Source organism: Azolla caroliniana, unplaced genomic scaffold, assembly GCF_043228905.1.
Source record: "Azolla caroliniana isolate FFs.n. ecotype wild unplaced genomic scaffold, voAzoCaro1.0.p SCAF_13, whole genome shotgun sequence".
NCBI lineage: Eukaryota > Viridiplantae > Streptophyta > Polypodiopsida > Salviniales > Salviniaceae > Azolla > Azolla caroliniana.
Window position 1 is genome coordinate 9,998,051 of NW_028230448.1, and position 144,179 is coordinate 10,142,229.

Sequence of the window (144,179 nt, forward strand, 5' to 3'; positions counted from 1 at the left end):
TCTCTTTCAAGCATTGAAATTCCGAGAAAACGGATTGATACTCTTCAGCGCTAACGGTGGCCATGGGATGAAGGAAAAGGGAAATAAGAGACTAGTAGGAAAGGAGGGAGACAGAAGGAAGAGGGAGAGAAAAGACCAGACAGGCACCCAGAAAATCGGTTCAAACTGTCAGGAACTCTATTAAGGCAGAGAAGGAATTAGTACTAAAAGAAGGATTAGTACTATTGTTGGGGAATAGTACTAAGACAGAGAAGGATTAGTACTATGAGAGGTGTCGAACTTTGAGAGAAGGAATGAGTGAGTGAGAGAGAGAGAGAGAGAGAGAGAGAGAGAGAGAGAATGATGATGCGAAAGATATATGTATTATATGAAGGAAGATATACAACAGTAGTTAGAAGGCTTAAGACTGGCGTTGAACCGATTTGGTTCGAACTAATACCTTGCGCCTCCTTTTATAGTATCTTCAGGAATACTCCTGAAGTTTCTAGAATGTTCCAGAGAAATCTGGAATATACATCAATTTCCCAATAAAACCTAAATGAAAATAATATCCTTCAAATTACAATTCATAACCTAATGGTAAAGTCTCGACCCGTGTAACAAAAGGTTATGGGTTCGAGTCTAGTTATGACAGATTCTGTCCGTACATAAGCTCTGCCGGCATGAACCCGGTTACCGAACTGTGTGTAGTTCGGTCCGCCCATAAGGCATAAAGTAGTAGTCGTGGCCAGTTCCCGACTTGGCCCCCGCACGCCCGTACTAGCGCTTTGACTACCGGCCCGTGTCCGCGCTCCACCTTCCCGTTAGCCTCCGGATTGTACGCTGTGGTGAGCGAGAGTTTGACCCCTAGCCGGTCAAACAACTCTTCGGCCTCTTGCGCGTCCAACTTTCCGCGGTCAGAAACGATCTTCCCTACGCTCCCGTACCGACATATCACGTCCTCGATCAGGAACCAGCACACAGTCGCGGTCGTTTTGTTCTGCAATGCTCGGCCTTCAACCTGGTTCGTCATATCCTCCCGAGCCAGCACCAGATACCGCATCTGTCCTACCCCCATCGGCATTGTCGGACTATGGAGTGCATTTGACAGCTTTCGCAAGTTGTCACTAACCGATGCACCTCCCGGTACAGTCCCGGCCACCAGTACTTTCCCTTTAGCTTCTCAAACGTGGCCCATGTCCTGCGGTGTCCGGCCCAGGGACTCTCGTGGTATGCCGACAACAACTCTCCCTCCTCCTCTTTCTTTGCCACCACTTGAAGCGGGATGCCATCCCTTTTCTTCGGGTGCTTCCATATGTACCCGTCTCGTAGGAAGAATCGGTACGCTTTCTTCCGGATCCTGTTGGTCTCTTCCTTCGTCCACACCGCGTCCAGTGTCATTGTTCTTAGGAACTTGCCGATCTGGAGCCACCCCCCGTCATACTTGCTCTCGTCGAAGTCGTTAAGCGCCGGAGTGCTTCCCTTTCCGGTTGTTACGTAAGCCGCCTCGAAGAAGTCTACGCCGACTTCCTCGTCCTCCGAAACCATGTCGTCCTCGTTTTCGAACCTTGCTCTTCAGAGCATGTTGGCCATGGCGTTGTCTTTTCCGGAAATGTGTCGTATCTCCGGATTCAGGGACTTGATGTACGCTATCCACCTGAGCATCGCCAGGTCCGGCGTCGCGCATCCGGAAACCATGCCGAGAATCGGAAGGCAGTCCGTCTCGATTATTACTTCTGTCCCGATCAGGTAGTCTTTATCGGCCTTCACCGCCGAAACGATACCCCAGAGTTCGCGTTTAACCTGGGCGTATCCTCGCTGTCGCTCACTGAGGACCTTCGCGCCGAACCAGATGGGGAACCTCGTGCCAACGTCATCCTCTTGGTTGATCACCCATCCGATCCCGGTCGGGCTCGTGTCTACGGTTACGTAAATCGGAGTGTCTCTGTCGTACACAGCCTTTCGAAGCGCCGGTGCCGTGGCAAGTGCTTCCTTCATCTTTCGGACTGACTCTGTATGCTCGTCTCCCCATTCGAATTTACGCCCTTTCTTCAACAACCCATACAGCGGCTCCGCGACGTGGGCGTAATGCGGGACCAGATATGGTAGAACGTGCATGCTCCCAAGAATCTCTGAACCTCCGTAACCGAATTGCAGTCATGCTTCATCACGGAGATGGCTTCCACCTTGGCCGGAGATGGTTTCCTACCGTACGGCCCGCATAGGTGTCCGACGACCATGATCTCTGATTGCCCGAAGGCCGATTTTTCCCCAGAGAAGGTGAGCCTCGTGCCTTCTAGTCTCTGCAGCACCTTCTCGCAGTCATCGATGTCAGTTGCCACGAAATTCCAGCATCCGTCTGGTCCGATTGTCTCGTCCCTTTCCTCCACCAGGCATCCCCTGATCGGGATGTCGTCTAAGAATGGCATGGTGATGTCCGGGATACAATCCCTGAGCACTTTGTTCATTGCGTTCACCATGTGAGCCACCGAGTTCGTCCCTCCTTGTGGTAGGGTACACATCCGCACTAGGCTGAGAGGAATCCGCATCGTCGTAATGTCCCTGCTCTCCATGGCTAGTTGGAACTGATCGTACCCCGAGTACAGATCACCAACAAAGTAAATCGACCTTCCGGCGAAGGCCTCCGCGAACTCGTCTATGGTCGGTCTGATTCCTTCATTCCGAATGTTCGTCCCTCCTTGTGGTAGGGTACACATCCGCACTAGGCCGAGAGGAGTCCGCATCGTCGTAATGTCCCTGCTCTCCATGGCTAGTTGGAGCTGATCGTACCCCGAGTACAGATCACCGACAGAGTAAATCAACCTTTCGGCGAAGGCCTCTGCGAACTCATCTATGGTCGGTCCAATTCCTGCATTCCGAATGGTCACCTTGTTGACCGACTGCAGGTCTTGAATAAAGCGCAACGTGTCGTTCTTCTTTGGCACCGTAAACCACCGATTCGAATACGGGGCACTCGACGGTTCGAGGATGCCCATCTCCACCTTTTGCTTCAGGAGCTCCATCAACTTCGGGATGTGAGCTCTCAACACCGGAATCAGCTTGAGATTCCACGGTACATGCGGTACCGTGAAGATCACCATCGGTTCGACAATTGTCGGGTCTACGCACCCGATCTCCTTCAGTGAGAATGCGAAAGCCTTCCCGTGCCTCCCGAGCATTTTCCGAAACCGGTCCTCCTCCGCCGGCAGTAGAAAGCCGCCCCCACCTACCTTGAGCTCCTGTAGCGTTATGTCGGTGAACCGGTGCCCTATGCCAGCCGGATTCCGTAAACTTGGGTCCGACACAACCCCTTTTATCCGCTCCTCGCTGCCCTCCGGCAAGGGTGCCACGATTGGCCTTACCTTCCGGTCCACAGTCTTGTACTTTGTATCCACGCGGGCTGTCCGACCCGACCCGATCCTTTCCCCGAAGTCCACGATGACTTCGTATATTCCCATCAAACTAACTGGAACGATCCGGTCTTCTCTGAGGTCTTTACGATCACCTTTTGTAACTCGCCCAAGGTGTCGTCAAAAGAGACCGCCTCCACAGCACCGTTGATTTCTTCGTTGGGGGAGAGGACTCCGCATCCCCTGAGCCGCTCCTCCGCCCTCTTCCTTTCCTAGCCGCTGACGCCAGTTATAGTACAACCCCCACTGTCGGAGAACCAAAATTTCCTACCTATGGTACAAGTCTTCTTCCCTACTGTACACTTGTGGGGTTTTTCCGAGGTGTCCGGACTATCGCGGCCCCACGCCTTGATAGCCCTCTCTAAAAATCCCCTCGGGTTTCGCCTCCGTCAAGAACTAGACCGAGTGACGCTCGTCCTGGCTCTTAACTCTTGCATAGGCCGAACCGTTGTCCAGCACCTTCGTCTCCATCCGTGCCGCCGTGATATATGGTTCTCCTAGTATAACCAAATGTGAGGACGTCTCTTGCACGAAGAAGTGCCGGTTGATCTCGACATCACCAATTTTCACCCGTACGTTCGGCAAAGCTCCATGTAGTTCTTCCGTGACGCGCGTCGCTGCCCGTATTTTCCAGCCGTGTTTGGTGTTGATCGGCCATTTTCCCCTTTTGTAGAAGTCCATGGACATCAAGTTGTGTTGAGCGGTAAGCTCAACCGGAGCCGGATCGGCTGAAGAAGCCGGAGCCGGTAAGCGAGACGGATCGGGCGAAACGGATCGGTATGACGGTGAGCAACCGAACCGGCAAGCAGTGGGGGCCAGGTGCAATCCGTAACCGGAAGTCCAATCGGAGGCCTAGTATAGGATAGACTACTAGGTAGCTATAGTCTCGTAGTAAGTGTCAGATGCTCGTGTGAGCATTGAAGTACATGGTACTTCTGTCAGTCCCAAGAGGACTTGTATAAATAGTGCTACTTAGCACAGTGTGTATACAGAGTCTTGATATAATTTTGAAATTGTGTTCTGCTCTCTCTCTCTCTCTCTGTCTCTGTCTCTCTCTCTCTCTGTTGTTCTCTGTTTTACGCTTCCGCAAACACTTACGTTTACATGGTATCAGAGCGCGAGGGTTGAGAACCTCTGCTGCAGACACTTACTCTTGAGAAGAAAACCCTAACAGGTCGAAAACAGACACAGTAGAAGACATGGATAGAGGCATGGCTACGTCGCTCCCGGTGGAGAAGCTCAACAGGAGCAACTACGCATCCTGGTCTTACAAGATGCACCAGTACCTTCTTGGACACAGGTACTGGAGTTATGTCGAAGGAGCGAATGATGCGACGCCCGACTCAGCACACAAGGACTTCCCGGTATGGGAACAAGCGGCAAGCAGGGTGATGTACTGCTTCGCGTCCAGTGTCGGCGATCAGCTGCTCAGCCACATCCCTGACGCCAAGACACCGAAGGATGCTTGGGGGAACCTGAAAAAGGTTTTCGCCGCAAGCACCACTGCCCGGAAGCTGCAACTCAAACAGGAGTTGAGCAATGTTCGACAGAAGAACATGTCCGTGGCAGACTACACGGGCCAGATAAAGGAGATCTGCGACTCGCTCGCCTCTATCAATGTTACCGTAGAGGAAGATGAGATGGTGCAGGTATGTCTCGGAGGCCTGGCGTCCAAGTTCGGAGTGTTCCGGACTGCGGTGTGTACAAGGGAGAATACCCCCTCATTCTTCGACTTACAGTCGATGCTCCTTGTAGAGGAGAACCACGCCGGTGCATCTACTAGTGCATCCCCGGACAGCCGAATGTTGTACACGGGAACGGATCGGCTCCGTGGGCATGGTGGAAGAGGTGGGTCAGCACGCAATGGAGGCGGCCGGCAAGAGCAGGAACGGAGGCACTATGAGCGTGCCGACAACAGTTTCGGGACTTCCACAAGCAGGGGGAGTCAAGGCGGTGCCGGAGGCCGGCAAGACAAATCCGCTACGGAATGATGGTATTGTGGCAAAAAAGGCCACAGGGAAAGCGAGTGCTGGAGAAAGCGTGCCGATTCGGACAAATCCAGATCCGGCAAGACCGGTAAGGATGGCCGGCAAAACTTGCACTACGCAAACGGATCAGGAGGATCAGGAACCGGAAAGGCCGGTAAGGGGCCAGCCTTGGTGATGAATCACGAGGCAAACTCAATGAAGAAGACCACTTCCAAAACGGAGGAAGTGTGGTATGTTGATTCCGGCGCGTCGAACCACATGACGAGCCACAAAGAGTGGTTCTCCTTTCTGGAGAAACCGGATCGATCAGGAGTAGTCGAAACCGGAGATGACACTCCTCACCCAATCGTGCACGTCGGAGAAGTCCCTCTAAGCCACGTCGGACAGAAAGGGAAGTTGATGAACATATTACACGTTCCGACAATCACGAAGAACCTAGTGTCCGTCGATCAGATTGTCGACTAGGGGATGCAGGTGTGGTTTACGCACCTCGGGTGCTTCATTGAGGATAAGGGCGAAGTCATTGTGCAAGGGCGCAGAGACGGGAGGATGTTTATCCTCAACACCAATGACTTTGGCACCGCTCTGTTCGCGAAACAACAGAAGGTCGAGTCGGACATCGACCTGTGGCACAAACGGATAGGCCACGTCAACTACCGGAGGCTTGAAGACCTGCAAACGAAACAAGTCGTTTTCGGTTTGCCGAAGTTCAGCAGCCGGAGAGCCGAAATTTGTGAAGCCTGCCAACTTGGGAAGCAACACCGGCTTCCATTCCCCACTGAACGGAACCGGAGCCGTAACAACCTCGATCTCATCCATTCGAATGTGTGGGGACCGGCACAAAGTGTAAGCCTTGGCGGGAGCCGATACTTCGTCTCCTTCATCAACGACTATACTCGACATACTTGGATCTACCTCATTGAGCGGAAGAGCGAAGTCTTCGACTGTTTCCGGAGCCTCCAGAAGATGGTGGAACGGGAATCGGAGAGGAATATTTTTCCGGCCAATTCAGTAGTTATCTGCAGCAGAAGGGAATTCGGCGAGAGTTCAGCTGCAGATACACACCGGAGCAAAACGGTGTGGCCGAAAGGAAGAACCGAACACTCGTCGAAGCGGCAAGAGCAATGCTGGAGGAGAAGAGCATGCCCCGGTTCTACTGGGCGGAGGCGGTCCGGACGACCGTCTACATACAAAACCGCATTGGTGACAAGGTGTCAGCTCATGAGATGTATTTCGGGCGCAAGCCGAACTTAAGACACCTTCGGATATTCGGCAGCATAGCGTATGTGCATGTGCCGGATCAGAAGAGCAAAATCGGAAAAATGCATCCTAGTCGGCTATGCTCAAGAGCAAAAGGGGTATAAGTGCTATAACCCCCGGACGAAGGAAGTCTGAGTTAGCCGGGATGTCGAGTTCGATGAATTGGCATGGCATCCTGGTACTTCGTACCGACTCCGACTTCCGATCCCGACCCAATGTCAGAAGATCAGGCCAGTGAGCCTGAATCAGCCCTGGCAGAGGATGATGAAGCTGGGACTCAAGATGAGAGTCCGGAATCGTTACGGTTGAGTGGACCGAACGAGCGACTTAGTCAGTTGGACCAGTCGGATGAAGAGACGGCAAGTGGTGGAGACTCTGTCGTGCTCTCCCCGCGCAAGGGACCGAGGAGACGGTTCACGCGCAAAGAGAAGGGGAAGAGGAAGATGCCGGAATTCAAAACCGGCAAGGATGAGTCGGATCGGTGCGTCTCCGACTTAGGAAAGGAGAAAGGCGGATCTTCGGCAACGAAGACCGAACTGGCCAAGAAGGGCCTCAAATCAGGTGACGGTGCGTTGCGCCGATCAACCCGCTAGAAGGATCCCGTCATGCGGTACGGGTATAATGAATACATGGCGCATCATTATGCGTACATGACTAAGGTGATAGAAATGCATGAGCCGGAGAGCTACGCAGAAGTGGCAAAGGACACAAATTGGCGTGCCGCTATGGACGAAGAAATGCGGGCACTCGATGCCAACGAAACTTGGGACCTAGTTGATCCTCCCCGTCACTGTAAACCGATCGGATGCAAGTGGGTGTACAAGGTCAAGTACAACGCCGACGGTTCTGTTAACCGGTACAAAGCCCGGTTAGTGGCGAAGGGATACGCGCAGACCCACGGAATCGACTACGACGAGACCTTCGCTCCTGTGGCGAAGATGACGACGGTTCGTGTGGTACTGGCGGTTGCTGCGGCAAGGGGGTGGCATCTTCACCAGATGGATGTGAAGAACACCTTCCTTCAAGGAGAGCTTGAAGAAGAAGTCTTTATGACTCAGCCCCCCGGATTTCAATCGGAGATGAACAAGTGGGCGGTATGCCGACTGAAGAAATCGCTTTATGGCTTGAAGCAAGCCCCCCGAGCTTGGAACGCGAAGATCACGCACCGGTTGCGTAAGCTGGGGTTTGCTGTCTCTAAGTCGGACTCTTCGTTGTTCATCCGGCAAGGCTCTGACGGTCCGGTATGTATACTCTTGTATGTGGATGATTTAGTCATCACCGGACCAGGTCTTCCCGAAATCAACCGCGTCAAGTCCCAGTTGTCAGACGCATTCGAAATGAAGGACCTGGGGGACCTTCATTATTTTCTTGGGATCGAAGTGATCCGGACCCCCAACGGCATATTGCTCTCACAACGACATTACGTGTTGAATATGCTGTATAAGTTCGGCATGACGGATTGCCGACCTGTCTCCACACCCCTGGACCGGAACCAGAAGCTCCGTCCCAACTCCGGACCGGCCTGCAATGAGCAACGGTTCCGACAGGTTGTCGGAAGCCTGATCTACTTAACCATCACCCGACCTGACATCAGCTATCCGGTCGTCATGATAAGTCAGTTCATGCAGAAGCCGACCGTGGAGCACCTTCAGTGCGCGCAACAAATATTACGATATGTCAGCGGCACTAAGGATCGGGGACTGCTATACCGGCGCGGTATACCCGAAGAGCTTGTCGGTTACACAGATGCTGACTGGGCCGGCGATGCGTATGATCACTGCTCCACTTCCGGATACATGTTCTCCATAGGTAGCGTGGCCGTTGCGTGGAGCAGCAAGAAGCAGCCCACAGTGGCTTTGTCAAGCACTGAGGCTGAGTACCGGGCCGCTACCGTTGCCACTTGTGAAGCCATCTGGCTTCGGCGACTGCTGTGAGACTTGCGGATCGAGGTACTGACCCCGATCCCGATTTACTGCGATAACATGAGCAGCTTGCAGCTCGCCAGGAACCTTGTGTTTCATGCTCGCACAAAGCACATCGAGGTGCACTACCACTTCGTGCGTGAGCGGGTCTTGAGCGGTGAAGTTGACCTACGGTATGTTCATACAGATCGGCAAGTTGCCGACATCTTCTCCAAGCCGCTCGGATCGGACAAGTTGCAGCACTTTACCGACATGCTTGGTATTCAGCATCTCGACGTGCCGCACTTGAGCGGGAGAAGCAAGGGCAAAGTCTCTACCGAAACGGGCAAAGGCCAAAAAACTATTGAACCCGTCGGTAAGAGGAGTGCCGGAAGAAGAGGAGACAAGAAGATGAAGGAAGCCGAGTCGACGAAGGAAGTCGACACATCCGAACAGGTCGGAGCAAGCGGCTGTGAAGAAGAGTTGTGCACTCAGGAAGAGAAGTGCATGATATGCGGAGGTCATCACGACGGTACTAACCATGATGCGGAGTCGAATGAAGAATTCGATTTCGGTTCACTGGCTGAAGAAGCCGAGGGAAGCATGGAGAAGGCCAAGACTCGGAAGTGGTCCGATGTGGTGAGAGGCCTGAAGCCGGAAGTCAAATCGGAGTGTACCGATTCGGACAAGAGCTGGAACGAGTCGGAGACAGCTGACTCGGATCAACAGATGGATCCGGATGAGTCGGATCGACTGAAGGCCAAGGGGACACGGACACAGCGGAAGTCGATGCCATCGTGGGAGAACCGACGGATCGGCAAGCGCTGGAGTCACAGCAACGTGAGTGCTGAGATGGGCCTATTGAGCAAACATGCCGACCGAGATGGTCGAGGCGCACAGAACCAAAGGGGTCGCGGCAAACGGGACCGGACCGGACGAGGAGCGTGAGCAAGGCGGAGTGACGCCAGGAGAAGTCGGTTGGAAGAACCAACTGCCACAGAGGTCGACACTACGACCCCACCTCAAGTTGAGCTTGAGGGGGAGTGTTGAGCGGCAAGCTCAACCGGAGCCGGATCCGCTGAATAAGCCGGAGTTGGTAAGCGAGACGGATCGGGCGAAACGGATCGGTATGACGGTGAGCAACCGAACCGGCAAGTAGTGGGGGTCGAGTGCAATCCGTAACCGGAAGTCCAATCGGAATCCTAGTATAGGATAGACTACTAGGTAGCTATAGTCTCGTAGTAAGTGTCAGATGCTCGTGTGAGCATTGAAGTACATGGTACTTCTGTCAGTCCCAAGAGGACTTGTATAAATAGTGCTACTTAGCACAGTGTGTATACAGAGTCTTGATATAATTTTGAAATTGTGTTTTGCTCTCTCTCTCTCTCTCTCTCTCTCTCTCTCTCTCTCTCTCTCTCTCTCTCTGTGTTGTTCTCTGTTTTACGCTTCCGCAAACACTTACGTTTACAAGTTGATTTTTGAACCGTGGTCCACCAACGCCACCACCGGCTCCTGGACATCCCCGATCTTAACAGGGGTCTTCGTGGTCGCTCTGGCCCAGTGCGGACTCAAATGGTGGCTCTCTGCCAACTCGTCTTCTAGCGCCATGTCCTCTATGTGCGTCGTTCGCACTTCCACCGGCTTCTCTGGCTCTGGCTCTGTCAACAGCCTCTTCCTCTTCACCAAGTCTACGATGGAGTCGTGGAACTCCTTCTTGGCGATCCCGAGCACCTCCCTCAGCGATAGCTCCACTTTGTTGTCGAGGATACGTTCCTCCAGGACCTTTCGATTTCCGTGCTCAACCGGTACCTGGCCATCTTGGCTTTATCCGGTGCGTCGGTCGCACCGGCCTCATTCTGTTGTTGACCGAATCAGGTCTCGTACCGTTGCAAGGGCCCGGCCCCTCCAGTTTTACCTACTCACTTGTCTTCCACCAGAGCCTCGTAGTTCTGGCATGTGGCTTCAACGAAGCCCGTCTTCTCTTCGACCGGGTCACTCCACCCAGTTACCTCCCGGACCCGTTTTTCTGCGCGGTCCGCTTCTTCTTTCCTTAGCCGTGCGCCGGCAAGGCCTTCTAGCATCAACGACTAGAATCCGGCTTCGTCCGTCTTCTGGGCCTCACCACCTCCGACCCGGATCCCTGCCGACGCCGAGTAGTGGACGGTCTCCGCGTGGCGAGCCGCCGCCTCTTCCATCAACCGTTTCATACCCCCTCGTCCGACATTCAAGTCCAGGGCCCTTCGAGTCTCGCTAGCGTGCACCCGATCGTTCCATAGGTACATCATGTTGGCTCTCATCGCCTCGGCGATGTCCCCGCAGTCCCTCCGGACGTGGCCGACCGCGTCGCACCACAAACACCGGTTCCCAGCCAGAGGCCTTCGGTCACGGGCCTGTTCGCCGCCGTCCCTCCGTGCTTGTGCAATTTGGAGGTCCTTTACCATCCTAGTCAGCTCCTCTAGAGCTGCTCCTCCGCTCGAGCCTCTGACCATGGCGGTGGAAGTGGATCCGGTCGAGAGCCAGTCTCGGGTCTCTTCCCTTCGCGCTAGCGGGGTTGGCTCTAGATTCCTTGCTGCTACAGAGCCCTCCCCTGTTGATCCTTTATCGACCCACTCTCGTCGTTTGTCAAAACGGCCACAAACTCTCTTCACCACGGCCCAATCGGTCGTCAGCCCGTCATCAGTCTCCAACAGGAGACCCACCTGCTCCCGGTCCCTCACATCCACCGACATAACGAACAACAGGACGCGGCTCGTGTCTAGTACGGTCCGGTCGAGCGCCGAAAGATGCGCGAAGCGTTCTTCAAACTCCTAGAGGAGCACTAACACGTTTCTCCCCTTTTCGGGGGTCTCTACCCATTCCATGAAATCCCGTTTCGAGAGCCGAAGCGCGTCATCAAGCCCGTATTTTTCGAGGAGCCAACCTTCAAACTCTTCCCAGGTCCGGCTCTCAGCCCGTACCTCGAGCACCTTCGCATGGATGCCCGGCATTGCCACTCGAGGGAAACCGGTCAGTCGCCTCTCTTCTGGAATGTCTCTCATTACCATCTCGGCCTGGTAGGCCTCCAAATAGCTCGTGGCGTCCTTCCCACCGAACCGGCCTATCGTGCCAACGACCGCTTCAATGGCCCTATCGAGGGCGCCTGCGCCTTCGCGCACACTCACTATCTGATCCACAGCCGAAGCCATGGCTTCCGCGAGATCCGACCCCTTCATCTTTCTATTCCTCTGCCGCCTGTTCACGTCGGGTTCACCAAATATGTCGCATTGTTACGCGCGTGCGTGTAGATCGAGGCGGGACCACCGGGGTCTTGGACCGAGAAATAGCTGAGAAGGAGGGGATCGGGAAGGCAACAGACGCACTTGCACGCGCACGGACGCAAGGCACACAGGAATCACAGTGCATGAACACAGCAAAACAAGACGACTAGAAGTCTAAGTATATGAACACGTATGTATATTAATTTGTATGTGTATATCAAGACGGTTACAACTAACAGGCCGGCAAGGCGAACACCGACGCCTGTTCACTCACACGTAGAAGAGCGAGATGGAGACTCTGCAGGAAGCACACGGGCATTCCACGAAGCAGAGTCAGCCTCCCGAAACCTGCGCCCAACGAATACAGAGAAAGGAGGAGAAGAGCTCGGTCCCAGTCCGGCAGCACTTCGTCCTCCACTAAAAAAAAAGCGATCCCCTTTTCATTCCTCTCCCTCTCTTTTATAGCCCAAGGAGGGAGGCCGTTATCATTTGTTACATCATATTAATTCTCTGTCCTTTCGGACAGAGATACACCTCAATTCTCTCCCTATTGAATGCGTGCTACCTAGGATTTCACCTCAGCCGACTTGTACCTACCTACTTACTATATAACGAAAGTGTGCTCACGTGTAAGGGCCGGTTTACACACGCTAAATTCGGTTTCCGCCTAGGGACGGTTTTCTTCACGACAACGTGCCGCACTTGACGGGGAGAACGAGCAAAGGCAAAGAAACCGGTGCCATAATGGTCAAAGGCAAAGAAACTGCTGACGGCACCGGACAAGGAACTAGAAAGGGAAGAACCAACAAAGGGGGAGACATGAGGAAAAAGGAAGCCGAGTCAACAAAGGAAGTCGGCACATCCAAACAAGTCAGAATGAGTGGCAGCAGCAGCAGAGTCAAGAAGGACAGAGCCAACCGGAAGGAGAAGGCCAAGACCCGGACATGGTATGATGTGGTGAAGGGCCTGAAACCGGAAGACGAGTTGGAGAACACCGACTCGGACAAGAGCGGGAACAAATCGGAGACAGCCAATTCGCTTCAACAGTTGGATTCGGAGGAGCTGGATCAACTAAAGGCCAAGCGGACACGGACGCAACAGAAGGCGACGCCAACACGAAGGAACCGACGGGTCAACAAGCGTCGGAGTCGCAGTAGCGAGGGAGCTGAAATGGGCATGTTGAGTAGACAAGCCGACCAAGGAGGTCAAGGTGTGCAGTACCAAACGGGTTGCCGCAAGCGGAACCGGACTGGACGTGGAGCGCGAGCAAGGCGGAACGACGTCAAAAGGAGCCGGGTGGAAGGACCGGCTGCCACAAACACCAACACCACGATCCGAGCTCAAGTTGAGCTTGAGGGAGAGTGTTGAGTGAACAAGCTCAACCGGATCCGGATCGGCTGAATAAGCCAGAGCTGGATCGGCATCCGGAAGGATGAGCCGGATCGGTATCAGGATGGTATCCGGAAACAACCGGCCGGATCGGGCAGATGGATCAGAGAGCCGGATTCGAGTGCGAACCGGAAGCCTAGTAGTAGCCTAGACTACTAGGTAATCATTGTCTCGTAGTTAGTGTCAGTCGCTCGTATGAGCATTGAAGTACATAGTACTTCTATCAGTCCTTTTGAGGACTTTTATAAATAGTGTTGTTTAGCACGTTGTATGTAAAGAGCTTACAGAGTGTTCTTATTATTTTGAATCTACGTTTACGTTCTACTCTCTTTGTCTCTCCCGCGTATACTCTCTGTGTATTAAGCTTCTCCATTAAACCTTCATCTTATTCTCTGTTGCTATCCGATTGAGCCGGTTCTGTCTAACACTTCCACACGTTAACTTTCACACCATATAATATCCCGTGGTGAGATTGTACCATAGTATTCTATATACGTGGATAAAGTGTAAGGGTTAAACGAGAGTGTAAAGAAGGGAAGAATTAATTCTAATCCTTGGGATTGAGACAACTCATTAAGGCCAAATGTGGACTTGCCTGGGGGCCTTAGGTCTACCTATAAATATGAGGTCTAGCTACCCTCATTGGACACATTATCGACTACGTTGAGATTCTATCCTTTTGGTGGATCAACTCTTGTAGCGAGCGCACCAGTACTAGGTATGACTCGACACCACGATGGTGGTATGGGATGTCGATCGAGGCTTGAGTCCATCTCGATCCCTTCGCTTGGGGGTGGTCAGGTGGATCGATGCCCTTCCTTCTCTCTCTCCTTTCTTTTCTAACTATCTATATTTCCTTATCTCATGCTTACATTAGGATCTAACTCTAATAGTTAGTATCAAAGCCTTTCTTCTAATGTTTCATTTGTTGATTGTTTTGTTTTGTTGGATGATCGATCGATCGATGTGCGATCAAGCTTGATCCAAAAAGGCATTAACAAGCGAACTTCAGTAACTCTTTCTTATTTTTTTCTATTCTTTCTTCTCCCAATCTAATCATGTATAGTCAATATGTGATTTTGTTTTCATTGATTCAATTATGTTGTAGTGGTAATCAATTGGTTGTATAAAATATACATGTATGTATGTGTATGAGGTCAATACCTAGATTGCCATATATTTGATATAATGATTTGTGTCGTATGCATAAGAGGTCAATACCTCAATTGCATATTATGTTCACTTACATATGTTACGTATGCATATGAGGTCAATACCTCGGTTGCGTATTATGTTCACCCTTATTTTGGATTTTTCGTGTGTATGGAGGCTATATGCCTTGATTATGTATCTCGATTACATCATTCGTTGGCTATGTTATGTTAACGATTCTTTAATGTATGCATATGTAATCATGTTTATATACGTATTTGATCGTATACATGTGATAAACATATATATGTCTATATTAGTTATTACGTATGTAATATTACTTTATCGATGGTTGTCTTTTGGAGTAAGGATCTTGGTGGCCGTCCTCACATTTTTGTGAGAATGGCGTGTCACCATCCTTTTTCAACAAATTTTTGTTGTTGTTATCCCCATTGGTCACCTCAATTTTGTAATATATAACAATGAAACACGCATAGCCACAATGATGTTGTGAATGTTAGGGCTCGATCCGCTTCATGTGAGGCCACTCTTATGACACATGCATCCAACATCCCTCTCTCATTAAATGGTTATGCTACCACCATGAGATCATCATTACGGAAGGCATTCATGTGATGGGCCTACTACGAAAAGAGGGCTCATGTGGCTTGACCATTAGGTTGCACTTTGGGGTATGTCATTGTAATGATGAGACTTGAGGTTGGGTAACATACCAACATAGTTTTCTTGTTAACGAGGGGGAAATAAGGTTTCTAGGCACATATGTTTTCTTTTGAAAAACATATACATGCAAATGCCTTCACATATCTCTCATGCGCAAAGCATTAAACATTCAAAAGGAGTAAACCATTTGGTTAGCTTAAGTGTTTAATGTATTTGTTCTTGAGGTTTCCAGTTCAAATATGACTAAGAACATACAACATTATTGATACATATGACTATAAAACATGTTTAGACTTTAGGTCTAGGTGCACTTTGGGGTCCTTGTAATAGGACTTAAAGAGCCTAAACCACATGGGTGGGCATAGAGACATAGTTTATTGTTAACATTTTTTCATGGATAAAACTATTCATGACATGAGCATACATGGTTGAGCCTCGAGGAGCTGCCATGAAAAAATCGATATAGAGATCAGGGAAAGACATTCATTTGTCACCCCCATGGTTTTTAAAACACCTTTGTGTTACTATACTATCTTGATCTTGAACCTCATCTCATATGCCTAGAGGGGTATTGATGTGAGATCATGATATCGATTAATGTTTGCCTGGCATGATATGTTTACATCACAACATGATGTTATGACAATTTGTCTGACCTTATCCTATTTCTTTGCTAGAAATTATCATTCAATGGCTCATAATAATGACCCAATGGCATCCACCCAAGCGGAAGGAATTCAAGGAAATCTTCCTGGGCCAATCCCCATTGAGTTGTATTTTTTACAAATACAAAACTTCCTTAATTCTACCTTGAACGATATTTGCGTGCTTCGGCAATCTCATAGTACTCTTAAGGCGCGTGCCATTAGTATACAACATGATACTAATAGACCTTATGAGCGCCAAGGTGAACCATCATTTGTCGTAAAGCCATTTACGGGAGAAAAAAAGGAAAGAACCGAAGAAGCAATTTGCACGTGGTTGGGCCAATGGGAGTCTCATTTTGAGCTTTAGCATATGTTGGTCGAGAACTAGGGGGTAAGGTCGTTGTCTAGTGGCATGGGCTCCGCACTACGGGGAAATTGCCTGATTCCTGGACAGACTTTGTCACAGTTTTCAAGGGTCAACTCCTGCAACCTCCATCTCGAACCGAGGCAACACAAGCTTTAATGAACCTCTCTAGACGGATGTTTTCCTCGCTACAAAATTACGTTCACCATGCTAGAACCCAAATTAAAAAATCGGGTCTAGAAGGGGACAATTGGTTGATAGCTAGTTTTGTCAATGGTATCCCCAATTCGGACTATCACTGGATAGTGCACGATAAGGATCCCAAATCCTTCGAAGAGGCCATTGAAATAGTTCTTCGTTATCAACGCACTTCGAAGAAGGATCATAACAAACCCGAAGCGCGTGGGACCAAATAGTCACAATTCGGTGGTAAATGCAAGACACCCAACGAATTCATGGATCACAATTGTAAGCAATAAAATCCTTTTTACATATTCTGCAAAAAGAAGGGTCATACGAAAGAGCAATGTCGGAAGCTCAAACGGAAAGAGCACGACAACAAAACCAAAGTTGCAAACCATAAAGGTCAGATTCCTGATGTCCTTGAGGTCTATACACATCATTTAAGTAGTTGTAAATGTTCTTTCCCTCACTATGTATTGGAATCCAATGATTTACTACATGCAAATGGGTATATCAATGGATCTCCTATACAGTTCTTATTTGATTTGGGAAGCTCACATAACTTTGTGAATGATCGTTTGGTTTAGATATGGGGAATCCAACCCACCATGGAAGAGTACAATACATCAACGGGGTGATTCATTCATTAGGAATTTCTATTGATACTTATATAGAAGAAATAGATTTTCATGTAATGAATCTTTGTACTACTGATGCAATACTGTGTTATCCCTAGTTTTTTAATAAAAACTCTTCTTATCTATTGATTGGGTTCACCATTCTATTCCCAAGGGCTTCACTGTCAAAACTTGTATGAGAGCATGTGAGTTCATCAAAAGGGGTTAAAATTAACCATTGAGATACAATATATATATATATATATATATATATATATATGGGTATTAATAAATATATAAAAAATATATTTACATAAGGGTATTATCAATTATGCTAGAGAAAAAAATTACATAAGCCCATGAAATATTAGATATTTTAATGAGATAATAAAGAATATACATCTTGTGCAAACAATAGTAAAGTTTGGAGTAGCATACCTACATACATACATACATACATACATACATACATACATACATACATACATACATACATATATGCATATATACCTACATTTAAACATTACATCCATGAATATGTATATACACACATTACACCCATTTATACATGCATACTAACTGAACATGAATATATGTACAAATATATATTATCATATGTAAATACGTACATACACATACATAAGTACATATGTGTAAATGCATACATGCTACATACATATTATAATAAGCCATATGTATTGACAAACAATAATACATGCATAAAATTACATATTACATATTACATATATGCATACACGCATTCTTACAAACATATTTTGTATATTACATATTATACACCTATATTATTATGCACACAATTATATACAAATATATATATATATACATACCAAACACAAAAAAATATACATACATAAATTACATATTATATATGTATACACATACGCATACACATAAATACGTACAATTAGATATTACATGTATTACAAATCTACATACATACAAACAAGTTACATACACACACACATAAATAAATTACATATTACTTATCATATAATCCACACATATTACACAATATACAAATTTACATAGATATATTACATATGTACATACATATTTCACATATCGCCATATATATAGGTCATATGGAACCATACAACCTGCAATACTTACATATATACACACATCTCATATATGAGTGCATATTACGTACATATTACAAACATACATCCATATATGATCCATACACATACTAAACATGAAAATATCCCCAAAATATACATACATAAATACATATATACTATTGAGAATCAAGCTCAACTTGGTCTAGTATGTGAACTCACCTTGAGAGTGAATAGACACTCCAATGGTCAAGAGTCACCATTATGTCACCTCTTTGTATTCTAGCATTTAGTATGAGTCACAGAATCATATTCTATGACACATAACTTATGAGCTTTCACATTCCCCATGCTCCATGAGTCTTGTAGTAAATGAAGAGAGAGGGTGACTATATAAAGCACCCTCCTCCCACCTTGTATTGTGTTGAGTCTTTCTCCTTTGTGTATCATTCCTTGTCTCTCTCACACACACTCTCTCTCTCTCTCATACACACACATAACTCACATCTCTTCCGCTTCACAAGAATCATATCCGATTCTTTACATATACACATACGTACATTCATACATGTGCATACATATATTCATTCATAGATTGCTACACATATATACGTACATATGCCTACAATGTTACATATACAAATTTTACAAACATACATCCATACACATACATATTACATTATATGTAGATTACATACACATACATACATTACTTATGTACATACATATCACCACATACATAAACATGGTCATACACACTATAATAGTACATATATACATACACATACATACATTACTTATGTACGTACATATCACCACATACATAAACATGGTCATACACACTATAATAGTACATATATATATACACATACATACATTAGATATATACATACATATTATGCATATATTATAAACACACATCCAAACACATTAAGTCATAACATGCATTGACACATGCATATATGCATATAGATACATACATACATTCCAATATCACTGTATATATAGGTCATACAGGGTCATACAAATTACAATACTTTTATATATACATACACACACACACACACACACACACACACACATTAGATATATGTATACTTACATATACATTGGATTTATGCATGCATATTATGTGCATATTGCAAACATACATCCATATATGACCATACACATACAAACACGGAAATACACTGAAAATGTACATACATAAATACATTACATATTACATATATACACATATGTACATTCCTACATGGACACACATATATTCATTCATACATTGCTACACGTATATACGTACACATGCCTACAATGATACATGTACGCATACATACAATACAATATGTACATACATACAGACATACATACGTGCATATGTGTATATATGTATGTGGTATGTGTTGTATGTGTGTGTGTACATATTGTATTCTATGAATGAATACACACACATGACACATATACACATACACACGTGCCATACATGGTGATAGAAAGAAAGAAAGAAAGAAAGAAAGATATATTAACGTCTTCTAAGGCCAAAATTGGCCCATGAGACAAATGGTTTACAAAAAAATGGGATATTTACCCATTCATCGAAAGTAAAAATAAGATAAAAATAGAGTTTAAGCTAAATAGTTCTAAGAAAATAACAAACTTGTCCTATATAAAAACATGTTCTACAATGAAAATGATGTTAAACTAGGCCTAATTTCATTTCCATCCAAGTCTCTCGAAGAGAAGCGGGAGGTCAAAGGGTTGTGATGTGGATGTGGCCCGTGGTCCCAATGTAAAAGATACCCCAACCATAGCTTCTAATCGACGTAGCTCACATTCCCTTATCTTCTTAATCTTTTCTACTTCACGTCGACTTGTTTTGAAGCCCAACATCCGAGGGCGTTTGGTTGTTTTTTGCATTTCTGCTTCCTCAAGGGAGAGGCCGAGCGGCGTAGGTGTATCCACATTCATCGTCTCCCCTTGTTCCTGAAAAATTACACTAGTTACATGTTGATGAATAGTAAAAGGGTTATGGTTAACACTTTGTAATTTCTCTCCTTATATTGTTTTAGTTCTAAGATATACCTACCTAGTCTCTTTACATTTGGGGTATCTAATAGTTTGAGGAGGGTGGGAGAGGGTCCTAATATGTCTTGGTATTCCGCATGTATCTCAGCATAAGTTGGGCACTTGCATGTGAAGTGATACTCATCCTCTATCTCTATGTGGCATAACCTAAATAGTCTTTCCTCTCTATGGACTCTATTAGCCCGACCATTCTCAATCTCAAGTTGGTGAGATGATATCCTAAGTTGTCCAATGGCCACCCTTAGTGCATTTGATAAGAATGTATCTATATATCTTGGTCGTGTAATAAAACCTAACTTAGAGAAGTGCAAGAAGTGTTCCATATAGTACACCATTTTAGATGGGAGTGGCTATCATGGGGTGATCCATTTATATTGAGTGTAAATTTGCCATATTTTTTGGCGTATCACTTTATTACGGTCTTCATGAGAGATTAGAGTTTGATCAGTCCCATGGTTGTACTTAAGGGGAGGTAGGCTATTAATGTCTATGTCGTTTGCAAGTAACCAACTCACCACAATGCTATACCAAGAGCTAGTGTCTCCAAACGCATGTAGGGATCAGGATGCCTCAAAGGCTCGAAGGGATATCCTATCTTGTGGTTGACTATGTATCCAATGAATAAAAACTACTAACATCGAGGGTAGACTGAACTTTGCTCTAATAATGTCATGCGGTACTGTCGATTTGCTTCGGAGTTGACGTGATAACATCGTCACCAAAGGTCTCTCTAATTGCGTCCACATGAAAGATGGTAGACCTGGAGCCCATACTATTGATGCATACATGAGGGAAGGGGTCACTAATGAGTCGAAGTGCCATCCCTTAGTCTGTGGCTCTTGAAAGTATGCTCGGTGGCATTGTCTCTCTAAGAGTGAGAGGGATGCATGCCCTCTCATTAGCCTATCTTTGGTTGCCTGGGTCATCGAGAATTTACCTGAGCGAGCACTAAAAGTGACTCCCAAGTATACATATGATCCCACGACCTCAACTAGTTTATGAGAGAGGATTAGGTGACATTTACTCTTGACTCGGGACGATGTATGAAAGATAAGGACTTTAGTTTTCGCTAGATTCACTACCAGTCCTTGTTGTGTACAAAAGTCATCTAGGGCATTAAGATGCTTTTGTAGGTCGTGTTCCGACTCCGAGAGCAAGACAATGTCGTCTGCGTAGAGTAAGAGACTAACTTGCGTATCCCCAATAGCTACTCCCTTGCCTCCCTTACGAGCAATAAAATCAATGATCTCATCAATGTAGATCCCAAATAGAGTCGGTGATAGGGGGCAACCCTGTTTTACACCAATGGTGCTAGTGAAACAATCAGATAGGTCACCTGGGCATCTTACGCACCTAGAGACTTGCTCATATAGGGCATAAATGGCCCAGATCATGTCATTTGGTATCTCCAAGCTCTTAAGTCTATCAAACAACCTCTCCCTAGGAACTGTGTCACAGGCTTTGCAGAAGTCCACAAAGCAACAATATAGTTTCTTCTTACAAGCCTTCATCTAGTCAATTAAGCACCTAAGTGTGAAGATATGGTCAATAGTGGAGAAGACTCATCTAAAGCCAGCCTACTCAGGTGCTCGAAGACTTAATGTTTCCATATAATCACTGAGCTCTACTTCCATTACTGCACCATATAGTTTACCGAGCGTATGACCTATCATAATGGTCTTATATGTATTTGGGTCCATTGGGTCCCCTCCTTTATGTATAGGGGCAACTGTGTTCATGGCCCATTGTGGTGGAAAACCATCAGCGAGGGCACGGTTGAAAATTAGAGTGAGAAGGGGGGCTAGGCACTCTTGAGCATATATGATGTGCTCGGCTTGCAATCCTGTGTGGTCCATGGATTTCCTATGTTGTAATTTTTTTATTACCTTTGTGACCCTAGAGGTCGTGAAAAGTGTCCCCATGGTAGGTCGAGGTGTGGAAGGCATTGGAATGGGTGGTTGGTCCGGGACATGGTAGAGTCTCTCGATATATATGGGCCAAATATTGGGATCCTCGATGGGTGTTTGTGGTCTCGGTTCCCGTAGTCTCTTCCATGCAAGGGTGCAGTCCCTACTCATGAGCATATGGTAGAGTTCCCAATATTGAGATGATTCCCAAGCTCGTCTTTTACGACGTGTCATCTTGCGCATCTCTTTGCGAGCCTATACTGAGGAAATAGTGCCACTAAGTTGCGACACTTTAAGTTGTCTATACAACTCTCTACAATCCTCATCAGACCACTTGTTCTATGGCATAGACCCAATTCTACTATGATCGGAGTCTTTCGTGTATGGGAAGCTACTAATTGTTGTTGGGTCAAGGATGTGTGTCAGTTCTATAGTGAGGTTCTCTAAAGGCAAGGAAGAATCAAAAGAGGAGAGATGGGCTTGAACATGTCGAGAGTAGATGTCAACGAGCTCATGCATGAAGTGTATTATGCTGTGATGGTTTGGTTGACTAGAGTTGGTGGCGTGGGAATTGTCACATTTTAGCTCAAAGTATAGGAAGCTATGGTCTGCACCAATGGGGCATGGGGGCACCTAGAAGGAGTTAACCATGTGAGTAGCGTCAAGGTGTCCTATTAGGTAATCAACTGTGCTTTCCCCTCCTCCATGTGGGAAACATGTGAGCTCTTTCGAGCCCGGCCACTTGGCTAAGCCATTATATATGATCATCTAGTGTCAGCTTCCAAGTTCAAGCAGATGATGGCCAAAGCTTGTGGCGTCCGCACCTTGATCCTTTGATGTACATGTTATGCCTAAGGCTAAAGGGTTGACATTCACCATTTCTAAGTTTCTATCCATCTGAAATATTGTGCATTGTCGGGATTGGGTTCTCGCATTGAAATCTCCTACAAGGAAGACTTCCCCTTGAGAGGAATATCGGATTATGTCATCCGATAAAGGTTCATATGGAGAAGTCCCATGTGGCATTCCTTCATCAACTGTACTCACCTCTCCAGCCATATTATACTGGGATCCTTTCGGGGGGAAGTAACAAACGGCGATAAATATCACTTGATCCTTGCTAGTGAGGACTTTCACCCACATAAAACGGGCTTTTGGGTCTGTCTTTAGTATTTCTATCCTATTATGTATCTCTCTCCGAAATAATATCGCAACCCCTCCAGACCCTTTAGTAGTGTGTCGACGTGAGGTTTGTCTAAAAACATATTCCCAACAAAAACCGTCAACTCGTGGCAGTCCTCGATTTGGACTCTGATGTGTTTCTACTAAAAAAAGTATATCAGATACCTTCAAAATCTCCTCTAGACGGTTAGGGTGTGTCCAAAGTGCATCGTTACAGTTCCATAAGGTCATCCTAAGTTTATTATCTTTCACATGGGCCACACATATGCACATGACATAAAGAACATACACACACACATGCCATGCATACAATACATTCAACACATGCAATACAATACAATATGTACATACACAGACATACATATATACACATGCAATACAATACATACCTTGTACATCAATAGAAAATACACACACACACACATAGCACTTACATACATAGACACACGATATATATACAATACATAATACATGTATATATACATATGTAGAAATATAGAACACACGCACATGTATAGAACATACACAAACATATAGCACATACATACGTACATAAATACATATAACATATATGTGCATGGGCACATGCCATATACATACATACATACATACATACATACATATAACACATATGTCCATGGACACATGCCATACATACAATACATACATATGCACGTATATAGAACATACACACACATAACACATAGATACATTATACATAGTCACATGCCATACATACAACACAATACAATATGTATGTTATACATACACCTGCACATGCCATACATACAATGGATATATACAATAATGCAATTAATACAAAATTATACAATGCAATACAACATGTACATACATACATATACACATCAATACATATAGACAATGCATACATATATATACACATAGATTGAAATATTCGCATTCGTGGGGCCTCCCCCACAAATCCCAACGAATGCGTATACGAATATTTCTTCTAATATTCGTTAACTTTTTTTCCCCCTTTTTTTCCCCTAATTTTTTTTTTGGAAAAAATTCAGTCGACGAGTAGCGAACAGAGACTTTCTGTTTTCTTGCCTTTCTCTCTCGCCTGCTCCCATTGAAGCTCCAATCCTCCTCTGCATCTTCCTGCGCGCAATCTCTTCTTCTTCGCAGTCTACAGAAACAACAGATTCATGTATGCTCTTGCTTCTCCTCTGATTTTCCTGCAAGAAATATATGCTCTTTCGTGTAGTTTTGTTCTCTCACGAGAGAGAAGAGAGAGAATTTTTTGTTCTCGAATTTGGTTTTCATCGAATTTTTTGTTCTCGAATTTGTTCTAGAATTTCATTTCATAAATCCTAATTCGTTCCTTGTAGTCAGATTTTGTTTATTCTGCATTATGCAACAAAATATAGAAATGAAAAAATCCATGTGCATATGTACTATGAAGAAGTTGCTCTAATAAACAATGCAACCAAAGGAATGAAGAGTCTCCTTTGCTTGTGCATGTTCCAAAGTGCAGAAAAAACCAAATCAGAGTGCAATGAAAGAACATTGCATTATGGAATAGTTCACTGTCGCCTAATTCTTTTAGTTATTCTCATAGGTTAGGGTCCAGGGAACAACAAAGGCTGAAGGTTAATTTACACAATGGTGAAACAAAAGAGCTTCGAATGGAATCATGTGGCCATTTTGAGAAAACATGATAAGGGTATGCCTGTTGTTCAATGCAATCATTGTCACCATGTATTTGTTGGTGGCCCCTTCCGAATCAGAGCTCACTTGTTGGGCTTGAAAGGTTTGGGTGTTGACAAATGCCGTCAAATTGATGCTGTTATAAAAGCCGAAGTACAAAAAATGGTATCTGGTTGTGCAAATGTTGACATGAATGATGAGTCATCAATGGAATGTAATGCTGAAAATTGTAGCACAAATGTTGATGCGAATGTGGAATCAACGTCTATCAATGAAATGCCTTCATCATCGTTTGGTAATGCATCAAGTAAAAAGATGAAAGTAGACAATGTACCTTTGAAGATGTTATGGCAAAAGCAACTTGATAAAAATGTTGATGAAGCTATCAGGAGGTTTTTTTTTGTAGAGGATATACCGGATGTAAAAGTGGGAAGTACATATTTTCGTGAATTAATAAAAGCTGCGGCACTTGCTGGGCCGTCTTATGAGCCACCATCTCCTTATCAATTGCGCAAAAAGCACTTGAATGAAGAGGTGAAATATGTTGAAAATGAGATTATGCAAATTAGAGAAAAATGGAAAACTATTGGATGCACTGTTGTGAGCGATGGTTGGTCAGATACCAAGAATAGACCAATAATTAATGTGATGGCTACTTCTGCGTATGGCACTGTGTTTCTGAAATCAGTTGACACTAGTGGAGAATATAAATCGGGAGAGTATATCTTTAAGATTTTAAAGGATGTTATTCTTGATATTGGCCCATCAAATGTTGTGCAAGTTTGTATGGACAATGCAACTAATTGTGTAGTAGCTGGGAGGATGATAGAGAAAGAGTGGCCCATGATCTTTTTTACCAGATGCACATGTCATTGCATCGATTTGTTGTTTGAAGATATTGGAAAATGTGCTTGGGTTCATGATGTTTTGAAATTAGCTACAAAGGTAATCGTGTTTATTACACGAAAACAATATTCTTTGGCAATGTTTCGTAAGTTTAGTGAGAAAGAATTGTTAAAGCCTTCCACTACTAGATTTGCCTATAGTTTTATCATGTTGTCAAACTTATTGGATGACAGAGTCAAAGGTGGATTACGAAGAATGGTGGTTAGTGAACAATGGTGTCAATGGAAAGGATCAAAAACACAACTAGGAGAAGAAATAGTTTCAATTATACTTGATGTTTCTTTTTGGGCAAATATAAAGAAGATCGTAAAGATATGCAAGCCTATCCTAAAAGTTCTTAGATTGGCGGATAGAGAAGGTGCAACCATGGGTTTAATTTATGAATGTACTCATCGTATGATAGAAGAAATAAACCACATTGAAGATGTAGATCGTTTATTGCTTGATGAAATTCGGGAAATATGTATGCAAAGATGGACAATGCTACATTCACCATTGCATGCAACTGGTTTTATTTTACATCCAATTTGGAGAGAAAAAATTCAAGATATTGATGAGAAGCTGAATACAAGTTGGATGGAAACTATTATGCGGTATACTAATGGTGATATACCTTTATGTGGTGTTTTATTAGATGAATTCTATGCTTATAAAACTCAACAAAAGAGTTCATTTCAAGTTCCTATGGCAAATGATCCAACTAGAATGCATGATGCAATTAAGTGGTGGGAAACATTTGGAGCAAGCACTCCAAACTTAAAAAGGCTTGCAATTCGTGTGCTTTCTCAAGGTTCATGTGCATCTTCTTGTGAAAGAAATTGGAGTACATTCTCATCGATACATACAAAAAAAAGAAATAGATTGACTCATGCTCATGTTGAGAAATTGGTTTACATACATGCAAATCATTGTCTCATAAGAAGAATAAAGGAAAGGGGATTATGCATAATTGAAGCAACATTAGATATGATCAACAAAGAAGAAGATGATGAGAGACTTTTGAGAATGCAAAATCAAGCTATTGATGAAAATGAAGCTCATAAGGACATTATGGATGAGCTTGAAGATACGGATGATGAATGTGATAGTGCATAGAGTCTTAAGCATTTCGAAGCATTACTTAGAAGTTAGAAGTTAGAACCTAGAATTTAGAAATTACAATATAACAGCTCATAATCGCTTTAATTAAAACTTTTCTTTCTTATGTTAGTGTGATTTTGAAGACCTTCCATTTTTCTATAAATTGGTGATTTTTCCTTTTTTTTTTGAGTGAATTGAATAATTTTTATTATATAAATTTATTTTCCATAAACGAATGGTTTTATAATATTCTTGGAGCAATTTTATATTCTCGAATACTACGAATATTGCGGATGTCGAATACCACGCATATCACGCATGCTTCAATCTATGGTCACATAATATACATAGTCACATGCCATACATACAACACAATACATCATACATATACATGCACACATGCCATACATACAATGCATATATACAATAATGCAATTAATACAAAATGATACAATGCAATACAACATGAGAGAGAAAGAAAGAAAGATATATTAACGTCTTGTAAGACCAAAATTGTCCCATGAGACAATTGGTTTACAATAAAAATGGGGTATTTACCCATTCATCGAAAGTAAAAATAAAATAAAATAGAACTTAAGCTAAAGAGTTCTAGCAAAAAAGAAAACATGTTCTATAAGGAAATAACTTTATACTAGGCCTAGTTTCATTTCCATCCAAGTCTCTCGAAAAGAAGCAGAAGGTCAAAGGGTTTCGCTATGGAGATGGCCCGTGGTCCCAATGTAGAAGATACCACAACCATAACTGCTAGGTGGCGTAGCTCACGTTCCCTTATCTTCGTAATTGTTTCTACTCCATGTTGAGTTGCTTTGATGCCCAACATCTGAGGGCATTTGGTTGTTCATTGCATTTCTGCTTCATCAAGAGAGAGGCCGAGTGGTGTAGGTATATCCACATTCATCATCTCCCCTTGTTCTTGAAAATTTATATTAGTTACATGTTGGTGAATATTAAAATGATTATGGTTAACATTTTGTAGTTTTTCTTCCCTATGTTGTTTTAGCTCTAAGATATACCTACATAATCTCTTTATATGGAGGACCAATTCTAATACCACCATCTACTAAGGTATCCTTAATTGAAAGACCTTTAATGGTTACCGAAATAGTGGGTTGAACATCCTTTTGATCTTTCACTCACACAATCTCCATGTAATGCACGGTCTTCCGAATTTGGCGGATACTCACAAGCCTCCCCCACTCCTTTTGTAATGTGGGAGATAATTGGAGAAGTTGCGGCCATGTTATCCTTGGTCCACTTGATATCAATTCATGCATCAAATTGAGAGATTCTACACCTTCTCCCATAGGAATATCCTCCATCTTTATCTTCCTTCTAGAGTATCTCCTTCTCAATTTCTCCTTTTTCTCATTCTCCTTAGACTTCTTCTTTTGTTTTGATGCAGTAGATTCCCCTTCTACTTCTTTCTCCTTTTGCGAGGCTCTTGTCATTTTCACAGGAGCTACTTCACAAGCATTATCACTATCATCCATAAAATTAAGAAGATGCACATTACAAGGAATCATGGGAACCTGAGTCATAGGAAGTGTTACAACTTCGCCTCCTTCGACTCTATTGTTGATAGGTTAGTGTCCATTCCTTTGCACTTGATACATGCATCTTCCCATACCTCTTTGTTGTCAATGTAGACATCTTGTTGAGATGTGTCCCTCCTCTTGACAAGAATAACAAATTACGTCTCGATGCTCTCTAGAGCCACCACCATTGGGAATAGTGTTGTGAATTGCTTGGGATTGTCACAAATGGGCCATCACATCATCAAAGCACCGATTCACCAAGGCCATAGTACCTTGTTCACTCTTTACTTGCTCTATTTCTTGAGATACACTTGTTGGGTTTATTGTTGTGGTAGTATACACATTTGGAAACACTTGTCCACCATGCACAATTGAAGATGAGGTTTGAAGGTTAGCACAAGGCGTCAAGTTTGCAACCAAAGCCATCATTTGGGGAAATCCCATAGAATGCATCATCTTAACTTTCCGATCATAACGTTGACAAACTTGGATAACCTCCGATCGTAGAACGCCACCATGAAGTCGAATCCACGTCATCTACAATTCTTAGAAATTTCTTTCATACTCTATAAAACCAAAAGTTGATTCCATTTTAGTTGAAAAGGCTCTTCCCTTACTTCCGTTGCACTTCGTTGTTGAATATATTTTGCACGAAACTAGTGCACCAACAATTGATATTCTCCTTGTTCATTTGGTGGAAGAGAGTCATACCAATCTTGAGCTCGACCATAGAAAGTGGCTACCAACAAAGGTAACTTTTCATTGTCGGTGATGCGTCCAATAGAGAAGGCATGATGCTCAAAGGATGCCAAAAAAGCACCAACATCTTGCGTCCTTTCACTCGAAAACCCGAACTGCCTTGCTAGAGCAAATACAATGCACTAACACCAAGAAAGAATAGGACCTCCCTCCTATACGGAAAGGATCGACCCTCCCTGGTGCGCCAAAATGAAAGAGTGATGATAGAAAGAAGAGATAGAGAAGATATATAAATCCAAAACTACAAAGATCTATTGATAATGAATGATCATGATGGAAGGAAGAGAGAAAGAAGATACATAAATCCAAATCTACAAAGAGATATTGCTAGATATTGAAAACACCACGAGAAATAGACTAAGAACAACAACCCCACAACCTTGCTCTCCTCCCCTTATTACAAAGGTATCACTTCCAAAGACGAATCCACATTGTCCACAATTCTTAGAAAGTTCTTTTATACTCTATGAAACCAAAAGGTGATTCCATCTTTAGTCGAAAAACCTCTTCCCTTACTTCCGTTGCACTTTGCCGTTGAATATATTTGGCACGAAACTGGTGCACCAACAATTGATATTCTCCTTGTTCGTTTGGTGGAAGAGAGTCATACCAATCTCTAGCTCGGCCATAGAAAGTGACTACCAACAAAGCCAAATTTTTATTGTCGGTGATGTGTCTAATAGAGAAAGCATGATGCTCAAAGCATGCCAAAAAGGCACTAACATCTTGTGTTCTTTCACCCGAAAATGTGAACTGCATTGCTAGAGCTAATACAATGCACTAACACCAAGCGAGAATAGGACCTCCCTCCTATACAGAAAGGATCGGCCCTCCGTAGAGTGCCAAAATGATAGAGTTATAAGATGAATGATATTCGTACACAATATGAGGCCTTGACCAAACCGATTAGAGAGAGTTGTGAATTATAATAAATTATAGAGACCAAGGTGGCTACAAATTAGGGAGAGAAACACAAGAAATTAAGAGAAAAGATAGAGAAGACGAGAAAGAGATAAGAATGCTATAATATTCTACTATTGAGACAATAAAAATGGGATAAACTCCAAATTCAACTAAAAAACCAAACAATTTCTTGACTTCCAATCACTCAAAACCCACAAATTTCTTTCCTCCTACAACAATGCTTCGTTCTTCCCACTACTAATACTCTCCCCCTTATTACAAAGGTATCACTTCACCCCTTCCTTAGCCTCCTTCATCTCATTTCTTATGATCCTCTTACCCCACTTCCTCTCTTTTTCACGCTCTTTATAGAAGTTTTTCATCTCCTATTTTTAGCTATGACACAACGACCTTCTCATCCTCATATCTCCCTCATCCGAGCTCCAACTCTAGTGATATAAAATGCTAAAGATAGCTTACTTTACGAGATTTCTAACCCATATTTGAACATGATATTTGGACTTCAAACGAAGGAGTTATGACCATTCTTTTCGGACTGTTTTTAGGTGGCCCCCTTTTTTTATTTTACTTTTCTCCGTGTCTCTTGCTTTTAGTTTGACCTATCCTTAAGATCTTGGTTCGTGTTCTTAGCCTCCATATGTGAATGATCTATACCTTATATTCTTCTAATGTCCAATAGCTTGAGTTCTAAAAACACTTTCACACGTACATTAGGCTCCCGACCGTTGAGGCATAAGGTACTCTCATCATCTCAGCTTTCTCCGTCTTTGTCTTTGGACTTTGTTTCCCAGACAACTTGTAGTTTGCCAGAAGTGTCGACCCGACCGGCTTCACATCCGCCATGTTGAACCTTTGGAGCACCTTGTCACGTACTTCTCCTGTGACATCCACAATAGTTTCTTCATTCGGTCCCAGACTATGTGCATCCCTAAGATCTGTCTCGCCGGACCCATATCTTTCATTGAGAAGGACATACTCAAGGCCTTCTTCAGTATCCCAATTTTGATACGGACCAGTCCGACGATCAACATGTCTTCCACATATAGCAAGAGTATTAGGAAGTCACCTCCGTCGAACTTCTTCACAAACATGCAATGCTCAGCTTGCGTCTTGTGGTATCCTTGGTCGGTCATGGAGTCGAACTTCCGGTACCACTGCCAGGGAGCTTGCTTCAATCCGTATAAGGTCTTCTTCAATTGGCACACCAAGTTCTCCTTCCCTTTCAAGATGAATCCTTCCGACTGCTGCATATAAATCTCCTCCTCAAGGTCATCGTGCAAGAATGCAATTTTGACATCTAATTGTTCGACCTTGAGGTCCATGCTTGCTGTTATGCTCAAAACCGTCCGGATGGATGTCATCTTCACTACCGGGGCGAAGATCTTGTCGAAGTCCACTCCTTTCTTCTGGCGGAAGCCCTTCACCACGATGCGGCCTTTATACCTTGGTGGATTTATGGCGTCTCCCGGTTTCAACTTGTATACCCACCTTGTTTCAGAGCGCCCTCTTTCCTTTCGGCAACTCCATCAATTCGTATGTGTGGCTCTCATGCAGGGAATCCATCTCTTCTTGCATGGCACTTAACCACTTGCAATTTTGAGTGTCTTTCTTGGCTTCTTCGAAGCTCTCCGACTCCCCCTCGTCAGTCAACAGTACATGCTCTTCATCCGAAAATCTCCGGGGAGCCCATCTCTCCCTAAGAGGATTTCTTCTTCTTCCTTGTTCTTCTGCCACCGGTTCTTCATCCGAATCCGATTCGGGGTCTTGTCCGGTTTCAGTGTCTCATACTTTGGTCATTCTAGTTACTTGTCCGAATCCGGCCGGTTCACCACGGTTTTCAGTTGCCATCCGGCTTCCTTCTGGATGTATCCTTAATTCGTCCAACCGATCTATGTTTTTCGACTCAGAGGTTGATATCTTCTTCTTTAATTCCCAATCGGCAATAGTCTTGTCTTCCAAGAAGACTATGTCCCTGCTCCGAATCACTTTCTTCTCAGCGAGGTTCCACAACTGGTAGCCGAACTCATCATCGCCATATCTAAGGACTATGCATGGACGAGTTTTCAAATCTAATTTTCCATGTTTATCCTTACAATATGCACATAAGCAAGACAACCGAATATCGTCAGATGCCGGTAAGAAACGGCTTTGCCGGTCCACATTCTCGGTGGTATATCTCCGTCCAAGGGTGTTGAGCGTGATCTGTTTATCACGTACGTCGTTGTCATCAGCGCCTCAACCCAGAACGTCTTGGACAGCTTGGCATGTGCAAGCATACTCCGTACTCCCTCCAATACAATTTGGTTCATTCTCTCGGCCAGCCTGTTAAGCTTTAGCGTCTTTGGCACGGTGTACTTGAGTCGGATTCCCTTCGACCGGCAGTACTCCTCGAACTGCCCTCGGTATTGACCTTCGTTGTTCGCTCAAACTGCTTTCAAATTCCGGTTGGTTTCCCTTTCTACTCTCGCATGAAACTCCTTGAAGGTGGATAGTACCTGATCCTTCGTCTTCAGCGTGGAGACCCATAGCTTCCGGCCGTGGTCATCTATGAAAGTCATGAAGTACTGCGATCCGGCATGTGACGTCGTGTCCACTCAACATATATCGGTATGCACAAGTTCAAGAGGTTCCTTCTGTCTCATCGGTGGTCTCGACCGGAAAGAGGTTTTATTTTGCTTGTCAAACTAGCAATCGGTGCACTTCTCAAGTTGCACGTTGTCGCGTTACTACGCGCGTCGTGCGTGGAGAAACGAGGCGGGACCACCGGGGTCTTGGACCGAAGAGCAGGTGATAGAAGGGGAATGAGAAAGAGAGAGACGCCCTATCACGTATGAGTAAGAAACACAAGGGCACGGCTCGTCAACACAGATGACGCGAAGGGACACAGAGATAGGGAGACACAAGTGTTTGTATATTAACGAGTAACAGAATACACAACAAAGCACGCGAGCGGTTACAACCGAACAGGCCGGCGAACAGATGCATATGCCTGTTCGTCTGCGCACGAAAGGAGAAAAGGGTGGAGGTGCTGCCGGAAGCACACGGGCGTTCCTCGAAGCAGCGCGAGCCTCCCGAAAACCTGCAGAGAAGAGCGATGGAGAACGAACAGAGGAGAAGCGTTCGGTTCCGGTCCGACAGCACTTCGTCCTCCTTAATGCGTGATCCCTTCTCCCTGCGTCTCCCTCTCCTTTATAGCGTCAAGAAGGGAGCCGTCTCCCTCATTTACTTCCTACCTACCGAATCTAACTACCCAGGATATCTCTATGTACCTAATTCTCTATTATATACATTAAGAGCGCGCACACATGAAGGGCCGGTTCATGTGCGTTATTCACCAATTGCGCCAAGGGACGGTTTTCTTCATGACATCCGCCCCCACCTAACCGCGCATCCACCGGTATGCGCCAAAATTGGGTTCTACTTGGAGAAAACCGGTCTGGGTTCCGTTTCTTCGTCCATCGGTTCGCCCTCCGTTTCGGACTGTTCGTCTTCGTTGTCCAGGCCTCTTAGATCCGGTTCGTCGTCGTGGCGCTTCTTGAACGCTTTGATCCGCTTCCCTGCTACCGGCATCGCCATCCTCGTACCGTCGAGTTCCGCCAAGTGATACGTCCCGTTGTCGTTGGCGCTCGTTACCACGTAAGGCCCGAACCACCGCTTCGCAAACTTCCGTGTTGCTCGGTGCTGGTTGTCGAGGTTGTTGTCGTAGACTAGCACCCAGTCGCCTTCCTCGATTTTCTTCGGTCGTAGCTGGTGCGTTCGGTTGAACCGGGCTTTGTTCTTCATCCTCGCCGTTCGAAGTCTCTCCGCCGCTCGTTCCACGTCCTCTGGCCTCCGCTCGAGCTGCCGTATACGTGCCGCTAGCAGTTCTTCCCGACTCACCTCGTCCCTCCAATCTACTGTCGCCCAAGAGGAGATCGTCCGTTCCATCGGCATGATCGGCTTCTGTCCGAACATGAGCTCTGACGGCATGAACCCGGTTACCGAACTGTGCGTTGTTCGGTCCGCCCACAAGGCATAAGGTAACAGGCGTGGCCAGTTCCTGACCTGGCCTCCGTATGCCCGGACTAGCGCTTTGACGATTGGCCCGTGCCCGCGCTCTACCTTCCCGTTTGCCTCCGGATTGTACGTTGTGGTGAGCGAGAGCTTGACCCCTAACCGGTCGAACAGCTCCTCAACCTCTTCGGCGTCCAACTCCCCGCGGTCAGCCATGATCTTTCCGACGCACCCCTACCGGCATATCACGTCCTCGATCAGGAACCGACACACGGCCGCGGTCGTTTTCTTCTGCAGGGCTCGGCCTTCCACCTGGTTCGTCAGGTCCTCCCGGGCCAGCACCAGATATCGCATCTGCCCTACGCCCATCGCCATCGTCACCAAATCTACCATCCATTTGAAGTGGATGGTCGGAGGGTAAGTGGGGTGAAGCTCGTCCCGATGTCGGACTATGGAGTGCATCTAACAGCTCTCACAAGTTGTCACGAACCGATGCACATCCCGGTACAGTCCCGGCCACCAGTACTTCCCCTTTAGTTTCTCAAACGTGGCCCACGTCCCACGGTGTCCAGCCCAAGGGCTGTCGTGGTAGGCCTTCAGCAACTCCTCCTGTTCCTCCTTCATCGCCACTACTCGGAGCGGGATGCCGTTTCTCTTCTTCGGGTGCTTCCACAAGTATCCGTCCCGGAGAAAGAATTGGTATGCTTTCTTCCGGATTTGGTTGGCCTCGTCCTTTGTCCATGACGCGTCCGGCGCCATCGTCCTCAAGAATCCCCCAATCTGCAGCCACTCCCCGTCGTACTTGCTTACGTTGAAATCGTTAAGCGCTGGAGTGCTCCCTCCCTCGGTTGTTGCGTAAGCCGCCTCGAAGAAGTCCACGCCGGCTTCCTCGTCCTCCGAAACCATGCCGCCCTCGTCGTTGAATCGCGCCCTCGAAAGCATGTCGGCCATGGCATTGTCTTTCCCGGAAATGTGTCGTATTTCCGGATCCAGGGACTTGATGTACGCTATCCACCTGAGCATCGCCAGGTCCGAGGTTGCGCATCCAGAAATCATGCCGAGAATCGGCAGGCAGTCCGTCTCGATAATCACTTCTGTCCCGATCAGATAGTCTTTATCGGCCTTCACCGCCGAAACGATACCCCAGAGTTCGCGTTTAACCTGGGAGTATCCTCGTTGTCGCTCGCTGAGGACCTTCGCGCCAAACCGGATTGGGAACCGAATGCCGTCCTCATCTTCTTGGTTGACGACCCATTCGATCCCGGTCGGACTCGTATCTACCGTTATGTAGATGGGAGTACCTTTCTCGTAGACAGCCTTCCGGAGTGCCGGTGCTGCAGAAAGAGCCTCCTTCATCTTTCGGACCGACTCCGCGTGCTCGTCTCACCACTCGAATTTTCGCCCCTTTTTCAGCAACCCGTATAGCGGCTCGGCAATGTGGGCGTAATGTGGGATCCATATGTGGTAGAATGCGCATGCTCCCAAAAACCTTCGTACCTCCGTGACCGAGTTACAGTCGGGCTTCATTGAGGAGATGGCTTCCACCTTAGCCGGAGACGGTTTCCGGCCATACAGCCCGCATAGATGTCCGACGACCATGATCTTTGATTGCCCGAAGGCCGATTTCTCCCCGGAGAAGGTGAGCCTCGCGTCCTCTAGCCTCTGCAGCACCCTCTCGCAGTCATCAATGTGTGTCGCCACGAATTTCCGGCATCCGTCCGGTCCAACCGTTTCGTCCTTTTCCTCCACCGGACATCCCTTGATCGGGATGTCATCCAAGAATGGCATGGTGATGTCCGGGATACAATCCCTCAGCACCTTGTTCATTGCATTCACCATGTGGGCCACCGAGTTCGTCCCTCCTTGTGGCAGGGTGCACATCTGCACTAGGCCGAGAGGAGTCCGCATCGTCGTAATGTCTCTGCTCTCTACGGCTAGTTGGAACTGATCGTACCCCGAGTACAGATCACCAACCGAGTAGATCGACCTTCCGGCGAACCGTTTCGTCCTTTTCCTCCACCGGACATCCCTTGATCGGGATGTCATCCAAGAATGGCATGGTGATATCCGGGATACAATCCCTCAGCACCTTGTTCATTGCATTCACCATGTGGGCCACCGAGTTCGTCCCTCCTTGTGGCAGGGTGCACATCTGCACTAGGCCGAGAGGAGTCCGCATCGTCGTAATGTCTCTGCTCTCTACGGCTAGTTGGAACTGATCGTACCCCGAGTACAGATCACCGACCGAGTAGATCGACCTTCCGGCGAAGGCCTCCGCGAACTCGTCTATCGTTGGTCCGATTCCTGCGTTCCGAATGGTCACTCTGTTGACCGGTTGCAGGTCTTGAATGAAGCGCAACGTCCCGTTCTTCTTCGGTACGGTAAACCACCGGTTCGAGTATGGGGCACTCGACGGTTCGAGGATGCCCATATCGACTTTCTGCCTCAATAGCTCCATCAGCTCCGGGATGTGAGCTCTCGATACCGAAATTGGCTTGAGATTTCATGGTACATGCGGTACCGTGAATATCACCATCGACTTCACGACTGTCGGGTCTACGCACCCAATCTCTTCCGGTGAGAATGCGAAGGCTTTCCCGAGCATTCTCCGAAACCGGTCTTCTTCCGCCGGCAGTAGGAACCCGCCCCCACCTATTTTGAGCTCCCGTAGCGTTCTGTAGGTGAAGGCGTATGCAGGCCAGATCTCGTAAACTGGGGTCCGACGCGACCCCCTCGATTCGCAACTCGCTGCCCTCCGGTAAGGGTGCCGCGACTGGCCTTACCTTCCGGTCCACAGTCTTGTACTTCGTGTTAACCCGGGCCGTCTGATCCGACTCGAGCCCTCGACTGAAGTCCGCGATGACTTCGTACATTTCTTCTGAACAAACCGGTATCGTCCGGTCCTCTTTAAGGCCCTCTCCGACCACCTCTCGCAGTATTCCCAAGGTATCGTCGAAGGAGACCGCCTCCACGGCTCCGTAGATTTCCTCACTGGGCCCGAGAACTCCGCACGCCCGAAGTCGCTCTTCCGCCCTTGTCTTTTCTCGGCCAACGACGCCGACTATCATACACCCTCCGTTTTCGGAGAAACAAAACTTCCTACTTATGGTACAAGGTTTCTTCGGTTTCACATCTATCGTACATATGTGGGGTTTTCTCAGAGTGTCCGGACTGTCGCGGCCCCACGCCTTGGCAGCCCTCTCTAAAAATCCTCTCGGTTCTCGCCACCGAGGGACTCGCGGTTTCGCTCGTGGTTCGGTCGCACCGTCAGGAACTGGACCGAATGACGCTCGTCCTGACTCTTGACCCTCGCGTAAGCCGACCCGTTGTCCAGCACCTTGGTCTCCATTCACGCTGCCGTAATGTACGGTTCTCCCAGTATGACCGGGTGCGAGGACGTCTCCTGCACAAAGAAGTGTTGGTCTATTTCGATGTCGTCGATCTTGACTCGCACGTTTGGGCAGGCCCCGTGTAGTTCCTCGGTGGTGCGCATCGCCGCCCGTATCTTCCACCTGTGCTTAGTGTTGATCGGCCATTTCCCCTTCTTGTAGAAGTCCATGGACATCAGGTTTATTTCCGAACCGTGGTCCACCAGCGCCACCACCGGTTCCTGAACATCTCCGATCTTCACCGGGGTTTCCGTGGTCGCTCGGGCCAAGTGTGGCCTCGAGTAGTGGCTCTCCGCCCACTCGTCTTCCAGCGCCATGTCCTCTATGTGCACCGTTCGCACCTCCACCGGCCTTCCCGGTTCTGCCTCCGTTGACAGCCTCTTCCGCTTCACCACGTCCACGATGGAGTCGTGGAACTCCTTCTTGGCGATCCCTAGCACCTCCCGCAACGACAGTTCCACCTTGTTGTCAAGGATTCGTTCTTCCAGGACCTTTCGTAGGTCCGTGGTCCTTTCGATCTCCGTGCCAAAACGGTACCCGCCCTTTTTGTGGTTATCCCGGGCACTGGACTCACCGGCCTCGTTCTGTTTCGGCCCGAATCGGGTTTCGTATCTCTGTGAAGATCCGGCCCCTCCGGGTTTACCTACCCGTTTGTCTTCAACCAGAGCCTCGTAGTTCTGGCAAGCCGCTTCGATGAAACCCGTCTTTTCTTCAACCGGGTCACTCCACCCGGTTACCTCCTGGACCCGCTTCTCCGCGCGGTCCGCCTCGTCTCTCTTTAGTCGGGCACCGGCGAGGCCTTCCAGCACCGTCGGCCAGAACTCGGCTTTGCTCTCCTTCCGGGCCTCGCTGCCTCCGACCCGAATACCGGTTGACGCTGAGTAGTGGACGGTCTCCGCGTGCCGGGCTGCCGCCTCTTCCATCAGCCTTTTCATTCCTCCTCGCCCGTCGTTTCGGTTTAGGGCCCTCCGGGTATTGCTGGCGTGCACCCGACCTTCCCACAGGTACACTACCCGGCTTCTCAAAGCCTCCATAAAGTCCCCGCAGTCTTTACGGATGTGGCCGACCTCGTCGCACCACATGCACCTACTTCCCGCCGGAGGCCGTCGGTCACAAGCCTGATCGCCGCCTTCTCTCCTTGCCTGGGCGATCTGGAGATCCTTTACCGCTCGTGTCAACTCCTCCAAAGTTGTTCCCCCAGACGAGCCTCTGACCACGTCGGTCGAAGCCGAACCGGTTTCGAGCCACTCCCGGGTCTCTTCCCTTCGCGCATGCGGTATCGGTTCGAGCTTCCTTGCTGCGACAGGTCCCGCCCCGGTCGCCTCTGTATCAGCCCACTCCCACCGTTTGTCAAAACGGCCGCAGACTCTTTTTACCGCGGCCCAGTCGGCCGTCAGCCCGTCTTCGGTTTCCAGTAAGGAGCCAACTTGCCCCTGATCCTGTGCGTCAACCGATTTGACAAACAGCAAGACACGACTTGTGTCCAGAACGGTCCGATCGAGCGCCGAAAGGCGCGCAAAGCGTTCCTCAAACTCCCGGAGGAGTACCTGACCGGAACTCAACGCTCCTTATGTCCAAGGCTCGACCACAACCGAGATTCTTTTCATACACAGAAAACGGGAAACAAATGCACGCGACACAAAGGAGAGAAAAAGGGTAGACAAGATGTTTACGTGGAAAACCCAAACTAAGGGAAAAACCACGGCAACCCACAGGCTGCAAACTATCACTATATTGGAATGTACAAACAGTGAGTTCACGGAGGCAACGACCTCGTGCTCACGATCTTCACCACAAGCGGCGGTTACAACAGAGGCAACGACCTCGTTCTCTCTCTCTCCAACCTGTACACTGTTACACGCTCTCTCTTCTTGCACCAACCAGAAAAAGACAACAACAACAACAGTTATAAGTTTGCCCTAAGTCATATTTATACTAATATGACTTTTCGGCTATTTACAAATATAGCCACGATGGGCTCTCAGAAACATATTTACGAATATGTCTCTTCCTCTGGTTCTCACCGGGTCTGCACCATCCGGCTCTCCGTAGCTGGGTACTCCTCATCCGGTTCACACCGGGTCTGCACCATCCGGATCTCCGTAGTCGGGTACTCCTCATCCGGTTGACACCGGGTCTGCACCATCCGGCTCTCCCTAGCCGGGTACTCCTCATCCGGTTTCGCACCGGGTCTGCACCATCCGGCTCTCCGTAGCCAGGTACTCCTCATCCAGTTTCGGCCGAGGCCGATACAGCACTGTTCTTCTCCCTTCCCATCCAGAGGGACCTGTCTCCCAACAGTACTGACGCATTTCTTCCTTTGTTGGGGGACTCCACCCACTCCATGAAGCTCCGCTTCGAAAGTCGAAGCGCGTCATCCAGCCCATATTTCTCCAGGAGCCGTCCTTCGAACTACTCCCAGGTCCGGCTCTCCGCCCGGACCTCGAGCACCTCCGCATGGATGCCCGGCATCGCCACTCGAGGGAATCCGGCAAGACGCCTCTCTTCCGGAATATCCCTCATCAACATCTCTGCCCGGTAGGACGCCAAATAACTCATGGCATCCTTTCCACTGAACCGGCCGATCGTACCGACGATCGCCTCAATAGCCCTGTCAAGGGCGCCGGTGCCCTCGTGCCCGCTCACTATCCGGTCCACGGCCGAAGCCATGGCCTCTGCAAGATCCGAACCCCTCATCTTCTGCTCCTCTGCCGCATGTTTCGCGTCGGGTTCACCAAATATGTCGCGTTACTACGCGCGTGCGTGGAGAAACGAGCCGGGACCACCGGGGTCTTGGACCGAAGAGCAGGTGATAGAAGGGGAATGAGAAAGAGAGAGACGCCCTATCACGTATGAGTAAGAAACACAGGGGCACGGCCCGTCAACACAGATGACGCGAAGGGACACAGAGATAGGGAGACACAAGTGTTTGTATATTAACGAGTAACAGAATACACAACAAAGCACGCGAGCGGTTACAACCGAACAGGCCGGCGAACAGATGCTTATGCATGTTCGTCTGCGCACGAAAGGAGAAAAGGGTGGAGGTGCTGCCGGAAGCACACGGGCGTTCCTCGAAGCAGCGCGAGCCTCCCGAAAACCTGCAGAGAAGAGCGATGGAGAACGAACAGAGGAGAAGCGTTCGGTTCCGGTCCGACAGCACTTCGTCCTCCTTAATGCGTGATCCCTTCTCCCTGCGTCTCCCTCTCCTTAATAGCGTCAAGAAGGGAGCCGTCTCCCTCATTTACTTCCTACCTACCGAATCTAACTACCCAGGATATCTCTATGTACCTAATTCTCTATTATATACATTAAGAGCGCGCACACGTGAAGGGCCGGTTCATGTGCGCAATTCACCAATTGTGCCAAGGGACGGTTTTCTTCACGACAACGTTTTTCACCTCCGGAATGAGGTTATCTTCGGCAAGTCTCCTCATCCCCTTCTGGCTCATGTGACACAACCTCTTGAAGCTCACCGGCAGTGTCAGATGTTATGTTCACTTCCTCCTGGCATATCCAGGCATGCATCAGGTATAGTGTGTTGATCTTCCGAGCTCGGGCCACGATCAGGCTTCCCTTGCAGAATTTCATGGTGTCGTTCCAGATGCTACCGGTGTAGCCTTCATCGTCCAGTCGGCTGGCTGATATAAGATTCAATCCAACTTCCGAAACGTGGCGCACTTCTCTCAATAGTAGTTTGCACCCAGTTGATGTTGTCAAACATACATCTCCTATGCTGATGATTCGGCATGCTCCTTCATTCCCCATCCTTACACAACCATGATCTCCGGCTCTATATGATAAGAAGCACTTCTGGTCTGGGGTCAGATGGAACGACGCTCCACCCACTGGTTTCATCGTTGACAAGGTGTAGCTCACTCTCCTTAGTGATGAGCAACAATTCTTCTTCACTTGTCATGATTGCCGATGTTCCGCTTCTTTCCGAAATCTTCTTCGGTTTGGAGGCGTCGGCTCCCCCTTGACTTCGACCTCATCCCCGACTTTTCCCGGTTCTAGGGACTTCTATTCCGGCCTCTTCCCCGATTTGTGTCATCTTCCGTAACTAAGGCCTTCAGGTCGGTTCCGGACTCTCAGCCCTTTCGGCGAGCTTCCTCATTCAGCAATCTCGATTTTACTCTTGTTAGGGATAAGTTCTTCCCTTCCGGTCCAGTGTTGCCCAACGTGACAACCAATGTCTCCCAGTTATCCAGAAGGGATCTGAGCAACAACAATGCCAGTACCTCGTCGGCTAATGGTACTTCGAGCAAGGTAGTCTTGTTTATTAGCCCCTGGAAAGCAGTCATATGCTTTGCCATACTGGCACCATCCTTATACCTGAGCCTCACTATTTTCCGGAATACTGAAACTCGATTCATAGCATTCTTGTTCTCTAACATAATGTCAATCTTCTCCCAGAGGACTCAGCCTTGTTCTCTTCGTTAAAGTAATTGTACATGCTCATGTTGATGAAGCATCTTATGTATGTCGTCGTCTTCATATGCATTACTTCCCAGGTTGCGACATCAATCTTGTCCAGTCTTTTATCTCCAAACTGTACTGACAACCAAAGATCTTTGACCACTAGCATGCCCCTCATCTTCGACTTCCACACTGAGTAGTTGGAGCTAGTGAGATTGAACATGCCTCCGAATGAATCTTCCATTTCACTTTGTTTTGTTTGAAGTTTACAACCTCACTCTGATACCAAATTTAGAGGAATCGGTCTCAGCCACAACCAAGATCCAAACTCACTATGGAAGAAACAGAACAGAAATAGAGATTGATAGACTTACACAGGAACGAGACAACACTGTATGTTAATGTGGAAACCTCGAGAGGCAAAACCATGGGAGTTCATAGACTCCGAAAATAGGATCACCCTAGGGGAGAGGAAGGGTACAATAGGAGACTCGGAGACAATGACCTCGAGCTCTATATCTTCGCCAACCAACGTTTACAACTAATACACCTTTTCCTCTCTCTCTCTCTCTCTCTCTCTCTCTCTCTCTCTCTCTCTCTCTCTCTCTCTACAACAACTAACAACTAACTAATTATGGCCACTACAATATGTTTTTCCCTAGTTATATTTACACTTATATAACAATAGGGCTATTTACAAATATGGCCTCAACATGCACATCCGAACATATTTACTAATGTGTCCCTACTTCTAGTTCACACCGAATCTGATCCATATACCTTCCAGATCTCGTCTGATCCCATCCGGAGGGACCAGTTCCCCAACAGATCCATGGATACTATTCCACATAATTCGGCATATTATCACATAGTAGTCAACCAAGACACATCATGTGTCAAGAAGGACTTGTTTAATGGTACCATTTACTATAACCCGTGGGCGTATATACTAGCTTGGACCTCGTTTATTGTAAACTTTTAACCAACCCAAGAAAGTAATGTACGTTTGCAACTAACACATGAATAATTACATTTATCGCCAACTACCTACAATGATGTTGTTTCAATGATTAGAAAATGACCACCTCCATCAACGGATTTTCTACAGATACCCAAGTAATTTTTTGAATCAACCAAAGCTACCAAAATCACATGAATTTGAGCAACCACATCTACTATTTCTACATTCTTCTTAGATTCAAATGCATAACTCTCAATATCGAATTGCTAAATCTATCATATTTCTCTCATTTACACATTGTGACCATGTTAGATTCAGGTGGGCCAACCCTAAACTAGATGATCGAAACATATCTTGCAGAAGAATTGGATTTCAGATTTGAATCGAAATTCGAATCAAAGGAAACTTTGTCAAATTCAAGAACTTCAATTGAATCTAAGTATGCCCAAGGGTTCGAGGTTATCGAGACCAAGTATTATATCATATGAATACAAATACATTGAGAAAGTAGAGGAGAGAGACTAACTACTTGAAATACAATTTACTACCAAATAGAAATTAACGTACATTGAGTTTGATAGTAGTGGTACTATAGAAGAATGGACCACCCCCTACTTGCATAGATGAGTTGGAAGTTGAATGCAACAACTATCAACGAAAGTTATATCTCATAATATATGCATCCCATCTACTACTATAACAAGTGCAATCAAATTGACCCTAAAAGTGTGCAAAAAGATACTCTCTAGCATGATCAATATTGCATATCATTTAGTATATTGATCCTTGGTTGTTTGTGAACTGAACACTCGCAATCAAATTTTAGGTCAATGCTTGTGATCATTGCAAATACATCAACCATCACAACTCCCACAAGAGAAATAGTCTTCACACTTTCTCATGATTCCTCCCATAAAGACTAAAGTGTCATTTAACATTATACATAAGCTAAGCAAAAAGATCAAGGCTTAACCAATAAAGACATATTTTGTCAAGCTTATAGATCTAGTCATCTAGTTTATCCTTTATTGTTTCAAATTTAGGTCAATGTTTGTGATCATGCAAATGCATTGATCATCACAAATCCCACAACAAGAGAAATTGTCTTTACACTTTCTTACAATTCATCCAATTAAGACTAATGTGTTAAACATTACACATAGTCTAAGCAAAAAAATTAAGGTTGAACCAATGAAGACATTTTCTCAAGCTTATAGATCTAGTCATCTAGGGATGACTTCTTATATTTTCCCATTGCTTTCCTCAAGTGTTCCTGACATTTCTCTTTATTTTATCTTCATTCCCACATTTACCACAACATATATGTGATTCTTAATTTAAATCTAGCTCCCCATAGAGTTGATTCTCACTTGGTATGCTCCTAATTTCAATGGACGGTCAGATCCATAAGTTCTGAATATCTTAGTGAACAAAGAATATTAAATATGTGAACCACTATTTAGTAAACGTTATACTCATTATCAAGCAAGCATTAATCAAATTTAGGCATTAGTACGGTGCAAAGAAAATAATACTGGAAGAAAAGAACAATAGTTCCAATTCATTGTTAAATAATAGAGAACTTGGAACAATATAAATAGATTGAAGAGAAGGCAAGTTATTTTCATTTGTGTAAACTATCTTCAATTTGGTTGGGCCTAAATTTAGTATATCTAGGTGTCATAACACCTGCACAGTACAATAAACAAAAATCGAAATTATATGGCCCACAATAAAATCCTTTTGTTTCAAGCATTACATTAGGGTTCCTGAAAATGACAGCATTTTCAAATAAAGAAAAATCCAGTTTAAAAAGCAGAGGACAAGACCAAGAATTGAAAGCTAATATGTAGAGCCAACTTAGTGAAATAGTGATACATAGTAACTTAGAGAACCAGATCTAACTAACATCTTTAAAGAAGCATCTTAGCACACATTAATGTTAAGTAATGCTTTTACAATTGAACAAATTCATCTAGTGAAAATGGCATCACCTGCTAAATGTTTCAAGTTATTTGCAACTTCTTATGATGTGCCATCTGCTGCCTCATACAATGGCTTCTAAGGCATGAAAAACAAATCCAGAAAATTTTACATCCGCCTAGAGAAACCTATTGAATTTGACAACCTTCTAGAAAATATAGCATATCATCAAGCTGACTCGGGATTCCGCTTATTTCAGTGTGAGAATAATCATTAAAGATCATATCCTGAAGGATTCCAAGGAGTTCTCAAAAAATTCAAATTACCCAAGTCTGACTATTTGGATAGCCTCTGGCTTAAAATCAATACGCAATCCCAAAATGCGACGAGCTTCAGCTGGTGTAAACCTCCACGTCATCTCCCCCCAATAATCCTCTATCTCAGTTACCTTTTCCAGGTTCAGTATAGTTGCCATCTGTGTGAGACGAGCAAATTTATCTCTTACTGTCCGTTGGGTCATACTGGAAAAATGGCCGACCAATGTCCTTGTGTCTCTATCAAGCTGCAATCCACCCAACTGATTGAACCTCTTCTGAGTTATGATCACTTCCAATCTCTTTACTATGAAATCAATGAGAAAGTGCACTAAAGAGTCATAGTTGTTGGTGGTCATCACAGGCTGCAACCATGTTACATTTGTATCAACAGCATATAGTAGCTTCTGAACCCAAGGATTATTCACTTCATTCTCCGCATATTGAGCCTCCGTTAGCTCATAGCTGATTGTGCCTACTGCATCAAGTATTGGACGGAGGCGGGATGTTATACTATTTGCGAGTTGTTCCATGCCTCCGCTTAGCAACTGTCTGAAAATGTTGCTCGTGTCGGCAAGCTCCGTGAGGCATGATTTCGCTTTGTCCCTGTCAGCTGGTGCTGAGAAGGTCTGCAAAAACCCATAAATGAATGCTGCTTTTTCAGTAGACTAAATAATAAGAATTTCTACTTTAGAAAACTCGGCAAAAAGGATGATTTATGCACACCCTACGGGCAACCATTTAATGGAAACAGAAATTTCAAACCGATGATCCTAGTGTTGTGCAGAGAATAGGTGTCCCTCATTCATTAAAAATGCCAGTGGAATTTTTGACGCTCCTTGTGGAAAATATTTTTAAAGGAAACAAAAATCAGACAGAAGTAAATACTATATATTTAAGATATTTTATCATACTTCCATATTATTGCATGCATGGAAAAGAAATTGAATATGTTTAAGATCAAGATATTTCCCATGAAAACTATCTACAAGGAATAAAAGAAATCAATAAGAAAATATAACTTTTCTATTGAATTGCTATAAACATGTGGCATTTTGCCATAATTTCCTATAATTTTTGATGCATGAAAATGTAGCTGGGCCAATTAGCAAAGACATTTCCAAAGTAAATTATTTCTGGTTAGTAATGAAAAATTCCTAAACACTTGAATGTTTTCTTTAATAACTTACTTCTGTGCAGTGTTCCTCCAGATCATGTCGCAATTTGATGATATATTCAGCACTAATGTCGACATCATTTAATGCCACTGCAACCTCAGTTCCCAGCTTTAACTGCACTCCAGAACCTCCGGCATAAGGCTTTCCTGCTAAATTCGGTTCACGCAACTTTCTATGTAAAGCTTCTTTATACTCATTGTTCAACAGATTGACAGAATTATTAACCGTTGCAAGAACTGATTGTAAATTCAATGTTGATATTGCTCTTCTTGTGCACTGCTGTAGAACATAAAATACATCATCTACCATGGACGTGGTCAGAGCATCTACTATGTACTCATCTATTTTGATTGCTTTCTTTACATTTTCTGCCATGAAGTACTCCTCGAGGATGATGTAATGCATTGACAACTCTTGAACTGCTCTACTGAAGCCCCCTGTTCGGAGGAGATTTGTTGCTCGGGGGCTTATCTGGCCTCCTGCAGACTCTGCATCTCTCATCTTTGTTATCATAAAGAGCGCATAGTCTTCACTTATCTGGCTAAGAGAAACCATTTCTTCAAGGTAAATTCCAACCTCCCGAGGATCTGGATTATCGGCATTTCCAACCGTGATGATATTTTTGTTTGTATGTGTACTACATTCTTTAGCCAACCGACCCAACTTACGGAAATCCATATATCTCTTTAAGATTAGAGTACCTCTTGAATCGCATTCTTGTTGAAGCTCCCTGACTGCGTGTAGAATGCCATCCTCACCACAAAGCAATCTCAAAATCTCTTCATTTTCTTGCACGGCAAGAGCAATATCCTTAAATAAAGTACCAAGAACCCCAACAAAATCAGGAGTTATCCCTCCAGATGTGAAGTGTTCAATTGCATCAACAAGGCCATCAAATTCTTCTTTAGCTCGGGAAACTATCACTTTTCTCAAATAATTCACAAAGGTTTGCAATCCTTCTTCCTCAATGGTGAGGGGTGAGAAAAGCTTCACAAATCTAACCACAGTTTGATGATCTCTTTCTTCAATGGCAGAAGTGAGATTCTTCCGGATCAGATTCTCAAGCTTTTCTTTATATTCAAAAAGCTGAGCTCTTTGTTCACTATTAGTCTGTTCTTTACCTTCTCCGACAACAGCGGGATTGCTGTACTGAGCATCAAGATGCAAGAAAGTCTGTATAAACCTAGCAGCAGATTCATAATCAAGGGAATCTAATGCTTGTTTAGCGCCATCGATACAATTAGATCTCTCGACAATAGCATCGATATGAGCCAATGTCATCTGCACACGCGACTGTGCGCTATCAAGTTCTCTTACCTTCCCGCTCACATGTTCTGCCAATTGACATGTGGAAGCCACACTGGCTAGCATCTGGTCTGAATCATCCTTAACTATCTCTATAACTTCACCCGACGTGAGCAAAAGGGAAGAGATTTTTCTGTCTAGATCGGGGCGTTGTGAGAAGAGAGCTTCCATGTCTGCTTCTATGTCTCTCTGGTAAGCGATCGTTTCGTGCAAGAGACGAGTCATTGCGCTCAGATCTGTGAGACCACGGATGTGATCGAGCATACCAGGAGCAAAATGAAGAGTGGAAGAAGATGGATCACTCGCCTCTTGATTCTGAGCCTGGAGCGATCGTGGGGATTGCTGTGGGGAGGAGCTCGGCATGGCTGCTGCTGCTCTCATGACAGCCAGGGTTGCCATTGATCGAATCGAGACGCAGACGCAGTGGAGGGGGAAATCACTCACTCAGTTTCTCTCTTTCTCCTGCATAAGCATTTTATTTACCAACACGAAGGCAGGCTTCTGTTTGTTCCTCCATACCATTTTATTTTATTAGAAGACACCTACGTGAAATGTAATATTTTTGGTCTCGTGGGTCATATTTTTTACATCCCACGACGATGATATAATCTATCCATAGAATGAACCATATGTAACATACATGCAATTCGCATTTGTGAATGATTCAATTAAACGTGTATGGTAAATCATCTCAAAGTTGGATTGGATTTACACGTTGGAAAAAAAAATTAAGATTGAATATATATATAGAGAGAGAGAGAGAGAAAGAAAGAAAGAAAGAAAGATATATTAACGTCTTCTAAGGCCAAATTTGGCCCATGAGACAATTGGTTTACAACAAAAGAGTATTTATCCAGTCATCATAACTAATTTGGCCCATGAGAGAGAGAGAAGGGGAAGAAGAGAGTGGTCTTTTGTACTATGAATCAATTGTCTGCACCTTTAAGGCTTGAGGAGGAGGTTAGCACACTCCCTATCCTTTCTGTTTTTTCTCGTGCTGCCACACAACTATGGAGTGATGAATTGAGGAGAAGAAGAAGTACAAAGAACAAAGGAAGGAAGAGCAGTTAGGTCTTCTCTAGCTGAGAGCAAGTGGATGGCTTCCTTATTGCAAGATAACTTTTTGAATGACGACAATCCTTCTCAGAGCTTCTTGTGTGGCCTTAACCAAGAAGCAGAACCGAGTCTTAACCAAGAATGTCTTGTACGTGCCCACAATAACAAAGAATTTGGTCTCGGTCAACTAAATCGTGGAGCAAGGCATGCATGTTCGGTTCAACAACGAAGGATGTTTCATTGAGAAAGATGGCCGACTCATAGCTAAGGGACGGAGAGATGGTTCAATGTTCATTCTTGATTCGAACAAGGTGAAATTGGCCATGTATGCCAAAGGTCTCAAAACCAAGACGAACATGGAGTTGTGGCACAAGAGAATTGACCACATCAACCTCCACCAGCTCCAAGCTATGCAATCAAAGGGAGTCGTCATCGAACTTCCGGCCTTCGAATCGAAATGAGTTGACCGAGTGTGCGAAGCGTGTCAACTCGGCAAACAACATCGACTCCCATTCCCAAAGGAGAGTTATGCACGCAAAGACCTTCTCGACGTAATACACACGGATGTATGGGGACTGGTTCAAATGCCAACCATCGGAGGATGCCGATACTACGTCACCTTCATCAACGACTACTCCTGCTACACGTGGATCTTTCCGATAAAGAAGAAGAGCGAAGTGCTCTCCCACTTCCAAAAGCTCAAGAGCCAAGTCAAAAAAGAAATTGGTCGGCACATTCGATGCCCACGATCGGATGGAGGCAAGGAGTACTTCTTCAACGAATTCATCTCCTACCTCCAAGGTGAAGGTATTCGGAGAGAATTCTCATGCCAACATACACCCCCAACAAAATAGAGTAGCTGAAAGGAAGAATCCGCACATACTTGAGGTAGCACACGCCATGATGCATGAGAAGCACATGTCGAACTTCTATTGGGTCGAAGCACCATCCACGACCATTTATCTCATGAATTGATGCACCACTAATGGAGTGCATGAGCTAAATCCATACGAGCTCCTTGTTGGAAGGAAGTCGGTCGATCATGTCGCTCCTCAAAGTGTTCGAAAGCATTGCGAATATACGCATCCCGAACGAAAACTAATAGAAACCCGACACGAAGTCAGAGAAATGTATCCTCGTAGGATACTGGTCCGAGAAGAAGGCATACAAGTGCTTCAACCCTTCGATCCGAGCGGTTATTCTTCTCCCCATTTCATTTTAGGGTTTCGGTTCTTCTTCTTCTTCTTCTTCTTCTTCTTCCTATCCGGTTAGGGTTTCTTTTAGTTGTGCTTGAGTCCGGCCTATATGGTTGCGGTTGTAAATCATATCGTGGCTTTATAATGTAATCTGTTCGATGAACCTTGTCTTGGTCTAGTTCTTGTCATGTTAATCCTTCACACATCGTTGTTGCCCTTTCGTGATTGAAAGCCCATGAGAGATAAACTCCCATTCCCCCTTTTACTCCATGGTCTGAGACCCCCTATGGTTTCGCCCATTCTGACACTCACGCACAGATTTCCGCGACAACGTGTCGGATCAAGACGAGACCACTGGGGTCTCGAACCAAAGAGCCGACGGGAGAGAGATTATCCGAACATACCCTAAACCCTAAACCCGAAGGGAAGGGGGCAATCAAGCGCGCGATCAACACCCACCAATCAATCAGAGGTGCATGTGGTGCAATGGCATCGACCACATTCGAAGAGACTACGTCGACTTGGCCGACCACTAAAGAGCAACATGGTGTACCTTTGGAACAATCGGGTACACACGAGCGACACGCGAAGGACCCTAGAGATGAACATCAGACGAGTCGGGATGAAAAGACTAATGGAGGAGGCTACAACACGACATGCAAAGACCATCCACTGCTCAACATTGGCTGGCATTCGGGTTGAGGACGAGAAGAGCACCAGCTTTTGGTTGGTGATGCTTGAAGGCTTCTTGGGGAAGAAGTTGGTGAAAGATGAGGCAGACCGCGGGAGAGGTGGATGCATGATGTTACCAAATGGAGCGATGTAGTCGAGGAGAAAATCGGCTTCGTAGAAGCCGCGTGCCAGAACTACGAGGCTCTAGTAGAAGGCAAACGAGTCGGGAAGGCCAGAGGGTGTTACGGGCATGACCATATAATATCCCGTGGTGAGAATTTACCATAGTATTCTATACACATGGATAAGTGTGAGGGTTAAACGAGAGTGTAAAGAAGGGGAGGATTACTTTTAAATCCTCGGGATTGAGACAACCCATTAGGCCAAGTGTGAACTTGCTTGGGGGCCTTGGGTATCGCTATAAATAAGAGGCCTAGCTACCCTCATTTGACTATCTCTTTGACTACATCGAGACTCTGCTCTTGTGGTGGGTCAACTCTTGTAGGGAGCGTGCCAGCACCAGGTACGACTCGACGCCACGACGGTGGTATGGGACGCCGATCGAGGCTCGAGTCCATCTCGATCCCTTCGCTCGGGGGTGGTCGGGTGGATCGGCACCCTTCTTTCTCTTTCTCCTTTCTATCTATCATTAATTTATCCTTAGCTTAAGCTTACTTTAGTACCTAGATCTCTAATAGAGGGGGCAGACCTTCGAACCGGTATGAGACCCAGAACAGACTGAGGAAGGAGAATGTCAATTCAGCTACAATTAGATAGCAAGTCAAATGTGAAGACAATAAAACAAGATGTTAACATGTAAAACCCTGAAAGGGAAAAACCACAGGAGCCTACAGACTTTGAACTATTCCAATATATATGAGAGGATACAAGGAGACTCGCAGACAACAACCTCGAGCTCGTCTTTGTCTAATAGACGATTACAATAGAATTGTGGAACCTCGAGCTCGTCTTTGTGAGGTTCCTGGGACATGGCATAGAACTGGCTCATTAGCTCCCTCTTTGGAATCGTCCTATGGAAGAGCCGACTAATCTATCCCGAAGCCCTTGAAATGACCGAAACTTTCCCAAGTCGTGTTGGGGGTACTAGTTCGTTGCTTGTCCTTCAAGGGACAAGCCGAACTCCAAGATTTTCAATGCCTCCGCATCGGTCGCACCCAAGCGTTGTGACATGTGGTTAGCTTGCCACGTTGTGATGAAAGTGTGGACATGCGTCTCCGTGTCAGCTTTGTCGTTGTATCTCGGATATGGGTAAGGCATCGTGTCTATGTATGAATCCTCCAATACCCCTTGAGGTGGGTTGTTGGCGTCAGGGTGTTCGACCTCAGAGCTATTGTCGTTGGTCGATATTGGATCGGTAAGCGTTGTTAACTGGGCTTCTGATTCCGGAAGAGGCTACTTAGTGAGGGCGGATTCAGTCACACTTTTTTCTTGTTCTGCATGTCGAGACGCAGTCCGAGGGTGTATTCCCCTGGAGCGCATCGTAATGGTGATTGGGTCTTTCTCCTACACGTGTACTCACAACTCCTACCGGGTGTGCCAATTTGTGTTACCCCTTTCTGGAGGAACACTCTCTCTCGGTTACTACTTTCGAGTAACTGGACCAAGGTGATTGTAGCGGGAAGGAGGAAGGGGTTTCAGGTCGTACTGTTGACTATGTATGTAGCTGAACGAGAGTTGGGGGGGGGGGGGTAACTCAACCCTAAGGGTTCTAGATAACTCTTGTCGGGATACCCAGTTCGTCTGTCCCGTACCACACTCGAGAATACGAATGGCTCTTAACTTTGTAAGGAGCACAATAGAGGTTAACCGGTCAAATCAGCTACAACTCATTACAAACTTACGATTGTTATTCGTGGGATTGAAAGTGTATGACAGTAACGTGTTGGTACGTGGATATATAAGTGTGAAGTCTTTGTATTAAAAGTCATGCGTAAGTGTATGTGCAAATGTGCACATAAGTAAGTGTGAGTATATTAATAGGGTAAAGTGGGTCTAGGTTGTTACAAGGTTATGTAACTAACCTACAAACCCCATTCTATGTTCTTGATTTGTAACCCTCATGTAATCCTATATAACCCCACCTAAGGGGACATGAATGATACTAGTAGAAGTTTTTGCCTCTCAATATTGTGTCTTTCTCTCTCTCTCTCTCTCCCCCCCCCCCCCCCCCCCCCTCATGCTTAGCTGCTTAGGAGGGGGATGGAGCTCTTTATGGTTCCACCCCCAACCCATCAACACTTGGCACACCATATGACCGACCTCCTTTGAGAAGAAGTCGAGGAATTACACGCGGCGGAAGTTTGTGAGAGATCGATGGCTATGGTGATAGAGTGAGAAGAAGACGAGATGCATAACAACCCCTTGGGAGGGGGGTGGAGCCACCCATCAACAACTATTACACAAACAATACATTTGGAACACAAGTTCAACACACTAGATTACCCACACAAGAACGAATGATATATTAAGAAAACTCACAATTACAAGTACTGATCGACTGTGGTATCATGCTCACACTTACCTCTCAATATCATTTTGGCTTCGAAAAAATAGTATATCTATTATCCTCCCTCTTTTACTCTAAAAAACCACTCGATATTTGTAGGCTTCCCTGCTTCTTATTTCTCGGAAGCATGACGCGTTTACAATTGTTTTCTTTGTTAGGTAGTTTGGCGCCTTCTTTGTTTGTTGGCTAGTTCAACTTTTCCTACGCTCGGTGTCTTGTTTCTTTTCACACTTCTACTTGTCCCACTGGCCAACATGAAGTCAGTCAGGCTACTGAAATAAGTTGGGCTACCAAAGGTTTATTTTATAATGAGGCGTTTTTTTTCGATAAATATGTGATGATGCAAATCACACATGCCTTGCATCGTCCATGGTTGTGATTCCCTTGTCAAGCCTTATTATGATTTGGTAGCAAATAGACACAAGCAAGAAGCAAACATAAGATAGAACATGACACAAATAAACACATTGTTGATAGTCCTCTCTCCATGGTATGGATAGAGTGGACTACATACTTGTTAAACATGGTGGTGGGGGTGGTCACATGCGCAACTACATGGCCATAAGAACTATTCACAGACAACTTGCATGAGTATATGTTGTTGATGTGGTTGGGTCCCACAAGCAAAGTGGGGTAAAGAACTTCTTGTTGAGTTTGACGGGAAACCATGCTTATGCCACAGGGTTGTCATAGATGTGGTCAACTCTTATTTGGCACAAGGAGAATGAGAGGTGGAAAAAAATGGGACAATTAGTCCATGTTGATTCAGTTGGTTCTCATTGGCCACCAGAGATTAAGCAAGGGAGATTAATGAATTACAATCCAATTAAAACATAAATATATGTTGATATATCTCACCCAATATGAAAATATATATTCATGTCTAGAGCATTTTCACTAGGCATGATAAATGATAAAGGCGAGGTGAATAAGTTCTTGTCCAAAATTGGATTATCTATGTTACATGTGTCATGGGTTTCTCATTAAACATAAGAACAATGTGGTGTATAACCAATTGATTGCTTGTAACTATAAATGGGTTGAGTATCAAATTACAATACCATTATGAATGTATATTGTGATTGGTTATTAAAAGAGATGTAAACACGTACCTGATGCAACTAATGAGTAGGATTGAATCCACGCATGCAATCCAACTTGGAGCTCAATGAAACAAGCATTGCCCAATTAGAGGGAATTATATCCACAAGATTTGGGGGTGTGCGTTTGAATCCTGTCGCTCAACAATGTTTCCAAAGTAGAATCTTGATTTTTTGTTTCAATTGAAATTGACATTCATCGTAAATCTACAAGATGTAGTCCCGTTGGTTTTGAGGATTAATACAAGGTTGAAAGGACATTTGCGGGATGGAGTTGAAAAGGGCTCACAGGGTACTCATGAAACAGAATAGTATTATAAAGCCGAGTGATGATGACACATGAAGTGTACAAAGTCCAAACCGAATTCATGCTTATATAACATATATTTCCCTCGAAGTGTCATCGAGTCGACATAATCACGTGGAGTGGAGCCATAAATTATGTAAATTATGTGATAACTAGATTATTTGTTGAAGATGGGGGGTCACTTCACGAAACTCAGACCGCCCAGCTAAGCCAAGATGGCCACCATTATTATATTTATCCACAATCGCCTCATCGGACATGTGTTAGTTCTATCATATGCCCCCTCCCGCCGGCCGGATCCATGGGGAAGGTAGATGTATCATGAGGCAACATAAGTGTACGTATATTATTTTTTTCAGTAGGTACATCATTGAGTTGACACGTATGTACTTATGTACGTATGCAATGTAATGAATTAAATTTAACGTAAGAGTGAGCGAGTGAGAGAGAGAGAGAGAGAGTGTGTGTGTATTAAAATCACATTACGAATACGAATTCTACGAATATAAATGATTTGATTGATTAATTGATGGTTTCCTATATATGCATGTAATGTATGTATGTATATTGTGTTGTATTCACGTAGAAGAAGAAGAAGAAGGAAGGAAGGAAGGAAGGAAGAAAGAAGAAAAAAAGAGAGAGAGAGAGGAAGGAAAGGCTGGCTGCCTAACCGTCTGTCTCAGTCTCTCTGTCTCTGTCTGCTCCGATCCATCTCTCTGTTTGTTCGTTCATCTCATCTCATCTCATCTCATCTCATCCATCCATCCATCCATCCATCTCTGCCTCCTCTGCAGGTACCTTTCTTTCATTGTTGCCTTTCGCTGCCACAAAATCCCGTTCCGTTGATTTCTTCTGCATGGACATGGCGGAGGAGCCTCCTTCTCCTTCTCCTTCCTCCCAGAACCATCCAGTGGAAGCAGGCAAGGAACAGGAAGAGTTTGAGGCTGAGACACAAGAGAAAGCGCGGGCAGAAGGGATGGAGGAGTTGCAGGGCCGGCCTCAGGAAGAGAAGAAGGATTCATGGTCGGCACAGCTGCACGAATTAGAGAACGAATTAGACGAGAGAGTGAACTGGTTGAAGAGGAAGGTCTGCACGGGGCTGGACGTCCCCCACACTCTCTTCATCTCCTTCTTCGTCAATGAACCTGCCCTCATCTCTGATTTCTTGGATGGCATCATCAGTACCGTCTCTGCCTCCTCCTCCTCCTCCTCGTGTCTGCTCCTCTACACTACCACACATCGTGGCTCTCTGCGTTTAAACGCATGCAATGGTTTGAATTTCCGTGGAAACCCGCTGCGGCCTGTTCGCATGATGTACTTCATGAAGCTCAGAACTGCTCGTCTCACATCTCTTCAGGATATGGAGACCCTCTTGGAGTTTGGTATTCTTCCAATCGGCCCTTCCTTTGAATCACTGGAACAGGTTCCTTTCTTCTTCTTCTTCTTCATCATCTTCTGTTTTGCTCTTTCAAAAATCGCTGCAACATTTTCCTTTCTTCTTCCTTCCTCTTTTAGATTCTCTAGAACATGCTCCTTTCGTTCTAGCTCCTTTCGTTCTAGCTCCTTTCTCCATCTTTCTTTCTGCTTTTCTCTGCATAAGCTTACGTCTTTCTTTTGCTGTCTCGCCGTAAAAGTCTGATTTTCTCTGCCGATCTTGCTGTAAAATTCCACCGTTTCTCTTGTTTTTTGATGTGAATTCTTGCTTCTCCCTTGTTTTCTACATGCAAAACTCTTTATCTGGAATAATCCCTTTCTCTTGTTCTCTGTGTAAAATTATTGCCTGCCTTCTTTTCTTTCCTATATCACGGGAGGATTACATGGTGCATTTTATCCTGTCATTGCCGCATTTTCTTTGTTGCATTTATGTACGTAGCTAAACCACTGCTTCAAGTTTTCTACTGCTCTGTATGATTCTCCTGTAAAATTCTTGCCTTCCCTCCTCTCTTTTCCATACATTCTGCTACTTTCCTTTCAATTGCTGCTATACTTTCTTAATGATTTTGTCAATGTATTTCAGCTCTTGCTTCAACTCTTTCTTCCTATTCTCACACAAGAAGACCTTAGCGAGAGCAAATTTTGGGCCTTAAGGAACACATGTGCTGTAGATAGGATAGGCAACGAGCTTCAAAGTAACATGCAAAGATTTCTTTTCCAGGTTTGATGTCGTCATAAACTTCGAACATTGTCTCTATGTACACTATAATCAGGAACTCACTCTGAGTTTCGTTTGAAAACAAGTCAGGTATCGAGTGCAAAACAACTTCTCTGTCAGGGTACACAAATTTCAGTCCCTTCACTTCCAGCCAATTGTGTTGGCAAGCGTGAAGTAGACTATGATCTCCTTCTCGAGGTGACATTATGAAGTATATACACTTTTGAGTACAGGAAAAATAGAAGGCTTACAATGACTCTTTTTCTCAACTCTTGGTTTACAGCTTTTCTTTGTTATATTCTGATATTGCAGTTAGAGACAGCTGCCAATGACTGGCTACCAGTGATAGAAGCTGCAATACAGCATGAGCTTCTCAAGGTAACATTCCAAAGTTTCACGTTCATTTCTGATACACTTTGCTGGATTTACCTCCCGCGATTTCTTTTTCTTGTCACTCCCATCTCCACACATAGGTGATTTAAAGTGGCAAAAATAGCTCAATCTAGGGACATATTTTGAGCATATAAAACCAGTACAGTTGTACCTGGCAGGTCTTCAATATGTCATTTCCTCTGGCCCAACATATTACTTTCTATGAAAATAAGGCGAGTTTCTAACATGTTATCCAGTACTTTGCAACTATGAGATGCTCGATCAGATCCAGAGTAAGAGTTGATTGATACCATCTGAAGTTTATGGTAGGTATCTACTGATCTAGGTAGGCTGGTGAAGAGCAGTGTCAACATCTCCTTTGATTTTGCGGGCAATCTCCCTGGTTCTTTTGCCTGCAAGTTGGTGTTATATTGTGGCACTATAGTCCACTTCATATCACCTAGGAGTTTTGATTTAGATAACAAAATCTCGAACTTCTTTGTAACTTTCAAAATCTTTGGTCATTACTATTACGGAACTGCAGAATGTAGGCATTTGGTCACAGCCGATCCAAGTTGTCAATTTATTGGCTTTAGACATGAATAATGCTTTCACTCTTCAAAGTAAAGTGCATTAAGCAAGTGTTAGCAACTTTACATAATGTGGAATTCACATTTTTTGTAGAAATGAATCGCCTCTCTTGTTCCTATATACCTTAGAGATAATGGCATCTGTATTGGAACACTTGTAATCTACCCTTTATAAGGTTGGAAATTGTGACTAACCAAGTTTTATTGGCAAGGTTGCTTCGCCTTGATGTTTTTCAGTGAATATGCAATCAGTTATGTTTTCCTTATACAGATGAACCACTTGTGTATTCAATGAATAAGCAATCAAAATTTATTTTCTGATATAGAACTGGTCATACAAATTTGTTAGCAGAGTATACTCTTATAACTGATGTTTATGGTAGGTACCAACTGGGACGAGTCCTTTAGCAGAGTTGAATTTTTGGCGAGAGAGAGTTAACACGCTCAGTAGTTTGTATGAACAACTCAGTTCCCAAAGAGTGAGGAACATAATATCTCTATTGGAGGTTGGCAGCAGCAACACTGAGCTTCTTCAAACCTTCAAATCCCAGGTAAGCTATTTACAGTCTCTCAAGTTTCGGTCCACATAAGCATATAAATGGGAGTGGTTCTCCAAGATGGAAATCACTTCCCATTCTATATGATATGGCAGAAAGAAGTTTATTGTAAAATATTAAAATTTTGAAGAAGATCCAATCAATATATAGTACATTATAGGCCATTTTGGCCTCTTAAAAGACGTTAATATATCTTTCTTTCTTCTTTCTTAGCATTTTTGTTTTTAATTTTAAAGAGAACATAGTAATAAAGAACCCAGCATTGCTATCAATCTAATTTGATCATTTTTTTTTCAATCAAGTAGTATGGAGACATTTCAAAGATCTTCTTAGAAGCCAAAGACAATGTGAAATTTTTAACAACATTGGAACGACATTTTAAGGTATCCTATGGCTATAAATGGATTTTTTTGCGAATACACCTTATAATTAAGGTTTTCAAGAATGAATATAATACTCTAAAGCTGGTTAAGCTTCTAGAAGATGACTTTCGAACTGAAATTTTGATACCAAACTCATGAAATAAGTGAAAGCTGAAAAGGTAGCTTTGCAATTCTTAGAAAGAAAAATGAATAAAGATGAGCGGTTATAGAAAATATTACATTATGTATGAGGCAAATCAAATATATTGAAATTTCTTTCGGCATGTCATAGTTATATAAATAATGTGAAGGATCTTCCTCTGGGAAATTGCAGTGGTTGTAGAAACCACAACTCATCAGTTTGGAGATTGCAGTTGTAATCTGAATAACTCATAGCAACTCAATGGTGGCATTGAAATATCATGTGTTTAAAAATACCCAAGCTTATTTGTTGTCCCCCTGAATCACGGGAGGAGCAGGTTGTCTTGTAGTCACCACGTTACACCCAAGAAGCAATATCATCTTGCAATCCTCCTGTAAAATCCTTTTAGTGGATTTCTCTTGGATGATGCAACTATTCTGAGATAAATGGTATGGAGGATCATGTTTGTACTTGTGACTAGCCATGCAGTGCCATATTTGGTAGTCCCTTTCATGAGAGATGCATGATTTTACTAGTCCATGTTTAAAATACATTTCAACTTACATTATATAGAAGAAAAGACAAGGATAATGCTCAAGTGTCCATGATGTTGATGAATATGATGGCGTGTGAAGAAAAATGACAATTTAAAAATGGCCTCTTAAGGGAAGGGATGGGACAAATAGTAAATAATTTCAAATTATCTATTTTCAATGCAATTTGTATCATGGACATGAATATTTTATTATTATAAAAGATGCTTGCTGTATGAAAACATTCTTCCAGACAATCTGCAAAGAACCAATGGCAAAAATTTTGGAGATAGTAGGTCCCATGATGAATGCTCTTCGAATGGTTTGGATAATATCCCGTTACTATTCAGATGATTCTCACATGGGTGGACTTATGGAACGCATAGCTTTGCAGGTTTGTTCTGCTTGCATTTTTAGATGACATTGCAGTGATATAACTTGTATAATAGTTTCAGGATAAAATTTGCACACACTAATTTCTGAGATTATGAGCACCATGCATGATGCATGTCATACTTTATGAATCAGATGATTGGTAATTGAATAACAGATATTTGTTTATGCTATACACATGCATATAGTGTATTTTGTTATTTCTTGTCGTATTCCTTTTACCTGAATGTTTTGAAGAACAGATCGCTGAAAGAGTATCTGAGGAGATCAATGTTCGAATTCTGTTTAAACTCCCTGCTTTAGAAGCTTCTCAGAAGATTATTATAGCAAAAAATGTACTGGATTCATGGAGTGAAGTTTACTTAGATGTCCGTGAACGCATTGAGTTGGGTGGGCGTGACCCACGGTAAATCTAACATTCTATGTAAAATTGTACCTCATTGACATCATAAAAGGTTGCAGCACCTAATATTTTTGTTTACAGATGGGAGTTTGATAGAAAACGGCTCTTTGAACGCACAATGTACATGTCATCAATTTGTTCTGATTTATTGAACATTGTGGACGTGGTGAACGACTTTCAAAATTTTCTAGGCCCCGAGTTGAAAGCTGTTACTGGAGACATTGATGGTATAGATTTAGTTAATCAGGTATGTCTTCATGTCTTATGCAAATTCTTTGCAACCCCCCTTCCCTAAATCATGGTGCTTAAGTAAAATATTTCAAGTGTAGAAGTTCAGGGAAGCAATATTGCTGGTAGAAAGAACATTAACGTAGTAGATTTGGGGCCTATAAGATATTGTCAGTATTCCTGCTAGCATGTATGGACAACTATTTTAGAAATACTCACTATTGTATGATAAGTAAAGCCATAGAGACAATATGCAATAATCATGAAAATCTGGAGTTTGAATGCAAAAAATTTAGCCGCTTGACTTGTAAAAGATATATTCTGTGAGCTTTTGATATTTACAAGTTGGCTGAGTTTGATGGTAGTTGGCTACTTTTATTGAGCACTACTTCAGGTTCAACACCAATGTGTTTGTGAACATCCATTATTGTTTGTTGTGAATCAATCACATATGACATTGTAACCTCTGATATTTATTATTTGGGCAATTAGGCATGCTAACATATTCAACATATAGATGAAGTTGGGGGAGGGTTCTTCATCTTTACATTCCCCTTTAAGTCTTCGGCTGTACAAATTAAATCAACAACGATCACGCATACAGCATGTAGAGGCTAAAATACTATTGATATTGTGGTTAACTTCTTAATTTTATGCTTAGGTGGAGCATATATGTAAGAGTTGATAATTTTGGGTGATACATCAGATTTGTTTATATCAGAAAATACTATATGGCCTCATCCTACAGTAAGAGTGAGTTATGGGTAGAAAGAAAGATATATTAATGTCTTTTAAGATGCCAAAATGTCCTATAAGACCAAACAAGAGATTAAATCTTAAAATGTTCTCATTTTTGAGAACAGCAAACCAAAATAAACATACCTCAGTAAAAAAGTAAATAGAAATGGTGACGAAATAAAAGTAAAAACATATAAAAAGTGACGAAAGAATCTCATCATCCATAAATTAAGATTCTCAAGTCAGATATATTATACTTTTTGTATTAAAAAAATATTAATGTATTTTAAGCTGCCAAAATGTTGTGTGAGATCAAATCATAAATTGTTTTCGCATTGTTAAGAAGAACACAATCTCACACAAATATAATTAAATTAGCCAAACTACGGAACAACAAAACCACATCAATGAAGAACCTCCAAAACCTTCTTTAGCATCATCACCCCTCCTCGCATGATGCATGTCAATCAAGGGCTACAAGAATAGGGTCTTGATGACAACATCTGTAAGGGGTTACAATAAATTGGTCGTTACCAATTTCTCTTACACGTGGCTACATCCATTTTGAGCCTGATGTTGTCACCCACGTTAGTGACAAATCAAGGTTGTTATCAACCAACACTGATCAAAATTTCAGTCCATTTAAGTTCGTAATGTTACATGCTTAGCCAAGGGGAATATTTGATACCTTAGGTAATCTTTGTAATTTACTTATATTAAATATACTTTATTGTTATCACTTATTTGGCCATATAGGCGTCTTAAGAGATGTTAATATTTCTCTGTTGCCTGTTTTTCAGAATTTAATATTTAGAGATAATTTTATTAATGTTTTCAAGTAGTTAATTTGTTCAAGTAGTTAATTTGTCCCACATTTGGTAATCTAAAGGCAGATGACCCTGCACTTGTTGTTTGTGCAGAGAGTTTTGATGATGGTAGAGAATGTGGAGAAGCTTCCTTTCAATGTTTTTGATAAAGGTTATGCAATGCAATGGTCTGCGACTATGTCAAATTTTAATATGGATAAAGAGAACATCGAGCTTTTGACAAGGAGCTTCATAGACACCTCGTTCAAGAAACTACGTAGTGCTGAAGGTATTGTTGTCAAACTAAGAAACAAAAGCTTCGAGTAACCTTCTTAACTCTTGAAAACAAAAAATCTGTAGATGTTGCTATTTGAAGGGGCATTTAACTGGGAAAGGTATTCTTTAGCAGACAATAAAATTGTTTCTTTATATTTATAAAATTGAGTATTTCCCTTCTTTTATTATGTTAAGTCTTTTGGTGAAAAGGAAAATATATCTATATGATTAAAAGGCAAGTATGTCTATATCTATATCTATATCTATATCCATATCTATATCCATATCTATATCTATATCTATATCTATATCTATATCTATATCTATATCTGTATCTGTATCTGTATTTGCATCTGCATCTGCATCTGTATCTGTATCTGTGTTTGTATCTGTATCTATATCTATCTCCATTCTGGATTGACCTATGCTAGAGATATTTCTAACACAAAAGTCACAATATATCTAACTTGAGAATCTTGCATGTGTGGATAACAATATTGTTTAGTCTCTTTTATCTTATTTACTTTTATGTTTACTTAGTAACATTTATTTTATTTTGATTTGTTCTCAAAGATGAGACGGCACTTAAGATGTAATCTCTTGTTTGGTCTTATATGCCATTTTGGCCTCTTAAAAGATGTTAATATATCTTTCTTTCGAATTTGCCAATTGTGTCACCAAGGAGTGGAATCCAAAGAACACTATGTTTGTCACTCTAGTGTCTTTTATGAAATCAGAGGGAGATACCATTGCCTCTCTAAACAAGGCTTTGGCCCGCTACGTAAGGTAATGCAATATGAGGACCAATGGTGCCTAGGAAATTTCTTTCTAGAACTCAAGAGACATAGGGAAAAGTTGTTGAATGACAATAATAGAGCCACACAAGCTCATCCACAAAGGACAATCACAACTTTATTTAGCCCCATCACTCCTACTAATGCTACAAGTCTATCAAGGAAGGGATACACAAATGGACTCCCGATTAGGACACAACAAAGGTGTTGCAATAGATCGGGCAATACCAGTTTGTCGTGCACTTAGAGCCCGGCCCCATGGACCATGACCTCAGCACCCTTGTCATTGACGAATAAAGGCCATTATCTCGCGCCATTGTAGGTGCTTCCCTCGCTTTGGAGACCTCTCCATTCTGGATTGACCTATGCTAGAGATATTTCGAAGATAAAAGTTACAATATATCTAACTTGAGAATCTCACATGTAGCGAAAACCAGATTCCCTCGTCTCTTGTTATCTTATTTACTATTATGTTTACTGAGTATTTATTTTATTTTGATTTGTTTCTCTCAAGGACGAGACAACGCTTAAGATGTAATATCTTGTTTGGTCTTATAGGCCATTTTGGCCTCTTAAAAGACGTTAATATATCTTTTGTTCTTTATGCTTTTCTTCTTTTTATGTCTATAATTTGTTGGTACTGACACAGCTGTGCTGTGTGCAATATATTTATATATAAGAAAATAACTTTTCCTCGATAAATACAAATTTTTAGTTTCTGAGCTAGTGTTTTTATTAAAATGTAAAGACATTGTCATCAGGTCTTTTTAACATATAGGACTTCAGGGAGTTATTTGTTGACCTATTTGTTATTTATATTTGATTCAGAAACTATGGTGTTAGACCATTTTTGATGTTGGTTGAAAACATTGAAGTTCAGGAATCAGCAGTTGCAGATTGTTATGTGGATAGAACAGTAGCATTTACTTCAGATATTTATTGCAGGAGCTCTTGATCTTTTGCGAAATTTCAAATCAATCAAAAGTGAAGGTGCCATTAATAAGCAAATGATGGACAAATTTAATGATATCATAGCACAGGTAACATAGTCAATTGCTTAAGTGTGGTATGGAAACCTTTAGAATGTAGAGATGGAAGGATGAAGAAAACTATGTAATTGTGTTGACTCAAGCATGGAAGGATGTGCTATGTCATTGCTTTCATTTTAATTAATGGTAAGAAAGATCACGTGCCAAATCATTTCATTTATGTTGGCATTTTTCTTTCAGTTTTTAAGAGAAATAGAAACCACACGTGGAATCTTCGAAAAAAATTCAACTGCTCCTCCCACTACACGGAATCAGGTTTGCTCGTGATATTATTTAGGACATAGTAACTTCAGGTTATCTAGAGTTAGCAGCCTAATATAATATCTTAATTTGTGTTTGAAATATCCTATATTTAGAGATTCTAATGTGCTCAAGTTTAGTATTTTATTGAATCTCTTATGCTCCTCTTCTCAAGACTGCTATGAAAATCCACTATTTCAGGAAAGTATTCCAATTTTACAGGCATGACAGAGTGTGACCAACCGATTTTATGCATCATTTGCTTATAGGGATTATTGTTCTAGTTTTTGTGGAGGAAACTATTTTCTGTTGTGACAAAAATATGTCCACCATACGTTTAATGACATTGTTGGGTGCAAGTTTGCCATATTCCGTTACTTCACGCATATGTTTAGCTTGTTGGTTTAGCTCAGGGAGAAAGAATGAAAGAAAGTTGTATTAATGTCTTTTAAGAGGCCAGAATGGTCCATAAGACCAAACAAGAGATTACATCTTAAGTGTTGTCTCATCTTTGAGAACAAACCAAAATAAATGTTACTAAGGAGAAAACTGAATAGATTCAATGAGTAGAAAATCATAAAGAGAGATTCTATTTGAAACTGCTGTTTGCAATCTGAACAAATAGGTAAATAGCGCAAAATACCCAAATAAGCTGTTAGAATTATATAAGCTAGAGAAATATAAGGAATAATTGATTGAGGATCATTACAAATTTTCTGCTAGTTAATGATAAAGTTGTTTTTTCTTTTTTGACAAAATAATGATGGAATATCTCATTTTTTTCCTATTCTTTAAACAGCCACCTGTTGCAGGTTCTATTAACTGGGCCAGATGCTTGTTTAGCAGATTAAAACGAACCATGCAGAAGTTTGAGACAGTTGGCAATGATATGATGAGAGATCCTGCAGCTCAAGAGGTTTCCAACAGACATTCAATGATTTGTTTTTTTTCTCCTTTCTACCTTGCCAAATTTGATGGAATTGTGTTTTGTAAAATCTTCATACTCTTTACAAACTTCACTTATCATGTACTAAATTTATCCTTTCAGATGAACATTTATTATTGTGCACTCGCAAAGCAAATGCTCAGTTTTGAGAAGCAATGGGCTGGTCAATGGTCTCAGTCAGTCAGTCAACAAGCAGTTAATTATCTAAAACAGGTATCTTTCTATATACGTTTTCAGAAATATAATGTTTGATGAGTTTTTAATTGATTTAAACTAATTGATTTCTCTTAATAGCAGTCCCAAGGATCACTGGTCATCATATTTGTTGCCTTGCCAAGAGGACAAAATCTTGTTTGAAGAGCCAGTTGCATCTCCCCGTTATTTCATAAAAAACAGTACAATGGCAAAAATAGTGCTCTCTGATTCCAGTACCGATGGTACAGTTCAGAGATCTGTTCTTCCATAGATAATGGTGCAGAACTGCCGTTGTCAATTGTTGATTGATATGAAGAGGTTCGAAGATGGCCTATCACAGTACTAAGCATGTGACATAATTGTATATCCATATAAGAGGGCCTCATGATAAATCCATCATGAGACATGTGTAGGAGGAGGACCTTATACCTTTTTACTGAGAGGCATTGAGGGGCTGATTCACATAAATTTAAGGCTAGAGAGTTGACATCTCAAATTTTTACCCTCTAGGGAACTAAGTGCCATAGCTGCTGAATCTGATAAGCTGAAACAATGAATCATGTCATGTCCGGTATCTGGTTACTGCGATTTCAGTGAGCGCATTTTAGAATATAATACACTAACACATCCTCACTATGACTGATAATGAATAGTGTTTGGTTCTGGTCCACAGTAGCCAATAGGAAACAGAAATGACACAAAAGAGTTTCCAATGTGCAATAATATATAGTTAATCATGAATTGCCAATTTAGAAAGGGCATTCAAAGAAAGGTGTTATTTTCCAATGGTTTTTAGAATTAAGAATTATTTGCAGAAATTTCATGATTGCCAATGTAAAGTTGTGCAAGCATTGTCACTGTATTAAATTCTGATTTATGTTCCTCACCAGCATTACAGCAGTATTTAAACTCTAGTTGTGTCTGTAACCAACCAGCATTGGTAAACAATTATACAATTACCTAGTAATTTTTTGATTTTCCATTGCTTACAGCCTATTCTCTCTAAAAGCCCTGAAGGAAAAATTGTAATCAATTTCAACAAAAGTCTGCATTCAATTATTCGGGAAACTAAATACTTAGATGCCATGGGATTTCAGCTTCCTGAGATAGCTTTAAATGTTGCTTTGCAAGACGAAAAATATAGGTCGTATATTGAGAATATTTCTATCATGCTACAGGTACATCTCAATCCGTACTGATTATTGTGTAATTTGAGAAAAAAATGATCCATCACAAGATGTAATCTCCGCTTTGGTCTTATAGGCTATTTTGGCCTCCTAAAAGACGTTAATATGTCTTTCTCTCTGTAATTCTTTCTTTCTTCATTATTTCATTCACATTTTATGTTTATAATATAGAACACATGCTGATTACTAAATCTTGTACAGCAATACTACAAAGCAGTGGGAATATTAACACCAATCGAGTCCAAGTTGCTTGTATTTCATGTAAAAAGACTCCAACAGGTTTTAGATCCCGGATTCTCCCACTTTAATTGGAATTCTCTTGGAATACCGGATTTCTTGAGCATTTGTACAAAGGCAATAAATGAGTTCAAATCCTTAGTCAATCAAGTGAGTTACCTAATGACCTATGACTGCTCAAAAGATGTATGAATTGTGGTGGAAGTTCAAGTAAACTTATTAAAACATTAAAAAATTCCATGTAACATCAGGTACAAAATAATGCTTCAAGTATTGAAAAAGCTGTTGAGGCCATTGGCAACACTAATTTATTACAAGAAAATATTTTAGAAAAAGAGGACGAATATCTTGAGTTTCAGGTAACATTGAAAGCAATGAAATAAGCATTTGTTTTTTTGTAAATGTTGGTACTGATTATTTATGCATTCTCATTATATATGATATTGTATTTTAATTAAAAATGTTTATATATATGAACACATACTAATTGCGATAATGGGCTGCAATAAATGTGACTGAAATATGAAAATGTATAAGAACACAAAGGTAATTAGAGTCTCTAGGTATGTTCAAAAAGTCACCAGAATTTTGACACATTTTGACATTCTAAGCGAATTCAAAACAATTAATGTAAATATTAAGTTTTGACATAAATTGCAAATTCATGTAAAACCTATTTCAAAGAAATTAAACAACAAATCCTGTGACTGTTAATGTATTTGTTCTGTACATACAGTATAACTTTTAATTCATTTTACGTTACTTCCTATCCATCAGAAAGTTTGTTAATGGAACTCTATAGAGTTCGTAAATGATCATTCAATTTGGAATTTACATAGTACATAACAGAAAACATGCTATTTCATTATATCAATACTTATGCGGAACTTTATAAATGTATGTACCTACTCAAATTATGGAGCTGTTATTGAATTGTCTATACAATATTTTGTTATTGTATGCATATTAAGAATTTTAATGTACGTCTATGTACTCTGATTTCCATCTCTATGTATGAATTGATTCCAGGAACTCTATGAGCATTTTGAATATGAGCGCCATGCTGCGCTTAGTGAAGCCCATAAACAGTATGTTTTGAAGATCTTAATTCACAACATATAAGAAAGACCACATTGATGGAGAATTTAAAGCTGCTCTTTTTATAAAGTTTCTTTCCATGAAATTGTTTTGAAGTCAAAATTATTTAATGTTATTTACAGTTATCAAAGCATTTCACCTCTTTTAATGAAGCTCGAAGAAATTGTTGCATCTACAAATACCGGAAAGTCACCCATAATGGGTGATTACTATCGCTATTGGGAACAAAAGATTTTTTTTGCATTAACGGAGATGGTTTCGAAGGCACTCTCCTCATTGCAGGCTATGTTCCAATCCAAAAAGGTTCTACACTTTTTCTGATGTAATAGGTACTATGTGAATGCACTTCGTAGGTGCGTGTCTCCATCTACTTCTAGTGGACAGTATGATCAATGTACAAATAAACTCTATTAAATGATATTGCAGATATAGGAACTGAAACACTGATTCTGGGGAATTGTCTTTGATTATTGATCACTGTTTGGGATTCTAGGATTTATCACCGTTCCCTTTCTTGATGAACTGAATTGGTTTATAGCAACCTACTTGTTTGAAAGGAGAAAGCAATAATGGTTACCATGTATTAACGCCCTCAGAAGGCAAAATGACCAGAGAGGCCAAACAAATGTTGATGAGAGTGGTATTCCTTTAGAAAGGGGTAGTTATAATTGTCAACTACAATTTCCCAATAAAATTATTCTGTGTATCAGTTAAAACAAAAGTTCAATCACATTTTATTTTAGTTGTCTACGAAAAAAGAAAAAGTAATAAACTTGTGAATGTTAGTGCATATCCATAAAATTTAGTCATCGAAAAAGTCATTTGAGTTTCTTTCTAGATTAAATGGTGGCAGCTAAGAATGAAACTTTTTGTTGGGACCTACTTGACCATTTTAAGTAATTTACAAACTCCCTCACAATAGAAATGCTTACTAATCAAGTATGGATATTGACCAAATATAAGAAAAAGCTAGCATCTTTCAATCTGATAGACTCCCATGATCGGTGCATTGGCAGACTCAAGTGTTGTCTTGTTCTTCTCCATGTTTCTCTTTGGACAATAGGCTACATGGGGAAATTAGATAAGTCTTTTATTATGTAATTGATGGAACTGAAATTTGGATTGCACTTGTTTTTGACAGGGCCCCAATAAGGATAAACTAGGGGCAACAAAAAGACGATTCAAGCTGAATTTCTATTTAAACAAACCAGATGTTTTAGTGCAGCCACCTTTGCATGATGTTGCTGGGCTGTTAAATCGTTTGGTATGTTAAAATGCTGAATTTCAATCTTCAGCGAAAAAGATATTGATAAACATTTTCTTACTTTTCCCCAACTCCAGTAGAGTGATTCACATGGGCAATCATTGAGAAAAGATCTTTTCAAATCATTCCTATTTTGCACCCTCCAAGTTTTTTCTCCTTAGAGAAGAGTCAGTGTTACAAGTGTATCAAACCACCACAATTTAGTTCATAATTCTTGGAGCTGTTTTATAGTTCTTTAATGGAATTTACTCATTCATGTAGACCAGAAAGAAAGAAAGATATATTAACGTCTTTTAAGAGGCCAAAATGGCCTATAAGACCAAACAAGAGATTACATCTTAAGTGTTGTCTCGTCTTTAAGAACAACAAATAAAAAAGAAGAAGTAAATAATACTCCGTAAATATAAACGTATATAAACGTATCTCACATGTACCTCTAACAAACCCTTGGAAGACCACACTTTTCCTGACACGGATTCATAGAGTGCATAGATTCCCCATTGCATATCTGTAGGAACACCAAGGGCTTCTAGCCGCTGCATAAGCCACGCACGTGGCACTGTCAAAGGCTTTTCGGAAATCCACAAAACAGCAATAAATCCTCTTATTATGGGCTCTGCCCTCCTCAATAAGGGCCCGGAGGGTGAATATGTGATCCAAAGTTGTGAACCCCTTCCGAAAGCCTGCCTGTCCAACTGAACGGCAGCCATTCCACTCTGCCCATATACTCAATTCTGATTCTAGAATTGAACCATATAGTTTAGCCAAGTAATGGCCCATCATGATTGCCCTATAGTTCCTTGGCATCATGGGGTCTCCACTCTTTGAGGATTGGCACAATTGTATGCTGAGTCCATGTAGTAGGGGAGCCTTCACACATGGCTCTATTAAAGATGTGTACTAGCAATGGGAGCAAGGTGTCACGGGCATAGATAAAGTGCTCACCCACCAATCCATCATGATCTTGGGCCTTTCCAAATTGTAGCCGATCAATGGAATTTCTTACATTTTGTGGAGTAAAAAAGGTTGATTCATGTGGATGGGGAAGAGGAGGTTGCCCCGGGATATCATATAGAACCTTTGCATATTCATGCCACACCTGAGGTGAGGTCAGTTGTGTGGTAGGTTGCCTCTCATTAAACATTTTCCATGCTCTTTTACTTTCTTTTCCTAGAAACAAGCAATACAAATGATCTTCAAATTTAGCCAAATACAATCTCTTCTTCTTCCTTATGAGCCAGAGAAATAATTTTAATAAATAACTTAAGTTTGGGTGACAGAGACAAGTTTGTGATATGTAAGACTAGGAGGCGTTTCCCCTTTTGTCTTGAACAAGATTTGATGGACTGACTACATACACCTACCATTGGTATTACTTAAAAATCTCTGCAGCGTTTGAAAACATAGGTGCTTCCATCAGAAAAGTATATGTCTTGAAGATAGATATTTTTCTTCTTGAGTTTTGAACAATGATATGCTGCACAAATGACAACATCAAATTGTCTTGCATTCATTATGTACAGTTTCTTGCTGTTACCTCTTTTGGATTAGATTTATATGCGTAATGAAGGGGGTTGTAATATATTTTAGAAATCTCGCTTTTCCTGAAGCTTGCAGACATCTGTTACACAATGTGATCAGGAGCTATAGTATGTAACAGTGGAATATTTAAAATGTAAATTTGAATATGCAGCTAAATTGCTAGTCATCAGTATAAATGTCTGGGATTGGTGAAAAATTGGCTTTCTTATCAATTTTTTAAATACAGGTGCGAACTACAGTTATGTCTTCTAAAACATTTGTAAGATGGATGGATGGCACTTGCTTGGAGACGGCTGAACAGGTAGTATTGTCATGATATTTAATTCCTGCGAAGAATACAAAATAGCAAGTTGAACTCTTTATGGATTGTAGACTAAAACTAATTTGCAATATTATAATATTATTTCTTTATTTTTCTTGGTAGTTCCTATATCTGATCTGGTTTGATGATGTGCAGAGAATTGGAGAGGAATCAGAGCCCTTTGTTTTCAATTTTTATAGTGAAGTTTCTGCAAATCCTCAGGTTTTCTTTTATTATTATTTATTCAGCTAGCAAGAAAAGTTTTAACTGCCAATCTACTGTAAACCCACAGAAATTTTTGGTTTATTGTATCCATATAATCATCTGATTTGCTACTTACATGCATGAAGTCAGTTATGGAGTTTCTTTTGATTCTGTCCGACAAATCAACTCCCATCTATCATAGCTGGCAAAACTTTAGATTGTAGAGAGAGCTAAAATTTTGAATCTTGTATACATGACACCAACTGTTGGAAGATTTAAATCTTTAAATGAACGTGTTATATCTTTATTATATTCTGTAGAATAGGAAAATCTTAAACTTAAATCTTAAATCTATATTTTTAGATCTCTAGCTAGATTGTCTATTATATATTGTGTAGTGTATGTAAATTGTAGAATCGTCATGATGTAGTGAGATAGTGGGGCATTTACATTCACGATGAAAAAATTAGTGTATGAGTTAAGTTTTGGTTTTCCACATGAGAGACTGTCTACGCTCAACTATTGAGCTGCTCCACTGGCAAAACTAACCATAGAGTCTAGAAATCCACTTTCCACTTTATTCACACTATTCTTATTTTCTTGGGTCATATCCGAATGGTAACAATTTAGGCCGTATTTGGAACATGGTGGTTCGTACAGCTTATTACAAATATGTAAAATTTCCAGAGTAAGAATATAAATGATGAATGCATTAGACATAGTTTGGCCATAGAGTAGTTGGTTGTGATACAACATAATGACCACAAAGCCCAAAATCATAACATTCAAAGCAACTGGCTGAAGGCTAGAGGACCCTAGTTATGCAACCAAATAGCCATAGAAACCAGCCATACTTCCGAGTAGGAAACTGTAATCAGAGATAATGAGTAATTTTCTGTATAAGGTGGCTGCTTTTGGGAAGTTCATGGTATATGAAGTATCAGCTCATTGGCATGTCCACATTCTCTTCAACTAGAAAAGTTTAAATAATAGAGTGTAAATATAAACACACTCTTAAAATATAGACATGTATATATGTCATATTTATGTTACCAGAATTTAGGTAGAATATATTATTAGTGAATTATAAATGATAACTCAAATTTATCTGAAGTTATCAGTGCCATGTATATATAACAATATAAAAAGTAAAGAAATATATAAATGTATATTTAATTTTTTAAAAGGAACGGTTTGAATATTCCACATCTTCTTTAAGAAACGTAAAGGTATGGGATAATCAGGTATACCATATGTGAGAAAAAAACATTGTCATTTACAGATTACAAAGAAGATGATAATATTGGGAAATTGCATTACCAATGCGGTTGCATCTGTACACAAGTAAGTTCTATCTTTTGCTTATGGTTTATATTTTTGAAATAATAAATTCATGATTGGAAATCAGAATGTCTTGATTTGGGTCAGAAAGAAAGAAAGATATATTAACCTCCCAAAATTGCCCATAAGACTAAACAAGAGATTACATTGTAACTGTTGTCTCATCTATGAGAACAACAAACCAAAATAAGTATTATCAAGTTAGATAATTGAAATTTTTGTCTTTGAAAGATCTCTAGTATATGTTGATCCAGAATGGAGGGGTCTCTGAAGCGAGGGAAACATCTGCGATGGCAGGAGATCATGGTCCATGAGGCTGGGGCCTACGTGCACGCTATTGCCCAATCTATTGTAACCGCTTTGTTATGTTGTGGTCGGGAGCCCATTTGTGTAGCCCTTGATTGACTTGTAGCATGAGTTGGATTAATGGGAATAAAGAAAGTTGTGATTGTTCTTTGTTGATAAGCTCATGTGGGTGTACATTGTTGTTGAGAATCAAGCTCCACTCGTGTGAACATGTGCTTATGAAGAAAATCATAATGTGTGAAGAAGTGAGTAAGCACACATTATTGTAATCCGTGTGAACTATCTAGTTACACGAAGAACTAGATTGTGATATCTAGTTAGTTGTCAAGTGTAAATGTGGTCAAAGAATATTAGATATTCTTATGACAGAATGTAGTCGAGTGGATATCTATGAGTAGACTCCACCAACCACATTTAATGTAGCAGTCCCTTGATGACTGGTATGTAAAAACCCCTTGGCCCATTGTGTTCAGTTGATGAGCTTTAGTTGATTAATATAGTTTTCTCTTTTATGAAATCAGAGGGAGATACGATTGCCTCTTTAAACAAGGCTTTGGCCCACTACGCAAGGTATATTGAAGACCAACGATACCTAAGACTTTTCTTGCTAGAGCTCAAGAGACATCGGGAAAAGTTGTTGAAGAATACAGCCAGATAAGCTCATCCACAAAGAACAATCACAACCTTCTTTAGCCCCATCACTCCTACTAATGCCACAAGTCAATCACGGGATACACAAATGGGCTCCCGACCAGGACATAACGTTACAATTGATCGGGCAATAGCAATTTGTTGTGCACATAGGCCCCGGCCCCATGGACCACGACCTTGACACCCTTGTTATCGACAGTTAAAAGCCATTATCTCCCGCCATCGCAAGTGCTTCCCTCGCTTCAGAAACATTTCCATTCTGGATCGACCTATGCTAGAGATCTTTCGAAGACAAAAGCTACAATATATCTAACTTGAGAATCTCACATGTGCCGAAAACCAGATTCACTCGTCTCTTTTTATCTTATATACTTTTATATTTACGGAGTATTATTTACTTTTTTTTTATTATTTGTTCTCAAAGACGAGACAACACTTAAGATGTAATCTCTTGTTTGCTCTTATAGGCCATTTTGACCTCTTAGAAGACGTCAATATATCTTTCTTTCTTTCTTTCTTTCTTCAGTGCATAAGCTGTCATCCCCCTACTATGTATTTTATTGTTTTTGGTTATTTTCTCTGATTTCTTCTTCTGTTCACACACCCATCTGACACATGCACTATGCTTCCACATACCCAAACTCTACGTGAGTTAGATTGTTTACAGTTGTCCAACAACTTTTCCTTGTCTCTTGTGTTCTAGCAGTAAAAGTCCCAACTTTGTTGGTCCTCAGCTGCCATTACCTTGTGTAGTGGGCCAAATTCTTGCTTAAAGAGGCAATGCTATCTCCGTCTTATTTCATAGATAACACCACAATGACAAACATAGCGTTCTTCAGATTCCACTCCCTGATGACACAATTGGCAAATTCTTTCTACTAGAGATATTCGTGCATAGCTGCCTACCTCAATCTCTAACTATAATGTGTTGAAGTTCGCAACTGCCCTATTGCACTGCACAATGCCTAGGATAGATGTACGTCCATATAAGATGGCCCAATGATGAATCCAGCCTCTGACGTGTGTAAAATGTGCATCTTATAGTGGGCCATCTTCCTACCAAGTAATGTTTTGGGGCTGAGCCGTGTCATCTTGTTTCCCAAGTCAATGATATTAATTCGGTCACTCTATTTTTTTGTATTTTGGTCATGTTTACATGGGGACAATGGAAGCTATATTCGAACTGGGGTAGTGCATTTGCGCTTATGCCATGTGACTCAAACCATTGTTACATTTCAGCATACCAACAATGAACGTCTCCATGTTCAGCAAGTTGTTTGTTTTGATAATATAAGTACCAACCTTGAATACCTTAGTTTAGGGAGCTCCCAAAGCCGTAACAGTTTATAATAGTTTATAAAGGAAATTCCATGTAAAGCTATGTAAGTTTAGTTGATAGTCTAGTCTTCGTTGATACAGGAGATAATATGCAGCAAATAGAATGCATCATTTTCTTTTAAATTTGTGGGATTTCCATTGTTGTTATGAATCATTTATATTTGTGTGCTGTTCTCCAGACATCTGGACATGTGGCGGAAATACCAGCATTTGTGGAGGCAAGACAAAAATGCAGTGCTTTCGAAGTTCATCATGCAGAATCCAACTTGTGCAAAGTTTGAAGAGAAGCTTGCTAAATATGCAAAGGTAAACTGAGATGAAATTTGCATGTTTTTTTGTTCTCTTTGTATGTCCATGCAAGAAAATATCCTTTTTTTAGAAATGATGGTATTACTTCAAATATGGATTGGCTGCCTTGACACCTTCTATGAAGAAAGTATCTCATGTTGTTTTTATGCGTTTCATCACAGGGGTAATGAATCTTAACTCCTCTAGCATATAAATTGTATTTCTAGTGGACTTTCTAAATCCGAATCTTGATTTGGGAGGAGAACGCAAGTCCTCGTGACTCTTTGTTGACACGATAGATCGATAGATGCCAGTATATGTTCCTGAAACCATGAAAACGTGATTAATTTTCCTGTTTGCATGGAATAAATCCTCTATCAGTTTGGAAATGTGGACATAAACTTTCTTAGAATTGCCTAAAAATAAAAGCCTTTAAGTGGGGAAGAGAGTGACTAACAAATTCTATTATATGCTTTTGAAATGTTTAGTGTGATGGGAGCTACAGATTGTAAGTATTTGTGCACACTTTCCTTTGTAGAGAATATGGGCTTATCTAATTGTCCTCGGGTGCCTTTTTTAGTTAATTGGTTCCTTGAGTGGAAGAGAGAGAGAGTCAACAAATATTTATGTTTAAACTGTTATTCTAACTGAGGGGAATGATTAAAGAGTATGATAAACCACATTGAAACATACTAAAATTTTGAATTGCCGTTTATGTATGAATTATTTAATACTGTATTTCCTTGGTAGGTTGCAGCTGATGTGACAGACTCTCCTTGTGAAAAACGTGTCGAATTTTTAACTGTGATTTCTCATCAGTTAATTAATTCTATTCGTAATGAAGCTTTGTCTTGGGTTCAAACTATTGGACAAACTATGGCTACACATGACCTACCACGAGCAACAAGCCTTCATGCTCGAATTGATGTTTTTCTGAAAACCTTACACCAGGTAATTGTTGTTGTAGTAATCATGAAACATACATCATGAATAATGATTCATGCACCACATGGCATCCACTTCAATAGTAAAAAACTAGTGTTTTGTTGATATTATATAATACACTTCATGGAGAAATATTGAGTATGTTATCTCTTTGCTCTGTCTTCTGCAATGTAAAATGTACAGGTATTTCTCAAAGATGAGACAACATTTTAAGATGTAATCTCTTGTTTGGCCTCTTAAAGACACTAATGTAGGCAGAAATTTCAGTTCTAGTATTCAGCCACCAAACCTGATTAGTGCTGGTTATTCATTGTTGCATAGGCCCCAATCGTTAGGTCATATTCACAACTTAATACAAATAATTGTGTAATCTTTGTTAGGTTCCATGTGTCTTTTTAGAGATGTTAATGTGTCTTTCTTGTTTCTTCTACAAAAGCAATTATATTAGGCCCCGTGGCAATGCTGATGGACAATGTGCATAAAAACTATTGCTGTTTTTTTTTAATGTAGAAATAGTGGAGGAATGCGCTGACCTGTATAAGGGTAATGAATTATGGATGATACTCAAGGTCTAGAAATCATTTTAGGCCAGATCATCCCAGGTTTACTGTATTTTTCTGTAAACGAAACATAAAGTGAAGAAGGGAAGTTGGAAACTGGAATTAGCACTGGCAAAGTTTGCAGATGAAATCTGAACATTAAGCATCATCCATTCGTTGCATTCGTGAATCTACTAAGGTCTAGAAATCACTTTAGGCTAGATCATCCCAGCTTCACTCTAATTTTCTGTAAAGGAAACATAAAGTGAGGAAGGGAAGTTTGAAACTGGAGTTAGCACTTGCAAAGTTTGCAGATGAAAGCTGAACATTAAGCATCATCTATTTGTTGCATTCTTGAATCTACTAAGGACATTGAAAATGAGGGTACTGTCTTTATTGATGTCAACAGAGCTTGTGATATTGGACTTATAATTCTGTTTTTCTTTTTCATTGTAGAAACCAGAGACGTTGGATGAGCTGAAACTCATACTCAATGTCGTTGCAGAAATTCAAAGTTCTCGGATGGAAGTAGAACTTGAGTAAGAATTAATGGCGTTCACATATTCAGAATGTATAAAGCTAACCCTAACAACATTTAAAAGTTAATGCCATGTTACCTGCATGAGATTATTTGCATTTCTTCTCAGGTAGAAAAAGTATTCTGCAACTCCCGGAAATTGTCTGTGTTTAATTTCTGTTGGAAAACGCTCATTTAATTTTTTATTTAATACAGATATTTAGATTTAGAGGAACGCAGCAGAACACGTTCTTTGTATGGAGTTGTGGACAAGCCTGAAGATATGGCCTTAATTTTTGGTATTCGGAAGAGGTGAGTGATTCTTTTGTATCATACGCTCAGCAGTTGGCATGATAAAATATGAATCTGTTTTTAGAATATTTGGTTAGCTTGTTGAATAGGGCTCTCTGCTTCTTCAGCCTCTGACACAGAATCTTTAGTAGGACTTATGTGTATCTGTTAAAATTTGAGTTTGTAGATAATTGCCAGTCTAAAGTCCTTTTCCACTAATGCTTGGATTCGATTCTTTTGATAGATGCCCTTTGCAATCCAATGCAGCTATTGTACATTACACTTTTTTTATGTGAAAATGGATTTATACTATTCCAATAAGTCTACATTTAGATATGATTCATTTGTATCATATGCTTAGCAGTTGGCATGAGAAATTATGTATCCGTTTTAGATTATTTGGTTAGCTCATTGAATAGTGCTCTCTTTTTCTTCAGCCCCTGACACAGAATCTTCAGTAAACCTTATGTGGATCTGTTAAATTTCGATGTAGATAATTGCCAGTCTGAAGTCTTTTTCCACTGATTCTAGAGTTCTTTTGTTAGATTCTCTTGTTAATCCAATGCAGCTATTGTACATGACACTTTGTTATATAAAAATGGATTTAAACTTATTAAAAATTAGTGCACATTAAGATATGTGTATGAACATAGGAGAGCTGTTAACTTTTATTTATTTATACAACTCATTTGGCCTCTCAATGACTAGATCTTGTGTACAAGCTTAGGTGCCTAAGTCTTGAGGAAGAGGCAAAAGTTTTGAGCATTACTTTACATGAAACAAAAAAGAAATTTACAGAAATAACCAAAACCCAGGTTTGCATATCTTGCTGATCATGGAGAGAATTGACAATTTCTATTGGGAAAAAATATTTGATTCCTTGATTTGGTTTGATTCCCTAATGAAACGAAAATAGATTATTCAACAAACATCTTTGCAGGTTATGGATTTCTCAAGGGAAATCTCTGCATTTCGGGATCGTACTGTACAAAAAGGTCCTGGGAAAACGAGTGACCTTGATGTTGGATTACAGTTACTACAGGAATATCAGGTATGGAAGATCTTTATGTTTTTTATATTTATCCCTCTAGTGAAATAGTCTAAATGTCTATGTATGCCTTACTTGGAACTTTGGGAATGCTTCAGTTAGAGCTGGAAAAAGTTCAATTGAAGAGAGAGCAGCTAGTTCTTGCCCTAAAACTTTTTGATCTACCTGTGACACCATTTCCTATGTTGGTGGAGGTGTATACTTTTCCTTTTCTCAAGGATAGTTTAATAAGATCACATAAGTTCTTTAGTGTGTTCCTCTGAATCATATGACATTGTTGTGGCCAGGATTAAATCTCTGTTTAACATTCTCATTTTGTTTACAACTTTATTTTACCTCTAACTTCATTTTCATTACCCATCTATAAATAAATCTCATTAGAATTAATTTTCACAATACTTATGCGATGAAATCCATGTGCAGGTTGAGAATGTTCTAAAGAATGCTGCACAAATATACGTAATTTATGCAGAATTTAAGACCTCAGTAGAGAAGTTTTCAAAGACACTGTGGGCAGAACTGGACATACAGAAAATTGTGTCAGCAACAGATGAGTTCCTTGTGCGGCTTAGGAAGATGCGGAACCTGAAATCTGATCCCACATATATCAATTTAGAGGCAAAAATCAAAGCATTTCAGGATTCTCTACCATTAATTCAGGTCATCTTGACGTTGTAATTTAATATGCAAAGAAAAGTTTTCAATAAAATGGATGTTTAATTACTGGAGGTTGGGAACTCTGAATTTTAGATAATAAATCTCAGGAAGGTGGCTGTTCCTCGTGGTAAATTACACTCAATCAACCTTGAGGCGATAAATACCTTAGTCATGGAAAACTGTCAGTGCATGGATCTCAAATATTATACTCATTGTTTTATGGGAATGCAGGATTTGAAAAGTGAAGCCCTTCGTCCACGACATTGGGATAAGCTTATGAAAGAGACAGAAAAGAGCTTTGACATGGATCCCAAGACATTTACATTAGCAAATTTATTTCGTATGGAACTTCATAAGTTTGCCAGTGTGATAAGGTAATGATGTGGTGAATGTTTACCACAAAGCTATTTGTATGATGAATTTTATGTAGATTTTGGTCATCAAAACACAAGTTTGATGCAGTGAAATAACAACTGCTGCCACAAAGGAATTAAACATAGAGATGGAAATGAAGAAGATGGGAGACACATGGAGAGAACAACAATTTGAAATTTTTAAGTACTCCAAAGATGGTCAAGACAGAGGTTGGGTCCTTAAGTCAACTGAACAAGTAGTTTTATTACTGGAGGATATGGCGTTAAACCTGCAAAGTATGACAAACTCCCGTTATGTTCGTGCGTTTCTCGATGACGTAAATTTCTGGGAAAAGAAGCTCAGTCTAATGGGAGAAGTCATTGAAATCTGGATGCAGGTTTGAATTTACCCATCTTTTCTGTATTTAACAAGATGTGAATTGGTATATGAACAAATTTCTGAAATCTAACAATGAGTGAAAGTATTGAGATTATGGCATGATGCAAATCATTGCTATTATGTACTAACAATATGAAATGTAATTAATTTCTAGTCTTACATACCATGAAACTTTTTAATGCTTTTTAAGAAGTCAAAATGAACTATGAAACTGTAGGAGATATCGCTTCTTACAATGCTGTCCTTTGAAAACAACAAACCAAAATAAATATACTAGTTTAGTAAAACTGCCTAAACTGCCATTGAATCAGGTTTAATAATTCTTGGCTCTAAACTCTTAAACCACACTTGTGAAACTATAATCAGGTTTATCTGAAAAATAGTATTCCAAACCAACAACTTTTACAGTGTAGCTTTCTATTTACAGGTGCAAAGAAAGTGGATGTATCTGGAGAGTATTTTTGTAGGATCAGACGATATCCGTCATCAGCTCCCAGAAGAAGCAAAACGATTTGATAACATTGACAGGATCTGGAAGAAGATAATGGCGGAGACTGCCAAGAACCCAATCATCCTTGATGCATGCACAACCCCGGACAGATTAGCAACTCTAACCAGCCTCTTTCAACAGCTAGAAACTTGCCAGAAATGTTTAAGCGAGTATGTGTTCCACGGCAGTATAGCTTTCAATGAGCTAATAAAAAAAATATTAACTGCTTTCATGTGATCTAACAAGCTAAAGCTCATCAATGGACCTAATGTATGTGCAAACATCTGCCCCACAAAGACAATTGATCAACAGAAGTCAAAATGATGGGGGTAGAAACATTTGCTGGTCGGTTCTAGGTCCCATGAACTCTAGAGGTGTGGATCATGAAACTCTACATGGAACGTAGCTCATGTGATTGCCAACATGTCTATCACTCTTCTGATGATAGATAGATTGTGAGTATATGGTGATCAACGGACTACCTTCGCTCGTCTTAACATTCATAAGAGATTTCATTTCTCAAGTAAAGGCATCCTTGAATGCTTTCTGCCCTACGAAACTAGTTGGTACCACCACAGTAGTATATTTATCCAAATATTCTTTGTAAATCATGTTGGGAGAGTCATTGACATGGACATTTCTTGCCAAACTGTTGGGGTTTACAAATTGGTCAGTTTGCTCTTTAGCACTTCGTTCGCACTTCTTGATATTTGACATTCATGTGTCCCTATACAATAGAGAATATGAAATTGTGGAAAGGCTCATTATCTGGTAGAATCATACAGAATTGTTGGTATGATGAGGAGTATTGCGATACAAGAGAGGCTTGAAACACAGTAACTCTAGGGATTTGTATACACGAACAAGCTAGAGCAGCCTTCCAATGCCTTGTTAGGAAGAACAAGACATTGTATTTGGCTGAATTTGAAGCACATATGTATCGCTTGTTTCTAGGGCAAGTAAGTAAAATCGAAAATGTTTAATGAGAGGCAATCTACCACACAACTGACTGCACCTCAGCTTTGGTATGATATATGGAAAAATATGATATGGTATCCCTGGGCAGTCCCGATTTCCCTAACCAGATGTAAGAAACGAACATAAGATTTTATCAAACATGAAAGAGGTTTGATTAAGATTCATGTGGTTTATGGCATCAAAAAGTTGTATGTGTTCAAAAAATTGTATGTGGTACATTTGTAAGGTATGTAGTACGCGCTTTCTGTTATAAAATTTGGAATCATTGAATGCCATTAGAATGTGCTTACATCTGAGAATGTACCAACGCCAGGCCATTTCAACAATATTAATGCTTATCTAGGAAAAATTTGGATTAATTTCTGTAGGAGTTGAAAAACATTTTCCAATATATCATCAATGGGACGATATGAATTTAATTTTCATAATTTCTTTGATTGCATGACCAAGGCACTCCTTTTCTATGAAGCTTCTAGGAATGTTTCCCTTGATTAATCATGTCTTGAACTGTACAAAATGCTTTTCTGTAATGAAATGCAATTTTTGGTTAATAGCTTATGAAACATTTGCCGGGTCCTCTTTTGTTCAAACATACCCCATTTATAGACTAATTTTGTTTATGAAGAGAAAACCCTTTTACAAGTTTTGTTGATGTGGACTGATAATCATTAGTATATTGTAAATGATTTAATAGGTATTTGGATACAAAAAGAAATGCCTTTCCAAGGTTTTTCTTCATTTCAGATGATGAATTGCTTTCAGTACTAGGGAGTTCGGATCCAACCACAGTACAAGAGCATATGCTTAAGATGTTTGATAACTGTGCAGCCTTGAAATTTGGTGATAGGAACAAGACAGTTATTGGGATGCGTTCTTCTGAGGGAGAAACCTATGATTTGAGGACCCCTGTAGCAACAGATGGACCTATAGAGGTCTGGATAAAGGCAGTCGAAACTGAAATGAGATATTCTTTGTATCAAATTGCCAAAGCAGGGGTCTTTTATTATGCTAGAGCAGAACGCTCGGAATGGATAAGGAACAACCTTGGCATGGTCACGCTGGTGAGTTTTCAATTTCAATATCATTTTGTATGTTTTGCAATCAATTAATCTTTGATTTAGGCACTCAATGATGTTGTGCTTGAGTGTGAAGTTACTCAATCACCTACGTTTCTCTGTAGGCTGGGAGTCAAATATGGTGGACATGGGAAGTTGAAGATGTGTTTCAAAGTGTGAGAAAGGGAAATAAAAGCGCAATGAAGCAGTTCAGTGCTAAGTGTACGGAACAGTTAACTGATCTAGTTTCAATGGTTCGATCAGATCTCAGTTCGTTGCAAAGGAAAAAGGTCTAATTTCAAACTTTTTCAAATCACTTTTTACCATGTAGTTTGCAGACAGCATTGTTTCTATGACAATGCATATGAAATATAAGTGCAAAGAATGTATTATTCCTAGTTAGACAGTTGGATAGTAGATTGAAATGGGGAAGGAAGACACCATAAAAGCATAGCTTGAAAAAACAAGCGGTTTGCATAATCTGATGTTACCATGTAGTTTGCAGACAGCATTGTTTCTATGACAATGCATATGAAAATTGAAATGGGGAAGGAAGACACCATAAAAGCATAACTTGAAAAAACAAGCGGTTTGCATAATCCGATGAAGAAAAAAGAAACAAAGCTATATTAATGTCTTTAATAGGTGAAAAATGGCTTATTACTCTGAGTCAGATATTTCCTCTTAGAAATTTTGTCTTGTATTTGAGAACAAAAACCTAAAATGAATATAGCTACGGTAGTAGAATTTCAGAAGGTACCAGAGAATCATGTTATCATAGCACTTAACATTCTGAACTGAGATGGACTAAAAATTCTGCCTTCAAAATATTCCCAATATATGCTGATCTAATTTACAAAGGTTTCCGAAGTGAGGGAATCACCTTCAATGTTGGATGATGACGGCCTTTATTTCTGTTGACAATGGTGACGGGATTGTGTCTCAGATTGATGCGGCCAATGTGCACGTCAAATTATTGTTGTCCACTCTCAGTTATTATAGCAATTGTTGACATTGAGGTGTTGGGTATGGAGCTGCAATACAGTCTAGTCATAAGAAGTGTCCATTTGTCATTTCTTGATTCTTCTTGTCTTCACAACTGCCTTAGATTCAGAATTTTTTGCTGCATTATAGCTCCATGAATTTCTATGCATGAACTAAATAAAATGTTTGAATAACTATTATTCATCTATCTTTAAATGCATGTGTGAGATCACATGTATGCTTGTTACTCCTAAAAATCTTCTCCTATATTACATCTGGAAGTGTATTCTGTGAGGAATTTGCCAAACCATTAGAGATGAAACTCCTTGGGAGATTCAGCTTATGGTGTGATAAACTGGCTGATTAAGTATATACTTAATCAATTTATTTTCCTATTTTTTATATTTATATAATTAAGAACTGAATATTTTCTAATATCAGTTGGCTTTCTGAACAGGTAAATGCTCTGATTATTGTCAATGTACATGCAAGGGACATTATTGACAGCTTTGTTCGAGACAGCATCCTTGATTGTAGAGAGTTCGCTTGGGAAAGTCAACTAAGATTTTACTGGGATAGGACAATTGATGATATACTAATAAGGTTTCTGTGTTACCAAATTGATAAAATTAAGATCCTAAACTGACATACTGCCAACAGTCACTAATCAACATTTCTGCTATAAATAAACGGATGAGTATATTTTCCAGGCAATGCACAGGAACTTTCCGCTTTGGATATGAGTACATGGGGCTGAATGGAAGGCTTGTTATTACATCCTTAACAGACCGTTGTTACATGACTTTAACAACAGCACTTACTTATCGTCTAGGTGGAGCTCCAGCAGGACCAGCAGGGACTGGGAAAACGGAGACAGTTAAGGATTTAGCAAAATCTATGGCATTACTTTGTGTTGTTTTCAACTGTGGTGATGGCCTTGATTATAAAGTAAGTTGTGTAAGATTTCAATTAAGATCATGATAAAGTAAAAATATTGTGTGAAATTTAGTTTTCTAATGAAATACTATTGTAGAGATACCATTCAATCTGAACAAAGCTAAGATATTTTGATGGCTGTTAATTTGTGTGGTGAAGTTAAACACTTTCAATTATGCAACAGTTCGAGAAAAATAGCAAGAGTTTATTGGCCTACAACTTTTAGCAATATTTGGAATAAGTAGTAACTAGACAATTTAGACAACAGTTTACATGGAAACACAATTTAGATAACTCCTGGTATAAAAACAGAGTACACAATCTGTTTATTTTTCTCTTTGGAAATACTATCTAAAAAATGTTACTTTTTTGTGTAATTGGGAAATTCTTTTCTGACACATAATGAGTCCTTTTCTAAGGCCATGGGATCAATATTCTCTGGGCTAGTTCAATGTGGAGCATGGGGATGCTTTGATGAGTTCAATCGTATTGATGCAGAAGTCTTATCTGTTGTCTCTTCACAAATCAAACAAATTCAGGTGCAATTATCTGTGTTCTACATGTTCTTATCTTTATATTTGTTATCATCTTAAATAAACTCTTTGATTGAAAGAAGATTGTCACATGGTGAAACAATATTATTTCCTATTACATAAACGATTCAAACATCTGTAAGTAGAACTTGGATTTAGATATTGTTTCTTATCAAAGTTATTAATTTGTTTCTTGCAGGAGGCACTGAAAAATGGTTTGAAGAGATTCCAATTTGAAGGAAAAGAAATAGCGTTAGACTCTAGGACTGGAATATTCATTACAATGAACCCAGGATATGCAGGAAGGACAGAGCTGCCTGATAATCTTAAGGCACTCTTCCGCCCAGTCACTATGATAGTGCCAGATCTGCAGCAAATCTGTGAAATTATGCTTTTTTCTGAAGGGTTTGAATCTTTACTATTGAAAAGTGTGATTAAATCTCAATTTGTAGAAAAGAAGTTTGAAGAAAGAGAAATAAATTTGCAAAATTTAGGAGTGAGTTGTTTCTACAACTGAACTAACCATGGCTATCCACTGTAGCTACGAGATATCTAACAAATAGTGAAATGCCCCTAGCAATGGGGTAGATTAGAGGCATCTTGGCTAGCGGAGATTTCTATGCTTACTATTTTTCATGTTTGGATAGATTTGAACTTCTCATTGTTTAGTCTTTTATATAGTCTATTAGTTTCCAGTTAGATGCGAGAAGGATTATATCATTCTAATCTGCAATTTTGGTTTCATAACTATAGCATTTTGACCTTTAAGGTCCTCTATTAATATCATGAAACCCGTAGAAAGATCCATTATTTCACACCAGAATGTGGCTATGTCAAATAAGGTAATATGCTAGAAGCTGGAAATCTTTAAATAAGATATGGAAAGCTTTAAATTAAATGGGGCTGTAAAATTCTAGGAACTAAAAAGCTGGAAATAAGGTAAGGAAATCTATAATTCAAAAGAATAAGAATGGCTAAACATTAACTCCATGAAATTTCGGTACCATCTAATATAGATATAGATGTGTATATTACCGTATTTTTAAACCAAACTGGCATTTGAGATAATGAGAGATTACATCTTAAAACCCAAAAGAGTTTCCTGAAATATTTCTAATCAATGCAGATTTGACATGGCAAAAGTCCTTGCAAAGAAGATGACAGTGCTCTACAAACTTGCTAGGGAGCAACTTTCTAAGCAATATCATTATGACTTTGGTCTGAGGGCATTAAAATCTGTTTTAGTGATGGCTGGTGCTTTAAAACGTGGTTCACCTGACATGAGTGAGCAGCTTGTGCTGATGCGTGCCCTCCGTGATATGAACCTCCCAAAGTTTGTCTTTGAAGATGTACCATTATTTTTAGGCTTGATCAATGATCTATTTCCAGGATTGGACTGCCCACGTGTCCGTTATCCACAACTGAATGATGTTGTGGAACAAGACTTAAAGGTTAATGTGAACTTCAATTTTTTAAAAATATGTCTACTTTGCTTGTGCAAATGATTTTTTTAATCATGAATATCTTGTGGGAAAGACTTGTGTTTGTCGAGAATCATGTTTTTGTTTGCAATTTTGTACACGCTTCTATATTTTATCCTGTCAAAATGAAAACGAAATCTTGTTACCCTGTCACAGGAAAATGGATATCTTGTCATGGTAGGACCAAGTGAGCAAGTTGATAAAGTCATTCAACTTTATGAAACAATGCTTACTCGTCATACAACAATGGTAGTCGGACCAACAGGTGGAGGAAAGAGTGTAATAATTCAAACACTGTCTCGTGCACAAACAAAGATGGGGTACCCTACAAAGCTTTTCATTATAAATCCCAAGGCACAGCCAACAAGTGAACTATATGGCTTGATGGGTAAGTTTTTCTTTCTTACTTTCCAAAAAAGATTGGGTGTGTGTCTCCCTCAATTTTGTTTTCTTGGTTTTTTCTTTGGACCATTGTCTCTACTCAAGCATGCTGTTTAACACTAGTCAACCGTAGGTACAAGAACGGAAGCACAATTCTTCTTGGGAGAGGAAAGGGCGGCATATAAATGATCATGATCCAAAACATATGTAGGAGTAAAAGTCACAGGGCCTCGCTTCTGCTTATGTGCATATGCTCGAATTTCTAGTGGATATGGAGCCCTTGATGCTCTTGAAAGACAATTGACTCATTTACAGTTCCAACAACCACGAACTAAATTGTGGCTATTTGATACTCTTGCCAGACTGATCCTTATAGTAGAAACCTGGGCACCAATTCTTAGCAAGGCAAATAACTAGAAAGATTTAGAGATACCTTTGATTTTAATGATTGCTCGCATGGTAAGGACCAAAGCATTGGTGCCCATTACATAATCCAGATGGAGATGGGAGTAGCCCCAATATCACTGGTGCATTATTCTGATCAGTGACCAGTATCCAACGGCTTTAGAATCCTTCAAAATTTCAAATTTCAAAATAACTTTCTGAACGAGGAGATGATCATTGTTGGTATGCTGAAATGCAAGAATGGTTTGAGTCACATGGCATAAGGATAAATGCACCACCCTTATTCTGATATAGCTTGGATTTTCCCCATCTAAGCATAACCAAAGTGGGAAAAGATACCATCAACTTGGATAACAGAAGAAAAGAACCCAAAAACATCTCTTGGTAGGAACGTGGCCCACTATGAGGCACACATCTTACACATATCGGAGGATAGATTAATCATTACACCCTCTTATATGGACATACATCTATCATAAACTCTGTATGGTGTCTAATCATGGATTGGAATCTGATGAACACTATTTTTGTCACTGTGTTGTTTTTCCTGAAATATGAGGCAGATAATGTTGCCACTTGAACCATGGATTTAGGCCACTATACAAGGTTATAGAATATGAGGACCGTTGGTGGTTGGGGCAGTTTCTACTAGAACTCAAGATACAAATGGAGCAGTTGTTACATGATAACATTACAACCACACATGATCATCGACAAAGTATAATCATAACTTCCTTTAGCCCCTATCACACCTAGCTACAAGTCAATCAAGGGCGACACAAGTGGTCTCAGCCTCATGGACTCCGGTCTCACCAACCACCCTTGTCATCAACATACATATAAAGGACTTAATTCATGCCACTGTAGGTGCTTCCCTCGTGTTGGAGATCTCTCCATTTTGGAAGAGATCATTTAAACACAAAAATCACAATCTGACTTGAGAGAAATTTTCAATAAAAAGATTCTTTAGTCACGTTTTATTTTTATTTACTTGCTTCTTTACATTCATTTGGTTTGTTCTCAAAGACGAGACAACATTTTAAGAGGTAGTATCTGGTTTGGGTTTATATGCCATTCTGGCCTCTTAAAAACATGTCAATATATCTTTCTTCTTCCTTCTTTCTTGCTACCATCTTCTGCCAGATATCTTTGTCTATGTTGTATACTTCGTCACAGAGGCTTCACAGCTGGTACTAGAACCAATAGCAGAGGAGGCTTCATTTCTGGGAACCTCCGTGCAAGCCTGAACTTGTCCCTTCAAGCAGATCTGGATAAGATTGGAATGAAAAGCAGATGCCCTGGGATTTTATGCTACAGTGTTGGCCATTATCCCGATTTTTTCAATTGACCCTGCTACAGGGATAGAGATTCCTCAAAGTCAGAACATTTCCAAACCAAAAAAACTGGAGGATTTATATTGTTTTTTCTTGTAACAAAGGTAATCGTGTACACTGATTTTATGCATTGCCTAAATGACAGAAGTTCGATTGGAGACGGTTTGGAGAAGATGTTATTCTAAGTTATTTGATATTTGTTGTTCGGGGAAGAAGTGGATTATAAGAAAATGGTTGACTCTGGTTGTCCTTGTTTTCCCAGAGCTTCTTCTAAGTTCTGCCCTCTGGTATCTGGAAGAGCATGGCAATGGGGAATTCCTGCTCCTCCTTTGTCTCAGTTCAGTTAGTTGACCACAGAAACAAGGTTTTGTACCTTCTATGGTGACTGTACATTCCATGAGAGGATGATTTGTTACTTGTAGACTTGGCGAGTATTTTCATTGTCATATTAATGGGTCATCAATGCAAGGCTTGTTCCCGAAAGTCTGTCTTGGTGTGTTCTTGGGGCGATTTGCACGGCGTCATTTGACTAGTCAATAAGAACCTGAAGATGTATTCAACAATTCTGAAGGATTTTTGTACAAATAATAGAAAGTTCTGTTTAAAGAAAAACGGCTCAGGTGCAATTTCTGAAACCAAAATATATTACTGAACAGTAATACAGCATTTTTGTCTCTCCAAAATGCAAGATCTTGAGCATGAGTTGGGTGGTGAGCCGTTAGAAGATTATATTTGGCTGCATCGAATGTGTCTATGAGGACATTGAAGTCACCATTACAACTTGTTGGAGTTCATGCTCATGCAAAAAGGAGATATTAAAAAGCTATTTTCAAGGTTTCCATTTTGCAGTGGCAGTACATCTGTATGGATACATATTTATAATGAAAGACTTTACAGGGCTGTTCTGCCATTATGCATAGAACATTTCTTGTTATAGTTGCTGGTACATAATTTCCATCAAACCTGTTATATCAGGCTCACTATATCTCAACTAACATATTTGTTGATTTATCATGTTTTGTATTTCTGTTCTTCATTATTTCCTGACGCTTAGTCATAATATATTTCTTTTCTAAAAAAGGATAACTGCTCCAGGCTTGGATGCTATTTATTTTGTTTATGTAATTCGATGGAGATGCTTGTTATTCTTTATCCTGATTTTGAAAATAAGAGATAAAAAATGCATGCTTATATTACCCACTGGGTTCTGACAGATCCTGATACTCGCGATTGGACTGATGGTTTATTGTCGAATATATTTCGGGAGATGAATAAACCCCTTCCAAGTGATAAAAACGATAAAAATTATCTTGTGTTTGACGGTGACGTAGATGCACTTTGGGTAGAAGACATGAATAGTGTAATGGACGATAACAAGCTTCTTACACTCCCAAATGGGGAGAGAATACGCTTGCAAAGTCATTGCAATCTTCTGTTTGAAGTAAGATTTTTTTTTGAACTAGAAAAGACTAATTAATTTGTTAAAATAAAAAGAAATGTCATGACTCATCATTAGTAATATTCAAATTACTTCAGGTGGCAGACCTACAGTATGCTTCCCCAGCAACAGTTAGTAGATGTGGAATGGTTTTTATTGACAACAAGAATCTGGGCTACCATCCTTATATTTGGAAATGGTGTAATACAAGGACAGGGTAAAATAATAACCACAGACCATTAAGAGTTCAATATAATCATCTAAAGTAGGTTTTGAACATATTCGTCAGTGACAATATTATTCTTTTTAAGTAATTACAATAAATCCTTAAAAATAAACTGCCCAACAATATTGTTTCCAGGTTAGATTAAGAATTTTTTACTCCACATTCATCTCTATTCTCAATTATAGTCCTTACCAACCAGGAGGCTGTGTGTATAATTAATACAACCATGGTCGATGGGTTTTTAACTCATTTTCTGCACTGAAGCATTGTAAACATCTATAATCTCAAACCTGGGCTGGTACTATTACAAGTATTTTATTACTCTCAACTCCTATAGGCTACACAGACATCACCTAGACATTTTAGAAGCCACAAACTAAGGGGTGACATTTCAACATTATACCAAGTCATGCGATGATTTATGCTTCTCCAGCCTACTACAAGGAGAATCAGCACCGTCTTCACACCAGAGATCTCAGTAATATAAAAGGATTAACTATTTCATTTGGCCAATCACTCATATTGGGCTTCAGTGGTTCTTAAGCTCATCACACTGTCGATCATTCCACTTCTCGTTGGTGTAGCTTAAAGCTGCTGTCTCTCTCAAGCGGTGTTCTTGGTTGCATGTTGCATATACACCTGGCTTACATGCATGTAGGGTTGCCTGGCAGGATTGTATTAAGAGCAATGACTGGTTAATATTCTCCACTTAAGAGGATGCAAGTATGTCCGTGCTGACTTTGACAAATGATCCCGAGACACATTTAACATGTTAACTTCATGTTTCCTGAATTTCAGATGAGCTTTTCTAATTTAGTTAGATTTTGTGTTCCCAAATGTGAAACCAAATTTTAAGATGTAATCTATAGTTCTTTCTCCTAGAGATTTTCTGTCTGATGTTAATGTAGCTTTCTTTCTTTATTTGTTGTCAACCAGCTCACAGATACAATACACATATTCCACAATTTCGTATAACATTTTATGATATTTGACATTGGTGGTCACCAATCTTACCCTATACAATTTACCTTGGTGCAAATTTAGATATCTTGGTATACTTGTATTTATTGTAGTAGAAATGTATGATCGTTATATTAATGAGACACCACAATACACAGCTGAAGGTTATAGATAAAGAGGGTACAGCTGATGAAATATATGATTAAATGTAAAATGGACACTTTGATGTCATGCTGACATGACATATGTTATGGAATATTCTATGGCTAAAGAAGTTAATCTTTCTTTTATCACTTAAAGAGAGGAGGCTGGGTGGCTACGAGAGCTAATGGAAAAGTATGTGAATAAATGTGTGGATTACATCCTGGAAGGAATCATAGACAATGAAATAACCACACCACTACTCCAAACTGTTCCTCGCACCAACCTAAACCTAGTTATGCAGCTATGTTCTCTTATCGAGGCAGTTTTAAGTGGTGAACAAAAGGTTTCTTCAATGCAGGTAAGGCAGCAATTGCACCACAGGATTCATTTTGCTTCATTTCATTCATATATGAAGCATGTGTGCTTTTTGGCAAATAACAGACCTTGGAAGCAGTTTTTATTTTTTGTCTAATTTGGTCCCTTGGGGGAGCAATTGTCCAAACATTAAATATCCAAGGTCGCTCTCGGTTTGATAAGTTTGTGAAGGACATTGCTGGTCTTCCATTAAGTACTGGTGACCCATTGCCACCAAACCAATTGCCAAGTGAATTGCTCTACGATTACTACTTCAATATTATTGATCTCAAGTGGTGCTCATGGAACTCTATGGTTCCTGAATTTCAAGTAAGTCTTGGCACTATTCTGTCTCTTCTTTGTGAGAAATCCAGGATATTTTCAGCATTATGAAATGATAACTTACTGAAGAACATATTTCTCGTTGTTTCAGCCACCACCTGATCGTTTATTTAGCAGTATTTTGGTGCCAACTATTGACACTGTTCGTTCTACATGGATTCTTAAAACCTTAATTCAGGTAAATACACTCTGGTAATACATGAAACCAGAAGCTCAATTTAATCTCTCATTTCAACTTTACCGTGGATCCGTTTTTGTACATATCCACAAGTATAAGTAGTAATAATCAAATTTTTGTGTATTAAACATCCTCACCTGTCTTGTGTGGAAAAACTGCCATCCATGACCTTGTAAAAGAATTCTCCACCACAAGCAGGATATGAATATCCCTTTCTATTAGGTTCAATATTGCATCTCCCAGCTTTAGTAGCATGAAATTACATGGTCTGTGTGATAGTACACTATAGGAGAACATGCATCTAATCCACAGGTCTAATCCCATTCAAAACTGCCATAACTACTATCAACGTCCAATTAAAATAAAGTTAAAACCAGTTCTCTCAATATGGCCAGTGTGCGCTTTCAGAAGATTTTGAGTAACAAGGTTTTTCCTAAGGCCTTGTGGAGTCAAACGTATGTGGACATATGGAGGCCATAACTGATCTGCTTGTGGTAGTCTTGATTTTAAGTAGTCACATTTAATAAGGCCTCACAAATAACTACTCACATAATAGTCACACTAGAGACTTGGCCTATTGCTTTAGCAAAAGGTTAATTGTAATAAACCGCTAAAATTCAATTTCTCCCCAACAGGTTGGAAAGCCAGTGCTATTCGTTGGAGAGAGTGGAACAGCAAAATCTGTTGCAATCCAGAAATATTTAGGTAGTTTGCCAGTTGCAGAAAATCTTATCCTAAATGTGAATTTTAGTAGCCGCACAACATCAATGGATGTTCAACTAACAATTGAGGATTCTATAGAGAAACGAACCAAGGTATGGCAATCATTTGATGAGTATATCGTACCCTCATTGCATTATTTGCCAATGGGAATGATATACTCTTTTAAGTCAATAGTCTTTATTTATAGTACACACTAGGATGATAAGAATAGTTTTTTATATGGTTTACTATGTTGATTTGAAGGATGTTTATGGACCTCCTCTAGGAAGACAAATGATACTATTTATTGATGATTTGAATATGCCTAAAGTGGATACTTATGGTACTCAGCAACCTATTGCATTCCTAAAATTGCTTATCGAACGTGGAGGATTTTATGATAGAGGGTAAGTAAAGAGACAAGCTTTCTTGCTGGTAGGATCTTGAACTGTATAACTAAAATAACAGTCTGCTTTTCTCTTGTCATCTAGCAAAATATTATGAAAATGCTTAGGCTCTTTATCTACCATAGTAAATCATGTATTGAGTAAAATAAAATTATCTCCTCAGAAAAGAGCTAAACTGGAAGAATATAAAAGATGTGAAGTTTGTCAGTGCCATGGGCCGACCAGGTGGAGCAAGAAATAATGTGGATCCTCGATTCATTTCACTTTATTCTACTTTTGAAATCCAGTTTCCAGCTACAGCATCTCTGTTTCACATTTATAACTCAATTTTATCAGTTCACGTCAAAAGTCTGGCAACAGAAATACATGTATCTCTCCTACCTTTCACACTATTTATAGAAAAAAGAGCTCATTAGTAACAACAGCGATAGAACCAAAAAAACATATTTTATAATCATTCATGCCAAAACAATTTAAGAAAAATTACATGTAAGTGGAAGTTGTATGGATTGGAATATGTTCATCTAGAAGTTTTATGAAATAAATCTTGGGATTTTCATATGAATAGCCAATTCTGAGAATTAGTTGCCATATACGAGAAGAGACAAATTTATATTGTGTTATACTGTGGATAATTTGTTCCTATTTCCATGACCATGAGGATCCTGCCAATTGAAACTGTGGCATGGTTGATTGATAATGGTTGGTATGAGGGTATTATGCATTTGTTACAACATGAAAGATTAGCATATCACTAGAATGTAGAGAGTTTGCCTCCTTCCCATTACCAAGCTCTCTACTGGACTCCTCTCCCTTCATATAGTACGGTTTGATCTCTTATAGAATGAACCTCAGGGTGTAAAGATGAGTGCAATGCTTTTAATAGAACCGCGACTATCAATCATGCTATGATATTGTATGCTGGCATTTAATTTCTACAATCCCTAGTTTTATGTATGTTTGTTTAAAGTCAAAATGGACTTTGCTTTTGATAGACCAATTCCTATTTTTCTGGATAAGATAAAACAATATAGATTCCTTATTGTATAGTAATATTTCACTTCTATTTGTAGTATTCTTTGAAAACTTATAATCCCAGATTCATATTAGCTTATGAAGTTTAATTACTGCAGGATATTTCTGAAAGCATTACACAGATGATGCTTGATTTATATAACCATTTAGTTGAAGATCTTCCTCCAACTCCTGCAAAATTTCATTACATATTCAATCTACGAGATTTAAGCCGTGTATTTGAAGGTTTAACACTCTCCACACCAGATACAATCAAAACATCAGCACAAATGCTCAGATTGTGGAGAAATGAGTGTCTGAGAGTTTTCCATGATCGACTTATCTCTCAAAGTGATAAGGATCTTGTGCAGGTTTCATTAGTTAACTTTAATTCAAATACCTTTGACAAGAATAGTCGAATTTGAAATAATGCATCTTTACTGAGGAGCATTGTATTGTCACATTTCAGAAACACATATTGAACCTTCTGAATCAGAAACATGGCAGTGATTTGGAATATGTGAGTAAAGATCCAATCATATACGGAGACTACCGTAACATGCTACAGTTAGCTGAGGCTAGGCTTTATGAGGATCTCGGTGAATACAGCAATATTAAAATATTGTTTGAAGAGATCCTTGATGAGTACAATGCGACCAATAAGAAAATGAATCTAGTGATGTTTGACGATGCTCTTGAACATGTAACTCGTATCCACAGGATTATGCGCCTAGATCAGGTAAAGCAAACATTTAAGATTCTTAATTTACTCTAATAACAAAGTGCGGCATTAAGAGCATTTGAAACCATTTGAATTTGATGAACAATACATTTTTACAAAGATATAAAAGTTAATAACATTATACACACTTTTTTCAGGGAAATGCCCTCTTGGTAGGAGTAGGAGGAAGTGGGAAAAAGAGTTTGTCTAAGCTAGCTGCATTTGCTGCTGGCTGCAAAGTGTTTGAGATCACATTGGCTCGTGGTTACAATGAAGAAACATTCCGAGAGGATCTGAAAAAACTATACAGCCTATTGGGGGTGGAGAATAGCCGTGTTGTTTTTCTATTTACAGATGCTCATGTTGTAGATGAAGGTTTCTTAGAGTTAGTCAATAACATGCTCACTTCTGGCATGGTACCGGCTCTTTTTAAAGAAGATGAGAAGGATGCATTGATTGGCCAGGTATAGTTAAGAGTAGAGTTCAGGATACTATCATTTCTGTAATATCTTTTAGGTAATAGAATCGTAGTACTATAATAAGCTGTACTGTGTGATGAAATGTCACAAGACAAAATCTGGTTTGGCAATTCATTATTTATAGGAGTCAGAGAAAAAAGCATGGATATGCTCCTCATTTTCCGAACAAGAAACATGAAAATTGCCAGATGAAATTCTGATTGTGAATATGTGTCATAGAGCTAGTGTTGTGAAAATAATTTTGGATAATTATATTTCCGAAGAGGACTGTTTAAGTGTCCTTACTATCCCGTTTAAATGATCAAATGAAGTATGTTGATGTGAGAAAAGGATGCAAATGAAAATGGTTGTCTAATATGCAGATAAGAGACCAAGTCATAGCAGATGGTATCGTCGATACAAAAGAGAGCTGCTGGAGCTACTTCATCAAAAGGTGTCGTAGCAACCTCCATGTTGTATTGGCCATGTCACCAGTAGGTGACATGCTTAGAGCTCGCTGCAGAAACTTTCCTGGAATGGTAAATATTTTAAAACATTGAAATTGATGTGTTATTACTAATACCAAATATTCATCACTTCCAAACAAAAAGACTTTTTCAATGTATAAAACCAGACATTATTTGCTAATGCTCATGTGAGAGTTAATCATGAATGATAAACAGGTAAATAACTGTGTTATTGATTGGCTCACGACATGGCCAGAGGAGGCTTTGCACTCAGTTGCCTCTGTGTTCTTGGATGAAGTTGATATTCCTAATTCCATGAGAGAATCAATTGTCAAACACATGGTTATGGTTCATACAACAGTTTCATCAGAATCAGTTGAATTCAAGCAGAAACTTAGACGTCATAATTATGTGACTCCCAAAAATTTTCTTGACTTCATTATGAATTACCGTGATTCACTTGCTTCGTGTCGTAAAAATAATTCTGACATGTCAGCACGGCTCTCTGGAGGGCTTGGAAAACTTATTCAAGCTAAGCAAGAGGTGGCGGAAATGCAGGTACTGTGTGCATTTCACATTGAAGAGAATGTTAACTAAGTCATATTGTGGAGCAATGGCTTGGATGATAGACAAAAGGATGGGTTCTAACACTACTATCTAGCATAAATCATAAGATTGGTAAATAAATAATCCTTCAATATTTGGTTTTCTTTTAGGTCACCCTCGCTGAAGCAAAAATCATTGTAGATGCAAAGACAGCTGAATGCAATCAATTGCTTGATGTAATCAGGTATTATTTCACATATCGCAATTTCTTAATATGTTTTCTTACTACCCCAAGAAATAGAAGTAACTAGCTATAGCAAAATGGTGAAGATATAGAAAATAAAGAAAGAAATATATATTAACGTCCATTAAGAGGCAAAAGGGCCTATAAGACCAAACAAGAGATTACGCCTTGAAATGTTGTGTCATCTTGTAGTATGAGTAGGAAAGAAAGTTGTGATTGTTCTTTGATCATGAGCGTGCGTGGTTGTATTGTTGTCCTTGAACAACTTCTTTGTAAGTGTTTTGTGTTGAAGGAAGAAAAGTCCGAACCTCCATCAATCATATTCCATTACCTTACGTAGTGAGCCAATTCTTGGTTAAAGAGGCAATGTTATCTCCCTCGCATTTAATTAAAAACAGTATAGTGGTAATGGATATCACCCTCTGATGACATAATTGGCAGATTCTTTCTTCTAGAGGTGTCTGTGCATATCTACCTACTTCAATCGCCAACTGATGCGATGGGGTTCACAGTTGCTTTGTCACACTGACAACACATGCGATAGATGTATATTCATATAAGATGGCCTGATGATGAACTTATCCTCCAACGTGTGTCAAGCATGTGCTTTATAGTATACCAAGAGATGTTGTGGGTAGATCCATGTTCTTCTGTTATCCAGTTCAGATCACTCTATCCTTTTTCACTTTGGTCATGTTTTGTTGGGAACAATCCAAGCTATATTGGAACAAAGGTAGTGCATTTATGCTTATGCCATGTGACTCAAACCATTCTTACGTTTCAGCATATCATCAATGATTGTTTTGGTGACATGATTGCCAACCTTGAGTACCTTTGTTTATAAAGCTCTTAAACCTGTGGGATTATTCCGGTCACTGATTGGGATAATGAATTCAGTGATTATTGAGACTGCTCCCATCTCTGCCTGAATTATATCAAGGGGTACCAATGCTATATTTCTTATCATGCGTATTATTGAGAGTAAAGGTCTTTCTAAATCTCTCCAGTTATTTTCCTTGTGAATGCTTGGTCCCCAAGTTTCTATTCTGTAGAGAAGAATCAGTTGACAAGTGTATCAAATAGCCACAATTTAGTTTGTGCTCTTGGAGTTGTGTATGTGCACGTTTTCTGTCAAGAGCACCGAGGGCTGCATACCCATGTGAAAATCAAGCATAGACAGCCTCACAAAAGAACAGCCGAGCCCTGTGAGTGTTACTCCTAGGTATGCATCGGATCATGTGTATGGCATCTTTTCCTTTTCCAAGAAGAGTTCTGGTTCTGATCTTATTACCTACGCTTGAGTGGTGTTAAATACAATCACTTCAGTTTTATCTAGGTTTAGCCATACCTCATCTATGTAGAGACCAAAGAGACTGGGCGATAATGGGCATCCTTATTTCACCCCAATTGTTCTAGCCACAGCCTCTGACAACACATTAGGAGATCACAGTTCTCCTGACACGGATTCATGCAATGCATAGTTTCGCCATTGCATATCTATGGACAGCATCAATATGGTGTCAACAGCTTTTCAGAAATCCAATAAAGCAGCAATAAATCCTTTTTATGGGCTCTGCCCTTCTTGATAAGGGATTCGATGGTCAATATGTGATCCAAAGTTGTGAACCCCTTTTAAAATCTTGCCTTTCCAGCTGAACAGCATCTGTTCCTCTTCGCTTATGCACTTAATTAATTAATTTATTTTTTGCATCCATAAAGAGGTCTATATTGACCCATGGGACCTGAGTAGACAAGTTTTCTTGATGTGTGTCTCCGTTAAAGGGATACTCATATTTCGAAGCACAAAGTCTCTAGGATTGACCCATGTAGTTTAGCCAAGTAGTTCTTACGTAGCGCATGGGATGACCATATATAATTCGTATCTATGTATAATGTGTATCCATATATAATGCCTATCTATATCCATAAAGCTCCTCTTTGTAAAATGCAACCACTCCGCTGGAGTCTTTAGTGCTTCTTGGTATCCATGGGTAGGGACAACATATTAGCAGCCATCTATATCCTTGTGCATTAGGGTTTCAACCATGTTAGGGTTTCTGCTTAATAAAAGAAGTAATCTGAATTGGCGATCTAATGGTATTTGATGTCATCATTATTCAGTATCCCTCTATGAGGATAATGATATCACATGTGAAGAGTCAACATGCTAAGCATAATTAAATGGTCCCTTTCTATAATTTTAAAGCATTTTATTGGAACCAAGAATGTCTATTAGAATTTAGGGCTATATATATGGTTTGAAATGCCATGTAGTAACAAGATCTTTATATGTGACACAGCCAAAGTACAGCGGAGGTGCAATTAAAACAAAATTTTGCACAAGAAAAGCAATCAGATCTTGAAAGACAGAGTGAAGTAATTGGCAGAGAAAAAGTAGAGGCTGAGCAAGCATTAGAAGATGCACTTCCAGCTTTAGAGGCAGCAGCTGAGGCGTTAAACAATCTTAAGAAGGATGAAATCACAGAGATCCGATCATTTGCAAAGCCCCACATTCTAGTCCAAAAGGTTCCTAATTAAATTGGACGTGTTTGGATGCCAGCTGCATTTGACTGTATGAATGAGCTAAAAATTTTATGGTATAATTTCAGGTTTGTGAATGCGTAGTAATATTAAGGGGCATTAAAGACGTGTCCTGGAAGGGTGCAAAGGCAATGATGGCAGACAATCGATTTTTAGCAACCTTAATGGAATTTGATAAGGATGCAATAACTGACAAGCAGGTTGTATTTCAATTCAAAATGGCTGTTCTTTTCAAATGTAAAAACAAACCGAACATTTAAATGCAAGATAATCATCTTAATTGCCTTCATAGGTTGCTGTGTTAGTTGACTTTCTTGTTTGGATACTTAATTTCTAATTTCGTATGAATCAGATAAGAGCTCTAAAGGAATATTTTAAAGATCCAAAACTCACAGTAGATGAATTGATGAACATATCAACGGCTGGAGCTGGACTCTTGCGCTGGGTTACAGCGATGATGAACTATAACAATATTGCAAAGGTGGTAATGCCGAAACGTTTAGCTGTAGCTACAGCTGAGAAAAATCTTAAAAATGCAAAAAGTGAGCTGGAAAAAATTCAACAAGAGGTAAATTTTCTGAAGAGAAGTATTGGTACACTGGAACTCTTAAATACTTTACAACGGTATTCAGAACCATAAAATTGACAGTAAATCAATGTGATTTATTCCAGATACAAGACCTATCTAAGCAATTAGGGGTTTTACGAACTCAATTTGAAGCAAGCACTGCAGAGCAACAAGATTTGAAGAGAAAAGCAGACCTCATGGAGAAGCGACTTGATGCAGCCTCACGGCTTATTGAAGGTCTGGCATCTGAGCACCAGAGATGGTCAAAAGAAGTTGAGGAACTTTGTATTTCTCGTGAAAAACTTCTTGGGGACTGTTTGATTAGCTCAGCTTTCTTGAGGTACGCAAAATTTGCAAAATTTACAGATAAGACGTTTTCATAGCATATTAATTTTGTTCATTGGATGACTCAGCTATGTTGGAGCATTCACAATTGACTTTCGAACACGGATGATACAAGATGTTTGGCTTGTTAATATACAAAAGAACGAGATCCCAGTCAGCACTCCATTTCGATTGGAAGGATTGTTAACGGATGAAGTTGAAATCAGTAGATGGGTTAGCCAAGGGCTTCCATCTAATGAACTATCAATACAAAATGGCATCCTCACAACACGAGCATCAAGGTTTCCTTTGTGCATTGATCCTCAAATGCAGGTGAATACTTTTTCTATGGTTTAAGACTTCACCTTTTGTGTGGGTCTGAATATTGATGTCTTAGTTTCTATCATCTTTAACACCTGACAGGTATAATCCACATGAAGAATTACTAACGCGACTAAACCCCCTGTAGAACACTCATAATAAAAATTAAGCTAAATTTGAGGCTAAACTCATGCTTGATTTTATCCGTGCAAAATATTCACATTATGGATCAGGCGAGGTTGGAATTGAAGATCAGCTCTATCTACTTGATCTTCTTTGCCCTCAGTTAATGCTTCCACTGGAAAGCAAGAAAGAATGAAATGTTTCATGTGTTTTAAGAGGCCAAACTGTCCTACAAAACCAAAATTATAAGTTTCCAAGAAATTCAACAAATCTCATTTATTGTATGGCCAAGAATCCATCCAATGACATCCAATACTATTTGAAGTGCCAGATAATTGTAACTGTAGATCCAACTATCAATATATGTTGATATAGTATGGCCATGCCAGTGAAAAAACGTATATGCTTTTTTAAGTCTTCATTAAGCACATTGAAAGACATCATGTGCTTGTGAGTGGTTGCAACTATTTGATGCCTCACTGAATTTGTTGAGCTAATAATATACACTCCTCATGAATCAACTGTCTAGACAAACAAGCTGAATCTGTTATTCATTTCAGGGAAACATCAATTATGATATTAAATAAAGTATTCTCATTACACGTCATCCATATGCAGGCGATTAACTGGATAAAGAAGAAGGAAGGCAAACTACTCGAAGGAAGAATTAAGACATTTAACGATGCAGACTTCCTGAAGCAGCTTGAGTTAGCAGTCCAATATGGATTCCCATTTATGTTTGAAAATGTGGATGAGTATATTGACCCTGTCATTGATCCAGTGCTTGAAAGGGCAACAACATCATTGCCAGGGGGGCGGAAAACTGTAAAACTTGGTGATAAAGATGTCGAATGGGTAAGATGAATTTGCATTATCTTGGATAAAAGAGTAAGATATCTCAAATTACTAGCTTCTTTATTATATTACAATAGAATAGAATATAATGTATTTTTATCCACAAGGACAATCTTGACCTGTAGGACCAAATTAATATTTAATACGTTAGTTTACTATTTATTTTTATTTGAGGGAGTCATAATAGATGTAGAAGACGAATTTCATTCCATGCTTTTCAGGATGAAAATTTCCGGCTCTATTTGATATCAAAATTGCCAAATCCTCATTATGGGCCAGAAATATCGGGAAAAACAATGATTATCAATTATGCGGTTACAGAGCAAGGATTGCAGGCACAGCTACTGAATGAAACAGTAAGAACAACTTAAGAACGAGCATGTCTTCTAATTAATATCTTAGTCTTTGTGAATGCATCACAAACTATTGATTGTAGACACAAGGATAAAGTGAACCTCAATCCATAATTTATGTTTTGAAGGTCAAACATGAAAGACCAGACTTGGAAGAACAGAGCGAAGTATTAATACGAGAGAGTAGTGAAAACAAATCTCTACTAAAGACTCTAGAGGATACACTTCTGCGAGTATGTCTCTTGTTTAGATATAAAATCTAACATTTGAAAAGTAATTTACATAATTGAAGAGAAATCCGAGGATTTTAATTAAATACTTTAAATGTATGGAGTGATAAATGCGCTATAATTATTTATGCAGGAATTAAGTAATTCTACAGGAAATATATTAGATAATGAAGAGCTATTAAACACTTTGGAAGGTGCAAAGTCAAAAGCATCTGAAATCTCTCAAAAGCTTGGCCTTGCACGTGAAACAGCTAAAGAGATTGAGCAGGTAGACTCTTTAGAATTTTTCTGTTATTATTAAGCCGTTACTGAATCCTAATACAAAATATTATGGAAACTTACCAACTGAAACTCAAATGTTCATCTTTTTATGCAGCTCCGACTCCGTTATTCTCCTGCAGCAAAAAGGGGGACGATTCTTTTCTTTGTCATGTCCTCACTATCTGCAATTAACAATATGTATGAGTATTCCCTCTCTTCTTTTCTTCGAACTTTCCAAATGTCACTTGAGACGAGTAAACAAGATCCAACACTTGAAGGTCGATTGCGAAGCATTGTGGACGCCCTCACTTTTGATGTGTACAATTACACATGCACTGGACTATTTGAAAAGCATAAGTTAATGCTTTCTTTCCAGATGACAATAAGTATCGCAGATGGTGAAGGCCACCTCAATCGGCAGCATTTGGAATTTTTTTTGAAAGGGAATCTGTCCTTGGAGAAGGCAAAAAAAACAAAACCATATGACTGGATCCCTGACCAAGGCTGGCAAGACATTGTGCAGATGATAACCTTAGGTCCGCAGTTCGTTACTGTTGGAGAACACCTAGAGAAAAATGAATCTAGTTGGAGAACATGGTATGAGCAGGAAAAACCAGAAGAATTCCCCCTTCCTGGAGGATTAAGTGAAAAGCTAAAGACCTTAGAACAATTGCTTGTACTCCGTTGTTTCCGAATCGATAGGATCACTGTTGCTCTTACGGTGAATAACTAAACCAAAATATAAGTTTATTTTTATTTTTTATGAATGCATATATTGTTTGAGAAAATTAGTATGAATTCTTCTGGAAGAGTTAGAGAACGAATTATCATGGAAGAGTATTTTTTTAGAGGACGAATTCTTATTGAAGGGTATATGGTTCTCAGATAACAGTAATCGACCTGAACTTTATTTGTTGCGAGAAGTTGACTAGGCATATACATTGCCAGGGCATTCAGGAGCATGGAAAAGAGGGCCAGCTTGTAGCATTCTTTCTTCATACGGAATCTTATAGAGATTAGCTCTAAGTAACCATTTTCCTTACTTGCCTAACATTCTGGCAGTCGAAGTAGTTTAGACATATGAAGACTATCAATCAAGCAGAAGGAAGTTACTGAAGTAGTTATTGATCCTATTCTGAATCAGAAAAACTAGACTTCATGTGTTATGTCTGTTTGAAGAGTGTCTTAGATGTACTCCTTGGGTGTTCCATCCGTGAAGTACGAAGCTTCCAAGCTACATACTGCATCTTCTTTAAATGAACTAGTGCATGATTGAAATCACCAAAATGAAATTTAGCCCTCCAATGAGCTTTCAAATATTTGAACTGAAGTTAGCAGCACCATAATAAGATTACAGTTATTTGGCAAATGATTATTGAGTTTCTTACTTCATTTTATTAATGCACTTTTTGCAGAAATATGTGATGGAGCAACTGGGTGAAAAGTATGTTACTCCACCAATGCTCGATTACCAGAATATCCACAAACAGAGTTCTCCTTTTACTCCCGTTGTCTTTATTCTAAGCCCAGGAGCGGATCCAGCATTTGATGTATTCAAGTTAGGAGAGGAAATGGGCTTCAAAGCAGGTACAAAACTCAAATACATGGCACTTGGTCAAGGAATGGGTCCAAAAGCCCAAGAGACCCTTGAAGGTGGAGCTGCTCGTGGTCTTTGGGTCATGTTACAAAATTGTCACCTACTTCCTTCGTGGCTCAAAACTTTAGAAAAAATATTAGAGAAACTTCAAAAACCTCATGTAGACTTCAGACTCTGGTTGACCACGGAGCCAACTTCCGTTTTTCCACTTGGAGTATTGCAAAGAAGTCTGAAAGTTGTAACTGAACCACCAAATGGACTCAAATTGAACATGAGATCGTCGTATGCAAAAATTAGTGAAGAGATGCTTTGTGATTGCCCCCACTGGGCTTTTCGAACTCAGGTATGTACAATAACATTGAATTCTATTGTTTATAAAACAAAATTTGAAAAGTTACACTCTTTCGTTCAAGAGTATTTTGATTGACATGATAAAATTACCTAGATCACTGAATTGGTTGACCCTGACTTCCTATCAGAAATGATGCATTTTTCGAGCCAGTCAAAAAGCCATTTGAAACATAATGGCAGAAATTTACAGGACATTTTCATAATTTTATTGCCTCAACTATAAAGGGGGATAGCCAAAGAAGAGGGATAACGCTCTCTAGGCATCCAATTATTAGCAGGAGAAACTAAATTCACTGCCAGCATAATTCTAGCACCCACTGGCACATCTTGTGGACAAGTCGAAAACCAGATTTCGTTTCATATGAATAGCATGGTTATTGATCCAACGGACAAAGTTGTCTCATTTATATTGAGTATATGACCATTATAATTTCAATTTATAAAACTTTGATTAAAGGAGCAACACTCAGTATGGCCATATATAACCAGGAGAAATGTTCATGTTCATTTAATGTAGTGTAGTATAGATGCTGAGTCATTATCATATTCTTAAACCAAATGTTATCTTCACAATGTCTCAATTTAACTCTATTTCAATTAGAGGCCCTGCAAATACACGCAAGTAACATACACAGTTACATTTTGGCTCTGTGCAGGTTTACGTCTTGACATTTTTCCATGCAGTAGTACAAGAGCGTCGAAAATATGGTAGGCTTGGGTGGAATGTAGCCTATGATTTTAATGAGACAGATTTACGAATCAGGTCCTCATCTTCTTCTATGACACTCTTTAAGATACGACATTAATTTTATCAAATCTGATCAAATCAATAGATAATAAAACATTCTTTTCAAGGGGAAAATTTTGTCAGAGAATATTTGAAGTTCATTTGATAGAGGGGAATAATTATTATGGAGGTATATTTTTTCATGTTTTAGTCTGGGGTTTGCTTCCTCACCTTTATTATGATCTTTTGTATACAGCCTACTATTGATTGCAACATACCTGCAGAAAACATGGGATAATAAGGACGACACCATTCCATGGGGTACTCTTAGATATCTTATTGGTGAAGCCATGTATGGTGGTCGTGTTTCAGATTCTTTTGACAGGAGAATATTGAAGACATACCTGGAGGAGTACCTTGGTGATTTCCTTTTTGATCCATACCACCCTTTCGCGTTCTTTACTGGATGTGATGGAATTGTATACAAGGTTCCTGATTCTGGTCAGAAGGAAAATTATACCTCTTACATAGATTCCCTACCTTTGGTCCAAACACCTGAGGTCTTTGGCCTCCATGCAAATGCTGACATCAGCTATTACACAATCACAACAAAAACTCTATGGAGAGACTTGATAAGCTTGCAACCCCAGGGAGGTGACAACCAAGGAGGCCTTAGAAGAGAGGAAGCTATTTCTAACATCGCTGTCGACTTATTGGCAAAACTTCCTAAGCCGTTTGACCTTCCAAAGGTTAAGAAAGAAATGGGAATACCAACTCCTGTCCAAGTAGGCCATCCACTTTCAATTTTCCTCCGATCAGTAATTCTCCTCATATGTACTAATTTCATGAACACTAAATCACACAGGTTGTCTTGTTACAAGAACTTGAAAGGTGGAACAAATTATTAATATCCATGGAAGAGAGCCTTCAAAAGCTTAAGAGGGCGTTGGCAGGAGAAATAGGCATGAGTAAAGATCTTGATGATTTGTCAATTGCACTTTACAATGGCCAACTTCCAAGTTTATGGCGAAAACTGACTCCCCAGGTATCTCTTTGTCTTTGATTTTTATTGAAATCAGGTAATTATGTTAACCGTTAGGAATTAATCGTTTGGTCCTCTTTGTTTCTAATCTTGTATATTAATTTAAACAAGGTCAATGTTGAAAAAAGTGTTCAGTTTGGTTCAAAATTTGTGCACTTCCTATTTTTGATCTAAGAATATCTGAAATGGTAGATTAATGGTTCTTCAGATTTAAAGAATTGATTCTTGAAAAATGATAAGAATTTCTAAGTTTTAAGGTTATTTTATTTTAACAGACTGAGAAAATGCTTTCACCCTGGATAACATGGTTGCTGAGGAGAAATGCTCAATATAGAAATTGGGTCGAAAATGGCGAACCAAAAGTAATGTGGCTGTCTGGTCTCCACATTCCCGAGACTTACATTGCAGCATTAGTTCAAACTGCATGTAGAGATTGTGGCTGGCCTCTAGATAAATCCACTATATATACCAAAGTAAGATTTCAAATGTTATTAATTTCTCTTTCTTTCACATATAGAGATCTCAAAGTATACCATTTTGCAAGAGCGTTACTAAGTAAAATGTCACACATTTTCTTCTCTCGTCATTTCATATACCTGTATCCTTTACGACTCTCTCGTGAGCTGGTTGCCACATGTACCACTTTTCACATGTTTTAGCACTGCCATGTATCACAGCCCTATTACATTTGTCATTGAAAAATTAAGGCCATAATCAATTAGTACCGAAGGTGCTTTCCTCACTTCAGAGATCTCTCCACATCAGAGGGACCCATGTTGGAGATTTTTCGAGGTTTCAACCGAATTTTAAAGTTTTAAATGCTTAGATAACTAGATTATTTAGTTTCCCATGCGTAATTATATTTATTGTCTTTGTTCTCAAAGACAAGACATGATTTAAGATGTAATCTCTTGTTCCAGTTGGGTTCTGTAGACCATTATGGCCAATTGAAAGTTGTTAATTTATCTTTCTTTGTTTACAAAATTTTATGCATTTTATCTTTCTCTTTGTGGAGATCTGTAAATATACTGCTATTTGTGGGCTCGTTATAGGAATATCCCGTTTTAAGCACGGTTTTGTTCTTTTCTTTCATATGTTCTTTTTTTTCCTTTCACATATTTCCTTTACATGTAGAGAGAGAGGACTAACACTACCTCATTTTATGATCAGGTTACGAAGTTTGTAAACGAATCAGAAGTGAAGGAGAAACCAAAACATGGATGTTATATCACAGGGTTATACCTGGAAGGCGCCGATTGGGATTTAAACAAATCAGAGCTGAAATCTCAAGTACTCTTTCTTAACAAAGCTATCCACAGTTTTAGATCTTTCTTCTTCACAACAAACTGAAACTGTGTTTTGGAAACAGATTTAGATTTTAATTCTTCACAACTAACTGAATTAAATTCGTGAAAGGATTAAGACATTATTTCTTTGCTATAAAATTCAGTATGTAGATCAAAATTCTTCACAACAAACTGTAAGTAAAATTTGAAAACAACATATCTCAATCAAAAGCTGAACTAAATTTCTGCAAGAGTTTAGGACTTAAACACTCCACAATTATCGTCTCTTTCAAGTCTGATTCCTAGATTACATTTCCTTTCTGTTCCTTTTTTTTTTTAAATTGTCTTTTTTTCTGGCAGGACCCAAAGCAACTTGTGGTGGAGCTTCCGTTGCTGCAGATCATCCCTGTGGAAGCAACGAAAATCAAGTTGCAAAATACATTCAAGACACCTGTGTATGTGACCCAATCGCGAAGAAATGCAATGGGAGTGGGCCTAGTAATGGAAGCAGACTTGGCGACGAGCCAACATTCGTCGCACTGGATCCTTCAAGGAGTAGCCCTCTGCCTCAACATCGACCAATAGTCTCTTCTTACTTGTAGTACATATATGTAATATGTAATATGTAATATGTATGTATTGTATACAATAGAGGTGGAGAGATTGTTAAGAGGAAGACTCCCTCTAGGTGGTGTCGACAATGGCGTGGCCTTCTTTATTGTGGAGTTGCCAATCACAAAGACGCCGATTTGAATCACAGAAAAATAACGGACTCGTCGGTCATTGTTAGGTGAAATATATAATCGGCCTAAAGTGGGTTGAAATCCATATATCTTGGATTCCTAAGATTAAAAAGCCAGTTAGTTAGTTAGTTAGTTACATTGGGAGGCTCGTCAATATCAAAAGTCCAGTTTTTGGAATGGCCCGTCTTCTTGTATTGTATCCCGGCTACATTTGAGGCATTGACAACGAATTTTGTAATTGTGAATAACAAGTGAAGTCAAGGTCCTCACCTACATATAGGAACATATTCTAATACATGAAAATGTTGTATTTTGAGGTCGTCCCAAGGTATTGACCTACATATGAGAATATATTGTAAGATGTATTTTCGAGTTCTTCATGAAAATGTTGTATATTGATGTGGTATTGACCGTCAAATAAGAATATATTCTAATGTGTTGTCAAATTCTTCCCGAGTGTATTTTCTTTTGATGTTTTCTCTAATTACACTACTCTTTTCCTTTCTTTTCTTTTTTCCAAAATAAAACTACTTTCATTAGTTATAAAATTTTACAGGGACGTGATAATTCCATCTTATGTAGATGCTCACTAACTCAAGAAAGGGAGAGGACGACCATTGTTGGATGAAGGCTAGTTGTCGCCTTTCAACTCCATTGGAGCCACCCTTGAGGCCATCGTATTGGCTCTTTAGAGTTTCTACAACTTTACTCTGTATCTCTTGCATTAACATTATTGGATGCATTGTTTCGTTGGAGAAGACCCGTTTACACTGTTATTTCCATAGAGTCCAAAGAGTTATTGGGTTGACCTATTCAAACACAACTTGAGATTTAGCAGTAATAGGAGTTGAGTGGATATTGTCGATGGTGGAAAAAAAAACCTCTTGTGCTTTAATCACTAAACTCATCTCCTCCTCCTAATGCTCGTATTTGTCAATTGGGGCTTGCCATGATAACCAACATACATTTCCCCACTTGATTGCGCCTTGCCCTTGGCATAATTGCAATGGGCGGCCAACCCCCTACCATATTTGATGGGTCTTTGGGCATTCCCATAGAGTGTGTCAAATTGATTTTGTTACATTTTGGCATGCCCCACAATTAGGAGAGCTAAGGTTCCCCCACTACCACACTCAAATCGATAGTGCCTAATGTATTAATAGCCATTGGAACGTGGTAATTCGCCGAGCGCGTGATGTTGTTTCCAGATTTTCTACCAAAACTTGGTGATAATTGTGTGAGGAACATGCGATATGTGTGCTAGCCCTTTGCAACAATCGGCTCTTGGGCGGTTTGAGTGGCTAGAATTGGAAGAAAGGGATGGCTTTGCTTCCTTGACCCGCATAAGGATCGCCACGTCTATTGCAAAGGGTCCCAACTGACCTTACGTAGCCATGTCTTCTCATGAATACATATGTGTCATTCTGGTTTTACTTTGATCGAGTCCGGATCTATAATCCATTTATGATCTGTATATGCGAGTACTCGAATTCCCGTATTCAATGTTAATGCCTCACTGTCTCATCATTCATGTCCCTCATCTTCGACTTCCACATTGAATAGTTGGAGCCGGTGAGCTTGAACATGCCGCCCAACGATTTGTCCATCTTCTGTGTCGTTTCACTCTGATACCACTTTGACAGGAACTACACGCTCCGATGAACAACGCTTGGCCACAACCGAGTCTAAAATCAAACACAGAAAACAGATAATGAACGCACGACACAAAGGAGAGAAGAGTACACAGGATGTTTAACGTGGAAAACCTTGAGAGGGAAAAACCTCAGGAGTTCACAGACTCCAAACTATCACTATATCACAATGATTACAACAGTGAGCTCACGGAGGCAACGACCTCGTGCTCACGATCTTCGCCACAGGCGGCGGTTACAATAGAGGCAACAACCTCTTCCTCTCTCTCTCTCTCTCTCTCTGTCAACTGTTACGCGCTTTCTGATCTAGCGCCAACAAGAATGACAACTCTCTCTAAGTTTTCCCTAAGTCATATGTATACTAATATGACTTTTCGGCTATTTACAAATATAGCCCCGATGGACTCTCAGAAAACATATTTACGAATATGTCCCTCCATTCTTAGCAAGGTGGATGGCACTTTGACTGTCACAATAGAGCTGGTATTCATCTTGCCGGATACCGAGCTCTCCGATGAAGTCCTTCATCCATAATATTTTCTTGCCGGCTTCCACAACCGCCATGTACTCCGCCTCCGTGGTTGACAACGCAACCGTCTTCTGCAGCCTCGACTGCCACGAAACAACTCCCCCTACATATGTCATAACATACCCGGATGTAGACCGGCTGGTATCCACATCAGCCGACATGTCCGAATCGGTAAAACCGTCAAGTTGAGGTTTTCCAGAGCCGAATCAGAGACACATATTTGAAGTGCCCTTCAAGTACCAGAGTATCCATTTGATCGCGTTCCAGTGCTCCTTGCTGGGATTGCTCATGAATCGGCTCACCACTCTGACTGCGTATCCAATATCTGGTCGAGTACACACCATTGCGTACATTAAGCTCCCGATAGCAGAGGCATATGTAACCTTCATCATATCCACCTTCTCTACTTTCGTCTTCGGGCTTTGTTTACCGGATAATCTGCAGTTTACCGGAAGTGTCGATCCGACCGGTTTCGCATCTGACATGTTGAACTGCTGAAGCACCTTTGTCATGTACTTCTCCTGTGACAGCCACAATTGCTTCATTGACCGGTCCCGGATAATATGCATCCCCAACATCTGTCTTGCCGGTTTAGGGTTTAGGTCCGGTTGAGAGCCTTCTTCAGGATCCGTATTTTGGCTTGGTTCCGTCCGACGATCAACATGTCGTCCACGTACAAAAGGAGTATCAGGAAGTCGCCTCCTTCGAACTTCTTCACAAACACGCAGTGATCGGCCTGCGTCTTGTGGTACCCTTGATCAGTCATGAAGGAGTCAAACTTCCGGTACCATTGTCGGGGGGCCTGCTTCAACCCGTAGAGGCTCTTCTTCAACCGGCAAACTAGGTGCTCCTTCCCTTTCTCCACGAATCCTTCCGGTTGCTACATGTAGATCTCCTCTTCGAGGTCACCGTGAAGGAATGCCATCTTCAGGTCCAGCTGCTCTACCTCAAGGTCCATGCTTAACGCTATACTCAGCACCGTCCGGATGGAGGTCATCTTTACTACCGGGGCAAATATCTCGTCGAAGTCCACGCCCTTCTTCTGTTGGAACCCCTTCACCACGATCCTGGCTTTGTATCTTGGGGTTTTGCCGGCATCTCCCGGTTTCAACTTGTACACCCACTTGTTTCAGAGTGCCCTGTTTCCTTTCGGCAACTCCACCAATTCGTACGTATGGTTCTCATGCAAGGAATCCATCTCATCCTGCATGGCACTTAACCATTTGCGGTTGTGGGTGTCATCCTTCGCTTCTTCGAAGCTTTTCGGCTCTCTGTCATCGGTCAACAACACATGCTCTGAATCCGGAAATCTTCGGGGGGGCCTTCTCTCTCTGAGAGGATATCTCCGTCTCTGGGCTTCGGTAACCGGCTCCTCCATTTGCTCTTCATCCGAATTTGATTCGGGGTATTGGCCGGTTCTGGTTTCAGCTTCCTCTTCTTCTTCTTCTGCCGGTTCGGTATCCTCACCGTAATCGGCTGGTTCCTCGAGTGCTAACCGGTCTCTTGCCGATTGGGTCTGCTCATTGTGGAATCGATCCTTACCGGTCGACTCGGAGTTCATTATCTTCTTCTCCGACTCCCAGTCGGCGAGCGTCTTGTCCTCCATGAAGATAATATCTTGACTCCAGAATACCTTCTTGTCGACCAGGTCCCACACTCGGTAGCCGAACTCATCGTCGCCGTAACCGAGGAATATGCATGGTCGGGTCTTCGGATCTAGTTTTCCTCTCCGGTCCTTAGCTACATGCACGTACGCAAGACACCCGAATACCTTCAGATGCTGGTAGGACACTTCCTTACCGGTCCAGACTCTCTGTGGCGTGTCTCCGTCCAAGGGTACTGAGGGTGATCTGTTTATCACATATGTCGCCGTCGACAGTGCCTCAACCCAAAACTTCCTGGGTAGTTTTGCATGCGCCAACATACTCCGGACCCTCTCCATTATGGTCTGGTTCATCCTCTCGGCCCGCCCGTTTAGTTCTGGCGTCTTCGGCACGGTAAATTCGAGCCGGATTCCCTTCGAGCGACAGTACTCCTCGAACTGCCCCCGGTATTCCCCTCCGTTATCTGCTCGAACCGCCTTCAGCTTCCGGCCGGTTTCTCTTTCCACTCTTGCGTGGAGCTCTTTGAAGATGGATAACACATGATCCTTCGTCTTTAATGGTGTGGCCCACAACTTCCGGCTGTGGTCATCTATGAACGTCATGGAGTACTGTGATTCGGCATGTGACTTCGTGTCCACTTGACATACATCAGTATGCACCAACTCCAGTGCTGCATTACGTCTCATCGGTGGCCTCGATCGGAAGGAGGTCCGGTTTTGTTTACCGGCCAAACAATTAGTGCACTTCTCCAAGTGCACGTTCTTCACTGGAATGAGGTTGTTGTCTGCAAGCCTCTTCATCCCCTTCTCGCTCATGTGACACAGCCTCTTGTGCCACAGCTCACCGGTAGTGTCGGATGCCACGTTCCCTTCCTCCGGACATAACTGGGCATTCATCAGGTACAGGGTGTTGACCTTCCGGGCCCGAGCCACAATCAGGCTCCCTTTGCTGAACTTCATAACACCGTTCCGGATGCTACCCGTGTAGCCTTCATCATCTAGCCGACCGGCTGATATCAGGTTCAGACGAACCTCCGGAACGTGTCGGACATCCTTCAGCAACAGCTTGCATTCGGTTGGCGTTGTCAACCACACGTCTCCTATGCCGACAATTCGGCATGTACCTTCATTCCCCATCCGGACACAGCCGTGATCACCGGCTGAGTAGGATGAGAAGCATTTCCGGTCCGGGGTAAGATGGAACGACGCTTCGGAGTCGACCACCCAGGTCGTCTCATCGCCGGCAAGGTTTAGCTCATTCTCCTCGGTGATGAGCATAAACTCTTCTTCACTTGCCGCGATTGCCGTCGTTCCCTTCCGGTCCGGCCCCCTCCGGTCTTTACCGTTTTGGTCCGGTGTCCGCTTCGAATCGGTACCGTCGGTTTCCTTCTCTTTTCGGAAATGCCGACAGTTCTTCTGGAAGTGTCCCGACTTGCCACAATAGAAGCAAGTAGGCCTCCCCCTTGACTTTGACCGTGTCCCCGACTTCTCCCGGTTCTGGGGACTACGGTTCCTTTGTCTTCCGCATTCCAATTCGGTAAGGAGCGCTTTGGAGTCGGAGCTCGTATCCTTATCTTTCCGACGCTCCTCATCTAGCAAGCTCAACTTTACTCTTGCTAGGGATAACCGTTTCCCTTCCGGCCCGGCGTTGCCCAAAGTGACAACCAACGTCTCCCAGCTATCCGGGAGGGAACCGAGCAGGAGTAGCACTAGTACCTCGTCGGCGAGAGGTACTTCCAATGAAGTTGCCTGGTGTATCAGCCCCTGGAAGGCATTCATGTGCTTTGCCATGCTGGAGCCATCTTGGTACCGGAGTCTTACTAGCTTCCGGAATACCGAAACCTGGTTAATAGCATTTTTGTTCTGAAACATAATGCTGATCTTCTCCCAGAGCTCATGAGCCTTGCTCTCTTCATTGAAGTTGTTGTATAGGCTCATGTCGATGAAGCACCGTATGTACTCCGTTGTCTTCATGTGCATCACCTCCCATATCGTGGCGTCGATTTTGTCCGGCCTCTTGTCCCCGAACTGAACCGGCAACCAAAGATCTTTAACCACGAGCATGTCCCTCATCTTCGACTTCCACACTGAATAGTTGGAGCTGGTGAGCTTGAACATGCCGCCCAACGATTCGTCCATCTTCTGTGTCGTTTCACTCTGATACCACTTTGACAGGAACTACACGCTCCGATGAACAACGCTCGGCCACAACCGAGTCTAAAATCAAACACAGAAAACGGATAATGAACGCACGACACAAAGGAGAGAAGAGTACACATGATGTTTAACGTGGAAAACCTTGAGAGGGAAGAACCACGGGAGTTCACAGACTCCAAACTATCACTATATCACAATGATTACAACAGTGAGCTCACGGAGGCAATGACCTCGTGCTCACGATCTTCGCCACAGGCGGCGGTTACAATAGAGGCAACGACCTCTTCCTCTCTCTCTCTCTCTCTCTCTCTCTCTTTCTCTCTCTGTCAACTGTTACGCGCTTTCTGATCTAGCGCCAACAAGAATGACAACTCTCTCTAAGTTTGCCCTAAGTCATATTTATACTAATATGACTTTTCGGCTATTTACAAATATAGCCCCGATGGACTCTCAGAAAACATATTTACGAATATGTCCCTCCATCCGGTGAGCACTCCTCACCGGGCCTGCATCATCCGGGCTTGCCGGGTACTCGTCATCCGGTTCTCACCGGGTCTTCCGTAACCGGGTACTCGTCATCCGGTTCTCACCGGGTCTTCCGTAACCGGGTACTCGTCATCCGGTTCTCACCGGGTCTTCATCATCCAGCTCTTGCCGGGTATTCCTCATCTGGTTCTCACCGGGTCTTCTGTAGCCGGGTACTTGTCATCCGGTTCTCACCGGGTCATCCCATCCGGAGGGACCTGTTTCCTAACATAATTTCGCTATGAGAGAAATATGTTGTTGGGGGTTTGCATCACTTCGATCCCGAGGAAGTAATGAAGGTCCCCGAGGTCCTTCATTTCGAATGCATCCGACAACTTGGACTTCACTCGACCGATTTCAGTGAGGTCGCGTCTGGTAACGACCAAGTCGTCGACGTACAATAAAATACATACCGGACCTTCATGATCTTTCCAGATGAACAACGAAGAGTCGGACTTCGAGGCCACAAACCCCATCTTGCGCAACCGGTGCATGATCGTCGAATTCCAAGCACGGGGGGCTTGCTTTAGGCCATACAATGACTTCTTGTGTTGGCACATTGCCGACTTGTTCATCTCCGACTGAAATCTGGGGGGCTGGATCATGTAGACCTATTCTTCAAGATCTCATTGAAGAAACACATTCTTCATGTCCATTTCGTGAAGATGCTATCCCCTTGCCACAACAACCGCGAGCACCACACAAACCGTCATCATCTTTGCTATTAGAGTGAAGATTTCATCATAGTCGATTCCGTGGGTCTGTGCATACCCCTTTGCCACTAACCGGGCCTTGTACCGGTTGACCAAACCATCAAGATTATACTTTACCTTGTACATCCACTTGCAACCGATCGGTTTGCAATGTTGGGGAGAATCAACTAGGTCCCAGGTGTCGTTGGCATCGAGTGCCCGCATCTCTTCCTCCATAATGGCATGCCAATTTGCGTCCTTTGCCAATACGCGTGAACCGTCTCATTGGTTCCTTATGCGGGGAAAGCACGACTGAATCTCCTCTACTCGTCGACTCTTCATTTGACTGGTCGATCCAACTCAGTTGCTCATTCGGCCCGCTTAGCCAAAATGAGATCAGACTCTCATCTAGAGTACCAAAGTCGTCTTCTTCTTCTGCCTTGATCGTCTCCGGCTCATTGGCTTGATCCCCTGGAATCGGGTCAGAGTCAGGGGTCGGAGTCGGTAGAGAGTACCAGGATGCTGACTCGTCAAATTCGACATCTCGACTTACTCGTACTTGCTTAGTCCTGGGGTTATAACACTTGTGCCCCTTCTGCTCATGAGAATAGCTAACCAAAATGCACTTCTCCGACTTCGGGTCCAACTTCTTCCTCTACTTATCTGGCACATGCACATAGACAATGCTACCGAATATCCTAAGGTGCTTTAAATTCTGCTTCCGCCCAAAATATAGCTTGTGTGCTGACACCTTATCCCCGACCCGGTTTTGGATATAGACGGCCATCCGGACCGCTTCGGCCCAATATAACTTGGGCATGATTTTCTCCTCAAGCATCGCCCGTGCTGCCTCCACAATCGACCGGTTCTTCCTTTCGACCACACCGTTTTGTTCCGGTGTCTATCAACAGCTGAATTCCCTCCAAATTTCTTTTTGTTGAATATAACTATTGAATTGGCCGGAAAAATACTCTTTCCCGCTATTCGACCGCAGACACTTGATCTTCCTCTCCATTTCCCGTTCGACAAGGCTTTGCAGGTTCCGAAAATAGTCCAAGACCTCGCTTTTCTTCTCGATGAGATAGATCCACGTGTGCCAACTGTAGTTGTCGATGAAGGAGATGTATCAAGTCGACCTTGTTACAACTCTGGTTTCTTTCGGTGGGGAACAAAAGCCGGTGTTGCTTCCCGAGCTGGCTAGCTTCAAAAATTTGGGCCTTTCGACCACTAAATTTCGGCAATCCTAAAACAACTTGTTTCGATTGCAGGTCTTGAAGCCTTTGATAGTTGACATGGCCAATCCGCTTATGCCACAAGTCGATATCTGACTTGACCTTTTGACCTTTTGCAAACAGATCAGTGCCGACATAATTGGTGTCGAGGATAAGCATCCTCCCGTCCCAGTGTCCTTGCGCGATGATCTGGACTTCTTCCTCGATGAAGCACCCGAGGTGCGTAAACCGCATTTGCATCCCCTGGTCGACGATCTATCCGACTGACACCAGGTTCTTTGTTATTGTCGGAACATAAAACATGTTCATAAGTTTCCCTTGTTGTCAGACATGAATCAAGGGGACTTCTCCGACATGCACTATCAGGTGAGGAGTGTCGTCTCTGGTTTCGACAACTCTTGGTTATTCCGGTTATTCCAGTTATGAGAACCACTCTTCATGGCTCATCATATGGTTGGATGCTCTGGAATCAATCAACGTAATGTTGGGAATTCGGTCCCTCCGGATGAGCCAGACTGGACGGATCTGGATGGATCCAATGTGAACCGAATCCAGGGACATATCTGTAAATATGTTTCTAGTGTGCCTATCATGGCCACATTTGTAAATAGTCCTAAAGTTATATAAGTATAAATATGACTTAGGGAAATCACTTTGTGGGTGTAGAGATATTATTGTATAGAGGTTGTAGAGAGCTCGAGGTTGTTGCCTCTGAGTCTCCTATTGTACCCCCTTTCTCTTATAGTGATAGTTGGAGTCTGTGGGATCCCATGGTTTTTCCCTATTAGGGTTTTCCACGTAAACATTCTGTGTCCTCTCTGCTGTCTGTGTAAGTGTATTAATCTCCATTTCTGCTTTGTTCTTCCATTGAGTTTAAGACTCAGTTGTGGCCGAGTGCTATTCCTCACAAACTGGTATCAAAGCCAAGGTTCTAAACCTTGAAGAAAATGGAATAGTCATTTGGAAGCATGTTCAAGCTCATCGGCTCCAACTACCCAGTGTGGAAGTCGAAGATGAGGGACATGCTTGAGGTCAAAGATCTCTGGCTATCGGTACGGTTCAGGGACAAGAAACTAGACAAGATCGATGCCACGATGTGGGAGGTGATGTATGTGAAGACGGCGACATACATTAGATGCTTCATCGGCATGAGCCTGTACAACAACTTTAATGAAGAAAGTAAGGTTCATGTGCTCTGGGAGAAAATCGGTACCATGTTGGAAGTAAAAATGCAGTAAATTGAGTTTCGGTATTCCGGAAGTTAGTGAGACTCCGGTACCAGGACGGATCCAGCATGGCGGAGCACATGAATGTATTCCAGGGGCTCATAAATAAAACAATCTCATTGGAAGTACCTCTAGCCGACGAGGTACTCACGTTGCTGCTGCTCGGTTCCCTCCCGGAGAGTTGGGAGACGCTAGTTGTCACTTTGGGCAATGCTAGGCCGGAAGGAAAATAGTTGTGCCTAGCAAGGGTAATATCAAGCTTGTTGGATGAAGAAGCTTGTCGGAAGGATCGGGTGTTCGGAACCGATCTGAAGGCCATGGTCATGGAAGATGACAATAACTAGGGAAGAGGCCGGAATCAAAGTCCCCAAAACCGGGACAAATTGGGGATGAGGTCGAAGTCAAGGGGGAGGCCCAGTTCCTTGTATTGCGGAAAGCCGGGGAACTTCCAGAAGAATTGACGACACTTCTAGAAAACCAAAGGGGGAGCCGACATTCCGGAACCGAAGAAGATTTCGAAAAGGAGAGGAACGTCGGTGATTACACAAGTGAAGAAGAACTGATGCTAATCACCGAGGAGAGTGAGCTGCATCTTGTCAGTGATGAAACGACATGGGTGGTTGACTCCAGCGCGTTGTTCCATCTGACCCCCAACCGGAAATGCTTCTCATCGTACAAAGCTAGAGATCACAGTCCGGATCGGAAATGAAGGTGCATGCCGAATTGTCGGCATAGGAGACATGTGGTTTATGTTAAGAAAACGTGAAGAAGGCACTCGGGCTCTTCTTATGTGCGCGGCGGATCGTGGTGTGCTAGCTCGTTTAGTGCTCAAACACAGAAGGGAAGGGGGAAGGAGACTTACCTCTGTAGCAGCCAAAAACTTCTTCTATTTCATTATGCGCAGAGCTCTACTTGCTCTCGTTTGTTTTTCTCTCTTGCTCTCACTCTCTGAGTTCTTTCTCTCTATGCTCACTATCTCTCTCAGAGTTCTACACTCACTATTCTCTGTTTTTTCTTACTACTTACTTCCTATTCACTCACTCTTACTTTTACCTAAATCATAAGTTATTACACATGCAGCTAATTAGCTGTCAGTCGCTAAATAGCTGTTCACTAGCTAATTAGCTGTCAGTCGCTAAATAGCTGTTCACTAGCTAATTAGCTGTCACTAGCTAAATAGCTGTTTTACCTTTTTGTTTCACTAGTAGCTAAATAGCTACTATAGCTTATTTCTCATAAGCATCACATACCATGTTGAGCTTGCTTCTCAACACTCCCCCTCAAGCTCAACTTATTCTTGCTTGAGGTTCTCTTCAATCTTCTTTTCCATTTTGCTTTTTAGCCATCTCATCAATGTTTACAACTCCCATCATGTTCCGAAACTGTGTATGTTTTTCCACACTCAATCCCTTCGTAAGGATATCAGCAACCTGCTGATTTGTATTCACATACACCAGATTAACTTCACCTTCCATCACTTTTTCTTTTTTGGTAACTTCACCAAATCCCATGTTCTGTTTTCAGCCAATGCATCAATCTCTTCTTGCATTGCGTCCACCCATTTCTTCTCAGTTTTAGCCTCATCAAAACTACTTGGATCAGGGATCTGTACCACCTTAGACATATATGCATAGTGCATAGCCATATATGTATCATACCCAAATCTTTCCACAATCTTTTTCTCTCTATCTGATCTTCTCAGTTTCTGATTTGCATTCTTTATTGCCTTTTCCATACCAGGGATTTTCATTTCCTGTATTCCAAGGAGATCATCCAAAGACATATCTGAATCTTCATCTTCCATGTTTTTTGATAGGTCATCCGGGATTTCATACTCTGGCATTTTCTGTTTTCCTTTTTTGTCATCAGATTTTTTCTGTCCAGTTTTTCCACTCCATGAATTTGAATCAGATTTACCATCTGAGCTTTTTGATGGTCCAGAACATTCTGTTGATGTTGGACTTTGCTGTCCAACCTTGTCTCCATCTTTGTGACAGTCTTCTACATTTTCTGATCTGTCTTTGTCTTCATTTTGACAGTCTTCATCAATCTCTAGATTCTGTTTTGGGCTGTACCAACTAGCCAACTCATCAAATATCACATCTCGACTTGTCACAATCTTTTTAGTCACAGGGTTATAACATCTGTACCCTTTTTGTTCTTCTGAATATCCAACAAAGATACATTTTTCTGCTTTTGGATCCAACTTACTTCTTACTTCTGCAGGCACATGTACATATGCAAGGCATCCAAACACTTTCAAGTGTTGTAAGCTAGGCTTCCTGCCATAAAAACACTCTTCAGGAGTTGCCTCATGTACTCCTGATGTAATATATCTATTTAAAATGTAATTTGCTGTATTTACAGCTTCTGCCCAATAGTATAATGGCATGTTCTTCTCAGTCATCATTGCCCTTGCTATGTTCACCAAAGTTCTGTTTTTCCTCTCAGCAACTCCATTTTGCTGTGGAGTATATCGGCATGTGAACTGTCTTCTTATTCCCTGATTACACAAAAAATCAGAAAATTCATTGGAGAAATACTCTCCTCCTCCATCAGATCTCAAACATTTTATCCTTGTTACCAGCCTGCTTTTCTACCATGCATTTAAACTTACGAAAACAGTCAAATACTTCACTTTTCTCCTTCATGAAGTACACCCATGTCTTCCGTGAACAATCATCAATAAATGTAACATAAAATCTGCATCCACCAATAGATGCATTCTTTGTTGGTCCCCATACATCTGTATGTACCAAATCCAACAGATTTTTGCTTACATGTCTCTCATGAGGGAATGGCAACCTGTTTTGCTTACCATATTGACATGCTTCACATACTTTTCCCATTTCACACTTTTTCAAGTTCGGCAGTCCAACCACTGCATCTTTTCTCAACATATTCTTTAATGTTTGCATACTTATATGGCCAATCCTTTTATGCCACATTTCCACATCTGAGATTACACTCGTTCCATTTGCAAACATGGCTGAAAACTGTTTGGGCATTTCTACATCCAAGATAAACATTCTTCCTTGTCTCTTCCCTTTTGCAATGAGCTTCCCATTCTTTTCTATATAGCATCCACTTTGCTTAAACTTCACTTGCATACCTTGCTCTACAATCTGTCCAACAGAAATCAGATTCTTAGCAAGGTTTGGAACATGCATCACATTCAACATATACTTGGTTTTTCCTCTTTCTTCCCACAATGGGATATCTCCAACATGTTTTATTTGGTGAGTTGTGTCATCACCTGTTTGTACATAACCAGGAACCTCTGGTTCTCTTAAACTCTCAAACCAATTTGCATGTCCAGTCATATGGTTAGATGCCCCCGAGTCTACATACCACGTAAACTCTTCATTACATTTCTGTGAGCTTTCAGCCACTGCTGCTATCTCATGTTGCACTACAAAAACACCTTCCTTTTCACAATCTTCACTAGTAGAGGCATAGTTACTCTGTTGTCCTTTTCCTCTTTTCTCATCATTTTGTTTCTTGTAACATTCAGCCTGTGTATGGCCTGGTTTTCCACAATACCAGCAGCCATCATCATTTACATAAGTTTGCTTACCTCTACCTCGGTTGCTCCCCCTGCCTCTGTTGTTGTTTCCTCCTCTATGAGCTTGTTGTCCTCTTCCTTGAAAGCCATTATTATTGGTTCTTCCTGAGCCAAATCTTCCATGGCCTCTTCCTCGGCCTCTTCCGGCATTATTATAGAGGGCTTGCCCCTCGTTCTCTGAGTTTCCTTTATTTGCATCATCCATCTGATTCCTTTCCTCTACCACAAGCATTGAGACCAGATCTGAAAAACTTGGGATACTATCCCTTGTGAGCATAGAAGTTTTAAAACTCTTGTATTGAGGTCCTAAGCCTCTTAAGCATATTTCCACTTTGTCATCATCTTCTATCTTCACATTGATAGAAGCAAGTGATTCACATATACTCTTGATTTTCAAGGCATACTCATTTATTGACATCTTACCTTTTTCTAAGGTATTTAGCTCGGTCTTCAACTGTAGCTTTCTAGCTTTTGTGTTTACTGCAAACAGTTTTACCAAACTGTCCCAAGCTTCTTTTGGGAGCATAGCATCCTGTATGTGCCCAAGCATCGAATCTGAGATGCTAAGTGAGAGCCAATGCATTACTTTCCTTGCCCCTTGATTCCAATCTTTAAATGCCTTAATATGTGCAGTTGTTGCATTCTCTTCTGGGATCTCTGGAGCCTCTTCTAGGTCTCCTTCAATGTAATCCCAGTATCCTTTCCCCATCAGAAAGTTTGTCATTCTGAATTTCCACGCCGGGAAATTGTTTTTATCTAATTTCTCTGTGACCATTTGGCCTACATTCTCTGCAGCCATTTTTTTTCTTCCAAAAACCAGGGTTTTGCTTTAGTTACTTCAACAAGTAACTTTCTGATTTCTGATCAGCAACCAGAGAAATAACTTTCTCAGATTAAGGCACTGCTATACTCTTCCTTACGAGCTACTCTGCTCTGATACCATGTTAAGAAAACGTGAAGAAGGCACTCGAGCTCTTCTTATGTGCGCGGCGGATCGTGGTGTGCTAGATCGTTTAGTGCTCAAACACAGAAGGGAAGGGGGAAGGAGACTTACCTCTGTAGCAGCCAAAAACTTCTTCTATTTCATTATGCGCAGAGCTCTACTTGCTCTCGTTTGTTTTTCTCTCTTGCTCTCACTCTCTGAGTTCTTTCTCTCTATGCTCACTATCTCTCTCAGAGTTCTACACTCACTATTCTCTGTTTTTTCTTACTACTTACTTCCTATTCACTCACTCTTACTTTTACCTAAATCATAAGTTATTACACATGCAGCTAATTAGCTGCCAGTAGCTAATTAGCTGTCAGTCGCTAAATAGCTGTTCACTAGCTAATTAGCTGTCACTAGCTAAATAGCTGTTTTACCTTTTTGTTTCACTAGTAGCTAAATAGCTACTATAGCTTATTTCTCATAAGCATCACATACCATGTTGAGCTTGCTTCTCAACAGTTTACAACATCAACTGGGTGCTAGTTGTTGCTAAGAGATGTCTGACATGTTCTGGAGGTTTGGTTAAACCTGATATCAATCGGTTGGCTAGATGATGAAGGCTACACGGGTAGCATTCGGAACAGAGTCATGAAGTTCAGCAAAGGAAGCCTGATTGTGGCCCAAGCCTAGAAGATCAACACATTGTACTTGATGCATGCCCAAAATTTTCGGGAGGAAGTGAACGTGGCATCCGAAAATGCCGATGAGTTGTGGCACAAAAGGTTGTGCCACATGAGCCCGAAATGGATGCGAAGACTTGCCGAAGATAACCTCATTCCGGAGGTGAAAGACGTGCTTCTTGAGAAGTGCATTTATTGCTTGGCCGACAAACAAAACCAAACCTCATTTTGGTCGAGACCACCGTCGAGATGGAATGCACCGCTGGAACTTGTGCATACCGACGTATGCCAAGTGGACATGAAGTCACATGCTGGATTGCACTACTTCGTGACGTTCATAGACGACCACAACCGGAAGCTATGGGTTTCACCGCTGAAGACAGAGGATCAGGTATTGTCTGTTTTCAAGGACTTCCATGCAAGAGTGGAAAGGGAAACCGGCCCGAAGTTGAAGGTGGTTCGAGTGGACAACACAGGAGAATACCGGGGGCAGTTCAATGAGTACTGCTAGTCAAAGGGAATCCGGCTCGAATTCACTGTGCTGAAGACACTAGAGCTGAATGGAGTGGCGGAAAGGATGAACTGGACCGTAATGGAGAGAGTCTGGAGCATGTTGGCACATGCTAAACTGTCCAAGACATTTTGGGTTGAGGCGCTGATGATGACGATGTACGTGATTAACAGATCATCCTCAACACCCTTGGATTGAGACACACCACAAAGAGTATGGACTGGTAAAGATGTGTCTTTCCGGCAACTGATGGTGTTCGGTTGTCTCACCTACGTGCATGTTGCAAAGGACAAGAGAGAGAAATTGGATTCGAAGCCCCGTCCATGCATATTCCTTGGATACGGCGATGATGAGTTCGGGTACCGAGTGTGGGACATGGTCGACAAGAAGGTGTTCCGGAGTCGAGACACCATTTTCATGGAAGACAAGACTATTGCCAACTGGTAGTCAGAGAAGAAGATAGTGCACTCCGGGTTGACTGACAAAGATCTGTTGGAAGATGCTAGGACACATCTGGTTGGAGATGCTAGATGTAAATTGAAGACCATGATGAACCGGTTGGATTCAGATAAAGAACCAGACCAACTGAAGAAGAATCAGATACTAGAACTGGACAAGACCCCGAATCGGATTCAGATGAAGAACAAATAGAGGAACCGGTGGCCGAAGACCAAGGAAGAAGATATCCCCTTAGGGAGAGAAGAGGCCCCCCAGAGATTTCCGGATGTAGAGCATGTGTTGCTGGCCAACGAGGGGGAACTAGAAAGTTTCGAAGAAGCAAAGAAAGACACCCACAACCGCAAGTGGTTAAGTGCCATGCAGGATGAGATGGATTCCCTGCATGAGAACCACACATATGAATTGACAGAGCATCCGAAAAGAAACAGAGCTCTTCGAAACAAGTGGGTGTACAAGCTAAACCCTGGAGACGCAAGAAATCTAGCGAGGTACAAAGCCTGGATTGTGGTGAAGGGGTTTCAACATAAGAAAGGAGTGGATTTCGATGAGATCTTTGCCCTGGTAGTAAAGATGACATCCATCTGGACTGCGTTGAGCATAACTGCAAGCATGGACCTCAAGGTTGAGCAGCTAGACATCAAGACGACATTCTTGCACGGTGACCTCGAAGAAGCGATCTACATGCAACAGACGGAGGGGTTTGTTAAGAAAAGGGAAGGAGCATCCAATATGCCAATTGAGGAAGAGCTTGTATGGACTGAAGCAAGCTCCCTGGCAATAGTACCAGAAGTTTGACTCCTTCATGACCGACGAGGGATGCCACAAGACAAAAGCCGACCATTGTGTATTTATGAAGAAGTTTAACGGAGGAGACTTCTAGATATTGCTGTTGTATGTGGATGATATGCTAATCGTCGGACTAGACCAAATCAAAATTAGAAATATGAAGAAGCCCTTGAACCGAACCTTCTCAATGAAAGATCTAGGTCCGACGAGATAGATATTGGGGATGCACATAGTCTAGGACCGGATGAAGAAGCTATTGTGGTTGTCACAGGAGAAGTACGTGACAAAGGTGCTTCAATGGTTCAACATGATGGATGCGAAGCTGGTCAAGATGACACTTCCTACAAACTGCAAGTTGTTTGGAAAGCAAAGTCCGAAGACCAAGATGGAGAAGTTAGAGATGATAAAGATACCATACGTTGTCGTGAAGATTTTCGGCAATGGTGTGAAAATCACATAAAACATACAAAATCGAGTGTGAATCACATAAAACAATAATAGTGAAGTATCTAAGTACAAAATGATGGAGGTTTTCAAGAGCTTTCGAATGCACTTTATTACACGAGAAACGGACAACTAGATGTCAAGATATGAGGGTATAAAGTTTGTGAAAGGAAAAGAGAAAATTGTGAGATATCTCACATAGGCACGACAAATACGGCTCTTATCATATATAAGGTAGAGCAAAAGTTATTATCTTTGTGTCTATGTGTGGAGCATAGAGAGTTCAAAGTAACTTGAACTAAGAGTGGAGGTGGCCTAGCTACTTGTAAAGGTTTTGGCCAACCAAAACCGGACCGACGATGGAGCCCGTGATCCGGCGGCAGCCGGCAAAGCGACGGTGGCGCACCGGCATCTGGCGGCAACTGGCGAGGCGGCAACCAACGACCAAAATAATAAATAAATATCACATATATATATACACAAGGAGGGCAAGTGAGGATTCAAACCTTGCACCTCCTAGTTAAGAGTCAATAGGCTTACCATTAAGCCATGACATTTAGTTGAGTTTATATTTCTATCATTGTAGTTTTAGATGGAAATTCTCATACATGAGAGCTAAAATGAGTGACATGGTTATCATGCACCACATGTAATACATGAGCGCCAAATGACAAACATGCATTTTATGTATGTCTTGTACCCTCAAATGCATCATATGCATGAGAGCATCTATAAAAGAAGGGATGAAAAAGAAGAAGGGTTAGGCTTTTTTTGGTTATGAAATTAAGAAGAAGAGAATTCGTTATCAAATTGATTGTCTAACTTGTTTCTTAAATCTAAAATCAAGAGTTCAATCTTAATCTCTCTTTCAATCTAGCTTAAATACTTTCTCGCTAAAGCTTGCGCCAACTTCAAGTCCTTCCGGTCCAGAACCCCGGCGGTTCCGCCTCATGATCCGCACGACATAATTAAGTGGTGAACCCGACGTGAAAGAGGCGGTAGGAAGGATCAAGCCGAGATTAATACTTGGAGATGGCGTCCTTAAGCAACCAAGCGGGAGAGCTCGAAAGGATGATGCTAATTGTCGAGCAAATGATGAGATCTCGGGACAACGACGCGAGCGTGGAGAAGGCTGTCGATCGTGTCGTAGAGCTCAAGGGCCAATTCGATGGAAGGAACGTTATGAAGTTCCTTGATGCATATAGAAGGGAGATGAATCAGAGGGACGTGTCCGAAGCACGTCAAATCGCAAGCTTCAAGAGAGTTGTCGCCAACAACGTTCAAAGACGTGTCATCGAACTTCAAGAAGGTAAGACAACATGGTTCGAGTTCGAGAAAATGATATTAACGGAGTTCGCAACTGAAGACTCAACAAGGATGACTTGACATGCCCTGATGAAGTGGATAGAGAAGAAGAATAAGAAGATGAGTGCCTCGAGGGTGTACGATGAATTCGACCGGATGTTTGGCCGTCTCCCCAACATCGATCAAGTGCTACTTGAAGAGGACAAGACTTTGTACTTCTTGAAGGCCGTGGACATGAAGGATAGACGGGAGTTGGGGACTCTTCTCGAAGATGATACCCAAGCGAACGGGCTTGTGGCGGACTGGGTTGCGGTAAAGCGAGCATGCATTAGGCTCGACAAGCGTCGTCAGTGGGTTGATGACACCGACTTGGCGGGATCGATTGTTGCGGAGAAAACAAGACAACCGAAAGTAGCTGAGCCGCCCAAACAAAGTAGTCCGGAAGAAAAGAAGATTGACGACAACATCATCGAAGAACTGGCAAAGAAGTTTGAGGCGGTCACGCTAGCCAACATGAATCATCGGGGGCCCAAAGGAAAAGAACCCTTTAGATGCGTGTGGTGCGATAACATGGACCACATGAGAAGGGATTGCGCGAGCCTTCGAGAGGCGATCCGACAAAATATCGTGTACATAGATGACAACATGATCTGCTCGAGCGAGACTAGAAGACCCCTGTGGGTGAATTTCGGAAGAGGAGGAATGAAGAAAACTATGGAGGATGCCGATGCGACTCATGTGGATGCGATGCACTATGCTGCGTCGGCCGGAATAAGAGTTGGGAAAGACAGAAATGAAGCTACGGAAGTGGGAGCCAAATTTTGGTCTTCCGTTCTCGAGTATGAGAAGAGGGGGAAGGTCACAACATGGTAAACCAATAGCATTCGAGACTAAGAAACTTGATTCTGCTCAATGTCGGTATACCATTCAAGAAAATGAATTATTTGCAGTTATACATGTGCTCAAAACATGGCGCCATTATCTTTATGGAAATCGCTTTGTGGTAACTATGGACCACGAGTCCTTGAAATATTTTTGTGACCAACAAGACCTGAAAGGTCGTAAGGTACGATGGGCTTATCTCATCCAGGACTTTGATTTTTCCATACAATATCGTAAAGGATCCATGAACACTGTCATTGATGACTAAGTCGCATCCGTGAAGTTAACATGCTTAGCTTCACTGAAATATCATCAGATCTTCATGATCACCTTCGAGGAAAGTATCCTGATGACAATTATTTTGCGAAATACTGGGCAAGAGTTGAGTCTGGAACAGACACCACCACATCCTTGAAGGAATACTTCCACATTGCTAACGGTCTACTCTACCGTAATGGGAAGGTTTGTGTTCTAGATTTGCTTGAGGTCAAAAAGAGAATTCTTTTTTAATGCCATGATGCACCCTCAGCAAGGCACCCTGGAATACATCATACACTTGTTCTCATCTCCACTCAATTCTATTGGCCTAAGATGCGCCTTGACATACATAGTTATGTGACTAAATGTCACCAATGTCAGGTTAACAAAGTCGAGAGACTTAAAGCCACAGGACTTTTACATCCCTTGGACATTCCCAATAATAAGTTGGAAAGTATATCCATGGATTTTATTGTTAGCCTTCCTCGCACCCAAAAAGGCCATGTTTGCATTTGGGGTGTGGTTGATAGACTAACTAAAATGGCCATATTTATTGCTACTAAAACCACGGTAACAACTCCTGAATTGGCTTACCAATTCGTTGACGAGTTATTTCGTTTTTATGGGTTACCGACGGATATCGTGAGTGATCAAGATCCAAAGTTTACTAGTGACTTCTAGACGCAAGTCTTCAAGAAGTTACAAACTACATTCAACATGAGCTCCATGGATCATCCTCAATCGATGGACAAACAGAACGAGTAAATCAAATTATTGAGGACATGCTTCAAGCATACGTTGGTGCAAAACCAATAAAATGGGAACGTTATCTCCCAATTTTGGAGTTTGCTTCTAACAGCTCCAAGCATACGTCGATGTGAACTTGCTTGGGGCCCTTGGGTATCGCTATAAATAAGAGTCCTAGCTACCCTCATTTGATTATCTGGTTCACTACGTCGAGACTCTGTCTTGTGGTGGGTCAACTTTTGTAGCGAGCGCGCCAACACCAGGTACGACTCGACGCCATGGCGGTGGTATGCGACGCCAAATGAGGCTCGAGTCCATCTAGATCCCTTCGCTCGGGGGTGGTCGGGTGGATCGGCACCCTTCTTTTGCTCCCTCCTTTCTATTTATCTATCTATATTCTATCCTTATCTAATGCTTACATTAGTCTATGTCTCTAATAATTACCAATTCCAAGCAAGCCGTGGCAATCCATTGCTCTAGATTTCATCACAGATCTTCCGGTCTCTAAGGGATTCGATGCGATCTTAACAGTAGTAGATCGATATACGAAGATGGCCCATTTCCTGCCATGTACTAAGGAAATCTCCAGTTAAGAAACTGCCGAAACTGTCATGCGTGAAGTATGTCGGCATCATGGCCTTCCCGATAGTATCATCAGCGACCATGGACCCCAATTCATCTCGAAATTCTGGAAGCACCTCTTGAAAATGCTCAAGGTCACTTGTAACCTCTCCTCCGGCTAGTACCCGCTAACAGACGTCCAAACAGAATGAACAAATCAAACGCTGGAGCAGTAGCTTCGGTGCTTTCGAAGCTATCATCAAGATGGCTGGGCGGATATTCTCCTTCCGAATTTGCATATAATAACTCTGTCCACTCATCGACAAAGGTTACACCATTTTCTACTTATACAGGCTGCCACCCCCGATGGTGTGTATTTGAAACCCCAGAGTTACCCACAAATCCTTGTGCAAAGGATCGTTTGGAGCGGTTATGCAAGATACAAGCGGATTTATCTACTCATCTACAACAATCTCAACAAACACATAAGGTTTACGCGGATCTTCATCGGCTTCCATCCAGTTTTAACATTGGAGATCGGGTATGGCTACTACGATGACACATCAAGACTACTCGCCCATGTGAGAAGTTGGATTATCGGCGATTAGGTCATTTCTGTATTATTGGAAAAATGAATGATGTAGCTTTTCGTCTCGATCTACCTCCACAACTTCGGATACATCCGGTGTTTCATAGTTCTCTCCTAGAACCCTATCAAGACAACACCATGCCAGGTCGTATTAAACAACCTCCACCCCCGATCGAACTTGAAGATGGACCTGAGTACGAGGTTGCCACCTTCCTTGATTCCAAGATTGTTCTCAACAAGCTCTACTATTTAGTTGATTGGCTAGGATATAGTTCCAGTGAGCGTACTTGCGAACCAATAGAGAATGTGACCAATGCTCATGCTCTTCTTGAAGACTTCCATAGTCAATATCCAGACAAACTGTCCTCAATCCAAAACGACTCGTGACACTCGTCATTTTGAAGGGAGGATAGTGTCATGATATGGCAAGACTTGAACCCATGAGCTTATGTTACATGGGTCAAGTTCTTGACCATTAGACTATATGTTGTAATACGAAGGATATTATTTTCATTTATATTTAACTATAGAAAATTGATGTATATTCCAAATTTCTGTGAAACATTCTAGAAACTTTAGGAGTACTCCTGAGAACACTATAAAAGGAGGCACAAGGCATTATTTCGAACCAAATTGGTTCAATGCTAGTCTTAAGCCTCCTAGCTACTATTGTATATTCTCTTCTTGAAGACTTCCATAGTCAATATTCAGACAAACCGTCCTCAATCCAAAACGACTCGTGACACTCGTCGTTTTGAAAGGAGGATAGTGTCATGATATGGCAAGACTTGAACCCATGAACTTATGTTACATGGGTCAAGTTCTTGACCATTAGACTATATGTTGTAATACGAAGGATATTATTTTCATTTAAGTTTTACTATAGAAAAATTGATGTATATTCCAAATTTCTTTGGAACATTCGAGAAACTTTAGGAGTACTCCTGAGAACACTATAAAAGGAGGCACAAGGCATTATTTCGAACCAATTAAAGCATTATTTCGAACCAAATTGGTTCAATGCTAGTCTTAAGCCTCCTAGCTACTATTGTATATTCTCTTAATATAATATATATCTTTTGTTATCATCATTTTCTCTCTCTTTCTTTCACTCTCACTCACTCTTTCCTTCTCTCGAGAGTTCTACACCTCCCTTAGTATTAATCCTCATCTTTTAGTACTAATTCCTTCTTTGTCTTAGTATTGTTCCTAACAATACTTCTCTGTCCTAGTACTGTTCTTGAGACCTATCCATTATCCGTTCCGGATACCGATCCGTCTCCGGCTTTTTCAATCGATCCAGATCTGGTTGAGCTTGTCCACTCAACACTGTTTAATATGAAGATGAGAGAGTCGGACCCAACGACCTCCCTCATCAACACCTTCAGACAAGTGTTTTCTGAACTCTCCTCCCAAGGGATCAACTTCAAGGAAGAAGTCGAGGAAGAAGTGAAAGTCCTTGCCCCCCTATCGAGCTTGTTGGCGAGTTGGGAAGTTTTCTGCATGACATTCACCAACAACTATCCAAATCTCAACTTGTACGAGAGAATTGGTCAAGTTCTCAAAGAGAACATGAAGATCAAAGAAGGACGATTGTTAGAGACATGAACTAATGTAAGCACAAAATAAGGATAAAAGATAGATCTAGATAGAAAGGAGAGAGAGAAAGAAGGGTGTCGATCCACCCGACCACCCCCGAGCGAAGGGATCGAGACGGTATCGAGCCTCGATCAACAAGCCATACCACCGCCGTGACGTCGAGTCGTACTTGGTGCTGGCGCGCTCGCTACAAGAGTTGACCCACCACAAGATAGAGTCTCGATGTAGTCAACAAGATGATCAAATCAGGCCTCTTATTTATAGCGATACCCAAGGCCCCTAGGCAAGTTTACACTTGGCCTAATGGGTTGTCTCAATCCCGAGGATTAAAAGTAATCCTCCCCTTCTTGGCACTCTCATTTAACCCTCACAATTATCCACGTATATAAAATACTACGGTAAATTCTCACCACGGGATATTATATGGTCATGCCCGTAACATACTCCCTCTCTTTAAAACATTGCACTCTTGCAATGGAAAGTTAGGGAATTTAGTTCTGAGAGTATTTTCGCGTTCCCATGTGGCATCTTTTATTGATTTATCCATCCATTTTATTTTAAATTCTCGGATTTCTTTAGTACGTAATTTATTTGTTTTAACATCGAGAATTCTTTCTGGTACATGTGGTTTAGAAGATAATTCTTTAGAAGTAACCAGAGTTTCAGTTGTAACTATATTGTCACCAGAACCTAGAAGTTCTTTTAGACGATTCACATGAAAAACTGGATGAATTTCAACACCATCGGGAAGAGCGAGACAATAGGCTGATGCCCCAATGCGTTTGAGGATTGTAAAAGGTCCATAAAATCGTGGGGCTAACTTAGCGTAATTAGCCTTAGACAATATCTTAGAATTGTGAGGTACATGTAAAAATACCTTCTATCTAGGGTTGAATACACGAGGTTGCCTATGATGATCGGCATTAAAACGCGCTCTATCTTGAGTTGTTTTTATATTATCTCGTGCAATGTGCAACATATCTTGCATATCCCGAAGAAAGTTTTGCGTACTTCGCAACTCATCATGATGTATATTAACATCAATCGGGACTCGTGGCTGAAAACCATTCATCAACATAAAAGGACTATATCTCGTCAATGTATGCTTGGAGCTATTATAAGCAAACTCCAAAATTGGGAGATAACGTTCCCATTTTGTTGTTTTTGCACCAACGTATGCTCGAAGCATGTCCTCAATAATTTGATTTACTCGTTCTGTTTGTCCATCGGATTGAAGATGATCCGTGGAGCTCATGCTCAATGTAGTTTGTAACTTCTTGAAGACTTGCGTCTAGAAGTCACTAGTAAACTTTGGATCTCGATCACTCACGATATCCATCGGTAACCCATAAAAACGAAATAACTCGTCAACGAATTGGTAAGCCAATTCAGGAGTTGTTACCGTGGTTTTAGTAGCAATAAATCGGGCCATTTTAGTTAGTCTATTAACCACAACATAGATGGCATCATGGCCTTTTTGGGTGCGAGGAAGGCTAACAATAAAATCCATGGATATACTTTACCACTTATTACTCTCGAATGCTATTGGTTTACCATCTTGATATAAGATAGCACCTATAGCATAATCGCTTGCATCGGTTTCAACCTCAAAAGGTTTTGAAGGATCAGGTAAAAGAAGTGAAGGAGCCTTGCACACCAGGTCCTTGAGTTCCTTAAAGGCGAGGTCTAGTGCAGCATTCCAAACAATAGGTTTTGTAGACTTACATGTTTGACCTTTTAGAAGATCAGTAAACAACGTTGTCAATTGGGAGTAATTATGAAGGGATTTTCGCAAAAACCTGACAAAACCAAGGAATGCTCGAACTTCTCGAATATTCCGAAGAGTGGGCCAAAGCTTGATTTTCTCAATGCGAGAAGGATCAATTTCAACTCCTTGTTCGGTTATGAAATGTCAAAGATAAGTAATTGATTTCTTGAAGAACTCACATTTTGAGATCTTCGCATAAAACTGTTTGTCACGCAATGTTTGTAAAACAAAGCGGACATGTTTAACATGTTCTTGTAATGTACGGCTATAAACTAAAATATCATCCAAGAAAATAACGACAAATTTTCGAAGTTGTTCTCGGAAAATGTCATTCATTTCTTGTTGAAATGTAGCCGGAGCATTGGTCAAACCAAAAGGCATAACCAAAAACTCATAATGGCCATAGCGCTTATGAAATGCCGTTTTAGGAACATCATCCTCACTTATACGAATTTGATGGTAGCCAGTACGGAGATCAAGTTTCGTAAAATACCGAGCTCCCTAGAGACGGTCAATTAGATCATCAGCTCGGGGCAATGGATACGAATTCTTGATCGTCACTTTATTCAAGCGTCGGTAATTAATACACATACGCCATGTGCCCTCTTTCTTTTAAACCAAGAGAACTGGTGCACCCCATGGAGATTTACTATAACGTATATAACCCATTCGTAAATAGTCCTTGAGTTGCTTAGATACCTCATCCTCTTCGGATCGACTTAAGCGATAAGGAGGTATACTTATTGTGCAACGCCAAGTACAATATCTATACGATGGTCTATATTACGTTTAGGAGGTAACCCATCTGGTAGTTCACTCGGAAAAACATCACGAAAATCATTTAAGATTTCATCAAGTTGTTGTTGTTCAAAATATGTTAATTGAACCGAGACATTATCGATATTGTAAACGTAAATGTCTGTATCAAGTACACAATAAAATAGAGTAGAACAAGACAACGCGGATATTGATGGAGAGGAAACCATCGAGAGGGATTGTTTTTTTACACATTGAATAAAATGAGTACAATCCTTCAGTACAAAAGTTATTGAATGATGAACCCAGTCAATAGATAAAGAAGAGCTTTTATTATAGAACCAAGGATAACCCAGTATTACATCGGTGGTACAAAGATTCATTACATGGAAGTCTACTTCCTCTATATAAGTATCAATAGAAATTCCTAATGAATGAATCACCCCGTTGATGTATTGTACTCTTCCATCCGCCAAGTGCACCGTATAGGCGTGATCACTTACAGTGGTTTGGATTCCCCATATTTTAACCAAATGATCATTCACAAAGTTGTGTGAGCTTCCCGAATCAAACAAAAATTGTACGGGAGATCCATTGATATACCCGTTTGCACGTAGTAAATCATTGGGACCCAATACATAGTGAGGGAAAGAACATTGACAATTACTTAAATGATGTGTATAGACCTGAAGGACATTAGGAATCTGACCTTTATGGTCTGCAGCTTTAGCTTTGTTGTCGTGCTCTTTCCGTTGGAGCTTTCGACATTGCTCTTTTGTATGACCCTTCTTTTTGTAGAATACGCAAAAAGGATGTTGTTGCTTACAATTGCGATCCATGAATTTGTTGGGGGTCTTGCGTTTCCCAGTGAATTGCGACTGCTTAGTCCCGGGCGCTTCGTTGGGTTTGTTATGGTCCTTTTTCGAAGTGCGTTGATAGCGAAGAACTATTTCAACGACCTCTTTGAAGGATTTTGGATCCTTATCGTGCACTATCCAGAGATAGTCCGAATTGGGGATGCCATTGACAAAACAAGCTATTAACCAATTGTCCCCTTCTAGAATCGATTTTTGGATTTGGGTTCTAGCATGGTGGACATAGTCTTCTAGCGAAGAAAATTTCCTGCTAGAGAGGTTCATTAAAGCTTGAGCTGCTTTGGTTTGAGAGGGAGGTTGTAGAAATTGGCCCTTAAAAACTGTGAGAAAATCTGTCCAGGTATCAGGCAATTTCCCGAAAGTACGGAGCCCACGCCACCAGGTGGCGGCCTTACCCCCTAGTTCTTGGCTGACATATGCAATCTTCATACTATTTGGCGTGGTATAGAGCTCAAAATGAGACTCCCATCGGCCCAGCCACGTGTAGATTGCTTCTTTGGTTCTTTCCTTTTTTTCTCCCATAAATGGCTTAACGACAAACGATGGTTCACCCTATTGCTCATCAGGTCTATTAGTCTCACGTTGTAAACTAATGATATGTGCCTCAAGAGCACTTTGAGATTTCCGAAGTTCGGTCATCTGTTGAGCGGTGAAACTAAGGTATTGGGTTATTTGCGAAAAATACATCTCAATGGACATTTGTCCAAGAGGATTTCCTTGAGTTCCTTCCGCTTGAGCGGATGATATTGGGTCGTTATTTTGAGCCATTAAATGATTATTTTTGGCAAAGAAATAGGATAAGGTCAGACAAATAATCATAACATCATGTTGTGATGTAAACATATCATGGACAAACATTAATCGATATCATGATCTCACGTCAATACCCCTCTAGACGTATGAGATGAGGTTCAAGATCAGGTTACTATGGTAACACAAAGGTGTTTTAAAAACCATGGGGGTGACAAATTAATGTCTTTCCCTGATCTCTATATCGATTTTTTCATGGCGGCTCCCCGAGGCTCAACCATATATGTTCGCATCATGAATAGTTTATACACGGAGAAAATGTTAACAATAAACTATGTTTCGGTGCCCACATATGTGGTTTCGGCTCTTTAAGTCCTATTAAGGGGACCCCGAAGTGCACTTAGACCTCAAGTCTAAACATGTGTTATAATCATATGTATCAACGATGTTGTATGGTCCTAGTCATATTTGAACTCGAGACTTCGAGAACAAATGCATTAACCACTTGAGCCAACCAAGTAGGTTGCTCTTTTTGAATGTTTAATGTTTCATGCGTATATGAGATATGCGAGGCATTTGCCCATATATGTTTTTTTAAAAAGAAACATATATGTCAAGAGTTCTTATTTCCCCCTCGTTTACTACAAAATATGTTGGTACGTTACCTAACCTCAGGTGTCGTAATTACGATGACATACGCCAAAGTGCAACCTAATGGTCAAGCCAAATGAGCCCTCTTTTCATAGTAAGCCCACGTGGCCCATCACATGGTTATATCATTACGAATGCCTTTCGTAAGAATGATCTCATACTGGCATCGTATCCATGTAATGAGGGAGGGATGTTGGATATGTGTGACATAGGAGCGACCTCACATGAAGTGGGTCAAGCCCTACGTTCTCAACATCATTGTGGGTATAGGCATTTCTTTACGTAATAAAGTCGAAGTCACCAATGAGAATGTCAACAATAAAAAATTGTTGAAAAAAGGGATGTTAACAATGCCATTCTCACAAAAATGTGAGGATGGCCACCAAGAGCCTTTCCCCGAAAAAGGAAAACAATCGATATTAAAATCACGTAATAACTTAGATACACATATGTATAGTATCACATATATACGATCAAATATGTATACACGTGACCACATGCATATATTAAACAAATCGTTACATCAAATAGCCATAAATGATATAATCGAGATATGTAATCGAGGCATATACCTCTATGCAAACGAAACATCCAAAAATAAGGGTTCATCGTAATACGCAATTGAGGTATTGACCTCTTATGCATATGAGACCAAACACATATCATTTACAATGAAATTGAGGTATTGACCTCATATGGATACGTAACATATGTATGTGAGCGTAATACGCAGTTGAGGTATTAACCTCGTGAGCATACGACACTAATCACATATTCAATATATGTCAAATGAGGTATTGACCTCATAAAACATATGTAAACATTTTATACAACCAATTAATTACCACTATAACATCATTAAATTAATGAAAACAATTACATAAAGACTATACACATGATTAGATGGGAGAAGAAAAAATAGAAAAAGAAGAAGAAGGAAAGAGTTACCGAAGTTCCTTTATTGATCGTTGTCTGGATCAAGGCCGACCACACATCGATCGATCACCATCAATCAACAAAACAAAAGACAACAAAAGAAACATTAGAACATAGGCTCTGAAACCAACTGTTAGAGACATGAACTAATGTAAGCATAAAATAAGGATAAAAGATAGATCTAGATAGAAAGGAGAGAGAGAAAGAAGGGTATCGATCCACCCAACCACCCCCGAGCGAAGGGATCGAGACGAACTTGAGCCTCGATCGGCGTCCCATACCACCGCCGTGGCGTCGAGTCGTACTTGGTGCTGGCTCGCTTGCTACAAGAGTTGACCCACCACAAGATAGAGTCTCGACGTAGTCAACAAGATGATCAAATGAGGGTAGCTAGGCCTCTTATTTATAGCGATACCCAAGGCCCCTAGACAAGTTCACACTTGGCCTAATGGGTTGTCTCAATCCCGAGGATTAAAAGTAATCCTCCCCTTCTTTACACTCTCGTTTAACCCTCACAGTTATCCACGTGTATAGAATTACTACGGTAAATTCTCACCACAAGATATTATATGGTCATGCCTGTAACACCGATGGATTCTCCTGTGCTAATATGGCGGTCCTGATCGCGCCGAACCGTGGTGCAAGGCCGTCGATGCATATTTGCACCGTTTCATCATCGTCCACATTGACACTTATCGAGCCGAGCGAGTCACAAAGCTCCTTGATCTTCAAGGTGTAGCTCGTGATGGACATATTCCTTTGTTGGATGTTGTTCAACTCTTGGCGGAGTTGAAGCTTTCTTGTGGTTGTGTTGGTGGTGAAAATCTTTCGTAGATTCTCCCACGCTTCCTTTGGCGTCTCGGCTTCTCGAATGTAGCCGAGCATGTGGTCGTGAACACTTGCCGCTTGCTCCCATGTTGCGTAGTCGGCGTCTTTCGGGTCGGGTCGGTTTTCTTGTGCTCCTTTGATGTAACCCCAATAGCTTTGGCTGACAAGGTATTGGTGCATCTTGTACTCCCAAGATGCAAAGTTGTTTCGAACTAGCTTCTCGCTAGAGAGAGCGCTCCCCATTTGAGTATTCATTGTCAATGAAGATTTCTTCATTCTTTTCTTTTCCTTCTCTCTTGAATATGGGCTATGTAGTTGCACTACGATAGTGATGGACCGGTTCTTCTCGAATGTTGGTGTAGAACACAACACACCTGGATGGGCTAGATCGAGCTACCAAACCACTCTGATACCATGTAAAGAATCGTGTATCATTCTTGTGTTGCAAAAGAGATGTGTGTTATGTGTATGTGTGAGAGGAATTACAGGAGAGAAGAGAGAACACAAGATATATAGAAAAAGGAATACTCAAGAAGAAGGTGTATATTCACAAATAGAATAGAAAAATAAAAAATGTAGCATTACAAGGAGTCACAACCGACATAGTATGAAGTATGAGGAGGGTGCTTTATATATAGTCACCCTCTCTCTTCATTAACTAACTACAACGACCACTCTCTGGGGAATGTGAGGACTCATAGTCATGGGGAATATGTAACTCATTAGTTATGTGTCATAGATTATGATTCTGTGACACATAGTTAATGTGTAGAGAGTAGTGGTGCGACTCTTGACTTTTGAGTAATCATAGATTCTCAAAAGGTGTGTTCACACGTTGCACTATGTTGAGCTTGATTCTCAACAATTTAGCTAATTTTTTGTGGGAAAATCATAAGGATCATTTCCAAAATTATTTTGCTTTATTTCTTAAATACATGTCATTTGTTATGGTGAATAGGTAATTTATGGGAATACTCAAAATTTTGAACTTTGGTTTTTGATGTAGTGGAACTTGGGGAACATTGCCCTTATCTAAACTCAACTTGAATGTAATCAAAGTCTTGCTAATCCTGAGTTTGAGTTCCAAATCCAAATAGATGGAGTACTTTGAGCACGAATGCAGATGAAGCTCCCGCAACACAAAAATTCTGATATCGACATTGCACCTTTAGAGCACCAACACACCACCAGTTCTATCCTCGTCTAGGTATGCATTAGTTACAGATTACATGCATTCAAAAATCTTAGTTTTTTTCATTTTTGATAACTGCCACGGACGAGTATAATAGAGTAGAACCAAGACGAGACTAAGAACTAGGAGAGAGAAAAAGAACAAGAACTTGACTTATGATTCTGTAACTGGTGTTGTTCACCTTGATTAGAATCAAGGTGCACCTGAGTATTTATACAAGAAGGTAGTGGTATGTATGCTAGCTAGGAATACATAATGCATGAAGATACATGCAAGCTAGGAATAGAGAATACATGTATGCAAGCTAGGAATTTCAATTGTTAAATCTACCAACATGAAGTTGGATTTTATACAAAGATGCATGGATGGATGTAGCTTAGTTGGTTGGGTTGCCTAATGGAGACCAAAAGGTCTTGGGTTCAATACCTACCTTCCACCGTGGGGTTGCAAATGTCATAGACGTTTATGACATTATCCTCCCCCTAAGTTTGGCTTCTGTGGGTACCGTTGATGAAAAGCTTGAATGGCCTCTGGAGCATTTTGTAAATGTGTAACCGATTCCCACATGGCATCCAAAATGGAGTAACCTTTCCGTAAGACCAAATATTGTAAATGTCGCCGCAAGCGGGAGTTGAGGATTTGGTCAACCTCGTATTCCTCCCCTGTCGATAATTCCACGGGTAGCAGTGGAGGAGGTTGTTCTCCCGGAATTTGAGAAGCATGGTATAGTTCAAGGAGAGAGACATAGAAAACATTGTGAATCCTAAATGCGGGGAGAAGTGCTAACTGCAATGCGACTCGGTTGATTCGCTCGATGATGCGAAAGGGGCCTAGCTTTTTGTAGTCTAGCTTCGTGCAAGGACGAGGGGTGGCGATATGGCAACGTAGCAAACAAACCATGTCACCGATTGCAAAGGTCGGTGCGGCCAAGCGATGAAGGTTAGCGTGATCCTTGTACTATTTGCCAGCAATACGGAGCTCAAGGGAGAGGTCAATATGGACATCTTGTAAAGTGGGGGCATGCATCTCTGCCAACGGATTGACAAAAATCACAAGAATGGAAATGTTGAAACGAGGGTGGAACCCATAGTTTGCAAACAATGGAGAAACCTTAGTTGAGGCATGGATACTATTATTGTAGGCAAATTCCTCGATGGCAAGGAAGTCCACCCAATCATCTTGTTGGTAGCTTACTGTACACCAGAGGTATTATTTGAGTATTTGGTTGATTATTTCGTTTTGGCCATCAGTTTGAGGGTGGTACGTTGTTGACAAGTTCACAGAAGTTCCGAATGTTTGCAAAAGTCATCGCTAGAAGTGGGAGATAAATTGAGGATCTCGATCAGAGGAGACATCCTCAAGTAATCTGTGTAGACGAACGACATTTTTCAGAAAAAGATCCTTCGTCTTCTGCCCCGAAATGGTTTTTGGGCATGGGACAAAGTGACTCATCTTCGAAAACCAATCGATGATTACTACCACCGTGTCTTGGCCACCGACATGAGGGAAAGTACATCAGGAGACAGGCCTAGGGTCAATTGGGAAGTGGAACTGGGTGGAGAAGGCTATATGGACGATGGTGAGCCGCTTTGGAGCGGGGACAAACGTCACATGTCTTGATAAATTCATAAATTTCCAAGGTTGGGGCCACCAAAACCCTCGAGATAGCAACTCTAGTGTTTTCGTGACCCCAATGTGGCCGACAAGAGGATCATCGTGGAATTTTTGTAGGACTTGAGTGCGACATACTCTAGCTGGTATGTAAAGGAGGTGATTACAATAGAGTAGCCCATCTCGAGTTGTAAAGTGACTGAGCTCTGAGCTTCGCATTCCCTGGGATGGGTCATTGATGCACACCAGGATGTCGATAGGAAAGGGGTCTGATATGGTGACCTGGCCGATTTTGTTGAGCAAGGAATCATCATCATGTAGGTTGCAAACATCTCGAGTTTATTAGGCCGCACGATGTTAGGATCGAGACCGGCCACAACTGGTTGTGCTTACGAATATGTGTTTGAGTGCAGTGAAAACGAGCAAGCTAATGCTCAAACAGAAGCAAACAGAAATGGAGAAACTTAGAAAGGAGACAGATATTTAACATCGAAAACCCGAAAAGGGAAAAAAATCATGGTGGTTCACAAACCCCAAGAAACAAGATCACTATGATAGAGGAGAAGTATAATAAGAAACTCAGAGGCAACTGTTATACGTTTTAGGGTTAGGGTTAAGGACGACGACGATGATGAATGATAACTATGATGGTGAGAGAGATCATGAAGAACAAGACAAGCATTAAGAAGCATTGCGGGGTGGGGGGTGGTGCCTAGAATGGCTCCACCCCCCTCCCAAGGGGGTTCAACGTTAAGGGGAGGGAAGAGAGAGAGAGAGAGATAGATAGAGAGAAATGATTCATTTTTCATTCATTCCCCATAAGAGGGTTAAATAGTACAAGAGGGGGTAGATACAAAGGGGTGTAAGCCCCCTAGAGCATTCATACTGGACACTCACTCACACCTCCTCGTATCCATCCACATGCACACACGTGTGCATGTGTTCACATATGTATTGACTTACAATTACATTTATGCCCCCTACACACACACAACAATCATCATGATAACATTTGACCCTCGCTCATCACATTGACTCTCCGTACATCTCGTACGGGGTAACAACAACAACCTCGAGATCTTCTTCGTTCGTCTAACGGTTACAAAGTTACACTCACATTCTCTCTCTCTCTCTCTCTCTCTCTCTTTCTCACTCACAGTTACAGACGCAACTACCTTATGTATCACTATCCAACTAATAATAATCAACTACCTTAAAGTTTGCCCTAGTTGTTTATATACTAAAGCAACTTTCTAGCTATTTACAAGTATAGCCCCGAAGGGCACATTACGACTATTTACAAATATAGTCTTCCGAATCGGCTTATGAAATCGATTTCCGATTTCAATTCTCGATCTCGGCCTTAGCCTATTAGCTCGACTAAAATTCTCGTTCTCTTCTTCCCATCTGGAGGGACCTGTTTTCCCAGCAAACTCCCCCTTCACTCCGGCGTGGGGTACTTCACCAATCCTATCCTTTATCAGCACTCGTTTAGCGTTTCAACCAACAACACCTTCATTAGCATGTAGCATGTCCGACCCGTTCTCTGTTGTATGTACCTTTACTAGAGCAAACTCCTTCTCTTCTACTCGCTCTCAGAGCCAATGATATCTCCTCTGGATGTGCTTGGTCCTTGAGTGGTAGGCGGCATTTTTCGCAAGGTGGATGACACTCTAGTTATTGCAATGGAGTCGGAATTCCTCTTGTCAAATTCCCAACTCTCCCATAAATTCCTTCATCCAAGTTATTTCCTTACCGGCTTCCATTGCGGCCATGTACTCGGCTTCCGTGGTTGATAGTGCCACGACCTTCTCTAGCCTCGACTGCCGCAAAACAACTCCCCCTACATAAGCCATCACGTACCCGGATGTGGATCAACTGGTATCCACATCAACCGACATGTACGAATCCGTGTAACCTTCCAATGTGGGGTTACTCGAGACGAATCACAGACACACGCTTTGGGTGCCTCTAAGGTATCGTAGTATCCACTTCATCGCTGCCCAATGCTCTTCTCCGGGGTTGCTCATATATCAGCTGACCACTCCGATTGCATACGCGATGTCCGGCCTGGTGCAAACCATTGCATACATAAGGCTTCCTACTGTCGAGGCATAAGGAACATTTGACATCTCGGCCTTCTCGGCTTTCAATTTCGGGCACTGATTTCCGGATAGCTTATAGTTCGTCAGCAACGTTGGGCCAACCGATTTTGAGCTTTCCATGCCGAATCTCTGGAGCACCTTCGTCACGTACTTCTCCTGAGACGGCCATACCAATTTCTTTGTTCGGTCCCGAACAATGTGCATTCCTAGGATTTGTCTTACGGGACCCATATCTTTCTTCGAGAACGACCTACTCAAGGCCTTCTTCAAGCTTCCCATTTTCCTCGGGTCTTGTCCGACAATCAACATGTCATCCACATACAATAGGAGAATGAGAAAATCTCCTCCATCATATTTCTTGACAAAAACACAATGATCCGCTTGTGTGTTGCCGAAACCATGCTCCACCATGAAAGATTCGAATTTTCGGTACCATTGTCGAGCTGCTTGCTTCAACCTATATAAGCTCTTCCTCAATCGGCATACGAGGTCCTCTTTACCTTTCTCCACGAATCCTTTCGGTTGGTGCATGAAGGAAGGCAATCTTGACGTCCAATTGCTCGACGTCGAGATCCATGCTGGCCGTGATGGTCAACACTATTCAAATTGACGTAAGCTTCATCACCGGGGGAAATATTTCGTTGAAATCCACACCTTTCTTTTGTTGGAAGCCCTATACGACAATTCGGGCTTTATATCTCCGTGGATTTCCACCATCTCCCAACTTCAGCTTGTATACCCACTTATTCCGAAGTGTCGTCTTTCCGCTTGGCAGTTCGGTCAATTCATATGTGTGGTTCTCATGCAAGGAGTCCATCTCCTCTTGCATGGCAATTAACCACTTTTGGTTGTGGGTATCGTTCTTAGATTCTTCAAAGCTTTATGGCTCCCCCTCATCGGTTAGTAGTACACGCTCTTCATTTGGAAATCTTCAGGGGGGCCTCCTCTCTCTCAGGGGATATCTTCGGCCTCCATTCGGCATGGTCGATTCTTCTTCGACTTCTTCGTCCGAGTCAAATTCGGTTCCTCGTTCGGTCGGCCCCCCTTGTTCTTTAGTAGGTTCTCGATTTTGCAGAGTATTAAATCGGCTGACTCCCTTGTATTCGATTTCGATCGAATCGACTTCTACTCGATTCGGCCGAGCAGACTCGGCTCGCTTCGGTAGTTGGAGAATTATTCTCAATCTCCCAATCAACAATCTTCTTATCTTCCAAGAAGATGATGTCTTGGCTCCTAATCACCTTCTTCTCGACTAAGTCCCATAGTCGATAGCCGAATTCGTCGTCGCCGTGGTTGAGAAATATACATGCCCGAGATTTCGGGTCCAATTTTCCCCTTTGGTCCTTCACAACATGCACATAAGCAAGATAACCGAACACCCTTAGTTGTCGGTACGAGACGTCTTTGCCGCGCCACACCCTCTGTGGAATATCGCCATCCAAGGGTACTGAGGGTGATCGGTTGATCACATATGTTGTTGTCATCAACGCCTTAGCCTAGAACGTCTTCGGTAACTTTGCATGTGCAAGAATACTCCAGGCCCTCTCCATTACGGTCTGGTTCATTCTCTCAGCTAGCCCAATAAGCTCTGGCATCTTCGGCACGGTATACTCAAGCCAGATTCCATGCGCTCAGCAATATTCTTCGAACGGTCTGCGGTACTCTCTGCCATTGTCCGCTCGGATTGCCTTCAATTTTCGGTTGGTTTCCCTCTCGTCCCTTGCTTGGAACTGTTACCGGCCGGCAAGAAGGCTTAAGGAGATCCAAACCAGAGTGTGAAAGGAATAGTTTATTCGGGAACTGTTGTAATTAGTAGTCTTAAAATATATAGTAATATATGAGAAGATGTGGACGGACGGACGGGAATTGGTATGCCGATCCGGATCTGGACCGATCCCGAAAAGGTGCCGGTTGGCACCGTTTTGTATTTCGCACCAGAGACCTATATAAAGGCCCGATTACAATGTAATAGAGAGCGGATAATTAATAGAACTTATTGCCTTAATCTTTCAGTGTTGATTACCGTTTTGTGCTTATTGTATATCTTACGCGTGTTAATGATGTATTCTTAAGT

General features: G+C 41.6%; 4 protein-coding genes across 4 annotated transcripts; 2 read left to right on the forward strand and 2 right to left on the reverse strand.

The window, feature by feature from the left end:
• Positions 1–21,565: 21,565 nt before the first annotated feature.
• LOC147856074 (uncharacterized) lies at positions 21,566–22,070 on the reverse strand. The gene has a single exon (XM_087329225.1). It carries the CDS (start codon positions 22,068–22,070, stop codon positions 21,570–21,572), a length of 501 nt encoding a protein of 166 aa, XP_087185351.1. The 3' UTR covers positions 21,566–21,569.
• Positions 22,071–24,895: 2,825 nt separating this feature from the next.
• Positions 24,896–26,756, forward strand: LOC147856075 (uncharacterized). The gene has a single exon (XM_087329095.1). The coding sequence runs from the start codon at positions 24,918–24,920 to the stop codon at positions 26,754–26,756; it is 1,839 nt and encodes a 612-aa protein (XP_087185221.1). The 5' UTR covers positions 24,896–24,917.
• A 17,821-nt stretch (positions 26,757–44,577) lies between these two features.
• Positions 44,578–47,910, reverse strand: LOC147856076 (conserved oligomeric Golgi complex subunit 4). Its single transcript, XM_087329314.1, has 2 exons — positions 46,170–47,910; positions 44,578–45,608 (listed from the first exon to the last, which is right to left on the reverse strand). Exons 1-2 carry the CDS (start codon positions 47,859–47,861, stop codon positions 44,988–44,990), a joined length of 2,313 nt encoding a protein of 770 aa, XP_087185440.1. The 5' UTR covers positions 47,862–47,910; the 3' UTR covers positions 44,578–44,987.
• Positions 47,911–55,182: 7,272 nt separating this feature from the next.
• LOC147856077 (dynein-1-alpha heavy chain, flagellar inner arm I1 complex-like) lies at positions 55,183–108,145 on the forward strand. Its single transcript, XM_087329097.1, has 73 exons — positions 55,183–55,743; positions 56,338–56,475; positions 56,563–56,670; positions 56,785–56,850; positions 57,818–57,985; positions 58,297–58,374; positions 59,282–59,422; positions 59,664–59,827; positions 59,906–60,071; positions 61,711–61,885; positions 63,612–63,706; positions 63,896–63,970; positions 64,755–64,871; positions 65,004–65,114; positions 66,089–66,274; positions 66,485–66,670; positions 66,772–66,879; positions 67,550–67,608; positions 67,741–67,921; positions 68,760–68,882; positions 70,651–70,725; positions 70,882–70,947; positions 72,212–72,273; positions 74,745–74,871; positions 75,604–75,804; positions 76,794–76,876; positions 77,071–77,166; positions 77,873–77,960; positions 78,086–78,196; positions 78,292–78,387; positions 78,617–78,853; positions 79,082–79,224; positions 79,313–79,601; positions 80,031–80,263; positions 81,766–82,132; positions 82,252–82,416; positions 83,568–83,713; positions 83,821–84,058; positions 84,466–84,585; positions 84,779–84,984; positions 85,706–86,030; positions 86,217–86,448; positions 89,395–89,621; positions 89,717–89,835; positions 91,105–91,306; positions 91,390–91,632; positions 91,736–91,822; positions 92,458–92,637; positions 92,789–92,931; positions 93,095–93,299; positions 94,065–94,316; positions 94,415–94,684; positions 94,825–95,130; positions 95,508–95,663; positions 95,808–96,149; positions 96,308–96,381; positions 98,682–98,907; positions 98,991–99,122; positions 99,275–99,490; positions 99,595–99,830; positions 99,904–100,147; positions 100,877–101,113; positions 101,335–101,469; positions 101,595–101,699; positions 101,830–101,964; positions 102,073–102,678; positions 103,373–103,897; positions 104,562–104,668; positions 104,889–105,417; positions 105,498–105,677; positions 105,950–106,147; positions 106,845–106,964; positions 107,321–108,145. The coding sequence occupies exons 1-73, from the start codon at positions 55,183–55,185 to the stop codon at positions 107,543–107,545; spliced, it is 13,674 nt and encodes a 4,557-aa protein (XP_087185223.1). The 3' UTR covers positions 107,546–108,145.
• The last annotated feature ends 36,034 nt before the right edge of the window (positions 108,146–144,179 follow it).

Bases quoted from the DNA above. Each gene is read 5' to 3' on its own strand.
- LOC147856076 (XM_087329314.1), bottom strand. From the start codon at position 47,861: ATGGCAACCCTGGCTGTCATGAGAGCAGCAGCAGCCATGCCGAGCTCC. The intron at 45,609-46,169 runs GTAAGTTATTAA...GGGTTTTTGCAG, and splicing joins TGGAGGAACACTGCACAGAA to ACCTTCTCAGCACCAGCTGA.
- LOC147856077 (XM_087329097.1), top strand. From the start codon at position 55,183: ATGGCGGAGGAGCCTCCTTCTCCTTCTCCTTCCTCCCAGAACCATCCA. The intron at 56,476-56,562 runs GTTTGATGTCGT...AAAACAAGTCAG, and splicing joins TGCAAAGATTTCTTTTCCAG to GTATCGAGTGCAAAACAACT. The intron at 70,948-72,211 runs GTTTTCTTTTAT...TGTCATTTACAG, and splicing joins AAGTTTCTGCAAATCCTCAG to ATTACAAAGAAGATGATAAT.
- LOC147856075 (XM_087329095.1), top strand. From the start codon at position 24,918: ATGGTATCTGGTTGTGCAAATGTTGACATGAATGATGAGTCATCAATG.
- LOC147856074 (XM_087329225.1), bottom strand. From the start codon at position 22,070: ATGAGTAGGGACTGCACCCTTGCATGGAAGAGACTACGGGAACCGAGA.